The following is a 144179-nucleotide window of genomic DNA, read 5'->3' as shown; positions in this document are numbered from 1 at the left end:
TAACTTAAGCTAGTAATGGCCTGAGCTAGTAATAAAATTCCTTTGCTTTTGCATTTCATGTGTGGAAATGGGTCTCTCCATGACTGGGGATCTGAAATTTGGGCACAACAATATAATATTAAAATGCACTTTAAGACATGCAAAAATATTCTGACCACTCTCTGAAATCAGGGCTCTCTCTTAGAGGTGCTGGGAACCATATTGGATGCCAGGGATGAAATCCAGGACGATCACATGCAAGACAAGCACCCAACCCATTGTACTGTCTCTTCAGCCTCTTAAAAATCAGTTATTGGTTTGGTATGGTTTTCTGGTCACACCTGACTGTGCTTGAGGCTTACCATTGGCTCTGGGCTCTGGGCTCAGGGTTTACTCTTGACAAGGCTCAGAAGACCCTACGTAGTGCTGGGATCTAACCTAGTTTGCCATATGCAAGGCAAAAGGTTACTTGCTATATTATCTCTCCAGTCCCTGACCTCTCTTTTCCCTTTTTTGCTTTTTGAGTCACACCCAGCGATGCACAGGGGTCACTCCTGGCTCTGTACTCAGGAATTACCCCTGGCAGTGCTCAGGAGACCATATGGGATGCTGGGAATCGAACCTGGGTCGGCCACGTGCAAGGCAAACGCCCTACCCACTGTACTCTATCTACAGCCCCAATCTTATTTTTGAACTGAGAAATATCTAGATGGCATTTTCCCCTATCTTATGATACAAATTAAAAGGCCAAAATTATACAATCTAGTAAAATAATCAAGATCATTTAGCTGATCCTAAAGATCATATTTAGAAATAAGGAAGCATTTCTGAGGAAGAAGAGTTATAAAGGGTCATCCAAGAAAGTACCAAGATATAATTAATAATTGAAATGGTAGAGTACTTAAAAAATATGTTGATAAATGAGGCAGAATTAAAAGTACATAAATAGAACCAAGCATAACTAAAAATTTGTTTATGAAAAGAACTGCACTTCAAATCAGTGCAGAAAATAGGGTGTTGAAAGAATTGGTTAACCATCTGTGAAAAATGAAGTTAAAGTCACACTCCACATTTATACCAAGATAAATGAAGCGTGGACTTAAAATTTTAATATAGAAATTGAATCTTCTTTCTGTGAGTTAGAAGAATCCATAAATATTGATTTTAGAACAATCACTGCACAAAGAATATCTGCCTATGAAAATCATTAGGAGCCATTTTTCAAAGGTTGATATATTCAACAACATGCAAAATTTTTAGCATGCTCATGGCAAAAGTCATCATAGGCAAAAATAAAGAACAAACAACCAAGTGACATATATACTTTAAATTCATTTTACTAATTTTAAAACTCATCGTGTCTACTATGGGCTGGAGCGATAGCACAGCAGATAGGGCATTTGTCTTGCACGTGGCCAACCCGGCCTACCCAGGTTCAATTCCTCTGCCCCTCTCAGAGAGCCCAGCAAGCTACCAAGAGCATCTCGCTTGCACCGCAAAGCCTGGCAAGCTACCCGTGACGTATTTGATATGCCAAACACAGTAACAAGTGTCACAATGGAGATGTTACTGGGCCTGCTCGGGCAAATTGATGAACAATGAGAAGACAGTGACAGTGACAGTGATCATGTCTAATATATATAAAAACCTCTTTTTCCATAAAAAGAAAAATTTACTCACTACAAAAGAACAATGAATTGGGTCTGGGTTGTGGAGTTCCTCCAAAAAAATAGAAATAAATTTTAAACATGAAAAGTTATTAAAATCCATTTTTAATAAAAGAAGTTTAAATTTTTTAATGGAACACCATTTTTCCCTATAAATATAAATGTAGCACTGTCACACTGTTGTAGCACTGTCATCCCATTGTTCATCAATTTGCTCGAGTGGGCACCAGAAACATCTCCATTGTGAGACTTGTTATTACTGTTTTTGGCATATTGAATATGCCACGGGAGCTTTCCAGATTCTGCCGTGCGAGCAGGATACTCTCAGTAGCTTGCCGGGCTCTAAAAGAGAGTAGGAGGAATCGAACAATTGATTCCTCAAACAACTGAAGAATCGATCAAGGTAAAGGCCCTACCCACTGTGCTATCATTCCAGCCTGCATGGCAGAGCATGGTAAGCTACCTGTGGCATACTTAGATATACTTGAAATTATAAATATCAAAATAATTTAACTATCAGTACCAAAGAGATAGTATAGGGCTAAGACACTTGCCTTGTATGTGGCTAACCTCATTTGGTTTCCTGGCACTGCATAGGGTATCCTAAATGCCACGAGGAGTGTCCCTGAGCACAGGAATAAGCCCTGAATATTACCCAGTGTGACCCAAAACAAAAACAATTTCTACTGGACCAGAGAGATAACTCAACAGATTGGAGAGTATGCTTAGCATAGCAGCAGGAAGCATTGATTCAACTCCCTGTACCACACAGTCTTCAAAGAACTGAGCTGGGAGTACTCCAAGTGTGATCCAAAAACAAACAAAAACTTGACTATTATGGCAGCAAGAATGTAGTAAAGTAGTTACTAATAGATGATTGATGATCATGTCTATCAGTACCTCCATGGAGAAAAGCTGGCAATATGTATCAAAATTCCCAGAGCTTGTATATATCCTTTGACTTAATTATTCTACTTCTAGGAATTTAACCTGAATTATATCCATATCTACAATATAAATAGAAAAGTTTGGAAGCATCCTAAATGGCTAAATGGTAATTGAAAATAATTTACTGAATTCAGACATGGGAAGAATTCCATATATGTTATGAATAATCATCCATACAATGGAAAATTTGTCAGTCACAGAAAGAAAAAGAGACTCATAAAATAATAGAGCAAATTAGTATCAAAGAGGTACTAGAATTTGTTGTTTAAAATAGCAGGAATAAGGGCTGGAGAGATAGCACAGCAGGTAGGGCATTTGCCTTGCACGCAGCCAACCCAGGTTCGATTCCCAGCATCCATATGGTCCCCTGAGCACCGCCAGGAGTAACTCCTGCATGCAGAGCCAGGAGTAACCCTTGTGCATCGCCGGGTGTGAACCAAAAAGCAAAAAAAAAATAATAGCAGGAATATGCACAAGCATTATTTATTGCTACACTCAGTACAATAGGTAAGATACGAAACCAAACTAGGCATCCAATGACATGGATTATGAAGATGTGGTATATACACATAACAAAATATTATGCAGCTGCAAGGAATGATGAAATCACGCAATTTGCTGCAAAATGATTGCAACTGGAAGACATTATGTTGAGTGAAGTAGACCAAAAAAACTAAGACAAATACAGTATGATCTCACTTATCTGTAGAATATAGAATACTGAATAAAAAATATATTTCAATTAAATAGGGATGCTCAGATCATCCTCCACTCCAGTGTTTAAAGAAGAGACAGACAGAGAAGGAAAGAAATCAAGGAGGAAAAAAGAGAACAAGAAGTAATGAGATAACAGGCATCAGTGCCTTACCAGTGATATGAGTGAGGGGTGCAGTTATAAGTCCAAAATACAGACTTAACAAAACTGAAAACATGAGATCTAAAAAGCAATCGCTGAAACTTTGTAATGTGCCTGTCAAATTGACAGGTGGGGGTGGAGTGGGGATTGAGATGGGGTGGGAATCTGAGAACACTGGTGGACGGATTGGTGCTGAATTACTGTGTGCCTAAAATGCAGCTATCAGTGATGTTGAAAATCATGGCTCTTTAATTTTAAAAAAAATTAATAAAAAAATAACAGGAAATACAATTCTGAATATAGAGAAGCTACCTCTGGAAAGAGACACAAGAAATGAGAAATGCTGATTGCCCAAAGGGATCCATATTGAAAACTATAAACTCAAATTATCACTATTGCAGATGACATGATGATGTACATAGAAGACCCAAAAGAGTCCACAAAAAAGCTCCTAGAAACAATAAAGAAATACAGCAAAGTGGGCTGCTAACAAGTCAACACACAAAAACTGGTCACATTTTTAAATTTTATTTTTATAAAGTTATTCACAATAATTTATTACATTCAATATTCAACACCAATTTCACCAATATTGTACCTTTCCACCACCATTATTTCAAATTTTACCACCAGCACCCAAGACTGCCCCAAAGGCAGATACTAAACAATTTATTTTGTATTTCTTCTTATGAATAATCAGCTAAAAATGATCCAAAATGATTTCCTTAGAGGAAAGTGTGTGAAAATTATATCTCACCTTGGAGTCATATGTATGTATGTATGTATGTATGTATGTGTGTGTGTATGTATATATATATGCGTGTGTGTACATATATATATATACATAATCAAGATAGGTTGCCTTCTACTTTACACCCCATCAAATGTGGTGGGTATATCAGCATAAAGTATGAAATGTCACTCCAGGAATTCTAAAATTTTAAATAGGGTGCTGGAGATGGAGTTAAATTTTTAACTGGATAGTGACTTTGGGGTCCAGAGGCATCTTTGCAGCATGTTGTTCTCTTTCGTGATTTATTTGGTGAGTCTCTGGATCATGGCCATTAGTGAGCTTATATGGCGCCCAGAGGCAGTTCGTGGGCGTGACTGCCAGATACCCAGAAGTACAGGGAGATGGAAGGAGAGCATTCCATTCCTGACTCCAGTGTGAGCCTGGAGGTTTCAGTAATAAAATCCACATATCTGGAATTTTCAGCAGATTCTTTCCAAGCCTGTGAAGGTCAGCCATGACCATGGCAGTGGTTGGGTTCTGGAGTTTGCAGCTACCAGCGTTCTGTTGGGACAGCAGAGGGACTCACCCACCTCCCCTTCCAGATAGCACTGCGCTGTCGTAGTACTGTCCTCCCCTTGTTCATCCATTTGCTCAGGCGGGCACCAGTAATATCTCCATTGTGAGGCTTGCTGTTACTATTTTTGGCATATTGAACACGCCACAGGGAGCTTACCAGGCTCTGCCGGGTGGGTGGGATACTCTCCGTAGCTTGCCCAGCTCTCCCAGAGGGACGGAGGAATCAAACCTGGGTCGGCCACGTGCAAGGCAAATGCCCTACCCGCTGTGCTATCGCTCCAGCCTTCCTCTTCCACGTACTCCAAATAAAGTCAGCCTAGTGCGGGGTGTGGAGGGACCTTTGCAGTGTGTTGCTCTCTTCTGAGATTTATTTGAGTCCAGTCACATTCTTTTTTTTTTTTCAATAATATTTCTACACCAATCCCGCCACCATTGCACCTTCCCACCACCATTACTTTGAATCTTCCTACCATCAACCCAACTGAAAACTCTGGGGCCCCCTCTGGAGGGAGTCTGGCTGAACCCCTGACCTGCCAAAGTCCTGGAAGCCGCACCACACCATACTGCTGCCACCATATTAATGGCCTGTGGTCTAACTCCATGGTTTCACTAAGAATCTTTGCTGACTCATCCCAGTTCTACATAGAAGATCCTGAAGTTTCTGGACCAGGTGGCTGTGTACACATCCAAATTCTATAGTTCTGTAATTTTAATAAGAGCACACCAAATTAGATGAGAAAGCAATATAGAAGCCAACTCAACAAACAAAAACTATAACACAGAAAGCTCAACTAGTGATGAACAGTTTAGTAAATCCTCAAAGACCTAACAACCCCTCAAAGACCTCACAAATTTTCAATAGCTGAAGTACTTTTGATAATTCCCTCAGCTCTTTGGTTGCAACAGTAGTATAAAACAAATTATTGTTTGTGCCTGTTTAGGGGCAGGCTTGGGGGGTGGCTGGGAAAATGGGCATAATGGTGGAGGTGAGGTCACTCAGTAAAATTGGTGTTGGAACATCAAAAAGCCATAACAACTGTACTATGAACAACTTTGGAGGGGAGGAGTTTCAACATTTTTCTTATTATTCATTTAATAGATTTTTTTAATTGAATCATTGTTAGGCCTTACAAAGCTGTTCTTGATTAGGTTTCAGTTATACAGTGTTCCAATACCCATCCCTCCACCAGTGTACCTTCCCTGCACCAATGTTATGAACAACTATGTAAGTCATGGTGTTTTTAAAGTAAAAAATTAAAAATTAAAAAAAATGAAAAGGGGAGGAAGGAAGGAAGGAAGGAAGGAAGGAAGGAAGGAAGGAAGGAAGGAAGGAGGGAGGGAGGGAGAGAGGGAGAGAGGAAGGGAGGGAGGAAGGGAGTGCAGCTCCTTCTGGAGAGGGAGAACAGGAACATTATCCACACAGTGCAGAAATGAGAGCAAAGGGAGGAGCCTTAAGGTGGGTAATAGAGGGGAGTATCCAACAGTTTTGAAGATTCAACAACTGAAGATTCAATACACCATAGCAAGGGTTTGCAATAAATGCTTTAAAGCTGTGCTTTCGGTTTTGTTTCTTTGTTTTAGTTATTGCTATTTTGGGGAGCCACTGTCTTAACTTTTATCTATAGGGTTAATGGAAACTGAAGAAAATGGGTTCCCTGATGTTCAAAAAATTTTCTCCTCATCCCCCTGATATTCTAAACTGACACTGATATTCTAAATAACAGTTTTCCCCATTTGCTTGTACCCTTCCTGAAGTCTCTATTAGTCCAGAGAAAAATCCAGCACTGGGCAGAGCCTTAGGAGAGGAAATGGGATGCGATCTGTTCTTAGTGCCATCCAAAATGCTGGTACACATAAGTCATCCATAAAGGTTTCTTTGTTTTCTTTGGTTTTGTTTGCTTTTTGGGTCATATCCAGAGATGCTCAGGGATTACTCCTGGCTCTACACTCAGGAATTACTCCTGCTGGTGCTTGGGAGACCATAAGGATTGCCAGGGATCAAACACAGGTCAGCCACATGCAAGGCAAACGCCCTACCTGCTGTCCTTTCACTCCAGCCCCAGTCATTCATAAAGTTTTAGCAAACAAGTTACTAGCCTCAAACATGTTGTGTGCTTCACCCTCCCCTTTGATACCTGTTTTCCCCTTTGCCTAGCAGTGCTTTCACCAACACCCTGGCACCCTACTTCTTTGCTCAACCATATCCACTGCTTATGAGTTTTCCATAAAGTCAATCACACTGCAGCATTTAAAGAGCCCTTTCCTAGTATCATGTTAAGCAAAATGAGTCAGAAAGAGCGGGATAGACACAGAAAGATTGCATTCATCTGGGGAACATAAAGCAACAAAATGGGAGACTAACACCCAGGAATGGCTGAGATTAGTACCAGGAATTTTGCTCCATGACTCGGAGGCCAGCCACACATGCTAGGGGAAAAGGAAGCTCAGATGGAGAAGAAAGCACCAAATAAAGGGTGTTGTGAGGATCCTCCCAGGGTGGGAGAAGCATGCTGAAAGTAGACTATAGAGCAAACATGATTGCCACTCAATGCCTCTCTTGCAAAACACAGTTCCCAAAAGAAGAGAGAGAGAACAACGGGGAATGCCCTGCCACAGAGGCAGGGTGGGACGGGGGGGGGGGGGGGGGATGGGGGGGAGGGATGCTGGGACCCATGGTGGTGGAGGATGGACACTGGTGGAGGGATGGGTACTTGATCATTGTATAACTGAAACCCAAGCACAAAAATTTATAAGTCTATAACTGTACCTCATGGTGTTCCACTAATAAAAAATTTTTTTTTAATTAAAATAAAATAGAGACCTTTCCTGGGCTCAGTGCTATTGCCTTTCCTTTCTAGGACTCTGGGATCTCTCTGGGACATGTTTCAGAAAAGAAAACAAAGGTATCATAGGACTACTGTCACCATGGGATCACTCATTGGTTTGAGTGGGTGATGAATCCTGCACCGTTCCAGCTCTAGTTCAACAGGGTGGGCTCCAGATGGAGTCTTCAAGTTGCGGGCACCCCTAATACGGGCCAGGGACAAGCATGGCAGGGGAATGAGGCCCAGAGAAGACACCTAGAAAGTAAGCAGTTTCCTGGACAGGACGTGTTTCTAAAGTATGTGTGAAGCTACTGAGTCAAAATCCTCTGAGGTGTTTGTGGCAAATATGTAGTTCAAGCTTATCCCAGAGCCACTGCCAAAACTTCCCATGGGTCCAAGCACCCAGGGAACTCATACAGACATGTGAAAAACACACACCAAGAAACTACATCTTAACAACTTCATGCCCCCTGCTTTTATGTTTTCTACCTTTTTTATTTTTAAGTAGTCTCAACCACTAGAGAAGCAATTCAGAAGTAATATTAATTCCCCTTGTTTAGCAATTTTCCACATTTGATTTTACTACATATTTCCCAAAGTGGGCAATACTGCCCCTTGGGAGAAGATGGAACAAATTCCCCCTGGGAGAAGCTGGAACAAATACCCCTTGGGAGAAGATGGAACAAGTGGGGGTGAGGAGTATAGCAGTGGCCTCCTTTGCAAATGGATCACTTTCTATTTGCTTAAAGAAGGTAGATGTCCAGGGTGGTACTGAATGATTTTTTTTCTATAAAAGGGACAGTAGGCTAAGTGAGTTTTCAGAACTCAGCAATAGACAGATGGATGATTGATAGCTGGATAGATAGATGATGGATAGAGATATAATTATTATATTCTGAACCACTTGTAAGTAAGTTTCAGAGACATCAATCTCTTTTTCATCCAATAACAATTATTTTAATACTTTTAAATCCATTGCATTTAGCTTAATCAAATCCTGATATATTTATATATTTTATTTATTTAGTCCTTAAATTTTCCAGTCATGTCTATGACTATACACAATAAGATCTCATCTTAATCTCAGAAATGACATCCCTTTGAGCCATTTTTCTGATCTATTATCTAGTATACACTTTGCATTGACTTACTGCATCATTCTGACTGGAAATAATTCCCCTGCACTCTCAATTTCCCCAGCATGCTTTGATTGCTGTTTCTCTCCCCTTTCACAGATCCTAACCTCCCTCCACACCCCACCAGTTTAGAAGCTCTCAGACCTGGGAGAACTGAACAAAGAAATACAGAAGAGAGCAGGTGTAGAACCGAACTGATCCTATACGTCTGTTCCTGACCTCTGTGCAGATCAGCCAGGCAGCTTTTAGCTGAAGATAGAATCTGTGCACATTGCCCAGGGTCGGGTTGGTTCCTAGGGCTCCAGGAAAGACTCCACAAGACGGCACTCCAGAGACATCAGCAGCAACCACACATCTCAGCTCACTTTAAACCATGCACTTTCCTTCCAGTGGGACTCCCAGAAGTGAGCCAGCCAATTTCCTTCTCATTAATAATTCAGTTCCCCAACCTCCTGCTTAGGAGAAACCATTATAAGTTCAGCTGAAGTCAGTTGACTTTTTCATTTCCTCCCACACCTAACAGGAAAACACTCTTCAGTCATCATTCCTCTGGCACCCATACTCCAACCTGCAAATCCCTCCCTCTGCCTTGTTCTTTCTCGACCATTCACAGCCCTTAATGCTGCTTTTATCATCATTCTACTTTAGGAGCAAAGCACTTGGATGCACTACTTTAAATGCTTTTCTTGGCCTTTGAGTAGGCCAGAAAGGATGAGGAGGGTCCAGTGGACTTGGAACAAGCATTAAGAACCAGCTGCTGGTTGTCACTGCCAACACTTCAACCCATTCAAACTTATACACATTCAAGTGGAGAGAATCTTTGAAGGAGCCTCTTAAAGTAGGGAGATTTCAGAGGCATTTTATCTACCTTGAGATAGATGTCTAGGAACCAACAAAACTCAGACTTCTGGTCAGAATATGAGAGGGGCTTGAGCAGTGATTCAACACAGCCACATTTGTAAAAAGAAATTTGCAGAGTAAAAATTTTTTAAATTTTTTCTTAAAAAGAGCACCAAAATTTTATAGGCTACCATATTATAAAACTGGTACATGTGATATTATATAAATTGTACATGTAATATTATATGTAAACTGTATATGTGATATTATCATTTAAGTATATGTATTTATTATGTGCATACAAATTATAAAATAGATGTAGAAAGGTACATTAGCATGACATATAACAAATAACCTCTTACGAATTATTTTAAGGGGAATCAATTTAAATTAAAGTTATTACATTTATATTTCTGTTGATTTTCAAACAAAAGGGTCAGGGACAATCAAGCTAATGGAAATGTGCCTAATTAAAACTTGTCCTGAATCTTCTGTGAAAAATTCCAGACTACAAGAAGTGTTTATCTTTTCTTTTTTCTTTAACATTATCAGATTTTTCCTGGTTTTTTTTAATGCAAAAGTATTTTCCCTGGCTTGCTCTCTGCCAGACACAGTGCAACCCCTTGATCATCATGGAGGAGAACTCTGCGCCTGCAATGAACCTTGGACAGAAAAGGTCAAAGGACAGAGCAGAGATAACCCAAAGTGTAGCTGAGAAATAGCGCACATGAAAAGCATGAAAAGCACTTCTCATAGCATCTTCTCAAATATTATAAGCATAGAATAGATACTGCCTGGGATGGAGTGATAGTATTGCAGGTAGGATGTTTGCCTTGCACGCAGCCGACTCAGGTTCAATCCCCAGCATCCCCTATGATCCCCTGAGCACCACCAGGAGTAATTCCTGAATGCAAAGCCAGGAGTAATCCCTGTGCATTGCCAGGTGTGACCCAAAAAGCAAAAAATAAAAATAAAAAAAATAGATACTACCAAAGTTAACTAGCCTCACACCTATGATTATGTTTATGTTGTCCTTTTCTCCAATATACAGCCGCACTAAACAAAATAAAGCCCATTTTTCATCTAAGTATTCTATTTTAAATATTTTTTACTTAAAAAGGTGATTAATGGTGAACATAAAGTAACAAAATAGGAGACTAACACCCAAGAGTGGCCGAATTAGTACCAGGAATTTTGCTCCATGGCTTGGAGGCCAGCCACACATGCTAGGGGAAAAGGGAGCTCAGATAGAGAAGGGAGCACCAAATAAAGGGTGTTTGGAGGATCCTCCCAGGATGGGAGAAGCATGCTGAAAGAAGACTATAGACCAAACATGATTGCCAATCAATGCCTCTTTTGCAAACCACAACACCCAAAAGGAGAGAGAGAACAAAAGGGAATGCCCTGACACAGAGGCAGGGTGGATGGGGGTATGGGGGATGAGAGGGATACTGGGACCCGTGGTGGTGGAAAATGGGCACTGGTGGAGGGCTGGGTACTTGATCATTGTATAACTGAAACCCAAGACAAAAATGTGTAAGTCTACAACTGTACCTCATGGTGTTTCACTAATAAAAAATTAAAAAATAAATAAAAATAAATATTTAAAAAAGGTGATTAAGTACAGTTGTTTCCTAAGATTTCCATAATAATCCAAAGAATTACCTTGTGTTTAATCATCGTCTCTTTTCTTAAAAGCATTCATACAATATTTGCAAGATTCTCTTACTGGGGCTATGGTAGAGTACATGGTGCATTGCATTTGTGAAACCCTGAGCTTCATAAATTTAATTCATATTTATATAAAAGGTATTCTTATTAGTTCTCTTTACCTAGAGAGCTTATTCTTACTGGACCAGCTCATAAAAATTAGGGATAATAAAAAGGTAGAGACTGGGAAAAATACAGTAAGAAAGGTAGAGACTGGGAAAAATAAATTAAGGCTTCTGGCTAACATGTGCCCAACTTGGGTTTGATTCCTGGCACTATGTAGTTGCATCATCAGGTGCAGCTCTGGTGGCTCCAATTATCAAAGTGGTTCCAAGTATCCCCAACACTGCTGGACCTGAAACAACATTACATCCTCAATTTCTTGGCCTGAACCACCAGCCTGGTTAGTGGAAAATCACCAATGGATCCCTGGCCCTCCTGAGTATCACTCACTTTAGGAGTCACCATAAAAAATTTAATAAGATAGTGGGAACATGAGGGGAAAAATGACTCTAAGAGGTTATGTAGAAAGGAAAAGAAAGAAAGAAAGAAAGAAAGAAAGAAAGAAAGAAAGAAAGAAAGAAAGAAAGAGTTCCCATCTAAATTTCCCTACAAGTCATGCTACTTCGCCCAGAAATCTCAAGTTTAATATGCACCAAGCCACATAATATGTCCAGAGTAGAGTTAACTGTACTATCTACGAAGCACCAAACAGGCAATTGAGTAGTTTTTGAAAAAAATTATCACTTTAGTACAAAAAGAGAAGCAAAACCATCTATTCTCTTAGTAAATCAAATACTATGATATTATATTATAATAGTATATTCCCTCATATAATCCTCAACGATAAATCCCAGTGGATTATTAAAAAGCAAAAACAGAAAATAAGTGTTGTGATGATGTAGAGAAGCTGGATCTCTTATTCATTGCTGGTAGGGGTGTAAAATGGTATGGTCATTATGGAAATAACATAATAGTTTCTTTAAAACTTAGACGTAGAATTACCACATGACCTAAGAATTCTACTTCTAAGTATATATCCAAAAGAACTGAAATTTTGGGCCACAGAGATAATACAGGAGTTAAGGCATTTGACTTGCATGTGGCTGACCCAGTTCAAATCCCCAGCACCTCATATGGTCCCCCAAGCATTGACAGGAGTGATCCCTGTGCACAGGACAAAAAGTAAACCCTAAGCACCTTTGAACATACTCCTACCCTCTCCCACAAAAAAATGAAAATGAATGCAGGGACTAAAGCAGATATTTATACATCCACAAGTATTATTCATTATAAGCCAAAAACAGTAAGAAGTCTCACAATGGAGACGCTACTGGTGCCTGCTCAAGCAAATCAATGAACAGTACTAAGCCAAAAGATGGAAGCATTCCAAGCTGGAGCGATAGCACAGCGGGTAGGGCGTCTGCCTTGCACGCAGCCAACATGGCCGACCCGAGTTCGATTCCTCCGCCCCTCTCGGAGAGCCCGGCAAGCTACCGAGAGTATTCGATATGCCAGACACAGTAACAACAAAGTCTCCAATGGAGACGTTACTGGGCCCGCTCGAGCAAATCGATGATCAACGGGAGGGCATTCCAAGCATTCATTGATAAATGAATGGATAAACAATATATATATATATATATATATATATATACTATACACACATACACCATACACAAACATATATTTCAGTGAAGGAGATTTGAGTATCTGTGATTAATAGGTACAGAGTTTCCATTTTACAAAATAAAGAGTTCTGGAGATGAATGTCATTTGGTGATGGAAGCCTAACATTATAAATATATGTAATGTTATTGAATACTTAAAAATAGTTAGGACACTTAATTCTATGTTACATAAATTCTTCTACAATGAAAACAAAATCCCAAGTGGCATAACTGATGTAATAACTGAGGTGCAAAAACTATATTACAGATAAGAGATAGAGCCAGAATTCTCAGCAGGCAGGTAGGTGTTAATATTACAGAAAGCCAGGTTGTTGGGCTCTTGAGAAATAGAAATTCTTTTCCAACATTTACTGGGTTCTTGTGGAAGGATAGGAGAGGGGGCTTGTGTCAAGCTCAAGAGAGGCAGCACAGGGCAGTGTCATGACTGGCTCTCAGAAAGGAGCAAGTTCAGAGGTTTTAAGCCCTTACACAGAGAATTTGAAGGCCTCTGCCCATTAGTCACTTCCTGTCTGTCTGTTGTCAAAAAATGTTGCACTTAATTCCTGCGTTGGCTCCAAAAATTAAGATGGTTGAGTTGATCCTTAATGTCATCCCAGAATGGTGACTGGTTGCTTAATACCATACAATCAGCAGGGAGTCAAATGCCTTTGTTAAACTTTGTTAAGAGGGACATTTGCGGGGGGTGGGGGGGGAGTGATAGCATACTGGGTAGGGCATTTGATACCCAGGATCAATTTCCAGCATTCCATATGGTCCCCTGAACACTGCCAGGAGTAATTCCTGAGTGCAAAGCCAGGAATAACCCCTGAGCATCACAGGGTGTGACCCAAAACGCAGGGGAAAAAAGGGACGTTGGGGATGGGGGGTGAGGAGGATGGGAGAGTTACAAATAATCAAGACTATCCTATTGGTCATTGTAAACCTCACTTACATAAGACGTAGCCAGTTAAATAGCATAAATAACTAACAGTAATATGTATAAACGCAGAACAAAGCAAAACAAACACTGTCCTCCCGTTGTTCATCGATTTGCTCGAGAGGGCCCAGTAACGTCTTCATTTTGAGACTTGTTGTTACTGTGTTTGGCATATTGAATACGTCATGGGTAGCTTGCCAGCCTTTGCCGAGCGGGCGAGATACTCTTGGTAGCTTGCCGGGCTCTCCCAGAGGGGCAGAGGAATCGAACCCTGCTTGGCCAGGCTGGCTGCGTGCAAGGCAAATGCCCTACCTCTTACAGGCAAACATTCAGCCTGGCAGATAGCAAGGCTGGACATCACAGATTGACAGACAATGGAGACAATGAGGAAAAGAAGACAACAAATATCACTGAAGTGGGCTCAGATCAAAAAAGGACACAGATGGCAAAGGACACAGATGACACAGACCAGCAGAAAGCAGCAAGCAGTGTCCCATCAAACAGGGTGTGGTGTGCAGTGTCCCAGAGGCAGAGATTCCTGCTTCTGGAGCTGCTCTAACCCACAGAGAAATTCCTAATTGAGTTGTGAAATAAAGAACTGTTAAATAAAAGAGCTGTAACACTTGAAGCCATCTGGTGTTCAGTGTGCTAATCTTGCACATGGTCCATAATGACCCAGAGCCAGCTGCTTACGCTGTAACAGCTCACCCTGAGGTTGGGCAGTGTTTGGCCTTGAGGAAAGCTGTTGAACTGGCTCTGGGTTTCTTGATTTGGTTGAGAAGCCAAGTTCACTCCTTACTCTATCTCAGGAAGGGCTTGGACCTTACTACCACCATCTATCTACTGTGTGCTAACTCCCTGTGGAAGGAGATGGTTTTTAGACCAAGATCGTCCTCTTGGTCTAAAAAAAAATTTTAAAAATTCAGAATAAAAGCAGAAAGTAGGACCAGAAAGCAGGGTGTACAACAAGCAGGGTGTTTGCCTTGCATGCAGCTCACCCAGGTTTGATCCCGGGCACCATATGTAATTCCCCAAGCCCACCAGGAGTAAACTCTGAGCACCACAGGGTGTAGACCAAAAACAGACCCAAAAAATCAGGAAATAACAAGTAAATATAATGAAATAATAGAATGATAAATATTACTTAAAAATCCACTCTTGCTCTGAATACTCAGATGTCTCAAGAAGCCTGAAAGACTTGACATGGCATACCCAAGGCAGCTACCTACAATCAGAAACTAACCCTTACACCAAGTCATAATGTGGCCACAAATTAGACCAGGAACATGAAATAAAAATTAAACACAGTAGCTATAAAACCAGAGTAAATTGTAATAATTGTTCAGTCATTTCCCTGAGTTTCCACACTTCAGTGACAGCTGCCATTACTATCATTCTCCCCTTGGTCTTTTCTATCAAATACTTCCCACCTCAAGGGGCTGGAGCAATAGCACAGTGGGTGGGGCATTTGCCTTGCACACGGCTCACCCAGGTTCGATTCCCAGCATCCCATATAGTCCCTGAGCACTGCCAGGAGTAATTCCTGAGTGCATGAACCAGGAGTAGCCTCTGTGCATTGCCGGGTGTGACCCAAAATGAAAAAAAAAAAACAAAAAAAAACTTCCCACCTCAGCCTGCTCTAATGTCAGTGGGAAAACCCTCTAAGGGAAACACTCTTCAAAAGGCAACAAAACATGATCCTTCCTGGGTGAATCAGAGTCATCTTGAGACCATTTGCAGCTCACTCTTCAGAAGGATTTGGGAGCACCGTGTACTTCTTTTCACCTGGAATGACCTACAGCACATTTGTCTCAGTGGTGGCTGTGGAAAAGACCCTCCACTGCCCCAGCAGCCCCAAGTTTTTTAGGTCCCAGTTCTAGATGAAAGTGCCACCTATTCTGAGCAAGGAGACAGTTGGGCACTGAGCATGTCTAGGTGTGACACTCACCCATGAAAGAAAGAAAGGAAGAAAGAAAGAAAGAAAGAAAGAAAGAAAGAAAGAAAGAAAGAAAGAAAGAAATTACTTCTAAAGAAGGAATGGTTCTGGAGCCACAGACACAAGTCTGTGGAGACAACCAGTCTCCCAGGGTCACAGCTCACAGGAAGCTCATTTAAACTGTGGCATTTAAAAGCAAATTAAAGAGGGAAGGAGTCAAGTGGAGAACACTGGAAAGTAAACATTGCAAAACCTCCACAACCAGAAGCCCATAGGCATGTTTTCTTTGGGACTCAGCCAGCTATTTGTTCTTCCTTTGGAGAGTGCAATATTTATTTTACTCGAGAAGAGAGGCTGACTTAATTGTGTATGTGTGAGTACATGTGCATATGCATGTGGTAGTGGGGAGGGAGGAGGCGGGTGACAGGCACACACTACAGCCAGTCTCTGGGTCAGAAACAAGCCAGCACTCCAAGCATGTGATCTGTATTTCTGAAGAGGAAATACAGATTAATAAATCGCTATTATTAAAATCCTGCTCTAACTGGGTAGTGATGTGCCACAGCTTTAAAGAATGTTAAGCAACAATACAGCATAGTAAATACAAAATTTTTTTTAAGTAAATAGATTTTATTTGGAGGGTTTTTCAGGTGTGGAGAGAGAGAGAGAGAGAGAGAGAGAGAGAGAGAGAGATTGAGAGTAAGGCACTCAAGAGAGAACACAAACTTTTCCAAGAATGGAGAGAGCCCCTACATACATCCTAGTATTAGACATGAAAACATCAAAGTACACATCTCAAGAGGGGAGATGCAGGCGACACAAGTGCTCAGGCACCACCACATGTGCTCGGCCGTGTGCGCAAGCAGCACATGGCCTCAGGCAGCATATGCTCGTAAATACAAATTTTTACTACAACCCAACACATACATATTGCCACATATGTTCCATAATAACAATCTTACCCCTCCTCTTTTTGAAAAACTTATATTTTATTGTTTATTTAATATTTTAATTAATATTAAAATTTTGATATTTATTTAATATTATAGTACTATGATACTATAAAAAAAGAGCAAAATCTTAAGTCTTGATGCATTTTTTTGACTAGTCTTTTTTTTTTGTTTACCTGTTTTTTGTTTGTTTTTTTTTTGCGGGGCCACACCTGGCAGTGCTGAAAATTACTCATGACTTTCCTAGTGGTACATGGAGGATCAAGCAGTGCTGGTGATTAAACCTGGGATTCCCGCGTGCAAAGCATGGATACCAAGTCCCCTGCGCTCTCTCTTCAGCCCCCTTAAACTTTGCTTTATTGAGATATGAATTACATACCATGAAATTCACCCACATGTGGGGCTGGCAAGATAGTAGAGTAGGATCTTGCCTTGCACATGGCCAACCCAGGTTCACTCCCCAGCCCCTTATATGCAACCCGCCCCGCCCCCATTATGTTACACCAGGAATGATTCCAGACCTCAGAGCCCAGAGTGAACCCTGAACACTGCCAGGTGTGCCGCCCTCCCCCCAAAAAAAAATCACCCACATAAAGTATATAGATCAATAATTGTTCTTATAGCTCCAGAATTGTACAGTCATACCCAAAATCTAATTTTGAAACGTTTTAATTATATATGATTTTTATCAACTCAAATTTAAAAATCTTCATACCCAATATCTATTCTACATTCTACTTACTGGTTTTTCAGGCTGACTGTGACCAACAGAATCTCTTTCAGTACCTAGTCACAACTTTAGACGGCAAAATCTGTGTCAGATATTTCCCTTCATAGGTCATTTTTACCTCATAAAGTCTTGAATAGTGAGTGAGGACTCTGCACAATGCCCAAATAAATCACAGGAGACAGAGGGGCAGCGTGTCCCAGAAATTCCAACCATGTGGTATACAGTCATGCAGGCAGGTTCCTCTCAGTCAGAACCGTATCTTGCCTCCTGCAAAGTGCAGGAGGCAGGTGACAAGTTGGCCAAGCAGAGCCCTCCCCTGATGTGGGCATAGTCATAACCGCAACTCATTGCACTTTACAAACAGATAACAGGGGCTGGAGATACAGTACAATGAGTAAGACACTTGCCTTGTATGTGCCCAACCTGGATTCAATCCCAGCACCAATATGTCCCCTGAACCCCATCAGGAGTGATTCCAGAGCTCTAAGACAGGAAGACAGGAATAAGCCCTGATTACAGCTAAGTGTGGCCCCCAAATCAAAATTAATTTAATTAAATTTAAAACAGATTCCAATCAAATAACCTGAGTTCAAATTCTGTAACAACATTCATAGTAGCGGCAGGAGCTAGGTGACCTTTACCACACAGAACAGAATGGAGAAAATGAGCTTATGTCAATTAATAACGTAGTTATTAGTTAAGACTTTCAGGGAAACTTTTCTTTTGGATGTGTGACCCTAGAGTCAATGACCATGTTTCAGAGGCTGTGACTTATAGAGTATAATCAAGTATAATATCAAGCTACTGTTAGCAATAAAATGTAGAACAATCTCAAACAGACACACAGTGGAAAATCCTCCAGAGTAAGGGTTGGACAGCATGTTGTGATTAAGAGCAGACTGACATTCATGCAGGGAACAGAGAGATGCCACTGACCTTTCCTACACACATCAGTGCAATTTAAGAGGGTATCTTATTCACCTACTACTCATATTGATGGGTAATAAAGAGAACAGTGAAGAACACTAGGAGGAAGAAAGAGTACTTAAAATGAATTTTGTCTGCCAGCCTAGCTTTATCCTCTTTCTACAAGCCTTTATGTCACTAAACCAAGCTCCCCTTGGAGGTCTTAATTTCCTATCCAGTAAGTGGCATTTAGCCATTCTACAAGCACTTCTTGAACACCTTCCAAGACACTCCCTGGGAAGAACAGAACTGTTCCACGTTTCCCTAGAAAGGCTCTATTGGGCTGAAATTAGGGGAGTGTCTAAGATGCTTCTACACAAACATGATTTGCTCAAACACTGGAAAAGAACCAAATTCAGACAGTGCTTTGACTGAACACTTGCAAACCCTGCTGCCAATCTGATCATGATTTGGGCTCAGGTTAGATCCCTCTGCACACCATCTGCCAATCAAAAAGAGTCCAGATCTCCAGAGTGGAGCAGGTGTGCTGGGTGCAGAAGTGCACACAACAGGACAGGCAGACTTATCATGGTGGAGTGTAACTTTCTCCAGGACTTGTTCTGGGATGGACCTGATTGCTGCTTGACCTCTTCTGTAACCATGATGGTGCTTGCTGTTAGATTCAGCTCAGGATTAAAAAGCACAGCCTGGACTAGAGTGATAGTACAGCAGGTAGGGCATTTGCCTTGCACGCAGCTGACCCGGGTTCAATTCCCAGCATCCTATATGGTACCCCCGAGCAGCACTGCCAGGAGTAATTCCTGAGTGCAAAGCCAGGAGTAAATGCCTGTGCATCGTGGGGTGTGACAAAAAAAAAAAAAGCACAGCCTGATCCTATAAAACAGATGGTCTTGCTAGGACCTCCCCTCCCCTGCAGCATGGAGTGTGGGCCCTGATAAGTGGCACAAAAAGGGGTACCAGAGTCCTCAAAACCATCAGATCCAAGTGTCTTCACTGCCAGATCTCCTTACGATATGAGGTCCTTTGAACTTTTCAAAGGTTAGAAAGGAGCCTGCTTTTTTATGAGTTCTGCAGCGGGCAGAGGAAGTGACTGTGTGCAGAGAAGGAAGCCAATTAGAAGAAGGCCACAAGCAGCTCCCCAGTTCAGTGGAGCTTGCTGTAGCCTGCCCCAGGTCTAGGCTAGGTGCCCTGTTTCTGAGCCAGGTGGAGGGGGGAAGGATTCTGGAGAAAGGTGGAAAGCCATGCTAAGATGACCTCTTTTGAAGTGCACTTACTGCTGACCCTTTCCACTATTGAACTCCAGAAGATAGTCGTAGGGCCTAGTTGACCCTTTTGTGAGCTGTTGGAAGAAGTGAGGCTGGTGTCAGCACCAGTGGTCAGAGGAAAGGCTCAGCACAGAACAACAAAATATTCCCTGGTTCCCCTTTACACCTAGAGTCACAGGGTTCTATTGCAGCAATATCAACTGAGATTAGTCCTTTAAGTGCCACCTCCCAAGAGGCAGCCAATCACCCTGGATTGAGGGATTTCGGGATTTTCAGGGCTAAAACCAGGACAATTGAGTTAATTACTCTATCTACTGAGCCCTTATCCCACCAGGAAGAGACCTAGTGTTTCAAATAGAAACAACTCCACCCACCCCTATGGGCCAAAATCTAATAACAAGCACTGAGCAGACCTGAGGCAGCCCAGAGAGCAAACTCAATTTCCTTTTCTTTTTTTTTTTTTTAATGAATCACCATGAGATACAGTTACAGATTTACAAACTTTCTTGATTAGGAGAGGGGACCCTCAATTTTCTTTCAAAGGACAGAACACTTCCCAAAGCATCTCAAACCAAACCTCCAGTTCCACTGGGCTGTACACTAAACCTGAACTTTTTGTGACCTAAGTATTCCTCATTCTTGCTAACCATCACCACTTATTGCCCTGACCTCCAGTTCCCTAGAGCGGCTCTGCTTACATCTGCCCTGGTACCAGATACTCAATACCCAAGTGTCCAGGTGTCCATGAATTCAGTACCCTGGAATCTGGTGCCCGCACAGCATTGCCTGTCCTGTACTCTAGGCTCTCAGATTGCACTTCTGGGCTTTTACTCTTGCTGGCATCCCAAACCTCTAGTGGGTGGGGCAGGTATGGTGAGAGGGTTAAAGCTAATTTTGCCGGGGCTGGAGCCATAGCACAGTCAGTAGGGTGTTTGCCTTGTACACGGTCGACCTGGGTTCAATTCCCAACATCCCATATGGTCCCCTGAGCACCGCCAGTAATGATTCCTAAGTGCAGAACTAAGAGAGACCAAAAAAGAAAGAAACAAACAAACAAACCCTAATTTTGCCTACTGAGCTATGCAAATCCTACATGAGGGCATAGAATGCTTCTGAAAAGTGAAGGGAGAAGAGCCAGAGCTGAAAGAGCTGCAGTGAATGCTTTGCAAGTGGGAGGCCCAGGTTCAATCCCCTGCACCACATACTCACCTGAGCACTGCCAACTGTGGTCAAAGAATGGAACTACATAAATTAAAAGTGAACCGAGAAAAAGAAAAGATCTACATTCTTATGCTTCACCCTTCTGAGCAGGCAAAAGAAGAGGTGGCATTGTGTAAGGAAGAAGACCCAATGTGGATGAATGGGGTGCCCTGACATTACCTGCACCTGCTGTGGGGAAGTGCCTCCCTGACTAAGAATTCCCACTACCTTCCACAGTGGCTTTTCCAAGCACCCCAAGAGGTCGGCAATGTCTCCTCCAATGTTGTGGGGTTTGTTGGTTTTTTTTTCTTTTTTTAAACATATAAAGATACAATATCTAAAGGTTAGCTACTTTGTCTCCAAAATTTCTGTGCCAAGAACACTGAACCCCCACCCCATCCCTACCCACCCACCACCCACCCCATCCCTACCCCCCCCCCCCAACCCCCGCCAAGGCTCCTCCTACGGGAAAGATACAGCCTGTCACAAGCCCTGGTCTGAAAATTATGAGCGGCCTCTTAGCGCCCCCTGCTGGTCCTCGGTGTGCACGCTCAACAAAGTCACGCTAGGAAGGAGGGCTCCAGGAAGCATCATCGCTTTCTGATGCTTCACAAAGGAACAGGCAAGGGGCAGCCATGCTGGAGACCAGCCTGTTTTGAATATATAATTCTGCAGACAGAAGAGCAAACAGGCCGTGGAGGGGTCTGGAAGGTGGGGCGAGCACAAATCAAAACAGCTGCTTTCCAAAAGGAATGGTGAGAAACTCATTTCTAAATGAGATTGTACTCACACAGATTGAATTCCAAATGCGAAGAAATTTAAGAAATGAGAATGCTCCTTGGCTAAACACAAGCCCAATAATAAAAAAATCACGTATAGATATAGAGAAATGTATGAAACATTATTTAAGCATTGGTTATGTGCCAACCAGAGATGCCAGGGCTTGTCTTTATTATTAAATTTCACAGCATGCTATGACATCAGAGAGACTATATTAATTTATGGAAAATAGGGCACAGAGATAATACGATAACTTTTATAAGGTTACATAGCCAGAACATAGTAGAGCGGAGACAAAGTTAAGGAAAGGACCATGGGAAACAGATACTAAATCCTACTCTCCTGGAGTATATGGTGAGCAAGCATGTTTAAGAACATTTGAGTGCAAATGTTCTTTCTAATGTTCCATCTTTGTTCTTTGTTCATCTGGTAACTAAAACCAAACCAGCAAAATAACAAACCATTTCTAAGTCCAGAGCTTAAGGTGGTTTGTGATTGATCAAGTAAATAGGAGCCCCATGCTCCTGTAAGGAGACTTAGAGCTCCTGTGTCATGGGAGCATTAGCTCGCTTTGAGACAAAAGCAGTTCAGAGACAAAAGAAGAGGCACTGCAGGCATGAGGACCTCAGGATGATAAGTTACTCCTCTCTGGGTTTGTAAAAGAGATTTGGCATTCCAAGGAAGATAAGAATCCAAACTGGCTAACTTAAAAAGACCTCTGGAGTGTTTTTTCCCCCTCAGACCATAAGGGTCAGTCTGAGGTCAGAATCCCCCCTTTCTTTCTCACTAAGAGACATGTTGTGCCTATTTGCCAAACAGGAGTAGCAAATGAATTTGGAGGTCTGTGTATACTACAGTTTGACAGCTGTTTATGCTTGTCCCTTCCATAAAGTATAAACCTGTGGGAGCTTGAAACTGAGAAGAAAACAGAAAGATAACCATATTGCTCCTAGCATCAGTGGTGGGTATTTTTGCTTCATGAAAGGGCATACTGAAGTCACACTGAACCCCTTGTCTTTGATCTTTGATCTTTGCCCTGTCTAGGACATGTTGACAAACTCCGGTGAAAATAGAAGGGTGGTGATAGGCAACAAGTTTAAACCTTAAGTCTGAAAACATCCTGGAGATCTTGCACGTTTAAGTTCCCATCTGCCTTCAGATGAGGAACTTACTGTTGACTGCCTGACAGTGTCGCCCAGCATTATGCAAGGACAGAGCTTAGGTTTTGGCAGCAAACTGGAGCACAGATATGCCAGGGACATTCTGTGAACAAAGCACAAAAGGGGAGAAGGAAGGAACAAACTATTCTTGTTCAGAGAGAGAGCTCTATTGTGTTTACTCAGTGTGACAGAATTTGTTTTCTTAAACACTCCTTCCCTCCACCATCAAAGTCAAGTCCCTCCACAGACCGGAAACTTTTTCCCACTTTTGGAGCAAGGACCCCAGGGCTCTGCCACCAAGGGAAGTTCACCCTTACGAGGAAAAGCCCAAGACTCAAATCTGAGGCTGGAGTTGGGGGAAGCGGGCACTTAGCAACATCCCACCAACTCCAGGAGTCACTTTTTTCCACTTGTCTGAGCAGAACGAGAAGGGGGCCTCCAGAAACCAGCTGGAAGAGACTTCACTGAGGCTCTGCTGTCACTGATTTATGGAGGCTTTTCAGGGCCTGAATTATACCCCTCCACCCACAGCCTACCTCCTGCTAATTTATATTCTCAGAGCTTCAAATCACCGTGACAGCCCTGCAGGCGCTCTGACCAGCAAGGGCTCTGCAGGCCAGCTCTTCTCCCCTGACAGAGACAAGCTCTGAAGCCCACTGACTCCAAACCTCTTTCCTAGCTCCAGCTGCTTCAGGCCCTGTGCTCAGTTAGCTAACGAGCAGAACAAAGTCTTTCTCTTCACCTACTTAGAAATTCCCTTAACTGGGAAAGAAAGAAAGAAAGAAAGAAAGAAAGAAAGAAAGAAAGAAAGAAAGAAAGAAAGAAAGAAAGAAAGAAAGAAAGAGAGAGAGAGAGAGAGAGAGAGAAAGAAAGAAAGAAAGAAAGAAAGAAAGAAAGAAAGAAAGAAAGAAATCACAGAAGGTTAGAGAAAATGATTGACATTAAGACTCCCGCTACCTTGAATTACTGCTTAGCACCAAAGTAAACACCTGCTACTGTCAACAGAAGAAATGCTAAATCATCCAGATACTTTAGTTCCTTTTTAAAAACTAAAACAAGAAATTAACGTTGCTACATCATTGACATCTTACTGTATAGCAATTTTCCAGTTGCCCAGGTCATCTGGGTGCCGTTTATTTCTTTAAACCAAACCTTGGAAGTCTCCTGATTTTTGCACAAAATGTAAAAAAGGAAAACCCCAGTGCACTTACGGTTTTCTGGGGCTGGAGTGATAGCACAGTGCATAGAGCATTTGCCTTGCATGTGGCCGACCCTGTTTTGATTCCCAGCATCCGATATGACCCCCTGAGCACTGCCAGGAGTAATTCCTGAGTGCAGAGCCAGGAGTAACCCCTCTGCATTGCCAGGTGTGACCCAAAAAGAAAAAAACAAGTCTTATGGTTTCTGAGGGGCACCACTGTAGCTTCACTCCATATAGGCATGAACGCAAAATACAAAGCAGATAGCAACAGAAATTGGGCAGTAAATAAAATTGGAAAAAGACTGGAGGAAGCAACTTATGCATGAAAAGAAAAACCTGTGAAGTATTTCATCTCTGAATTCAGGCTTAAATCCAGGGGTCTGTGCAATTTATCAGACAGGCAGTAAGCATTTATTATGCTCCCACTATATATCTGACATTGTTTAGAGTTCATTGTTTAAGGTTGTTTCTGAGTTTATCTACACTTTGCTGCTAAAACAAAAAAAAATCCACCTTCCATATTTAAATTATACTGATTGCCTCTGTGGCCTTTCCTGTCCTGCTTCTTATGACAGAAGGGATTCTGCTTCTGATATGGAGATGAGAAATGTGCCAAAATCCATTGATTCAATTTAAGAGAGAAACTCAGGATAATCTTCAGTATTGTTGGAGGAAGACAACCCCCTATTTTGGTGCCATGTCAATCACATCACTATTTACTCCAAAACTCCCAAAGGAAAGATGTTGTAATTTTCTTCAAAGCATAGAAAGAGTTGTCCATCTGCCCCAAAACATGGGATTATGATTCTAGGTACTAAGATCATCAATGCCCTCTATAATCTGATCTTGAGTTTTATTCTAGAGTAATAAGTGTAGGAAGGAGTACACACTGAAATTTAAGGGGAACTAATTTGGACTGCCCGAATTTATAATCTAGTAGCACTGCACTGTCCTTCCATTGCTCATCTGTTTGCCGAGCAGGTACTGGTAACATCTTCATTGTGAGACTTGTTGTTACTGTTTTTGGCATACTGAATATGCCACGAGGAGCTTGCCAGGCTCTGCCGTGCGGGCAGGATACTCTCGGTAGCTTGCCGGGCTCTCTCAGAGGGATGGAGGAATCGAACCCAGGTCGGCCACGTGCAAGGCAAATGCCCTACCTGCTGTGCTATTGCTCTAGCCCTTATAATCTAGTAGGGAAAAAAATAAGTGGCACTCCAAAATTCTAATGATTCTATCATCTCTCAGATTGGAGACACATCAAACCAAGATGGTAAAATGAACACTGCAGGCAATATGGGATTTCAGAGGTCAGAGTGAACAAGACAGTGCTTGGCCTCTCAAATAAAGGACTGAGTCGTCTTTGAATATGAAAAGGCGAAGACAATCCTTTCAGGTGGCATTGTGAGCAAAGACAAAATAAAAATAAAACCAATAGATTTCTGAAGATAGTCCGATAGAAAAGATTACTAGCAGGAGAAAAAAAGATTAGGTCATCAGCAGTCTAGGGGGTGTCACTGAAGATCAAAAGAGGGAAGTCAAGAGCACATGTCCTTCTCTGCCGGAAGAGAGCATAATATGACACTCCCCATAGCAATGCCACCGGACCCGCATCAGGCTGTTTCACTCGGGACACCCCAGAGGGGGGTGGATGAGAGCCCTCCCCACCCCAAGGACCCAGCCCCAGCAGTCAAAAAACTCCAGAACCCAATCATTCAAGGCTGCTCCCCACATGCTCTGCCGAGCTTGGACACATCATAAGACACACCCTACCCATTCTCTAAGAGTACCACACCAGATTTGATGGGGTTCAAATAGTAGGCAATCAATCATAGAGGGAAATATATATAGTATAGATATATATATTTACATATATATTTATATATATATTTATAGATACAAAAGTTCACAAGCTCAACCTTTAACAACATGTTAGTGATATCTTATAGAAGGTCTTAATTGCGCCTGCCAAAATAGAACAATCTTCACACTCTTTCCTTTATGGATACCTTTTTGTAGCATTTTCAGCGGTTTTTCATAACAATACTAGATATATTATTTTGCTTCTGCTTTTGGACAGGGATTGGGGTTTGGGCTGGAAACATCCCAAATATGGTGGTGGGAAGGTGTAATGGTGGTGGGATTGGTGTTTGAATATTAAATGTGATCAAATATTGCGAACTACCTTATAAATTTTTTAACAATTTTTTAAAAAGAGGGAAGTCGAAAGGGGTTGATATCCAGGATATACAAAATACTGGTTAAACTCCACAAGAAGAAAACATCCAACCCCATCCAAAAATGGGGCAATGAAATGAACAGAAACTTTCTCAAAGAAGAAATCCGAATGGCAAACAAGCACATGAGAAAATGCTCTACATCATTAATCATCAGGGAGATGCAGATCAAAACCACAATGAGATACCATCTCACACCTCAGAGACTGGCCCACATTCAAAAGAACAAAAGCAACCGATGTGACGAGAAAGGGACACTCCTTCACTGTTGGTGGGAATGTCGACTGGTTCAGCCCTTCTGGAAAACAGTATGGACGATTCTCAAAAAATTAGAAATTGAGCTCCCATTTGACCCAGCAATACCACTCCTGGGAATATATCCCAGAGAGGCAAAAATGTATAGTCGAAGTGACATCTGCACTTGTTTGTTCATTGCAGCACTCTTTACAATAGCCAGAAACTGGAAGAAACCTGAATTCCCAAGAACAGATGACTGGCTAAAGAAACTTTGGTACATCTACACAATGGAGTACTATGTAGCTGTTAGAAAAGATGAAGTCATGAAATTTACATACAAGTGGTACAACATGAAAAGTATCATGCTAAGCGAAATGAGTCAGAAAGAGAGGGATAGACATAGAAAGATTGCATTCATCTGAGGGATATAAAGTAACAAAATATGAGATTAATACCCAAGAATAGCTGAGATCAGCACCAGGAGGATTACTCCATAGTTTAATGGCCAGCCGGGCATTCTAGAGGAAAGGGCAGCTCAGATAGAGAAGGGAGCACCAAATAAAGGGTGTTTGGAGGATCCTCCCAGGAGGGGAGATGCATGTCGAAAGTAGATTATGGACTGAACATGTTTGCCACTCAATGCCTCTTTTGCAGATCACAACACCCAAAAGGAGAGAGAGAATACAGGGGATTGCCCTGCCACAGAGGCAGGGGGGGATGGGGGGGTGGGGGTGGGCGGATATTATCCATGGTGGTGGAAAATGGGCACTGGTGGAGGGATGGGCATCTGATCATTGTATAATCGAAACCCAAGCACAAAAAATTGTAAATCTACAACTGTATATACCTCATGATGTTTCACTAATAAAAAAAGAAAAGAAAAAAAAAAGAAAGAAAAAATAAATAAATAAAATTCTGTTAGAATAAAAAAAAAAGAGGGAAGTCGAGGTACCAAAAAAGTATAAATATTAATCTGATATTAAAATATAGCAAGGGTAGGAGTAAAGATAGAAAGGCAGAGGAAGTTCCTAGAAACTCTTCTATTTAGGAGCTATACCCATGACGAATTTGAAAGAAGCTCACTCTCAGAAAGGGTGAGAGTTGGGGACTGGAGTGATAGTACAGTGGGTAGGGTGTTTGCCCTGCACGCGGACAACCCGGGTTTGATCCCTGGCATCCCATATGGTCCCCCAAGCACCGCCAGGAATAATTCCTGAGTGCAGAGTCAGGAGCAACCCCTGTGCATCGCCGGGTGTGACCCAAAAAGAAGAAAAAAAAAAAAAAGAAAGGAAGGAAGGGTGAGAGTTGGGGCCAAGCAGAATCTAGGAGACAGAGAATTGAAAACAAGGAAAAATGCGTCTCTGCGTTTACACCCACAAGCCAGAACTTTCCATCCACAATGACATAGCTGCCACCAATTACCCCAAAATTTGGACTTCTAATCAGCATCTGATCCCACAAGTGGACTAGGCTTCAAGGCAACACATGGGAGAAACTTTAGATTGTTTTCCAGTGCATGTGTTAATGGTGATAAATTTTCAAGTTTCTACAGACCCACAACTACTTGGACTTAAACAGAGTAGATTTTGGAGGAAGGGTTATTTGGGGGCCACACCCAGTAAACACTCGGGAATTACTCCCATCTCTGCATTCACAAATTTTCCTGGAGGCTCTTGGGAGACCATATAGGATGCCAGAGTTCGAACCCAGGTTGGCTGTGTGCAAGGCAAATGCCCTACCTACTGTACTCTCACTCCAGCCCTAGAGTATATTTTTATCTCTCTCTCCTATAATAATCCAGGACTGTTAGAGCCCAGACTTGTATAACAGCATCAGGTGTCTGAGGACCAGGTTCTTCCTTTCCCATTGTTCTGCCATCCTGACACAGTCCAGGCAGCAGAAGAAGGAAGAGGAAGAAGTTGATCACACTTCTTCCCTTTATGGAGATGATCATTTCACTCAGTGGCCAAAGTCGAAACTTAACTTGTTGCAACTCCTAATAATAAGGAAATCTAGGAAATGAAGTCTTGATCCTAACAGTCTCAGAATAAAACTAATTTTTTAATTAAAAAAAGTTTTTAATAATATAAACTATAGAAGAAGAGTTTTGTGCAGCTACCATCATTGAAGCACTTTACTTAAAGCAATAAAGCAAATATTTTTTAGTATAATGAAAGAATGACCCCAAAAAATACAATACCATTAGCAGAAACAAGAGAAATGAGGAGGGAAGCCAATAACTGAAAGAGATGATTTATTCATTTTGAAATTATTTCATGAGTCTCCCAAGGGCTTGGAACCACCTGGTACTTAGCTCAGGGGAGAGGAATATAGCCATGGTGGTAGATACTGGCAATGTCCTCCCACAAAAATGAGAGAAAGTATTTTATCTGGAACTATTGAACTTAAGTCACAGTGGTGGGGATATATACCTAAATTGTCCTCAAAAGAAACTATCGAGGCTGGAGCAATAGCACAACGGGTAGGGCATTTGCCTTGCATGCGGCCAACCCAGGTTCAATTCCCAGCATCCCATATGGTCCCCTGAGCACCACCAGCACCAAATTACGCCAGGAGTAATTTCTGAGTACAGAGCGAACAGTTACCCCTGAGCATCGCTGGGTGTTATCCAAAAAACAAAAAAGTGAAAAAAAGAAAAGAAACTATCAAAATCCTACTTTCCATTTGTGTTCCTTGTTCTCAATCATTCTTAGTTTTGAAGGCTAGAGAGGCTTCCTTTTTTCTATTGAAGCCATATTTGACTCTTGATCAATGATGAATCCTTAACCAACTAAAATCCCATGAATGGCAGTCCTTATATCATGTATGTGTACACTGATGGAACAGAAGACAAAAACAGGAAAGAAAAAATTTGCAAGCCATCCATATAGAGCAAACTACTATCCTTTGGCAGTCCACTGGCATTTCTGAGCATCCTAAACATTTTATGCCCCACTGTTTAGCCACCCAACTTTACTATTTTTACAGAAACCATTTATACTTCATTCTCCCCCTCTAATCCTCAAGAAAAAAAGAAGAATGAAGAGAGGCCGCACAAAGCAACATCCAGACCAGTTTCACACTCAGAATAGAACGTTGCACCCCTACATTGTGGTTTTGGTGCTTTGCACAGAGAAACATCTCTTTGTAATGAACTATAGAAATGAAATCTGAAAGAATAGGTAGGATCAGGGGAGGTAAGGCACATTTAACAAGTGGCACAGCTTTGGTCATTGAGACTTAAGTAGGATCCAGATTGTAAGTTGCCTCCCAATTAGAGTTGTTTCAAAAATGTCTAGACATGGGGCCACACCAATAGTACAGCAGGTAGGGCACTTGCCTTGCACACAGCTTACCCAGGTTCAAGTTCTAGCATCCCATGTGATCCTCCATACCATGCCAGGAATGATCCCAGAGCGCATAGCCAAGAGTAAGCCCTGAGGACTACAAACAAGAATTCCTAGACAAATTAAAAATACAGTAGTCCACCCTTCTAGAAGTCAAAAGTAAATGTCCAACTTTAGTGGGATATGCTTAAACTATGGCTCCCCAAAGGGCAGGATTCCAACCCACAATTCATGGAAGTCCTCCAACTCATAATGGCAAAAGCACTAATTTAACTATTGGACTGTTGACATTCTAAACTTTGCCCATCAAAATATTGTTTTATATTTACCTTTTCTATCCTAAAACAAGATGGAGAAGGTCTTATTAAATGTTTAGGGTCACCTGGAAGGTAGTTAAACTGATAGCAAAATGAAGTCAAGGCATTGTTTAATAGTTTGGATTTCTTGCCAATCTGTGACATTCAGTGTTGCCTGATCATCTTAGTTGTGAGATAACAAGGCCATTTTTTTACAATGGTGCTCCTGCAGTACAGGAATCTAATCCTTACTGCATGCACACTGCATGTTAGATTATTCACATGTGCTATCATCTATTATCCCAACAATGCCAAGAAACTAGTTTGTTATTTCTCCTCTACAGATGGGGATGGTGGAATTCTGAGTTCACTAAACTACAGAGGTCATACAGGACACATAGTTAGTAATTTGTGTCACTAGGATATGAGCCTAAGTTACTCTTACATTACATACACTCTTACACTGTAGTGTAACTGTAGTGTAACTTACACCTTATTCAATTGCACTGTAAGTTGCATCTGAATAAGGAATGTTTAAAAATAACCCATGCTTAGGGGCCAGAAAGATGTACAGTGGGTAGGGCATTTGTTTTGCATATGGCTGACCAAAGTTCAATTCCTAACACCACATATGGTCTCCCAAACTCTCCAGGAGTGATCCCTGAGAACAGAGCCAGGTGTGCCCCCCACCCAAAAAAGAAGAACCTATGCTTAATTTCTTCAGGTTCATATTTGTTTTATCATTTTTGTAAGGACATGAAAAAATTTAGGAATGAGGTACTGGACTGAAGGGGAAAAAATAAGGAAATAAAAATACTGATAAAAAATAAATGGGTCCTAAACAGTCTTATACTAAGCTCCTCCTCACACCTACCCACTCTTTCTCTTCTACTTTCCAATAAAACTTTCTAAAAAATAAATGGGTCATATATATAGTCATGAAGGATATCATTTTTAAGTGGGCTGTGGGATTATATGGGGTGCCAGAGATTGAACCCCGGGTTGGCCACATGCAAGGCAAGTGCTCTACCCACTGTACTATCACTGCTACCCACTGGAGCACCATATTTAATCACTGGCATTACATGGCGCATGGTCTGCAGAGTGTTTTAGAGCAACCCTGAGCAAAGAACCAGTAATTGTTCCTGAGCACTGATGGGTATGACCCAAACCCTTCCCCCCCCCAAAAAAAAATCTTTTTTTTTGAAAATATAAAAAGTAAAAAATACATGTGACATTTGTTTATTAAAAGAAATTAGTGTGCAAAGAAAAATTTGAAATACTGAAACCTATGTCTATGGCTAAAATTAGAGGATTACAAGTACCAAAAATTAATTCCAAAAGCAATGGGAACTCTTCTATGCAACAAAATAATATTTAGCTGGAGTACAATCAGGTGTGACCCAACCTTCTTCCTATTCCCCTAACCCCCATAAGAACCTTTCTAAGATTAGCTACTAAAGTTAAACATATACTTAATCTCTGGCCCTACAATTTCACTCCTGGGTATTCAAGAGAAAAATAGATGCATGTCTACAGAATAGCCAGGGATTGATAGGGAGAATTTATCATAGCCCTAAACTGAAAATAATGCAGATGTGATTATTTTAAACATTTGTTTATGTGACTAATGTGAACTCTAAAAGATGTTTCTCTTCTTGACTTTAAGGTCTTCTGTGATTTCCTGAGGTTTCCTCGGCCCTATTTTATTCTCTGTAGTCCCATTACTTTAGAGTTCACAAATCAAAATAGGATAGTTCCTTGTCATCCTCAGTCCCCATTGGATGGGGATAGAAATTCACATGGAGTATGTTGGTGATACCTCATATCTGGTCAGGTCTAAGGATGGATCTGTGAGAAAGACTGGAAATTAGAGAGCTTAATTGCCCTGGGAAGCTTTGCAGGTGGATCTGCCCAAAGCAATGTGTTTACATTTCAAAGGGTAATAAAACCTAGATCCATTCACTTCACTTCCTTCCCAAGAGCAACTCCAACAATCCAGCAACTCCAACATTGTGATTTAAAGAGGGAAGCAGTCAGTTCAAAAGACGACAAATAAACACATAAAAATTATCTAAAATGTTGGTGGGAGAGATTGCCCAATAAACTAAGCACATGCTGTGTATGCAGGAGGCCTAGAATGGATCCTCCTCTCATTCCCCAAGTACCACATCCCCCACTCATCCCCCAAGCAACTCCTTAAGCTTCCTGTGGTGCTTGGGGGGAAGTGGAAGTGATGTCCCTGGGGTTGTGAGGTGGGGGGTGTGAGGTGGGTGAGGTGGGTGAGATGTGAGGTGGGTGAGGTGGGTGAGGTGTGAGGTGGGTGAGGTGGGTGAGAATCACTTTCTCCTGATCTGCCTCTGCCATCCTGAGACCCACTGTGAAGACTAAGACTGATAAGGTCTGCGATGAGCCCCTGTTCAGCAAGGGCCAAAGCCCTATCAGCCCCGCCAGGTGACCACCACGCCACACCTGATGTCTTCTCAGTATGGGAGTTGTCCTCACCCCTCCCTGATTTCTCAGGGAGCCACAGACTTAGATTGGGATGAGGATTTGCTCTTTGCAGGAAAGTCAGTCCTAGACTTTACCCATGGTTATCAGGTTCTTGTCTTACTCACAGAAAATAATTTCAGGAGTAGATGAGCAGAGAAGTCAAACAGATTTTATTGAAGATTTTTTAAAGTGAAAGTAAACGGGAGGGAAAATCAGAGGAGGGGGAGAGAGAGAGAGGAGAGAGAGAGAGGGAAAGAGAGAGAGAGAGAGAGAGAGAGAGAGAGAGAGAGAGAGAGAGAGGATTGTCTTGGTCTGGCATATTATGAAGTCTTCCATGGGGAGGGGTCCAGTCTCCTCAGGGTCTTCTACTGAGGTCTTATCAAGTCTTGTTTTCTGTATCCACAAAGTGGATCAGTCTTAGTACTTTACTTCCCAGAAATTTCTTTGTGAATCCAGGTGCCTTTATTACCTAGAAATGTCATTGCTATGGGGCCTTTTTTTTTTTTTTTGTCTATCTGCCTGCCTACATCAATAATAAACTGAGCACTAAAGAGTAGTGATGACGTCCCCCTCATGAAGTTCCTGGAAAACCCTTGGACCCCTCCCTTAATCTGATTAACTTTAGTGATTCAGCACAGAGACGATCCAGCAAGACTAAAGGTCAAGAAAAGCAGTTTCAAAGGCCGCACCCAATTCTACCCACTTAGCAACAACCCTAGCAATGGACTCTTATCTAGGTAGAAGCCCCACATGGGGGCAGGTTGGTAAAAACCCTGTAAAAGGCACCTTGAACAAAGGAAAGGTGTCTATATGCTGCCCGAGCCCATGTGCTGCTTGTGCCCATGTGGCCAAGCACATGTGGTGCCCGAGCACCACATGTGTCACCCACATTTCCCCTCTTGAGATGTGTACTTTCATGTCTAATGCTAGGATGTGTGTAGGGGCTCTCTCCATCCTTGGAGAAGCCTGCATTCTCTCAAGCGCATCTCTCTCTCTCTCTCTCTCTCTCTCTTTCTCTCACACACACACACACACACACACACACACACACACACACACACATACACACACAACTCCAAAACCCTTCCAAATAAAATCTATTTACTTCACTGTTTGTCTACTCCTGAAATTCCTTTCTGCGAGGTGAGACAAGAACCCAGTAACTCTGGGTCCCAGGTGGTAGAGGCAGATCAGGAGAAAGTGACCATCTTTCTCCTCCCTACTTCATATGTCACCTGTGGAGCCCACCAACACCATCAAAGCATGAAAGTACACATCTCAAGAGGGGAGATGCGGGTAACATATGTGTTCAGGCTCCACGTGTTCTGGGCCCTGTGGGTGTAAGCAGCACCTGGGCTCAGGCAGCATGTGGACACCCTTCCTTTGTTCAAAGTGGCTTTTATAGGGCTTCTCCAACCTGCCCCATGTGGGGCTTCTATCTAGGTAAAAGCCCATTGCTGAGGAGGTTACCAAGCCGGTTGGGAGTAGTGATGGTCTTCTTTGAAATTCCTTTCCTGGCCTTTTGTTTCTGCTGGGACTTCTCTGGGTCTGTTGCTAGTGATAGGTGAGGATCTTATCAGGACTTAGTTCCTGTTTCCTGCAAGGCTGACCTTCAAAAACTTCTAAGGAAATTTACTGCCATTGCCTTGGGAGGAGGCCTTCCCTGCCTGCCTGCCTACATCAGTGATTCTAAAATGTATATAAGATCTTCAAAAACTTCTGCCTGAGCGCTGCTATACCAAGTGCTGAACTATTCACTATAGCACAGCTTCACTGCCCTGCAAAAAGAATCCATGTTTCTCAATACTCAAAAAAATATGGGAACAAAACCCAGTATATTTTTCAATTAAGAAGTGCTTTGAACGTAATTTTAAGGTAATTTTTTTAAGGGTTGGGGGTGAGCAGGTGCCTACCTCACCTGCTGTGGGATATTTCTCAAGTCACTTATTTAATATTTTAACTCAGGATGGGAAGATGGTTTAAGTGATGCCGATGGACCCCATGAGAAGCACACATGAGTCGGGAGGAAAGAGAGATGGTCACCTTCTCCCACTCTGCCTCTGCCACCCGGGACCCACTGGGAAGACAAGGACAGAATGATAAAGTCTGCAATGAGCCCCTGTTCAGCATGGGCCTGAGCCCCGCCAGTCCTCAAGGTGGCCATGAGGCCACAATGAAGTCCGCTTGGTCTGTCAGGCACAGGAGTTGATCCCCAACACCCAATTTCTCAGGGAGCCACGGACTCAGGCTGGAGTGAGGATTTGCTCTTTGCAGGAAAGGAGAAATCAGTCCCAGGCCTTACCCAGTGTTTGGGGGGTTGTTGTCTCGTCTCACAGAAGAGAATTTCAGGAGTAGACAAGCAGTGAAGTAAAACAGGTTTTTTCTGAAGGGTTTTTGAAGGTGTGGAGGGAGAGAGAGAGAGAGTAACACGCTCAAGAGAGAATGTGGCCTTCTCCAAGAAGGAGAGAGCCCCTACACACATCCCAGCAATCCCAGCATTAGACATGAAAGCATGAAAGTAAACATCTCAAGAGGGGAGATGTGGGTGACACATGTGCTCAGGCACCACATGTGCTTGGCCACATGGGTGCAAGCAGCACCTGAGCTCAGGCAGCATATGCTCACCCTTATTTTGTTTAAGTATCTTTATAGAGAATCTACTCGGGATGTGTTGGTGTGGAATGTTCTGAAGTCTTCTCTGGGCTGAATCACTAAAGTTAATCAGATTAAGGGAAAGGTCCAAGGGTGTTCAAGAGAAATTTCCTTCATGGAGAGGGGTTCAATCTCTTCAGGGTCCGTTGCTGCTTGTTTGTTCAGTAGTGAGATGTTCATTTTCCAGGTGTAGAGTTTGAATTTCTGTTTCTAAGTGTGATTCACTTTGATTTTTCCATGCATCATGATCTGAAAAGATCATTGATATAATTTCTATCCTCTTAATTTTATGGAGGCATGTTTTGTGGCCCAGCATTGGTCTATCTTGGAGAATATCTTATGTGCACTTGAGAAGAATGTGTATTCAGACTTTGGGGGATGAAATGTCATATATATATGTGTGTGTGTGTGTATATACATATATATACATATATATATATACATATATATATATATCGCTCCAGCCTATATATAGGCTGGAGCGATAGCACAGTGGTAGGGTTGTTTGCCTTGGAAGTGGCCAACATAGCCAACCCGAGTTCAATTCCTCTGCCCCTCTCGGAGAGCTCAGCAAACTACCGAGAGTATCTCGCCTGCACGGCAAAGCCTGGCAAGCTACCTGTGATGTATTTGATATGCCAAACACAGTAACAAGTGTCACTACGGAGACGTTACTGGGCCTGCTTGAGCAAATTGATGAACAACAGGAGGACAGTGACAGTAATAGATAGATAGATAGATAGATAGATAGATAGATAGATAGATAGATAGATACTCAACCCCAGTCTTCCATTTCTTCCCTCAGATAAAGTATATCCTTGCTGAGCTTGAGTCTGATTGATCTATTCAGAGGTGATAGAGTGGCGTTGAAATCCCACTAGTATTGTGTTGCTATCAATGTCTTTCTTCAAGTCTGTGAGTAGTTGTTTTAAGTACTTTGCTGGTCCTTTGTTAGGTGCATATACATTTAGGAGTGTAAGTTCTTCCTGCTGTACAGATCCCTTGATCAATAAGAAATGACCTTCACTCTCTCTTGTGACCTTCTTAAGTCTGAAATCAAGGAGGTCACATACCACAGCATTTTTTTTGTTTTATTAGTGAGACATCATGAGGTACAGTTGTAGACTTACAAATTTTTGTGCTTGGGTTTAAATTATACAATCATCAAATACCCATCCCTCCACCAGTGCCCATTTACCTCCACCATGTATCCCAATATCCCTCCCCCCCCATACCCCCTCCATCCCACCCTGCCTCTGTGGCAGGGCATTCCCTTTTGTTCTCTCTCTCTTATTGGGTGTTGTGGTTTGCAAAAGAGGCAATGTACCCCAGCTTTTTTGAGGGAGTTGTTTAACTGTAGAATTGTTTCCCAGCCTTTGACTTTGAATCTGTGTTTGCTCTAACTGTTCAGATGCGTTTCTTATAGGCAGCAGAATGTTGGGTTCCGTTTTCTGATCCATCCTGCCACTCTGTGTCTTTTAATTGGTGTGTTTAGCCCATTGACGTTGAGAGATTATTGTTATGGGGTTTTGTCCCATCGTTCTGCCTAAGTTTGGTGTATTTGAGGGACTTGTCTTGTCTTAAAGTAGCCTGTTTAGTAACCATGGTGTTGAGTCTATGAAGTTTCTGAGTTGTTGTTTGTCTGCAAAACTGTGTGTCGTTCCTTCTGATATAAATAAGAGTCTAGCCTGGTAAAGTATTTTTGGTGAGGCATTTATTTCATTGAGTTTTTTCACTATATCCCACCACTGTCTTCGGACCCTAAGGGTTTCATCAGATAAGTCGGCTATCAATCTTAAGGATTCTCCTTGATAGGCAATTTCTTTCTTTGATCTTGCTGCTTTCAGAATTTTGTCTCTAATGTTTTTGTCATTCTGATCAGGATGTGTCTTGTATTATTTTTGTTTGGATTTCTTCTAGATGGTATCCTTTGGGCCTCCTGAATCTGGTCACAAGTGCTCTTCAGTCCTGGGAACATCTTAGCAATGATGTCTTTGACAGTTCCTTGGTTTCTTCTTTGTCAGGGTTTTCTTCCTGTTCCTCTGCCACTCCAGTGATTCTTATGTTATTCCTCTTGGTTTCATCTTGATTTTCTCTTGACATGTGTTGGTTCATTGTGAGTCTCTTTTTCATTTTCTGCTGTTTTCTTCACAGTCTGCATTTCATCTTGGAGCTCACTGATTCTGTCCTCAAGAGTTACTCTGCTGCTGAGGCCTTCCACTGAGTTTTTCAATTCACCTACCAGGTTTTTCAGATCTGTCATTTCCATTTGTAATTTTGTTTACATTTTCCACACTTATACTCTCAAATCTTCTTATATTTTATTGACAGTGCGTTCCATTGTTTCTTTACATTCTTTCCATTGTTTCTATGCATCCTCAGTAGATCACTTCTAAATTCCTTGTCAGAGAGGTTGTCTAGCACTTCATTACTGGTTGGGTCTTCTGGGGTAGTTTCTTCACTAAGCTTGGTGGGCTTCTGCATTCCTTTACCATTGTGACCTGTGCAGTTTAGACTTTCACACTCACTGTTACTTTTGTGCTTTTGGTGTAAAATTAACTGAGGCGGGGCTGATTACTTATTGGTCTAGTGTGTTTCTGGTGATCAAGCTGCCCTGTGAAAATTCCACCTAAAAGGCTAATTTTGGTTCTTATGGGATATGGAGGGCAGCCCGCATTAGCAGCCATGGCTCCGGAAAACACCCCCATAGGACCAGTACCTGGATAGGGACAGAGTATACAGGGTCCTGAAAGTTGGTTGCTATTGGAGCAGTCCATCTGAGTTCCCGTCCCCCGCAGATCTGGGCTCTGTGTGAGCCAATTATGGTTGCACGGCTTGGGCAGCACCCCTACTGGGCTGGTATCTGGATAGGGGCAGAGTACGCAAGGTCCTGAATTTTGGTCAACGCCAATCGATTTCTATCATAAAAAATGGAAAGGAATAACTCCACCCACAGGTTTGGTGGATAGAAAATGACTTCCTGTGTCCAGATTTTTCTAATGGACATAGAAAACCAAGCCACCTCTCTGGCTTTCTCAGTACAGATAGGAAAAGCTTCTGCCCATCCACTGAAGCTATCAATAAGAACCAATAGGACTGGATGGAACCAGGGCAAGCGGTAACCTATGTGCTATCCTGGCATCAAGATGGGCCTGGCCAAAGCACCACAATTCTTTTTTTTCTTTTTTTTATTGGTGAAACACCATGAGGTACAGTTGTAGAACCACAAATTTTGTGCTTGGGTCTCGAGTATACAATAATCAAACACCCATCCCTCCACCAGTGCCCATTTCCACCACCATGGATAACATCGCTCCCACCCCAATCCCCCCATCCCACCCTGCCTCTGTGGCAGGGCATTCCCTTTTGTTCTCTCTATTCTTTTGGGTGTTGTGGTCTACAAAAAAGGCATTGAGTGGCAAACATGTTCAGTCCATAGTCTACTTTCAACATGCCTCTCCCCTCCTGGGAGGATCCTCCAGACACCCTTTATTTGAGCACCACAATTCTTAACTATAAGTTAAGAGCTTGATCATGACAAATGTTATCATGATCCAAAAGTAACAACAAGACTAGGACCCTGCTAGGGATAGGAAAGATTAATAGTGGCCTGAGCACTGTAGTCTGAGATCAAGATGACCCCAGGAGAGCAATTCTATAAGCTTAATGCATCTCTTACTGTGTCCATATGTTTGTTGGACAAGGAGAGGAGAAACACACCCAACCCATGGGATTCCACCCTTGGGTGGGTGATCCTGCTGAAAGAGAATCTGTCCTAGAAGCAGCATCCCCTGAGGGAAAGAACTTTAACCCTATTGATTGTGACCACACCTCTGTGTAAGCCCATTCCCTCATGGTTTGGGAATTTAACTAGAATGTAAGAGTGGGCTGGGGAGTGAGGAGAAGATTGAGATCGAGATCCAGAACCAGAGCCAGGAGAGAGGGGTTCCAGATTGGGGCCCAGGAGAGAAGGGGAGAGAGAGAGACAGGAGTGAATGGTGATGAGAATGGAATAAATGGCGTCTGATCAATCCACCGGCTTGGCCCTCATCTCCTCCACTCTCTGCCCCAGGGCCCAGGCCGCCCTAGCTTGGGGAGTGGCCTGGGCCCTCCAGAACCTGGGCGACCAGGGGAAAAGCCATTGGGGCCACCCCCTGGCCACCCTCGGAGTTTTTTACAGATGACCATATGGGACACTGGAGATTGAACTTTGGTCAGCCATGTGTAAGGCAAATACCCTACCTCAATACTATCACTCTTACCCCAAAGATCTCATTTTTAAATGAAATCAGTCAGAAGTACAAAGACAGATGCCAGATGTTCTCATTAACCTGTGGCATAATAGAATAACATGTGTAAGGAATTGAAGGTATCAAAGATGGTCAAAACATTGGCTCTACATCATGGAGAGTTAACAATGCTAAGAAAAGAGGGGAAGCAACAGTAGGAGGATTGGAAGTGACACAGGAACAAGGGATTGGGGTCATGCGCTTGTCTGTGGTATAAAGGTGAGATACACTAGGCCCAATACTAGTGAAAGCATGGAACCCAAAATATAATGATCAAAATTAAAAATGTAAAAATATATATCCTGACAAGTATGCACGTTGGGAGGAAGAAAGGAATCTGGGGAGGGATTGTTGGAGGGATGAGGTCTCAAGGTGGTGGGATTGGAGGTGGGAACATAGTCTCTCTGAAACCCTATTGCCAAAAACTTTGTATATTATGCCTAAATTAAAAATTAATTTAAAAATAAAAAAGAAACATTTTGTTATCCCTAACAAAAGAGTTTGTTTAAACATGATCTTCTGCTATATTATATAGAGGTTTTGTTTCTTTTTTTTGTGTAAATGAAAGAGCTGTTGAGTGATCTGCTAATCAAACCAGGAATGGGAATAAAGTAAATCTATATCTCTCTCATGCAGTACATCTAAATTGATTAATCAATTAATCTACCTTAATTATCACTGCACTGTAGCACTGTCATCCCTTTGTTCGTCGATTTGGTCGAGTGGGCACCAGTAACGTCTCATTGTAAGACTTGTTACTGTTTTTGACACATGGAATATGCCACGGGGAGCTTGCCAGGCTCTGCCGTGTGGTAGGATACTCTCAGTAGCTTTTCGGGCTCTCTGAGAGGGACAGAGGAATCAAACCCGGGTCGGCCAGTGCAAGGCAAATGCCTTACCCGCTGTGCTATCATTCCAGCCCATTAATTCATTAGTTATTAATTATCTACATTAATGTTGATTAATTAATCTACATTAAAGTATGGTGTTTTCACCAACTTACTAAGTTCGAGTGAAGTGAGTTTCACATTTAAAGTAAGGATTGAGTCCCCCAAGCACTTGCAGGAATGATCCCTGAGCACAGAGCCAGGAGTAAGCCTGAGCAGTAGTGGTTGTGACCTAAACGCTGTTCTCCCCACCCTTCCACCACCAATAAAGAACTACCTAGAAAATCATCTCTGCAGAAAGTTACTCTGACTCAAAAGAGAGGCCCTGCTTGTGGAATTACTGTGTTTGCCCACAGGCAGGACTAAGTCAGTCCATTATGGTACAGGGTGTTTCTGCTAATGCTGAAGGACTCATTCCTGCTTGCTGGCCAAAATTTACTCTCTCTTGGTTTTCCTTTGTCTTGGGTCTTTTTGCTTGCACCCCCACCCCACCTCCAACCAGAGAGTATGACTATGTTTGTCTCTGGTCAGGTATGCTTGCTGTGTGACTTAAATTTACATTTTGAAGCCCTCTTGGTCCCCTTTACACTTTTGGCATCTCTTATTCTTTAAATCTCTTTTCTGTTTTCCCTTCCGAATTTCCTACTTGACTCTCCTGATTTGATTAGCAGGTCATTTTAATTAGCAGGTTGAAGAAAAATTCCTGGACCTGATGAAATCTACAGAAAACTTACAATCCCCTGTAGGTAACTTGTGAGAAAGACTTAGAGTTACGAGGGCAAAAAAACAGCAAACGTGCTGAGGAGAAAGGTATGCTGACAGAGGACTTTGTGACTTTGAAATGTTCTGGGGAACTTCCAAGAAAATGACAAGCAATGCTTCCTGGAGTGGGGGGTGGGGGATGTGGAGGGCGAACAACCTGAAGTCAACTACACATCACAGAAAAATCTTCACCTGCACATAGCCTAGTTTGCTTGAAAAACTGTAAGTATCTATCTGAAGGTAGTGCAGTGTCATGTTGTGTAATGGAATCTGAGATGCAGAATTCACCAGTAAAATATCTCCTGCGGGACACTATGCACAACTGTCATTATTTTGGGCAGACCTGAACCAGCACAACAGAGCCAAGACTCAGTCAGTGGTACAGACTGTGCTGCTGTTCATTTGAGCTTTAGGACAAAGGACAGTAAAACCATTGTTTGAGGACTGGCAAGGACTAGTTGCAGCTAAACAGATGAGTTTCTTCCCTTTTCCATGGGGTAATAGTGCAGTGTCCAATGCCAGCCAAGAGGTGAAGACCATGAGGCTAGCAGTTGTCAGTAAAAATTGATCACCACAGAGGCCAAGGGGGAGCTTGGGTCTCTTCCTCTGCGCTTCTTCCCACCTCCTCTCCATGGCACATGTGAAGTTTCTTCACCTGTCCACCTTACCCCTCCTGTCACTACCGAAAACAAAGAATTCCAACTCTAAAGCCACAGTGCCATCTGCAGGAGAATAAAAGAAGTTAACCCAGACACCTAAGAGAAAATTTCTGCAGGCTACCACTAAAAAGCAAGATGGTGTGCGAGATATTGAAGGGATAAGTTGCATGCCTTACAAGTGGCTATCTCAGATCTGATCCCCACACCACATGTGGTTCCCCAACCCCACCAGGAGTGATTCCTGATTATAGAGCCAAGAGTAAAGCCTGAGCACTGCTGGATATGATCAAAAAATAAGTAAAGTAAGTAAGTAAAGGTCCTCCCGTTGTTCATCGATTTGCTTGAGCGGGCCCAGTAACGTCTCCATTGGAGATTTTGTTGTTACTGTGTTTTGCAATGGGGCTGGAGCGATAGCACAGCGGCAGGGCATTTGCCTTGCACGCGGCCAGCATGGCCTACCCGGGTTTGATTCCTCCGCCCCTCTCGGAGAGACCGGCAAACTACCGAGAGTATCTCACCGTCAGGGCAGAGCCTGGCAAGCTCCTTGTGACGTATTCTATATGCCAAACACGGTAACAACAAAGTCTCCAATGGAGACGTTACTGGGCCTGCTCGAGCAAATCGATCAAAAAATAAATTAAAAAAAAAACGGAGCAAGAGGAAATTCAAAGGGGTTGAAAATATAGTACAGGAGGTAAGGCGCTTGCAAAAAGATGACCCCATTTGAATCTCCAGTGTGACTTAAATTTGCATACAATCCCCACATACAATCCCCTAAGCATCACCAAAAGAAATCCCTGAGCATGCCAGGTGTGACCGCACCCCCCCCACACCAACACATACCACCCAATAAGAAGATTGAATTCCTCAAAAAAAAAAAAAAGACATCACCAAAAAGTAAAGTAAAAAATTAGAGAAGGTAACAAATAAAGTAGAAGATCCATCATAGGAAAACAATAAATTTACGGAATCTCAACTAAACACAGAAGTAGCAAATCCAAGATATAGAAAAGGAGCTACAGGGGCTGGAGCGATAGCACAGCAGGTAGGACAATTGCTTTGCACGTACCCAACCCGGATTCGATTCCCAGCATTCCATATGGTCCCTCGAGCCAGGAGTAATTCCTGAATGCGTGAGCCAGGAGTAACCCCTGTGCATCCCCAGGTGTGACCCAAAAAGCAAAAAGCAAAAAAAAAAAAAAAGGAGCTACAAAAACACTACAAGAGTTTCTCCAAAGTGACTAAAGATATTAAATAGGGGGGAGATATCCAAGCAAGATGCTTGGATATAATAGCACATTGAAGAAAATTTAATCCAATATAGAAATGATAACAAGCTCAATCTCACAGAGAAAAGAATGTCAGAACTAAAGCTAGAATCATCGCAATGACTCAAATAAAAAAGGAGAAAGAAAAATAATTTATAAATAAAACAAACCATAGGTGTTTAATGCACTGAGAAAACACAAAAAAATTTAAAATTTAATCCAAAAAGACTTTTACAAAAACATATCATTGTTAGCAAAAGTCAATTATAAAGTAAAACTGTTTTGTAAATACCTGGAAGAATATGCACATACCTTAATGATCTTGCAAGAAGGAGAAAAAATAAAGAGACAGTATTAGAAACTGCTAGGATAAAAAAAATGGAATATATAGGTATTTCATCAGACAACTCTACAGGGTAGAAAAGAGTGGGGTGGCATATTCATATGACTAAAAGATAAAAACTGAATGAATTCCTTATCCTGGAAAACTGTTATTCAACCATGATGAAGTAAAGTCTTTTTTCATGCAAATAAAAACTAATAGAGTTTGCCACCATCAAACCTTCTTGATAAAAAAATAATGAGACTCACAAATAAATCTCGGAAGAGAGCCACAAGCTGCAAATGCTATTGCAGATCTATTCCAGTTGCTACTCTGGGCTCAACCTCATTTCCAGGGCTCCCAGAAGGGGGAGGAAGAATGCTGGTAAGCTCAGAGTCAGCCCCAATAAAGCCCTGGCAGCCGAAAATCTCCAGAACTCAATCACCGCCATTCTCCTGACTGATCTCCACAGGCTCAGGATGAGACCCTCATGCATGAGAATAAATATGCTGAAAAACTCAGGTGTGCAGCTTTTGTGACTGAAATCTCCAGGCTCTTGAGAGTTGGGAATGGGCAACCTACCTCCATTTCCTTGTCTTTCCTAGAGCCTAGTGGTCATGACCACAAACTGCCTCATATAACCTCATTAATGGCCATGATCCAGATTTTCATAAATAAATCTCAGAAGAGAGCCACCAGCTGCAGATATGCTTCTGGATCCCAAAGTCATTTCCAGTTGTATCAGCCTATTTAAAATTTTAGAATCCCTGAAGTATGAGATTTCATACTCTACTGCACAGATGTACTAAGAGTAACACACCATATTTAACAGGGTGTAAGACAGAAGACAATCCATCTTGATCCAAAAATAAATGAATAAATATTAGCACACAAGGCTCAACATGTAACAACATGTTAATAATTTCATACAAGACTTTAATAGCCCTAGGGTGAAATACAACAATCTTCACACATTTTCCTCTAAGGAATAATTTTTGGATCATTTTTAATACATTATTCATGACAAGCCATACAAAATAAATTATTCAGGACCTACTTTGGGGGCAGGCTTGGGTAGAGGTCAGAAAATTCAAAATGATGATGGTGGGAAGGTGTTATGGTGGTGAGATTGGTGTTGGAATATTGACTGTAATAAATTATTATGAACAACTTTATAAAAATAAAATAAAATTGAGGAGAAAAAAGAATGAAAGGAGTTCTTTCTTGCTGTTCCATGGAAAGAACAAATAATGCATCATAAACCTGATCACAGTGATAAATAGTAATATGGCAACAGAAACAAAAACAACAGTTAGATGAGACCCAAAGATTAAAAAGAAAGATAAAAGGGAAGAAAGTGAACAACTAGTTTGTTAATTGATGATGTACCAATACTAGCACATTGGAAAAACATAAATATAAGAAGTATGATATAGTACCCATGATTGCTAAAATTTGGAGTATAAACATTTAAAAAATTAAAAATGGAAAGAATCATGAGGATAAACTGTCCACTTGAAAACAGATTAAAACAAACAGAAACAAATGAGAGGAAAATAGCAGAAATATATAACACCAGAGTCTCCTGCCCCCACCCCTGGCTGTCCTCACCGGGGCCCCTCGGAGGGGGGTGGGTTGAGTTTCTCTCCCCGCCCTCAGCAGAGCCCCAGCAGCCGAAGACCTCCAGAACCAGCCACAACCATGCTGAGACCACTCTCCACATGTCCGGACAAGCCTCATGCATGGAGGAACCCAGGCATGCGGGTCCCAGGACTGAGATCTCCAAACCTGCTCAGACCGGAACTGGGTCTTCTCCACTCAGATCCCCCATCTTTCAGTAGGTAGGCGTCACACCCACCAGCTGCTACTGGCGCCAGGTTGTTCCATCAATGGCCAAGACCCAGAAACTATAAAACCCAGCTTCCGGAAGTGCGTGGCCACATTTGCGGCCGCACGACATCTTATTATCTCCTCCTTACTTTGGAGAACCCGGCAGGCTACCAAAAGTATCCTGCCCGCACGGAAGAGTCTGGCAAACTTCCCGTGTCATACTCAATATGCCAAATACCAATAACAATGATAGGTCTCATTCTCCTAGCCCTGAAAGAGCATTGAATATGGCTCTTTTAAAATCTCAGGGCTAGGAAGGAGACGTTACTGGTGCCTGCTCAAGGCAATCGACGAACAACAGATGATCGTGATCGTGGTCATGATAAAAAACCATCAATGAGGTAGACTGGACTGAACTGACCAGTCAAGTGATGAGAGTATTTAAAAAACAGGTTTAAAAACCAGGATACATAGGAGTGTGGTGCCATACCTGTGGAATGAGTGCATCAGCAGACTAATGATGGCTTCAGGCTTAATGATACCCCAATATTTCTGCTGTGCCTCTGCCAGACCCCAACAACTCAGAATCAAGTTTCCCAAGGAATTAAACTGCCATAAGTTAGGTAAGAGGGAGTCATACCAACAAACCACCTCTGGCTTAGCCATACAAGTTCATTTATCGGCCTTCCTTTAGAGATTCATAAATAAATCTTGAACCCACAGCTAATCTTGGGCCCACACAAGGCTGAACAGACAAGAGTCAAAGACTAAATCAGTATTCTAAGCCAGAGAAAATGGAAGGAGTCACTATTTATATCTAATAAAAATAGACACTAACTAAAAGAGGTAATAAGAGCCAGACATAGATAGTTGATATTGATTAAATGGTCAATCCTATAAGAATATATAACAATTATTAATATGTATGCACCAAATATGGAATGGTTTCAAATATTTTTAAAGTCACTAAGAAACCTCACAGAACACATTGATTATAACACCATAATGGCATAATGGTGATCTTATAATGATCTTATTAGCACTGTAGCACTGTCCTCCTGTTGTTCATCTATTTGCTCGAGCCGGCACCGGTAACGTCTCACAACAAATTGTGAGCCTTGTTACTGTTTTTTTGGCATATTGAATATGTTACGGGTAGCTTGTCAGGCTTTGCCATTAGGGCGAGATACTCTTGGTAGCTTGCCGAGCTCTCTGAGAGAGGCGGAGGAATCGAACCCGGGTCGGCCATGTCAGCTGCATGCAAGGTAAATGCCTTACCCACTGTGCTAAATATCAGAAAGACATGCAAAAATTTTAAGAATAGGGAGTAAGCAGGAAGACAGCTTAAAGGACTAAAGCACTTGCTCTGCAAGCAGGAGCCTCAGGTTCTATTCCTAGCAGCAAGTCCCTAAAATACCGACACCCTCCTCTCAGCATTGCTGGGTGTGCTCCCAAAACCAGTAATAAGATAAATTTAAAAACAGCATCATTAGGTCTATTTCTGACCCCTGATAACTATTTGAAACTAAAGAAAGGGTGATTAAATGAGAGAGAGAGAGAGAGAGAGAGAGAAGGAAGAGGGGAGAGAGAGAAAACGCATTTAACCTCACTTGGTAAAAAGTGAATGATCTTATTAGGATCTTATTATCTTATCATATTGGGGGGATCTTAATATGTCACTTATAATAAAGATCATTTAGGTTAAAAAAGGAAAGAAATAATGGCATTAAATAAAGTTATTAAAGAAATGGACTTCCCAGGTTCGATTCCCAGCATCCCATATGATCCCTCAAGCACCGCCAGGAGTAATTACTGAGTGCATGAGCCATGAGTAACCCCTGAGCATCGCTGGGTGTGACTCAAAAAAGGAAAAAAAAGGACTTAACATACGCAGAAATTTCTATCCCCACAGAATGCACATTTTTCTTAAACACATAAAACATTCTCAAGGATAGTACTATGTTGGGATATTCAGCAAAAGCTTGATCACTTGATCACTTGATCACTTGACTTCCCACTAATCGTCGATTTGCTCCATTGGGCGCCAGAAACGTCTCCATTTGTCCCTGTCGCGTGCTAGTGTAGCCCAATGGCGTCTGTTCACTCTAGGAACATGAAGAGCCTCAAACCGATCGTTCATGCTCTTGATGAAGAAGTCTGACCATCTGGTAGGTGGGCAGTAACGCAGTCTTTGGACATCCCGTGGAATCCAGTCAGTAACAGCTCTAGTCCAGCGGTCGTCTCTAAATCTCATTACATGACCAGCCCATCTGATTTTTGACACCATGGCAAATGAGACAGCGTCCCTGATTCTTGATCATCAACAAAGGTTGGAACTCCGGATTCTTTCTCTCTTTTGAGTGAAACGTGATATTCCAAGCATAGCTCTTTCAATTCCTCTTTGGGAGACCTGAATAGCGTTCTCATCCAGTTTGCATAGGGTCCAGGCCTCTGAGGCATATGTTAATGCAGGAAGAACAGTGGGATCAAAGAGATGTGCCCAGAGCCGGAGGTTCTTCGTCCTCTTAGCTATTTCTTCAATGCTCTTGAAGGTGTTCCAAGCCACTCTCTTCCTCCTGCACAGCTCGGGTGCCAGGTCATTTGTCATGTTGACTTCTCCACCTAGGTACACATAGCTGTTGCATTCAGAGATGGCCGTTCCGTTGAGAGTGAATGGGGCATCAGGAATGAGGCTGTTTCTCATAAATGTTGTCTTCGTAAGATTCAGCCATAGTCCAACCTTTCCACACTCACGGTCAAAGTCGGCCAGCATTTGTGCCACTTGGCTAATGTTTGGTGTTATTAAAACAATGTCATCAGCAAAGCGGAGGTGGTGTAGTTGCCGACCATCTATCTTCACTCCTATTCCTTCCCATTCCAGTCGTCACATGATGTTCTCAAGGGTGGCACTGAAGAGTTTCGGTGAAATGGTATCACCCTGCCGAATCCCTCTCTTGACATCAATGATTACTTCTTTGTAGAATGGTGAGATCCTGGTAGTGAATCCGTAATACAGCTCACGGAGGATCCTGATGTATTGGGCTTGAATGCCCTGATTGGCTAGGGCTTCAATGACCGCTTCCGTCTCAACAGAATCAAAGGCCTTCTTTAAATCAATGAACGTTAGACAGAGAGGCATCTTGAACTCCCGAGAAACCTCAGTGAGCTTGGTTATCGTGTGGATATGGTGATGGTGCTGAATCCTTTGCGGAACTCAGCTTGCTCACATGGTTGTCCTTCATCTAGTGTTCTGCCAATCCTATTTAGGATGACTCGAGTGAACAACTTGTAGATGACAGACAATAGGCAGATTGGACGATAGTTGCCAATGTCATGGATGTCTCCCTTCTTGTACAGTAGTACAGTCCTGCTGCTTTTCCATTGGGACAGAGCCTTGCATTCAGACAGGTAGTGTGTGAAGAGCCGAGCCAGCGTATTGATGAGTACTGACGGCAGGTTCTTCAGGTGTTCATGTCTGACCTTGTCTGGGCCGGGTGCTGTTCCTTTCTTTACTGACTAAATGGCATGTCAGATTTCGAAAGAGAGAACATTGGGAACGACATATCCATCCTGTGGAATTTGGTAAGTCGGCAGGTGGACATGGCTATCGAAGAGATTTGAGTAGAAGTCATGGATAATCTTCTCCATTGCTGTTCTAGAAGATGTGATAGATCCATCAGGACGTTGGAAGGCAGTCATCTTGATCTTGTAGTTGGCGAAGGACAGGCTGGCCTTACGAATACTTTTCCCTGCTTCTGCCGCATCTACCAGCACTTCTGCTCTTCTCTCTTTGAGGTCTTCCTTGATTGCGTCTCTGCACTGCTGTGCGAGCTTGGATGTTTGCTTGTGGTTGCCTGAGACATGTGCAAAACCACATTGGCGAATAAGCTCAAGAGTTTTTGAAGACAGGCATTTTTTTGTGGCTATCACTCTCTTGGCGTTCCTTGCACAATCATGGAGGTGCTGAACCAGTTGATTGTATTCAGCAAAAAAGAATGAATAAATATGTAACAATAGAAATGATATCAAGAATATAGCCATAAAATTATTAGCAAGTAAAAATCAACAAGAATAAAAAAAGAAAAATCTCAAGTATGTGGCTAATAAATAAAATAATTTAGAATAATTTGGGCTAAAGAAGAAATCAAAGCAAAGTTAAAAATTGTCCAGAGAATAATGAGAAGAGAGAGAAAATGGGTTGTAGAAAAAATAGTACTAAGATGAAGCTCATCACTATATAAGGCCACATCAATAAACAAAGAAAGTGTCCTGAAGGAACTAGAAGAGGGGAAATAAAAAAATAGCAGAAATATGACAATCATGATCACGATCATCCTGTTGTTCTTCGATTGCCTTGAGCAGGCACCAGTAACGTCTCCTTCCTAGCCCTGAGATTTTAAAAGAGCCATATTCAATGCTCTTTCAGGGTTAGGAGAATGAGACCTATCATTGTTACTGGTATTTGGCATATTGAGTATGACATGGGAAGTTTGCCAGACTCTTCCGTGCGGGCAGGATACTTTTGGTAGCCTGCCGGGTTCTCCAAAGTAAGAAGGAGATAATAAGATGTCGTGCGGCCGCAAATGTGGCCACGCACTTCCGGAAGCTGGGTTTTATAGTTTCTGGGTCTTGGCCATTGATGGAACCACCTGGCGCCAGCAGCATCTGGTGTGTGACGCCTACCTACTGAAAGATGGGGGATCTGGGTAGAGAAGGCCCAGTCCCAATTCAATCAGGCTTGGATATCTCAGTCCTGGGACCCGCATGCCTGGGTTCCTCTGCCGGTTCCTTCATGCATGAGGCTTGTCCGGACATGTGGAGAGTGGTCTCAGCATGGCTGTGGCTGGTTCTGGAGGTCTTCGGCTGCTGGGGCTCTGCTGAGGGCGGGGAGAGAAACTCAACCCACCCCCCTCCGAGGGGCCCCGGTGAGAATAGCCAGGTGCGGGGGCAGGAGACTCTGCCAGCAGAAATATATACAAGTAGAAAATAATATATGAAAAGTAAACTAAATAATGGTTCTTTGAAAGGATCATTAAAATTGATAAATCTATTGGTAAGTTCACCAAAATAAAGAGAGAAAACCTTAATCTAAAAATTTAAAAATGGAGGCAGGAGTGATAATACATCAGGTAGAACATTTACCTTGCATGTGGCCAATTCTGGATTGATTCCCGGCATCCCATATGATCCCTCAAACACCACCAGTAGTAATTCCTGAATGCAGAGCCAGGAGTAATCCCTGAGCATCACCAGGAGTGATCCCAAAAGCCAAATCAATCAACAAATAAAAATTTAAAATGAAACAGGTAACATTCAAGTGGGAACAGAAACATAAAGAATTATGCAAACTACTTTAAACTTCTATATGCAAAGATTTGGATAATTAATAAAGATGAAGAAGAAGGAGGAAGTGGAAGGAGAGGGGAAGAGGGAGAAGGAGAGGGAAAGGGAGATGAAGGAGGAGAAAGAAGAGGAGGAGGAGAGGGAAGGGGAAGGGGGAAAGAAGGAAGGAGGAGAAGAGAAGGAGGAGGAGGAGGACAACTAGGAGGAGAAGGAGAAGGAGAAGAGGGAGAAGGAGAAGGAGGAGGAGGAGGGGAGGAAGAGAAGGAGGAGAAGGAGGAGGAGAAAGAGGAGAAGAAGGAGGAGGGAAGGAAGAGGAGGAGGATGGGGAGGAAGAGAAGGAAGGAAAGGAAGAAGAAGAAAGGAGAAGGAAGAGGAGAAAGGAGGAGGATGAAGAAGGGGGAGGAGAAGGAAGGAGGATGATGAAGGAGGTGGAGGAAGAAAGAGGAGGAGGGGAAAGAAGAGGGGGAGGAAGAAGGAGGAAGAGGAAGGAGGAGGAGAAAGAGGAAGAGGAGGAAAAGGAGGGAGGAAGATGAGGAAGAATGAGAAGAAGGAGGAAGCCGAAGTGAGGGATGAGGAGGGAGGAGAAGGAGGAAGAAAATAGAAGAAAGAGGAGGAGGAGAAAAAATTTGGCAAATTCAATTCAACAATATATTGAGAGAATGATTCACATGATCAAATGTGGTATATCCCAGAACACAAGGATGGTTTAATGAATACATATCTGTCAATGCAATAGATCATATCAACCACACAACAAAAGATGAAAAAATCACATGACCACTGAATAGTTCCTAACATAGCCCTTGATATGACTCAAAATACATTTATAATGAAAATACTCAATAAATTGGGACCAGGAACAGCATACTTCAAATAAGAAAGATATCTATGACAAATCCATAACTAACAACACACTGATTGCAAATAAATCTGAAAAATTTCCCCATAAGATTGAAACTACCTGGACCCAACCTAACTCCATGTCTAAAATCTCAAGTCATCTGAAGCAAGGAGGTGGAGCCTGTCTAGCAGCGGGAGGAATAGGGCACAAAAGGGACAACGAGACTGGCAGAGGAGCAGCAGGACAGAGGAGTTCATGCCCAACTCAATCAGCTTAATCAGTGGCTGAATAAATAGCAGTACTTCTACATTAAAAAAATAAATAATTAGGGGCTGGATCGATAGCACAGCGGGTAGGGTGTTTGCCTTGCATGCAGCTGACCCAGGTTCGATTCCCAGCATCACATGTGGTCCCCTGAGCACTTCCAGGAGTAATTCCTGAGTGCAGAGCCAGGAGTAACCCTTGTGCATTGCTGGGTGTGATCCAAAAAGAAAAAAAAAAAGATAATGAGATGGCTGGGGGATGGGAGGTGGTAGTAGAGATGTGAGGTTAGAGAGACAGAAGGACTGAGGAGTTGCCATACCATGAAAATATAGAAATGGCCCGATGCAGAGGATGACCTTTATGAAACTGAGGTAATCTGCCAACAATGAGGTTAGGGAGTCAATGCAAAGATAATGCAGATAATGCTTTATCTCAGATAATGCAGCTTCTTGAATATTAACTCACTAAGACCCCAAACCAGAAGCATCCAGTTAAATTTCCCCCACATTCCTGACTCACAGAAACCTGTGAAAATTAAAATGGCTATTATTTATTAGCGAATTATTCCCAAATTCAAAGGGTAATTTCTTCCAGAGTAATAGATAACCGATTTTTTTTTTAACTTACTACAGCTCCATCCTGAGCATCACTGCCTTTGGTTCACTTGAGAACCAAGTGTTTATTATATTCTCCTTTGTGATATTTCCACACTTGAATTCAGGCAAACTGGCGTTAGAGCCCTGGCACTACACCACCTCCCAAATCCCTTTACATGCTACATATTTGCGAGTGCTCTACAGGGGACAGAATATATTTACACTCATGATCACATTGAAAGATAGAGAGGTTGAGGCAGCGCCGTGACAGGCTCAGTTGTTGGGGACTGGCCTTGGTAGCCTCTGCTTGTTTTCCCCTGAGCCGGGGAAAAACTGGGCTTGTGGGAGCTCCATGCCCTGGCAGCTGACCCTGTAAAGGGGTGGCGAAGGGCAGGCTGCACCTTATCCGTCTTGGTGGGGCCAGGAGCCCGGTTCCCATCCTGAGAGGGTTAAAGAACTTCCCACATGCGCAGCAACAAAATAACAGATAACATAGCTCACTCAACTTGGCTTTCCCATGGAGTGTTCACCACATACTATAGAAGAAAATGAGCTTTGGAATAAAGTCGCTGTATGTTTCAAACAGTCCTCCCTACCCTGTCTTTCAACTCTCATTCCCTCTCTCCAACCGAAGTTCAAGTTCGCTGTGCGCGACGCAGCATTCAGTGAAGAACTTGGCCTGACTAGGCCTAAGTTTTGATTCCCTAAATTTGATTTTCAGTTTCCCGGAAACACAGTGATGAGGTCAACAGAATAACTAATCAGACATGACGCCAGCCAGAGCATCTAATCTAATCAGACCAGGAAAGACCCCACCATACCAGCTATGTAACCTCACATCCACCCAATCAGAAGTTATCAAGTAATGGAAGTCCCCTAGACCGTTGCCTGTGGAAAACCCCTACCATGTAACTGCTATGTATAAACCCCCCTCGCTTTTGTGGCTCGGGGAGGCTCCTTCTGAGTAAGTGTCAGTGAGCCAGACAGAGGGCCCTAGCTTGGGCTAATCCTAGTTTGAGCTAGTCAATAAAGATCCTCTTGCACTTGCATTAGAGTCACTCCTTGGTGGTCTTTCAGGAAACTGAGTCACAGGCTAACAACCTCTCCCTTATAGAAACCTAAGAGTAGTGGAACTCATTAGCATATCTCTATTTTGTAGTTAATAAAATCTAGCCTCAGAGAATTTGGAGTGTTCTATGTAAAATTTGTAGTAGCTAGGACTCAAGCCAAATCTTTTGACTCAGAATGCCAGGTTCCCCCTTGATTAGTTTCCTCAGATTTTCCTAACAAAGAAGCATAAACTTGCTATAGCACCAAATCCTGAGCATCACTGCCTGTGGTTCATTCGAGAATCTAGTGTTCATGATAATCTCCTTTATGATATTTCCATACTTGAATTCAGGCAAAATGAAAAGAAATTTGTCTTCTCACTGGTCTGGAAGCTGGAAGTCCAAATTTCCAGGTGTCAGCAGAGTTGGCTCCACCTACAAGTGCTGAGGGAGAATCTATTGTGCCTGCCCCCTCACTGCTGGTGTAGTAAGTGATCTTGCACTTTTCCTTAGACGTTGGCTTTTCACTCCCTGTCTCTGCTTCCATCCTAAAAGGCTATACTCACTAATCAGTCTTTCTCCCATGCTTTTATGGACAGCAGGCCTTATAAAGATTCAGGACCTTATGTTAATTTTTTTTCTTTTTGGGTCACATCCAGCGATGCACAGGGGTTACTCCTGGCTCTGCACTCAGGAATTACTCCTGGCAGTGCTCAGGGAGCCATATGGGATGCTGGAAATCGAACCCAGGTTGGCTGCATGCAAGGCAAATGCCCCACCTGCTGTACTATAGCTCCAGCCCCCCGTACTATCGTTCCAGTCCCCTAATTAATTTTATAAATGTTAAGATCATTGAATTTTATTAGTATTAGAATCATGGCTAATTATACTGAAGTTCATGGCCTAAACCTAACTTCAATAGGGTTCATGTGAGCTTAAGAAACAAATGGCATATTCAAAACACTAAGGAAATGCTACAATGAATGAGCCTGCATGTTTATTTCAAATTGTTTACTAGGTTATGGATCACGCAGTGGTGCCTTGGAATACCAGAATTCCAAGCCTATACTGAGTCTGTACATATTTTTTCAATTGTTCGTGCCGCTTCCCTGTTGTGAGGGATCCACTAAAGCCTCTCTTCCTCCGTTGGGATCTCTGGACCCAATCAGCATCTTCCACCTATTCTCCAGTTTGGTTACAGCTCTGGATTTAACATAAGGAACCTCCTTCACTTAAAAAAACTTTACTTATTCCTGCAGCTGAAGCTTTAGTACAGAGGGTAGGTGTTTGCCTTGCACATGACTGACCTGGGTTCAATTTCTGGTGCCCCGTATTGTCCCCCAAGCCTACCAGGAGTGATCCCTAAGCACAGAAACAGGATCAAACTCTAAAAACTACCCGGTATGACCCAAAAAACCAAACAACCAAAAGAAAACTGAATGTATCCCCCCCCCTTTCCTTGTCTATTTTCCTTCTTTGTTGTTTTTGTTGTTGCCATGAGTGGAGGCCACTGTACTCTTGGTTATGGTGCTGGCTGGGGGACCTTGCCTCTGGTTGCAGTGATGATACATTCAACCACTCCACTTGTCAAGAGTCAAGTTCATTTTTTTATGATGCTTGTGCACATTCTAGTCATAGTGTTTACCAGAAACCCCACGTTTTCAGTTATGGTTCTTGAACACACCTGCCTGTGCACTGGAAACTGTACACACACTGTTGCAGCACCAGGAGTCCCAGGCAGCAGAGCTGCTAGAAACTGCATTTTGTACGTGAGGATAGCACTGGGGCTGAAATTCATTGCATCACACTTGCAAGACAGGTGCTTTTAATCACTTGACTATTCTCAGACCTTTAATTGACTATACCAAATAATCTATTTTTATTTTTATTCTTTTTAAAAATTTTTATTGAAGAGCCATGATTTACAACGTTACTGATAGTTGTTTTAGGCATACAATAATTCAACATCAATCCCTCCACCAGTGCAAACTTCCTTCTACAAGTGTACTCAAATTCTCTCCCCACCCCTATCCCCCACTTCACCCCCTGCCTGTCAACTTGACATGCACATTACAAAGTTTCAGTTGTTGCCACTTAGATCTCATGGTTTCAGTTCTATTGAATCTGTATTTAGGTATTTGGCTGTACCCCTCACTCATATCACTGATATAACTGAAATATGAATGCCTTTTAACCCATTAGTTCTTGTTCTCTTCCTTTTTTATTTCTTTCCTTCTCTGTCTCCTCTCTAAACACTGGGGCCGAGGATGATCTAAACATCCCCCTTTTACTGCAATACATTTCCTCATTCAGTATTCTATATTCTACAGATAAGTGAGAATATCCTGTGTTTGTCTTCCTTCTTCTGGCTTACTTCACTCAACATGTCTTCCAATTCCAAACAGGTTGCAGCAAGTTGCATGATTTGATCGTTCCTTGCAGCTGCCGGGCTCTCCAAGAGGGATGGAGGAATCAAACCTGGGACAGCCAAGTTGACTTCGTGCAATTCATTGCTGCACTCAGTACAATAGCTAAGATACGGAATCAACCTAGGTGTCCAGCAACATAGTTTGAATGGATGATGAAGCTGTGGTATGGAATACTATGCACACTATGGAATACTATGCAGCTGCAAGGAACGATCAAATGATGCAACTTGCTGCAACCTGTTTGGAAGACATTTCCACCAGCACAGGATGCGAGTTCCTTTTCACCAAATACCCATCAACAATAGTAGATTGTTTCTACTATTTTTGATATGTGCCATTCTTACTGGTGTGAGATGATATCTTATTGCCTTGATTTTGATTTCCCTGATAAGTGGTTCTGAGCAGTTTTTCATGTACTTTCTGGTCATCTGCCTGTCTTCTTCTGAGAAGTGTCTATTCACTTCCTCTACCCATTTATTGATAGGGTTTTTTTTAATTTCTTTTTGTTGAATTTTATATTTTATATATCTTTGATATCAAACCTTTATCTGATGTGTTGATAGCAAATATTTTTTTATCAGTTAGCTGTCTTAATTTTACCCCTTGGGCTTTTGTTTTGTTTTTCATGCATAAGCTCTTTAACTTTATGTAGTCGTATTTATCTTTGATTTTGTTGCCTTTGCTTGTGGTATGGTATCAGGTCATTGAATACAACTTTGAGATCCAAATCTTGAAGTGTTCTGCCTATATTTTCCTCTACGTACTTTATAGTTTCTGGTCAGACCTCAAGATCCACCTTGAGTTGATTTACGTGTGAGGTGTAAGATATAGATTAGGCTTTAGTTTGTTGAAGAGACTATTATATAACTCCATTTCATGTTCTCAGCTCCTTTATTGAAAATTAACTGCCCATATGTATGGGATTTTGTCATAGAGTATTCAATTCTGACTCACTGATCGGAGGACCTGTTTTCATTCCAGTACCATGACAGTTTTGATCACTATTTAGCTTTATAATTGGTCTGGAGCGATAGCACAGCAGTAGGGCGTTTGCCTTGCGCATGGCCGGCACAGCCAAACTGGGTTTGATTCCTCCGCCCTGCTCAGAGAGCCTGGCAAGGTACAGAAAGTGTCTCGCCCATATGGCAAAGCCTGGCAAGCTCCCTGTGACGCATTCGATACGCCAAACACAGTAACAAGTCTCATGATGGAGACATTACTGGGCCCGCTCGAGCAAATCGATGAGCAACGGGAGGACAGTGCTACAGTGCTTTAAATACAGTTCCAAATTGGGTAATAAAATGTCTCCCTGTTTCTTATTTTTCAGTATGCAAAGAACCTATTTTTAAAGAGGTCACATTCACAGGTACCAGAAGTTAAGACTCCCAAATATATTTTAAGGGGCATTTAAAACTTGTATAACTTGTATCCTGTTGCTCATCAATTTGCTTGAGCGGGCACCAGTAATGTCTCCATTCGTCCCTGTCGCGTACTAGTGTAGCCCAATGGCGTCTGCTTGCTCCAGGAACACAAAGAGCCTCAAACTGTTCATTCAGGGTCTTGATGAAGAAGTCTGACCATCTCATAGGTGGGTGGCCACGCAATCTTTTAATGTGCCGTAGAATCCAGTTGATAACGGCTCTAGTCCAGTGGTCATCTCCAAATCTCATTATGTGTCCAGCCCATCTGATTTTCTACACTTTGGCAAATGAGGCAGCGTCCCTGATCCGCGATCATTGATGGAGGTTGGAACTCCAAATTCCTTCTCTCATTTGAGTGATGTGTGATACTCCAAGCATAGCCCTTTCAATTCTCCTTTGGGAGACCTGGATAGCATTCTCATCTTGTTTACATAGGGCCCAGGTCTCTGAGGCCTATGTTAGTGGAGGAAGAATGGTGGAGTCGGAAAGATGAGCCCAGAGCCAGAGGTTCTTTGTCCTCTTAACAACTTCTTCGACGCTCTTGAAGGGGGACTTTAAAAAAACGTTTTAATTCAAGAACTATGATTTACAAAGTTATTTATAGTTGAGGTTTAGACATCCAATCCCACCACCAGTGTCAACTTCCCTCCACCAGTGTTTCCATATTCTTTCCCCATATCAACCCGCATCCAAATCTGCCTGTAAACTTGACAGGTACATTACAGAATCTCCGTGGTTGCAGCTTAGATCTCATGTTTTCAATTTTGCTTAATGTGATTTGGATATATGGCTATACCATATAACTGAAGCCATACCCATTCATCCATTACTTTTTGTTTTCTTCTTCCCCTAAGGGAGAAATTTTTATGAATTATTGTCTTCCCAAATAGACACCCATAGAGGTCCCATCAGACTGGGCCTAAACAGAATTCTTGGAATTGACATTACTGGTGGCATGTCAAAGGCAGCTCTGGAAAACTAGAATCTTGGTACACCAATATGCCCACAAGAGAGCGCCAATAGACCAGAACGTAACTCCCAAACACCTCAACCGGCTAAGGGGAAAAGGGGTAAAGGATGCAAGAAACAATCAGTGTAGGCCTGATGATTGGGTAATGTCCTCTACGAGTTGAGCTATCTCTCCGGCTTATATCTGTAATTTTATTAAGCTTCTTAATAAATTAATAAATTTCTCAGAATTCTCAGAATTCTTGTTTCAAACTTTTTTTGTTTCAAACTGTTTTTTTAATTTTTTTTTTAATTTTTATTAGTGAGACATCATGAGGTACAGTTGTAGACTTACAATTTTTTGTGCTTGGGTTTCAATTATACAATGATCCCATCCCTCCACCAGTGCCCATTTCCCACCACCACGGATCCCAGTATCCCTCCCACCCCCCTATCCCCCCATCCCACCCTGCCTCTGTGGCAGGGCATTCCCTTTTGTTCTCTCTCTCTCTTATTGGGTGTTGTGGTTTGCAAAAGAGGAAATGGGTGACAATCATGTTTGGTCTATAGTTTACTTTCAGCATGCTTCTCCCATCCTGGGAGAATCCTCTCAACGCTAAGAATCATTTTTATTAAAGAATAGGAGAACTTCCCAACATGTGGTACTGAGTATGGGACTCACTAATGATGTATATGGGTGTTCTCTATTAGATTAAAAAAGGTTAAAAACCTTTTAAAAGTTCTATTTGCCTTTTGTTTAAGTTTTATTGTATCAAATAATATAAAATGAATTTGTTATATTCCTGCCAAGGGTAGGACTGAATCTGGGGATATTGGTGGTAGGAAGGGGACATAGGTGGTGGGGCTGGTGTAGGAATGTTGTAAATATGAAACAACTCTATTATGAACCACTTTGTAAATCAGTGTCTCAATAAACTCAGTGTCACTGTCACTGTCCTCCCGTTGTTCGTCGATTTGCTCGAGCGGGCCCAGTAACGTCTCCATTGGAGACTTCTGAAAAAATTTCTGAAAAAAAATATTGAGATAACAGGACCTATAATACTGTTGATTATACTATCGTGCATACTTCATTCCTCACCACCCATCACCAGAGAGCCTGCTTCCTTCTACCAGTGTTCCAGGGTCCCTCCCAGCCACTCCTTTCACCCCCACCCAAATTCCATGTAAGTTCCAGTTCCATAGACAAAATATATAGTCCTGATGACTTTGGCTAGTTTCTGTTTCCCTTACTATGTTTCTTTATATTCTACATAAGAGGGAAATAATTTTTTAATTTATTGTGGAGGTGGTGATATATAGATGAGTAAAGCTAAATTCCTGAAATTCCAGAAAACTGTAAAGCATTAAGTTGATAAATTATTTTTTCAAAACTTGTATACTTTGGTAGTCACCTCCGCTTTGCTGATGACATTGTTTTAATAACACCAAACATTAGCCAAGCAGCACAAATGTTGGCCAACTTCGACCATGAGTGTGGAAAGGTCAGACTACAGCTGAATCTCACGAAGACAATGTTTATGAGAAGCGGTCTTGTTCCTGATGTTCCATTCGTTCTCAACGGAATGAACATCTCTGAATGCAACAATTATGTGTACCTAGGTTGAGAAGTCAACATGACGAATGACCTGGCACCTGAGTTGTGCAGGAGGAAGAGAGTGGCTTGAAACACCTTCAAGAGTGCCAAAGAAATAGCTAAGAGGACGAAGAACCGGCTCCAGGCACATCTCTTTGATTCCACTGTTCTTCCTGCATTAACATATGCCTCAGAGACCTGGGCCCTACAGAAACAGGATGAGAACGCTATTCAGGTCTCCCAAAGAAGAATCAAAAGAGTTATGCTTGGAGTATCAGTATCACGCTTCACTCAAATGGGAGAAAGAATCCAGAGTGCCAACCTCCATCAGTCAAGAATCAGGGACTCTGTCTCGTTTGTCAAGGCCTCGAAAATCAGATGGGCTGGACACGTAATGAGATTTGGAGACGACCTCTGGACTAGAGCCATTACTGACTGGATTCCACCGGATGTCAAAAAAATCACATGACTGCCCACCCACAAGATGGTCAGACTTCTTCGTCAAGACCCTGAAGAATCCGTTTGAAGGAACGATTGGTTTGAGGCTCTTCATGTTCCTAGAACGAGCAGACACCATTGGGCTACACTAGCACGTGACAGGGATGAATGGAGATGTTACTGGCGCCCGCTCAAGCAAATCGATGAGTAACGAGAGGTCAAGTGATCAAGTGTATACTTTGGGACCAGAGAGATAGTGTAGGAAGTGGAGCACTTGCCATGCTCGTGACTGAACCAGGTTAGATTCTCAGTATTCCATATGGTCCCCTGAGCCCACCAGGAGTGATCCCTGAGAGCAGAGCCTACAAAACTCAAGGATTGAAAGTTAATTTATTGAAGAGAAAAGATGTGCAGGTCCCTCCCCAGATGTCCAAGCTCTCCTTTTCCCGTGAATGATGACCAGGTCCCGTCCCATGCTGCTCTCTATTCCTTGTGTGCCTTCCCAGTCTCCGGCCACAGCCACCCATGCAGGCAAGATCCCTATGCTCCGCACTGTTGCTGGGCTGTACCCCAACAGTTCTTGTTGTCTACTCTCAGGTTTCCTACTCTCTGGCCATGGCCATGTGCGAGTGGGTGAGAGTCTCCAGCTCAGCACTTAATCCCCTCCTGGATGTCCAAGCCCTGTGAGAGTTATGCCCATCTGGCCCCGAGATGCCCACCTGTATTAGGCCCTGTCCAGGCTCACGTAGCCATACCTGACCAGGGATCCCATAGAGAGATGGGAATTCAGGGAATGTGTTGGTGGTTGGACCACACCTCACCATCCCATTCTACCTTCTGATTGGCTACCTGTTCCAGGTGGAGATTTAAAGTGATCTGATGCTTTACACCTCAGCTCCTGCTGTATCACTATCACTCTGGCCCCATACTCTTCATTTCTGTCTTTCTGATGTAGTTTTCTAATTTCTGCTCTCATACTTTTTTCAGGGGGTGTTGCATGAAGGGGGGTTTGAGGGACAACACCTGGCAGTGCTCAGGAATCTACTTCTGAATATTTGCTCAGGAATGACTCCTTGTGGAGCTAGGGGAATGATATGTGGTGCTGGGAACCAAATCCACATTAGCTGTGTGCAAACCAAATGCCCTACCTGCTGTAGTATCACTCACATACATTCTTGTACTTTGCTGACTACCTGTGCCATCATTTCTTTGGTCTCATTAAACATCCACAACAGGGTGTCACTAAAGTCATTCTCTGAGAGTATATAGAGCTAGTTGGTACTGATAGAGTCTTCGTGTTATTATTTTTACTCATTAGGCTTAGTCAGCTTCTAATGCATCTTCCCCATTGTGTTTCCCATGCTCCTATGATGCTGAGAGTGAATCTTTGTAGGGTAGTTCACTGTGACTCTCTGAGGAATTAGTCTGAGTATTGCCCTCTCCCTTTCTGTAGGTCTTTACTCAGTGACAGGAGGTGCAACCATGTTGAGGTGGAGCTCCTTGAAGTCCTTAAACAGGGAACACTCTCAGCATCCCAAGATAATTAGTGGGATCAAGTGCCCCTAATGGATCCAAAATTTAAGTGAGATCATGCGTTTCAGAATCAGTCAAGGTATATCCGGTCATCTCTCCTGGACTGAACTGGTCTCTTACCTCTCAGATTGTTTTCAACTCTAAGCAGAGAAGTCTGATTAGGTTACTACTTCAAGGTCAGTTTTCCTCACTTCACCCTTCTGGTTCGGACAGGGGTCCAGCAAATCTGCATCCAAGTCCCATTTTATGTTCACTCTGTAATAGTCTGCAAGTTCTAAAATATTCTTCCACAAACAAAACAAAAAGTTCTGTTCCTAAAGGTAGGAGTCAGAGAGGCTCCTCTTTACACATACACAATGTGAAACTCTTGGAGCAGGAAGGAGTAGAAAACTCCACAGAAGCAGCAGTCAAACTCCTGCTGCTGCCTGATCTACGTGATCAAGTCTCTTGCCCTTACCTTTAGGGGCCAGAGATAAAATCCAAAATCGTTCAACATGTTCTCCATAATTCTCTTACTCTTTCCTCTCAAGTGACACCAGTATTCATTCATGCAACCCACAAATATTTGTGGACAAATAAATGTTCCTGGTGGTTGAACAGATGCTAAAAGGGAGGAATTGGAGAAAAATGAAGATAGATACCTCTTGGCAACTCCATATCCAGTTGGGTTTCAACTGTTGCAAATTATGGATCATGGGAATAAAGAAATGAAGCAGGTTGAGCATCTCAACAGAAAGCACAAAGGGCAAGTCCTTGAGTTGTTCCCCCAGTCCCAACACAATCTGAGAAAATGGGTAACTGGCAAAGATCCTTGTCTGCTAAATATCAGTGCTTCCTTCACCAGAGGCTATGGCTGACTGGAAGAGGGAAGATGACTCCTGAAAGGGGAAAGCAGCACACAAAAAGACAGAGCCTAAAATTGTCTCCCCTCCATACTTCATACCACATATATATGTATTTCTTGATCACTTGAAATCCCATCACTCATCAATTTGCTCGAGTGGGCACCAGTAACGTCTCCATTCGTCCCTGTCGCATGCTAGTGTAGCCCAATAGCATCTGCTTGTTCTAGGAACATGAATATCGGATCCTTCAAACCGATCCTTCAGGGTCTTGATGAAGAAGTCTGGCCATCTCGTGGGTGGGCAGCCACACAATCTTTTGACGTCCCATGGAATCCGGTCAGTAATGGCTCTAGTCCAGCAGTCATCTCCAAATATCATTATGTGTCCAGCCCATCTGATTTTCAAGGCCTTGACAAACGAGATAGAGTCCCTGATTCTTGACCATCGACGGAGGTTGGAACTCCAGATTCTTTCTCTCATTTGAGTGAATCGTGATACTCCAAGCATAGCCCTTTTGATTTCTCTTTGGGAGACCTGAATAGCGTTCTCATCCTGTTTTTGTAGGGCCCAGGTCTCTGAAGCATATGTTAATGAAGGAAGAACAGTGGAATCAAAGAGATGTGCCCAGAGCCAGAGGTTCTTTGTCCTCTTAGCTATTTCTTCGAAGGTCTTGAAGGCGTTCCAAGCCACTCTCTTCCTCCTGCACAACTCAGGTGCCAGGTCATTCGTCATGTTGACTTCTCTACCTAGGTACACTGTGGGAAGCTGGCCCTTTAAATGATCAAGAGCCTACGTGCCTGTGCTAGGTACGGCTATGGCTATCTTGACCTATGTGACCCTCAGCAGGTAAAGCCTGTGGTATGGTAATCCTCACCTATGTGACCTTTGGCAGGTAAAGCCTGTCCTATGTATGATTATCCCGAGAGAACAATTGTCATGGCTATAACTGACAATGATTAACTTAGTATAAGCTTTGTAATGTATGGTAGGTCAAACTTATAGACTCTGTAACTTTTTCTAACCACATTTGGGCACGACCCTTTGTGTAGCTCCCTCACAAATATATACCCCCATCGCCCTCAGTAAAGTCTGTCCCTTTTTCTCTTTGTGTCTAAGCTGCATTCTGTCTCTTGTGTCTTGTGTTCATTCGGTCAGTCCTTCCCTGAACCTACGGATACTAGGGCCATCTCCGCGGGCCGGAGAGTGGTCTGGCGGGGGCCCCCCGCAGTACACATACTTGATCACTTGACTTCCCATTAATCATCGATTTGCTCAAGCGGGCGCCAGTAACGTCTCCATTTGTCCCTGTCGCGTGCTAGTGTAGCCCAATGGCGTCTGTTCGCTCTAGGAACATGAAGAGCCTCAAACCAATCATTCATGATCTTGATGAAGAAGTCTGACCATCTGGTAGGTGGGTGACCATGCAGTCTTTTGACATCTGTGGAATCCAGTCAGTAACAGCTTTAGTCTAGGGATTGTCTTTAAATCTCATTATGTAACCAGCCCAGCTGATATTTGACACCATGGCAAACGAGACAGCATCCCTGATTCTTGATCGTCGACAGAGGTCAGAACTCCGGATTCTTTCTCTCTTTTGAGTGAAATGTGATATTCCAAGCATAACTCTTTCAATTCCTCTTTGGGAGACCTGAATAGCATTCTCATCCTGTTTGCGTAGGGCCCAGGTCTCTGAGGCGTATGTTAATGCAGGAAGAACAGTGGAATCAAAGAGATGTTCCTGGAGCTAGAGGTTCTTCATCCTCTTAGCTATTTATTCGACGCTCTTGAAGGCGTTCCAAGCCACTCTCTTCCTCCTGCGCAGCTCGGGTGCCAAATCATTTGTCATGTTGACTTCTCGACCTAGGTACACATAGCTGTTGCATTCGGAGATGGTCGTTCCGTTGAGAGCGAATGGGGAATCAGGAACGAGGCTGTTTCTCATAAACATTGTCTTCATGAGATTCAGCTGTAGTCCAACCTTTCCACACTCACGGTTGAAGTCCGCCAGCATTTGTGCCGCTTGGCTAATGTTTGGTGTTATTAGAACAATATCATCAGCGAAGCGGAGGTGGTGTAGTTGCCGACCGTCTATCTTCACTCCCATTCCTTCCCATTCCAGTCATCGCATGATGTTCTTGAGGGTGGCACTGAAGAGTTTTGGTGAAATGCTATCACCCTGCTGAGTGTATTTCTAAGTGATGAAAATACCAGAGAAATGCCTCTGAAAAATGGTCTTCACTATCATCCACAAAGAATCCCACTGCACACAGTCCCCAGCATGGTCCCAGCTTCTCTCCATCACATTTTTTTTTTTTTTGCTTTTTGGGACACACCTGGCAATGCACAGGGGTTAGTTCTGGCTCTGCACTCAGGAATTACACCTGGCAGTGCTCAGGGGACCATATGGGATGCTGGGAATTGAACCCGGGTCAGCTGCATGCAAGGCAAACGACCTACCCGCTGTGCTATCACTCCAGCCCCTCCATCACATTTTTCACAGCAACTTATGCCTGAGTCTTACAGGAATAAAGCCACCCCCAGCCCCAGTCCGGAGTTCTCCAAATGTGGGAATACCTTCATTGGAAAGATCTGAGATGTTCACTATGGATTATATTCAATGTAATTGAATATAATTCAATTCCAGGGTTCTGACCCAGACTAATGAATCAGATCTTCTGGGAAGGGGTGGGTCCAAAAAATTTTAAAAAGCCCACCCCCTTCTCAGTGTTTACTTAGGTTCTAATGCTAGGTATAGATGTTTGTGCTTCATTCTGATGAAATACCAGTCCTACCACAATGCAGGCATTACTGCTATATTATGTATATGTGTCTTTAGGGGTTTAACTGTGTTCACCCTCAACCACCCCCAATGGTATGTTGAATCCCTAAATGGTACCTCAGAGAGTGGTTGTTTATTTCCTTATCACAGTCAGCAGTGGTCATCACAACCTGGGCAGTTCAGACAAGTGATTCCTTAGGGGAGTGCCCTATCCAGCAAGGCTGGGTTCACCAGGATTATACCTACAGCTGCTGGCAGGGAGGTTGAAATGCCAGAGATCAAATTCGTGGCAAGCTAGAAAGTGACCTTCTTTGAAGTACTAGATGTAACTAAAGTAATTTAGATGTGCTGCCGGATCCCGCACCAGGTTGTTTCATTCGGGGCACCCCAGAGCAGGGCGGGTGACAGCCCTCCCCATCCCCAAGGAACCCAAAAACCTCCAGAACTCAACTGCCTCCATGCTCACAGCCGCTCTCCACATGCTCGGGCCAAGCCTCACCCACAAGTAAACCTATTACTGGACCTCTTGGCTGATATATATATATATATATATATATATATATATATGTGTGTGTGTGTATATGTATGTATATATATATATACACACACACACACACATATATATATATAAAAGCACACAAGACTCAACCATTAACAACTGTTAGTGATCTCTTATAGAAGGGTTTAATGGCCCTTGGGTGATATACAACAGTCTTCACACTGTTTCCTCTAAAGATACTTTTTTGTAGCATTTTCAATGGTTTTTCATATCAAACAATAAAAATATATTATTTCAGTTCTGCTTTTAGACAGGGATTGGGGTTCAGGATGGAAACAGCCAAAATATGATGGTTGGAAGGTGTAACCGTGGTGGGATGGGTGTTTTAATATTAAATATAATCATATATTGTGAACTACTTTATAAAATTTTAAAAATTAAATAGAAAAAGAAATGGGAATCATGACTGGGCAGACCTGGGTATGGATTCTAGTTCTACTAGCTCCCATGTGTATAACTTGAAACTCTTATTTACAAAGCTTCATTTTATTCTTGCATGAATAATAATAATTTTAATTTGAAAAAATAAAGTAATTAAGATGGACCTTTACCCAGTTTAACTTGTGTCCTCATAAAAAGGGAAAAGCTGACTATAGGACATACACAGGAAAATTGTATAAAGAGGATAAGAGAGAGATCATGGTAGTGATTTCAGGCAGAGATGCCAAAATTTGACAGCAAACCTCCAGAAGCCAGATGAGAGGTGTAAAATGATCTTTCACAGTCCTTAGAAGGGATCAGCATTTCAGTCTTGGACTTCTTGTCTCTAGTACTGGGTTGCTAGATTTGTGTTTCTTTTTAAATTTATTTTTCCCATTTTCTTCTCTTTATGGTAGTTGATGTTGTTGAAATATCAAGGAGAGAGAGATACTGTACCAGAAGTGATTCTCTCAATTCTTGGTCGGTTCCTCACTGCCTCATGCCCAATTGGTGCCATTTCCTTCTTCAGCTTCAGTGATGGGTGGCTGTGTATAGTCAGGTGAGACTTCAGGGAACCTGGGTCCACAAGTACCTAAATGAAATGCCAGTATAGCAGATGTTTTGTGAGAGATGAACTTCATTGTTCATTCATAGAACTGTTGGCTAACTTTTGTCACTCAAGCTAACATAACCCATCCTGACTTGAATCAACCTTAACAACAAACAAATGTGGCCAATCATAGCCATAGTTTGGCTAGAAACAAACTAGTCCAGCAGCCTCAGGTCTTTTCCATTTGAGTAACCCTTGAAGACAAGAGTTACAAGTCACAGGCATTAACTGCCTGAGTATTTAATTAAGGTAATCTTTTCAAGCCTCTACCTGGAAGGGCAGAACTTGGCTCCTTTTCAAAGTAACACCCAAATATTTATGAGTACCCCAGTATTCAGACACAAGTTGACTTAAGTTCTTCAACATCAATTACCCTGTCACAGGGGCTGTGACCAGTGCCCTCTACTAAGGATGATAGGTCCCTATACTCCCAATGTTACTGCTCTCTGGAATGTAAGGACCAGTCTGCTTTTTTTTTCTTTTTGGGTCACACCCAGCATCGCACAGGGGTCACTCCTGGCTCATGCACTCAGGAATTACTCTTGGCGGTGCTTGGGGGACCATATGGGATGCTGGGAATCGAACCCAGGTCGGCTGTGTGCAAGGCAAATGCCCTACCCACTGTGCTATTGCTCCAGCCCCCAGTCTGAATCCTAATTTCGAGGTCCTTTCTAAGGCGCCTCTTCAAGGGGCTGGGTCACTGTTCAAAAATTTCAGAGGGTCCCTGTGTCATCGTCCATCTGCTCCACTCCAGAGATACTGCTGTGCTGTCCTCATCCAGGAGGTCTTCTGCCAGTCCTGAGGAAAAGGAACTCTTGCAAAGAATGGTAGTCCTCTGAGCCTCCTTCATTCATTAAATGTGAAGCATCACCAGGGAGCAAGAAAATACCAGCTACTTGCAGGAACTGCTGACTTTATAGGGATCTATACTGGAAATCCATTCCCTTTCATTTCCCTCCAATATGCCTAAACTCTTAAAAATATGTTCGGGGATGGTGAGAGCTCTTCCAACCCCAAGGGACCCAGCCCTGGCAGCAAGAAACATCCACAATCCAACCGCCTCCATGCCCAAGGCCACTCTCCACACACTCGGGCCAAGCCTTACATATGAGTGAACATATTCCCGGACTGCACAGCTGCGGCACATCATAAGACACTCCCTACCCATTCTCCATAATTACCACACCATATTTGATCAGGTTCAGACAGTAGGCAACAAATCATAGAGGGAAATATATATGTGCATATATACATATTTTCAAATAAATATACCAAAGCTCACATCACTCAAACTTTAAAAACATGTTAGTGATATCCTATAGAATGTCTTAATGGCTCCTGCCAAAATAGAACAATTTTCACACTGTTTCCTATATGGACACATTTTTGTATGTTCAGCAGTTCTTCATAACAGACAATACAAAATATATTATTTTGGTTGTGTTTTGGGATGAATTGGGGCTTGGGATGGAAACATCACGAATTTGGTGGTGGGAAGGTGTAATGGTGGTGGAATTGGTGTTTGAATATTAAATGTAATCAAATATTGTGAACTAACTTATAAAATTAAAAAAAATACGTTCTTACTCTGCCACAAACCTCCCCTGAAGAAAAAAAGACAAAATTTGTAATAAATTTTCCTTCTATACAATCAACAATATCAACTAGTTGCATTTTAAGCAAACAGCTACTTTGCTTCTAATAATACTGTGGCACTGTCCTCCCATTGTTCATTAATTTGCTCGAGCAGGCACCAGTAACGTCTCACAATAGATTGTGAGACTTCTTGTTAATGGTTTTTTTTTTTGGAAGGGGGGCATATCGAATATATCACGGGTAGCTTGCCAGGCTTTGCTGTGCAGGCGAAATACTCTCAGTAGCTTGCCGGGCTCTCTGAGAGGGGTGGAGAAATTGACTGGGGTCAGACATATGCAAGGCAAATGCCCTACCTGCTGTGCTATCCCTCCAGCCCACTTTCCTTCTAATATTTGCAGAAAAATATTTTTTCTCAAGATTCCAAATTATGGAGATACAGACTCTTTATTCCCCCACAAGTCACCTTCAACCTTCCTTTATTATTCCAATGTCTGGGGTTTGCAATAAAGTGCTCACTACTGGTGAGCACTCACAAGCTTCTTTGTGGTGCTGAGGATCCCAGCAGGATTGCACTCAGCAATTCTGAGGTACTGCCAAACAGCAAACTCAGGGCTTCATCCCTCCAAGATAGGTACTTTCTCAAAGTCACTTCTTTTAAACTTCTTTCCAAGGAAGTTTGATTCCTTGATTTTCAACTGGAAAAGAAAACTTTTTTTTCCCAGTTGTGACATTTGACTTTAAAATTACTTAACTTCACTTAATCACTTAACTTCCCGTTAGTCGTCGATTTGCTCGAGCGGGCGCCAGTAACGTCTCCATTTGTCCCTGTCGCGTGCTAGTGTTGCCCAATGGCATCTGTTCGCTCTGGGAACATGAAGAGCCTCAAACCTATCGTTCATGATCTTGACGAAGAAGTCTGACCATCTGGTAGGTGGGCGGCCACACGGTCTTTTGACATCCTGTGGAATCCAGTCAGTAACAGCTCTAGTCCAGCGGTCGTCTTTAAATCTCATTACGTGAGCCCATCTGATTTTTGACGCCTTGGCAAATGAGACAGCGTCCCTGATTCTTGATCGTCGACGGATGTCAGAACTCCGGATTCTTTCTCTCATTTGAGTGAAACATGATATTCCAAGCATAGCTCTTTCTATTCTTCTTTGGGAGACCTGAATAGCGTTCTCATCCTGTTTGCGTAGGGCCCAGGTCTCTGAGGCATATGTTAATGCAGGAAGAACAGTGGAATCAAAGAGATGTGCCTGGAGCCAGAGGTTCTTCGTCCTCTTAGCTATTTCTTCGACGTTCTTGAAGGCGTTCCAAGCCGCTCTCTTCTTCCTGCGCAGCTCGGATGCCAGGTCATTTTTCATGTTGACTTCTCCACCTAGGTACACATAGCTGTTGCATTCGGAGATGGTCGTTCAGTTGAGAGTGAATGGGGCATCAGGAACGAGGCTGTTTCTCATGAACATTGTCTTCGTAAGATTCAGCTGTAGTCCTACCTTTCCACACTCACGGTCAAAGTCGGCCAGCATTTGTGACGCTTGGCTGATGTTTGGTGTTATTAAAACAATGTCATCAGCAAAGCGGAGGTGGTGTAGTTGCCGACCATCTATCTTCACTCCCATTCCTTCCCATTCTAGTCGTCGCATGATGTTCTCGAGGGTGGCACTGAAGAGTTTCGGTGAAATGGTATCACCCTGCCACACCCCTTCCTTGACATCAATGATCACTTCTTTGTAGAATGGTGAGATCCTGGTAGTGAATCCGCAATACAGCTCACGGAGGATCCTGATGTATTGGGCTTGAATGCCTTGATTGGCTAGGGCTTCAATGACCGCTTCCGTCTCAACAGAATCAAGGCCTTCTTTAAATCAATGAACGTTAAACAGAACGGCATCTTGAACTCCTGAGAAACCTCAATGAACTTGCTTATCGTGTGGATATGGTCAATGGTGCTGAATCCTTTGCGGAACCCGGCTTGCTCGCATGGTTGTCCTTCATCTAGTGTTCTGCCAATCCTATTTAGGATGACTCGAGTGAACAACTTGTAGATGACAGACAATAGGCAGATGGGGCGATAGTTGCCAATGTCATGGATGTCTCCCTTCTTGAACAGTAGTACGGTCCTGCTGGTTTTCCATTGGGACGGAACCTTGCATTCAGACAGGTAGCGTGTGAAGAGCCAAGCCAGTGTATTGAGTGCTGACGGCAGGTTCTTCAGGTGTTCAGGTCTGACCTTGTCTGGGCCGGGTGCTGTTGTTTCTTTACTGATGAAATGGTGTGTCAGATTTCGGAAGGGAGAACGTTGGGAACGACATATCCATCTTGTGGAATTTGGTATGTCGGCAAGTGGACATGGCTATCGAAGAGATTTGAGTAGAAGTCATGGATAATCTTCTCCATTGCCGTTCTGGAGGATGTGATGGATCCATCAGATCGTCGGAGGGCAGTCATCTTGGTCTTGTAGTTGGCGAAGGACAGGCGGGCGTTATGAATACTTTTCCCGGCTTCTGCCGCAACTACCAGTACTTCTGCTCTTCTCTCTTTGAGGTCTTCCTTGATCGCATCTCTGCACTGCTTTGTGAGCTCGGACATTCACTTGCGGTTGCCTGCGGCATGTGCCAAACCACGCTGGCGAATTAGCTCAAGAGTTTTCAAAGATAGGCGATTTTTTTGTGGCTATCTCTCTCTTGGCGTTCCTCACACATTCATGGAGGTGCTGAACCAGTCGATCGTATTTTCGTCAATGTTGTCAACAAAGGCATCTTCCCATGTTGCCGCAATAGTGCCAAAGAGTTCCCAGTTGGTGGTCGTTCTGGGAGTTCTCTTTTTGAACTTTGCAGCCCTTTCTCCCCACTCTGTGAAGTAGAATTTTGCACGAAGGAGACGGTGGTCCGATCCCGTTCGAAATTTTGGGACAACAGCGACATCGGTCAGGCAAAACCGTCGATTGAATATGATTTTTTTAAAATTACAAACTATCCTTTTGTTGTTGTAGTTGTAGGTTTTCCTAAAAGTCTTTCTTAAAGGCCTATGCAAGTTTGTTTTCTACAGAATACAAAACTGTCCTCGATTTTTCTGTGAAAATTGTGAAATGGCAGCTTTAATTTTTCTGTGAAATGGCAACTTTAATTTTTTCAGGTTCAGGCATCTCAGACCCAAGTTTCAGTCAATAACCCACCTATCTCCGTAACTTGTGATTCCTTTTTATCCACAGATGTTTCTGACAGGAAGTAGAAGAAATGGATCAGAGTGGGGTGGATCAGTTTCCTGCCCTACCAAAGCTCCAGGGCTAAAGCGATAGCACAGCGGGTAGGGTATTTGCCTTGCACGCAGCTGACCTGGGTTCGATTCCTCTGTTCCTCTCGGAGAGCCCAGCAGGTTACCAAGAGGGGGGTATACCGGGGATATTGGTGATGGGGAATGTGCACTGGTGGAGGAAGGGTGTTTGATCATTGTGTGATTGTAACCCAAACATGAATGCTTGTAACTATCTCACGGTGATTCAATAAAAATTTTTTTTTAAAAAAAAGTTTAGGATTGGCTAGCAGAAATAATCCTCTTGTATTTGGAGCCTTAAAATTTTGTCGATTGTCTTGTTGTTGGCCCTAATTGTGTTTGTTTTGGGATTGAGTGATATTGGTTTTATATGCGAATTATCTAAGGAAGAGGTTTAGCCTGTGGGTTCTAGATCACAAAAACTACTTAGTTTTTGTTTGCTTCTATAATTAATAAACAGATGCCATGCAGGATAATAAAAAATATAGCTTCAAAAAAAAAAGTATCCCACCTGCACAGTAGAGCCTGGCAAACTCCCCCTGGCATATTCGATATGCCAAAAACAGTAACAAGTCTCAGAATGGAGATGCTACTGGTGCCCACTCAAGCAAATTGATGAACAACAGGAGGACAGTGACAGAGACCAAAGCCCCAACTGCTGCCAGCTGCATGCTTCCAGTCAGACTTCACCACTTTCATAACTGAGCGCCACAGAGATACTAACTTGCTGAAAATTTCATGTACACAATTGGGGGGGGGGGGGCAGCTGAAATTTCCAGGCCTTCCTGGAGTAGCCATGGGTGACCTCCCCCAACCTCCCTGTACTTTCAGAAGTTCCCAGCAGCCACAGCCATGTCTCACTGCTGCCCATGTAAGTATATCTACCCACCCTGTTCCAGAGACTCAAAGCTAAATCTCAAAAGAGAGAAAGAACGAAAGGATGGAAGGAAGGAAGCAATCACTTCCCTGAGCACAGAGCCAGGGGTGAGCGCAGAGCATCACCAGGTGTGGTCCCAAAACAAAAACAAGAAGAAAAGAAAGAGATGGCTGTCTTTTAAAATAGTTTTCATCAGTCTCAGGAACATCAATCAATCCCAATAAGCAGGAACCCAAAAAAAAACAGAAAGAAATGGAGTATGTGACCCACTGCATACATGCAAAATAATCCTAGGAAATGATAGCACTCATTTTATCATGAGAACTTCTCTGTGATTTAAAAGCACATTTGTTTGCTATTAGAGAGAAAAGTGTAGAAACTCATTAGAGAAGAAAAGAAAGTCTCGGGTAAAGCCAATTTAAGTTGAGGATAAAGTCTGAAATGGGGAGGCGGGAATTTCCCTGCAGTTCAAGTCACTTGGGACCATGTTTGGGGTTGGACTACGATGAAGTCTTTTGAACAATGCTGAGAGTTTAATTAGCTAACCCAAGCCCCGATGGTGCACAGAGCAAATTCCCAGCCCAAAGTTTCCTCCCAATGTTTTATTTCTACATTTCTTACACATGGATACTCAAAGTTACATTTTGCTCCTTAAATCAAAATATCCAGCCCTGAAAATGCTTTGGGGTAAGGAGATGCTGAGAGGCACAGTCCATAAAATGGGATGCCGAGAGGACAAATGAGCACCCGTTTAGACAATGACCTTCCCCGTCCCCGCAACCTCGTACCACCCGCGAAACCCCCCTGGACTTTGACTGGACTCCTGGCACGAGTCTCCGGGAGTTGCACATTAACCACATTCCGGGCTCAGGAAGCCTTTTCTACTGAGCTCCAGTGGGTCTTTTTTTTTGGGGGGGGGGGGGGAAGAGGCGGGAGGGGGGGGTGAGGTCACATCCAGCGATGCACACCTGGCTCTGCACTCAGAGGACCATATGGGATGCTGGGAATCGAACCCGGGTCCACCGCGTGCAAGGCAAACACCCTACCCGCTGTGCTATCGCTCCAGCCCCAGAGCCCCATTAGGTTCTTTGCCTGGCGGCCAATTTGGCCTAAGAAACGTCTCCATCCAAAGGGCAGGAACTCTTTCCCCCCACACCCCGGACCCGAGACCCCGCCTGTCCCCACCAGTCCCTTTGTCACGCCGGGATTCAGCCAGCCGCCAGCTCTCGCGGACGCCCTCGGCTGCTCACACCGCCCACCCACGGGGGGAGGGACCCCCCGCGAGACTTGAAAGGCGACACACACCGGCCCCGCAACCTCCCAGCCGGGACTGCGGTCTCGGCGTTCCAGGGCGCGGGCCGGGCGTTCCCGCGCGGCTGCGGGCGGCTGCGCACGCGCGCCCACGCGCAGGGCCGGCCCCGACTCGGCCCCGGCCCGCCCCGCGCTCTCCTGGCCCGGCCGCGGAAAGGCCGCGCGCCTGCGCCGAGCCCCGCTCGCCGGCGCCGCCGCCCGTACTGGCAGGCGCTGCCCGTGCGTCCCGCCGCTCGCCTCGCCCGGCCCCCGGCCCCCGGCCCCCGGCCCCCGGCCCTCGGCCCCCGGCCCGGACGCCCTGGGCCTCCGGGAGCTGCAGCCGCTGAGCTGGGGAGAGGCTGTGCCGCTTCCAAGATGTCGCAGACGGCCATGTCCGAGACCTACGGTACGGTACGGGGCGCGGGCGCGGCCGCTGGGCGCGATCTGCTTGCCTAAGTTTTTTTTTTTTTTTTAGTTTTTTCTTTTCCCTGCTTTCCCCCCCACCCCTCTTCCACTCGCCTTTACACCCCAGGAATCTTTTTTTTTTAAATAAGTATCATTTCAGTAGTTACGGGGTTGGGGGACCCATTGGAAACTCAGTTTCTTGATGATTGCCAGCAGCGAGGGGATGTTGAAGGATTTAGAGCGCCGCCTGTATTTTTTGTGTGTTCCCCCCCCCCCGCCCCCACACACACACACCCCTCCACCCCCCAGTATTCCAGTTTGACCTTTTCGGGTCTGGAATTCCTTTCTTCGCACTGAGGTCACAATGAGTCGATAATGGATTCTTCAGAGACTGCTTACCTCATTTCAAATCTCAGGGGGGGGTTTAGCATTATTGTTGTTGTTGTTTGTTGTTGTTGTTGTTTTAGGTTGCATGTGTCTTTTTTCTTTAGTTTTTGGTCCACGCTCTACTTGTCCTCAGGGCTTACTCCTGGCTCTGTGCTCAGGGATCACTCTAGCAGGGCTGGGGGGGGGAGGGGCAAGAGTGCCGGGAATTGAACCCGAGGTGGTCTCATGCAAGGCAAGCGCCCCTACCCACTATCCTATCGTTACCGCCCTATAAATGTCTTTTAAAGATTGCAAACATAACGGCAGCAGAACCCGCTATCATTCATCTTTGCTTCCTCCCTGGCACTCACACGTGGGGGTACTCCATAAATATTATTCGGTCTTGATATTTAGGTGGTTTTTTTTTTTTGCCACACCCAGGGGTTTCCTCCTGGCACTGTGCTCAGGATGACTGCAGGCAGACCTAGAGGAATGGTATGTGGCGGTGGGCATGGGAGCTGCATAGGCCTTGTGCAAGGCAAATACACTGTCCTGTATACAAACTGCCTGATGGTCAACAAATATAGTTTGATTACACGAAAGCATTTTTAGTCGTGGATTTTATTTTTTGCTTTTGTTATTGTCTCATTGCATAGTGAAATTAAATGGTGTTACCAGGGGGGAGATGTTTGCCAATCTCTAATAGCTTTTCATGCATTCTTTAGCTGCGACTTTGGTTTGGAATTTTACATTTGCAGAGAGATCCAAGTTCAAAAGTATGTTTCTCAAGTCAAATCAGGCTTACCTATTCTTCCTGGCAGGCTGCTCCTTTCCCTCCATAAAGCCAATGTGTGGTATGGCTTTATGCAGCTAGCATGTGCTCAGAAGCACTGAATTCTGTCCGGAGCAAGCTGGGTCTGCTTTCATGGAGCTTAGATTTTGTCTGGAGAAGGTGTTAATCCAGTTATGACTCACAATAGTTAAAAACCCAGTTAGCGGCTGAAGTGCATACTTTGCGTTTTCCTGGAGGCCTGGGTTGAATCTCTAGTACCACTGGGTATGACCCCAAAACAAGACAAAACAAAAAACCAAGGCAGTGAAGCGCTTGCCTTGCCTGCAGCTGACCTGGGTTCTATAGCTGGCACCCGGTAGGGCCCCTCAGTGATCTCTGAGTGCAGAGCCAGTAGAAATCCCCAAGCACAGCTGAGTGTCCAAACCCAGGCTGAAGTTCTGTGCATTCTGTGAAAGGATGTGAGAGTGAAACCTGGCCCAAATTTCGGGGGACCAGGGAAACAATTGTTCCAACTCCTCATTTGAGGAGAGGGTAGAAAGGTTCTTTCTCTAGAGAGGGGTGAACCAAAGCGCCTTTGCTCCATCTTGTGTGACTGTCCATACTCTGTTCATAATCTTAGGTCGGTTCAGAAAAGTTTAGCAAGTCTTTAAAGGCTTCATTAGGATGAGAATTGCATGTGCTTCTTCCTTATTGTAAGGCTTTGTAAAGAAAATACGTTTTCCTGGTAGTTTTTGGTTGTGCTCTTGCTTTATTTTCAGATGTTCTTTACCCCATCTTTAATCTGCATCTGCATATGGGACATTAGGGAGGGTGGAAAGTCAAAAAAGAGATGCAAGTGGGATTATGAGGTAATGATACAGGACTGGAAAAGCTCGGTTGAGTATAAAGTGTTATATAAGCGTCTCCATTTCAGACACAGACTGTAATGCATCATAGATTAACTTGTTAAATTCTGATCATAAGGCTCTGCCCATTACTGTTTTTATGTTATGGAACCTTCCATATGTGTTCTTACTTTTTTTTAAACTCTTAGTCTATAGTTCTAATAAAGGAAAAGAGCACAGTTAAGTGTGGTCCCAAAACCAATTTTTCATTTCTTTAAAGATTAGAAGTGGAGTTGAAAAATGCCAGCCTAAAATAGAAGTCCCACAGAAACAAGTCTTCAACTGTCCCTTCCCTTTTCGTTCACCATATTTGCTTGCTAGTATTCCCCCAAAGTAAAATAATTCAGTCCCCTCCTTCTAGATATTTATCTCACAGACAGGGGAATGTTTACTTAGTCTCTAAACTTCATTATACAGTACTCATTTTCTCTCTTGCAAAGGAAGCTTTGTGTGATCTGGTAGGAGATTTAATAAAAACTAAAGAGCTGGTTATGTACTGCACTGTTACAGATGGTACTTTTAATGAACACTATCTGCTTTTTAGCAAACATTTCTCTTCTCACAAGACGTTCAACATTTTGCTGCTCTGAAACCACTGAGCAAGTACCATATACAATATCATAATACAAAATTAAAATCTTAAAGAAATAGATTTAAGATTGAAACCCTCAGTCTGAATTTCCCTAAGCTGAGTCAGTGTTTCCCAAATGTGGAAGGTGTCTTCTGTGAAACGGGGAGAAGAGTAACCTGCAGAAGGGGAATCAGTCACCTTTTTTTTTTTTTTTGCTTTTTGGGTCACACTTGGCGATGCACAGGGGTTACTCCTGGCTCTGCACTCAGGAGTTACTCCTGGCAGTGCTCAGGGGACTATATGGGATGCTGGGAATCAAACCCGGGTCAGCCGCGTGCAAGGCCAATGCCCTACCCACTGTGCTGTCTCTCCAGCCCCAGTCACCTTCCTCATTATCTACCATGTTTATTGGGGGAAGTTCCTGGGGAGGTCAGGACTGATGCAGTCAGCCACAAATGAGCACTTTGCAGTGGGTATGCATATGTCTCAACTGTTCCACTCAGATGTCATCAGACTGTGACTGAGTCCCTCTTTACAGAACAAGGAAATTAATCCCCACCACTTAATTCCCACCCCCTTTATTTAAACACCATGTTTCACAAAGTTGTTCATGATAATTTTTTTTACAGGCATTCGGTATTCCAATACCAATCCTGCCACCACTGTCACCTTCCCTCCACCATTTTCTCCTTTTTCCCAACCCCCCCCCTCAAGCCTGCCCCTGTAGCATGCCCACAGTATTCTTTGCGGGTAGGGCATTTGTCTTGCATGTCACCCACCCGGGTTCACTTCCTCCATCCCTTTCGGAGAGTCTGGCAAGCTACTGAGAGTATACCGCCCACACTACAGAGCCTGACAAGCTCCCCGTGGCATATTTGATATGCCAAAAACAGTGACAACAATGGAGATGTTACTGGTGCCTGTTCGAGCAAATCGATGAACAGTGACAGTGTTCAGTGTTCAGGACAGTGACAGGGCCATACCTGGCAGGGCTCAGGTGTTGCTCCTGATGTTGCTTGGGGGACCTTATGGAATGTGGAGATCTCTCGGAAAAAAAAAAAAGGAAAAAGAAACAGAGGAGACTGGAGTAATAGTATAGCAGTTGGGGTACTTGCCTTGCATGCAGCTGATTCCGATTTGATCCCTGTCACCCCATATGGCACCTTGAATCTGCTAAGAGTGACCAAAGCTAGGAGTAAGACTTGAGTATGGCTGGGTATGGTCCCCAAACAAACAAAACCTAGGAATAGACCATCCATACACTTCTTGGCATCTATCACCAAAACACCGAAACATTAATTCAAAAGGATATTTGCACAACTATGTTCATTGCCACACTTAGTACAGTATGAAGATATGGAAACAACCCAAATGCCCACTATGGGTGAATAAAGCAAGAAGCTGTGATATGCAATTCTAAGAAAGAAGAAAATTATGCAGTTTGCCAAATATTGATGGAACTTGAGGATATCATGCTGAGGTCAGCCAGTTAGAAGAAAATGGATAGATACAGAACGGTCTCACTTTATTGTGGGACTTAAGATAGACAGCAAGGGACTAGAGAGATGGTCCAGTCAGTCACTTGCCTTGCACACAACTGACCAGGTTTTAGTCCCTAGCTTCCCATATGGTCCCCCAAGTCCACCAGGAATGATTCCTGAGTGCAGAGTGAGGAGTAACCCCTGAGCACCACTGTGTATGGCCTAACAACAGCAACAACGAGATACACAGCAGGGTAGCAATAAAGCACAGTGGAAAAACTAATTGACACAACTGAATTGGGGAAGAATTGTGGAAAGGGAGGGGTGCTGGGGTACTTGGGGAAGAAAGGTGGGTACATTGGCAATGGGTGTGGTGTTGGAATTATGTGCATGAGAAATGATCATTAACAGTACTAGAAATTATAGAATCTCAAAAGTTAAAAAAAAAAAACAACAACTTTGCCTTACAAACAGAAGGTTTCAGATTCTGTCCCCAGCATCACCACAAGCATCACATGTAGCACTTGATTCTGACAGTTGTGCTTTCTGATTCCTGGTGCCACAAACTCTTAGCTACACTGAAGCCAGGTTACGTGTAAGCATCACAACAGAAGGAATGCAGTTTTCACCAGCTCTACCAAAAAAAAAAAAAAGAATGAGTGAACACCATGGCTAGGTTGAGTGACCCCTGGAGAGCACATTTGCAAGCTCCACAACCTGATGTACAGAGCCCTGGGAAGAACACACCCAAATGTGTGAGCCCCTTAAGGCCGACATGTGTGCACTCCCTGCTCATCATAATAATAGTAACTGAGGGTGAGGAAGGGAATAAAGAAAAGAAAACCCAGTATCCCTGTACTAATCCTTGTGTCAATTGGTTGGTCGGTCTGTCTCAGGGACTTCAGCAGTACACCCATTAGTGCGCAGTTTACTGTATAGTGTTCACATTCCCCTGCTAGCAGTAAAGCTCAAAAGTTGCTCATGCAGGTATAGTTGAGGCTAAGAAAGGATGAAGTGATTTCTGGAAGGAATAAGGTATAATTTGTTTTGAGACTCAGACTACTGATGACTTATACCACTGTTTTACAGAAAAAAAATCACAAAATGATCTTTTTTAAAAAAAAAAATTAACTCCTTAAGAAGGAACAATTTCATGGGCCTGAGAAGAAATAGTACAGCAGGTAAGATAACTTGCCTTGCATAGGTAGACTCAGGTTTTATTCCTGGCACTACATATGGTCCCCCAAGCACTACCAGGAGGGATCCCTGAGCACCGAGTCAGAAGTAAGCACTGAGCACAGCCAGGTACACCCCCCAAACAAAACACAAACAACACCACCAAAAACCACTTCACGTAAGCTTTGATGTGATCTTTTGCCAGTAGTGTGGTATCTCTTCTGTTGAGGAATGTACCACCAATGTGGTGGGTTTTTGTTTTGTTTTGGGGCCTGCACCTAGCAGTGCTCAGGGCTTGTTGACGGATCACTCGACAAGAAGGGATCACTCCTGGTGGGGCTCAAGAGACTACATATGGACTCGTGGATCAAACATAGGTTAGCCTTGTGGGTGCAACACAAATGCCTTACCTGCTTGCATCACTATCTCTCCAGCCCTACCAATGATCCTTTAGACAAAGAGTAGCTGACAAATCCTTTCTATATTATTACCCATATGCCAGACACAGTAACAACAAACTCTCCAATGGAGACGTTACTGGGCCCGCTCGAGCAAATCGACGATCAACGGGAGGGCATAAGAGATAAGAGATAAGAGATATTATTACCCATAGAGAATTTCTTTGTGGCATTTAGGGTATATTCCCAAGAGCAGAATCACCGGGCCATATGGAAGTTCAAATTCCAAGGTTTCTTAGGAATATCCATTTCATTTCCCAGAAATGCTGGCCCAATCAACATTCCCCCTTTCCTCTACAAACCATCTGGCCAAAACTGGGTGGGCTTTGTTCTTTATGATGAGAATGAGGTGCTGAACTGAGATATACAAGCAGGTATATGCATGATATACCCTTTCAGTAACAGTATTGCAAACCACAGTGCCTGAAAAGAAAAGAAATAAGTGTCTGCCTTAAGAGGCAGGCTGAAGGGTGGCAGGAAAACAGGGACATTACTAGAGAGAAGTGGACTGTGGTAAAGGGATGGATGCTCCAGCATTGTACAGTTGAAACTCAATCAGGAAAAGTTTTGTAACAATGTATTTCATGGTGATTCAATAATTTTTTTTAAAAAAGGAATTCCTTCACAGAAGTTAGTACTGTAGTAATCACTCACAGTGTAAGGAGGCAAGTATGTTGATGATCTTTGCACTGACTATTAGTTCTTTGGAATGAGAAGCACTGTTGCTTCTTGAATCTCTTTTTTTAAAGCATCCACTCCAGCAGTGTTTCTCAGCCTTTTTCTGACCTGGACACCTCCTCACTTTTTTTGTTCCTGTCGAACCCCCTACCCTCACCCCTGTGACCGACCCCTCCCTTATGCAATTTTCACTTGTGCCCCGATGGAATATCCCGGCTGAGAAATGATTCTCTAGAGATTGGTCACACTGGACTAACAGTGCTCCCTTCTCTCCACCCCGCTTTCCAATAACTCCCTTAGAATACTTGCCTGTGAAATAATTTGAGAGAAAGCCTTTGACTCCTTTATGTTTTACAACAATTTACCTTTGACTATCACTGCTTAGCTATTCTCTGAAGAGTACTTCACTTTGGTCTCTATAGATATGACTAGGGATTACAAGCTGAAATGATTTTCAGGGTACTACTGTTTATGGTGAATAAAGTTGGGCAGCTATAAAAAGCAGCATAACATGTAAACCAGGTATACCCTGTGTATCTTCAAATATTTGTCTTTTTAATTGCCCTCTAAATTTCACCAATACAAATGTTTGCTGATGATGGATAGAAAAATAATGCTTTGTAACCCTTCAACAGCCTGGTGCAGCCCTGCACTTACCAGAATGGTAAACTTTTTGGGTGACATACTGAGTGATTTAAGTCTTTTAATTCTGTTTCTCTTTATGAATGTTTTTCATATTTATTGAATCTTAAGAAGCAGCTAACATGGGAGAAGGACTTCATAAAGTGCTGATAAATTATGAATAAGAGGATGTCTTTTTAAATAAAGTTTATCATTTTTCAAATATAAATTTTTGATCCTGAAGAAAGAAATTAAGGGCTTTATAAAAGTCTTTCCTTTGTTGCAGTTAAAAATATTACATATGGTATACCCACTGCAGTACCATATTTTTTTGTTTATTTACTTATGCCGGTTGGTTATTTTAAGAGTCCTCATTAAGCAAGCATCACATCTTTGCATCACCTTTTGGGGGTTTGCACATCTATTATACAATTCCATCAGCTCTTCGTTTTGCAGAGGTATTTTGCAATTCAGTCATGTCTCCATTTTGACAAAACAAGTCTTTGAAAACAGATCAGAACCTCTTTAAAAGCAGGAGACTGTTTAAGGTGGCTTTAGTCCTGGGTATGCAAACAGTTTTTGAACAGACCCTTCAGGGAATACATCAAGAGCCTTTGATTTCATTTCATTTAAGACATAGTGTTTTTTTTTCCCCTTTCAGTTACAGAATATGAAATAAAAGTCCAGAATAAATAGCAAACCAGGTCTGACGGGCTTAATATTTTATGGCAGGAATCTAACCATTTTTTTTGGACGCCAAACATTTTTTATTAATTAATTTTTTTTCTTTTTGGGTCACATCCAGCAATGCACAGGGGTCATTCCTGGATCTGCACTCAGGAATTACCCCTGGCGGTGCTCAGGGGACCATATGGGATGCTGGGAATCGAACCCTGGTCGGCCGCGTGCAAGGCAAATGCCTTACCCGCTTTGCTATCGCTCCAGCCCCAGGAATCTAACCATTTCTTGATTGTTTATTGTATAAGTGTACCTCCAATAAAACCTGTCACACAGGCTACATTGTCTGAATTAAAGAGCTCACACCTAACATCTGTTAAGAAAATAGATATTTTTTTCTTTCTTTTTTCTTTTTGGGTCACACCCGGCAATGCTCAGGAGTTACTCCTGGCTCCTCATTCAGAAATTACTCCTGGCCGTGCTGGGGGGACCCTCTGGGATGCCGGGGATTGAACCCAGGTCGGCCACATGCAAGGCAAACATCCTACCCGCTCTACTATCTCTCCAGCCCAAGAAAATAGATTTTTCCTCCTAGAATTTAGATCTGAAATCAGTTCACAGTGCATGGGAACAGAGATGCAGAGATAGCTTTTTTCAGCTCCTCGGATTGATTACGCGTGTTTCAATATAACTTTGTCCCTGAAGAGAGAACATGTTGATGAAGTGGAGATCATATAAATCTACTCTCTAGAGTTTATGTACAGAAAATATGTTTAGTCTTAGCAGAAATGTTCTGTTAAGACAATAGATTAGTAGATATTGGTAGTTTTGTCAGATGGAATGTCTCAATTGGAAATGGTAAAAAACCCAGCTCAGAATGTTGGGATTTCTACAAAAATGTTGTTTTAAAATAACTATCCATCAGTGTTTCTCAGAGTGATACCGCCAGCCATTGGGGCTGGAACAATCCAGGTAGCCTTGGGTGCTGTTGTGTGCTGTTTCGTTATTTGAAGATGACAGTTTTTCAGGGTGTGCTAAATGATTTGTTTTTTTCTGGAAAGGGGGTAGAGTGGTAGCGCCAAATACATTTGGGAACCTCTGCTGTAGATTGTATTTAGACTGATTGACTCAAAAACTTGACTGTCTGAAGAACCCAGGGTTTTCCCATTGTTGTGGAGCAATAGTATCTTCCCCTCAGTCATAATGACTGCTTTTTATAATCTGAATGTGCTTCTTTGCAGGGAAAAACCAAAAAGAGTTCTTTCCTGCTTTTATGAAATAAGAGTTCTTCCTCTTCATCAGATAGTCAAATGTTGTGCTCTGGCTATGATCATTATATTTATGATCTTGTACAGAATAGCTCAAGTCTGTGTTTCTAGTTTAATTTCTGACAGGGGTGGTGAGAAAAACCATAATTGGTTGAAAGTAACTGAAGCCGATTGTCCTTTGCCACTCGCGTCCCCTTTTGCTCATAGACAAGGTTTCAGTGCATACAGTTACTTCACTTTATGTCTAAACTGCAGTCAAAAGTCAATCTTAAAAATAAAGTAACTGAAGCCTGTAGTGTGGCTAGGGATCATGTTTATTTGGTTAACTCTCAACCTGGGGGAAATGACTCTTGGCGGGAAATTACACTTAAGATGCATCACTAACTGCACCTCCAAAAGACAAAAGCTACAATTTAATTTCAGATGCTTTTCCTAAAGTGAATTACTTAAATTTTTTATACGCCCTTCCTCTTCTAATAGAAGTAGTCAGACAAAACAGTGTTGGAAAGACCACAGGCTCTGTGTTGGGCACTCACAAAATCCAATCCCTTGTCTCCACAGTCCTACTTTAGCATAGCCTCTACTCTGCAACTGTGACTTGAAATGGATGCAAAAACAAGCCAATAACTTTCAAATTACATTTCAAATAGAGTTAAGCCTTTTAGTCTGATTTAGCTATTTTATGGCTTGGAAACTTTCTTTCATACAGTAATTTAATTGTACTTGAGGTAAAATAGTTACAGTAGTGGTAATGTTTATGTTTTGGGTGTACATAGTTATTGTACCTTCACCACAGAGTGCCAAGACACTCCACCACTGATACTATGTTATTCCTTTTCCACCCTTCCAAGGGACCCCCCCCCCCCCCCACCACACCTTTATAACCTACAGTTCTAAAGACAAACTCCACAGGTTTGTTGTCTTTAGATACTGTCCATTCACTTGCATTATTTCTTGGGGGTGAGAATGTGGGGGTGGGGTGGGGGGAGGTTGGGGTGGGATAAAGGAACATTATCGAAGTGGGAGAGACAAAAGGTAATATACTTAGAAAATAGTGGGCTTTGGGGGAGGAAAGAACCCAAAGAAGTAAAAGAAGTTGCACATTCCCTTTGCATTGTTTCTTTACATGCCACTTAAGAGTGAGTCAGCCAGTATTTATCCTTCACTCTTTGACGTATTTTGCTTAACATGACCCCCTTCCTGTCTTATCCAAGTTGTAGCAAAAAGCAAGATTTCCTCTTATAGGTAGATAGTAGTAAAATGTGTGTCCACAACTTCTTTATTCATTCTTCTGTCATTGGACATTTGGATTAGGCTATATAGTAAATAGCACTGCAGAGAACATAGATGTACATATATCTTTTTGAGTTTGTGTTTTGTGTTCTTGGGATAGATGCCAAGGAGTAAAATTGCTGGATCATATGGTTGCTACTGTTTCAGTTTTTTTAGTAGCTAAAGAAATTTTAGTTTTTATTTTTATTTTTGTTTTATAAGTGATGCTAATCTTCTCTGTTACTGGTGCCCGCTTGAGCAAATCGATGAACAACCGGAGGACAGTGCTACAGTGCTACAGTTTTATAATGAGTGAATTTATTATAAATATCTTAAATAGTAAGATCTAGTTAAAGTTTTAGTTTAATCTTATTTTTCTAATTTTAATAAAATTTTAACCAGAAGTTCTAAAATTTTTCAGAAGCTGCAAATGAACTTTTAAAATTGATATTTACATGTTTTGACATTATATGCTCAAGTATTTTTTTGACTCAGGAATTTCCTTTTAAATCTTTTAACTTTTTTAATTTCCAAGTATTTAAGTTTTTTTTCCTATTTCTGTGTGATTAATTTTCATTTTTCATTTCTACTTATGAATCTGAGAAGATAGATGAGCTAATTTCTTCTTAAGACCTTGTTGAGTTTTTACCTAGTTTTCCTCAGTTGCTGTTACTCTGCTACGAAGACCATCCATCAATTTTTTTTAATGTAGGAGTATTGCTATTTATTCAGCCATTGATTGGGCTGATTGAATTGGGCATGAACTCCACCTTTTTTATAATTTTATTGAATCACCATGAAAGCAGTTACAAAGCTTTTGGTTTTAAGTCTCGGTTATACAATGAAACACCAGTACCTTCACCAGTGCCCATTTTCCACCACCAAAAACCCCAGTATACGCCCCATCCCACACCCTCCCCCTACCTGTGGGGCAGATGATTTTCACATTACTCTCTCTCTCTCTACTTTTATTACATTCAATATTTCGACACCAGACCCACCATTATTATTTGGGATTTTACCCCAACATTCAGATCTGCTGAAAAGGCAACAGTAGACAATTTGTTTTCTATTGCTGGTTATGAATAACGTACGATGTCCTGCAGCCGCAGTAGTGGCCGCGCAATTTTGGAATTCCTAAATTTTAACAATTAAATCTGAAGGGATTTCTGCCAAAACCGGCTGGGTTCCAGGATTTGTTCGTGGGTCTCTTGGATCATGGCCTAAGCAGTTTGATCAGGATCCAGAGAGGCTGTTCATGGGCGGCGACTCAAGGTCTCATTGGGGCGGGGGAGGAAAGGGCCAACTCCACCCGCATCCTGTGAGGCCCTGCGTGTCTTGTCACTAAGAGCCCAAACCTAACTGTCCACTGGCCTCTAGAGGATGGTGGCCACCAAGCCGCCAAGGGGGAGCAGGTGGAGGGACAGCACCCTTTCCCCACTGGGGTGGTCCGGCGACAGTAACCTACTGTGGGGTCTGGATGCATGTATATATATATAATGAGTGCAGTCACTGTATGTGTGATTTCACTCATTTCACTCAGCATGATACTCTTCCTGTCCATCCATATATAAGCAAATTTTATGACTTTTTTTCCTAGTGGCTGCCTAGCATTCCATAGTTTCTTTTTCCACTCATCTGTTCTAAGGCACTTGGGTTATTTCTAGATTCTGGCTATTGTGAATAGTGCTGCAGTGAACATAGCAGTGCAGTGTGAGTTTCAAAAAAGTGTGGGTATGTGGGACTGGAGCATTCAGTGGCCAAGAACCATTCCCCTGTCCGGCCCCACTGGGACAGACAGATGAAGGACGGGATGAAGGACGGGTGAATGTGGGGACGGAGGAACAGAGCCCGAGGTTTGTTGGAGTACAAGGAGCTTAGGTTTATTAGGTTGCACCCATCACAGTGCTCCCGAGTCATTCCCATTACTTTGTCTGTAACTACTTCTTCGCGCTCTCTTCCCCAACCAATTTGTAAGGTCTCATCCTTCTTAGACACTGAAGCTGTACTGTAAGTTAATATTGCCTTTCTCCTCTCCTTATGTCTTTTGAATAGTTTACTTTAATACAGTGGCCTTTTTGTATAGATACAGGAAGACAATTAATATTATGCTTTATAACTTAGGATTTAATTGGCTTTGAATATTATTCACTCCCCGGCATCTGCTTTCTCAATTTAAGCCTCAGTTTCCCTCACTTCCTAGCACCACCAAGGGCAGGGTCCCAATGTGGGACTGGATGGAACCAGGGCAAGCCGGTAAGTTATGTGCTACCCTGGCATCGCGATGGGCCAGGCCAAGGTGCCACGATTCTTAACTATAGGTTAAGAGTTTGATCATAGGCAGATGCTGTCATGATCCAAAAGTAACGACGAGACTAGGGCCCTGCTGCTAGGAATAGGAAAGATATCTGGCCTGAGCACTGCAGTCTGAGATCGAGATGGCCCTAGGAGAGTAATTCTATAAGCTCAAAGTATTTTTTACTGTGTCCATACAAAGTGAATTATATTATGTATGCTTATATGTTGGTCGGACAAGGAGAGGAGAAACACATCTAGGGAAATCTGTTCCAGGGTGGGTTGATCTGCTAAATGAGAATCTGTTCTAGAAGCAGTTTTCCTGTGTGTCCTGACTAGGTTGGATGAGACTGAACTTTTCTGCCCTTCAAATGCCTTCAGTAAATGATTTCAGTATATTGAAGCAGTTTCTCTTATCTCACAGGAACCTAGCTGGGCTTAGGTAAGCAGATCTCAGGTGCTAAACCAGGCCTGATCTTTGGGATGTAGATGCCTGACTCCAGGCAGGCTGATCTTGGAGATGTAGATTCCGAGCTCTAGCAGACTGGTCTTTGATGTGCTAATCCAAGTGTTTGTAGTTTGTAAAAGGTGAGGCCCCAGATTACTGGCCTGCAGCTGTAGCTGTAAAGAAACAATGTGGATGTAAAGAAACAATGTATGGTTTGCTGCCTCAAGGTTCTTTCTGTAACTCCTTTTGATGACATCACTATATTGCGCCCTTTAGAAGTACCATGATCTATATAAGGGGATTTTCAGGGCTGGGGTGGGGGAGGGGACATGTGCATTAGAGAACCTGGGAAGATGGGGCTGAGGACGGAAGCTGAGAGAACAAGAAAGCATGTGCTTGAGAGATGCTGAGGCCTCTATGACATACACTTCTTCCATGTAATAAACTGCTGCTAAGACCAACCAGCCTGGCCCTCGTTTCCTTCCTTTGCCTGACCATCTCCGTCGACCTCCCTGGAATGGGGAAATGGCCTGAGACTACTGAACTCGGGCGGTGGGAGAGATAGGCCGCTGCCGTCCCCTGTGCCCGTCTTTTTTGTGTGTTTACACAGAGGTTCTGTCACTGCTGATTGTAGTTTTCTCTTTAATAAAGTAATTCATAAAATAGCTTTATTAACTGTTTGTTGCATCATATCTTGTTGTTGTTGATCTTCTTGTTTGCTTTTGGGTCACACCCAGAAGTGCTCCGGGTACTCCTGGCTCTGTGCTCAAAGATTAGCCCTGGTGGGCTCTGGGGACCATATGGAGTGCTGGGTACCAAACCAGGCTTGGCTTGTGCAAGGCAAACACCTTACCCACATTATCACTCCACTCCTGTACCTGTATCTGTGACCCCATTAAACATCCTCATCATTGTGTCACAAATCATCTAAAAAATTATACAGTTTAATGGTAGTGGCGGAGCACTCTGTGCTCTTTGATGAGCTTTTGCACTTTTTCCCCATTGGATCTGCTCTGACAGTGAATCTTTGTAGTTTGCCCAGTGGAGCTCTCTCAGGGTTCTTTATGTGTTTCTCTTTTTCATTCCTAATGATCCTCTTTAGTTTGTTTGCTGTTTCTGGTTTGTGATTTTGAGGCTTGGTTTGGATTACGGGGCTACTATTGGTCCTCCTCTCTTCCAGCTGTGATTTAAGGTTTTATTATTTCTTACCACCACCATTGCTTTGTGGGGGCTTTTTTGTGGGACAGGTGGACCAAGCCAGGAATCAGATTTTAATAGCAAGAGTCTTTGGTGGCAAGAGCCATCTCAAAGTCTGGATTTACTGCAGAAGATATAGTGTGTGCATTGTAATGAGTAGAGCGTTAGGGTGTAAGCAGCACCCACTTCCAATTCTGAGGACCCTGAAGTGTCAACTGGAAGGTCAACTTCCCCTAGAGAATGAACTAGCAAGCAGAGGATTTGGGATGTGGATATAGCCTGCAGGGATGATAGAGGCCACTGGGTAAGGTTTTTTTGTTTTTTTGTTTTTTTCTTTTTGGGTCATACCCGGTGATGCTCAGGGGTTACTCTTGGCTCTGCACTCAGGAATCACTCCTGATGGTACTTGGGGGACCATACAGGATACTGGGAATCGAACCCAGGTTATCCGTGTGCAAGGCAAACGCCCTACCCACTGTGCTATCTCTCCAGCCCCACTGTGTAAGGTTTTTGAACCACTCCGTACTGTTTTTCCATAGAGGATGAAACAGATGATATTCCACCAACAGTAGATGAGAGTTTTTTGATTTTTTTTGTTTGTGGTGAGGAAAGGGTGTCACACCTGGTGATGCTCAGGAGTTCTCTTAGCTCTGCACTCAGGAATTACTACTGGCAGGACACAAGGGACCATATGGGATGCCAGGGATTGAACCTAGGTTGTCCACATGCAAGGCAAATGCCTACTCAATTTACTTTCGCTCTGTCCTCAGGGGCTTCTTTTCACTGACTAATACTGTTTTTTTTCTAGTCTTATTTTGGTATAAGGTGTTCACACTGGTGTGAGGTGGTTTCTCGTTGATATTTTGATATGCACCTACCTGATAGTCAGTGATAATGAATACTTTTCAAATGCCAGCTGGCCACCCATATATATTGTTTCAAGAAATTGTCTATTCATATGGAGTTCATTTTTTCCTGATTTATATATCTTTCCCCTTGAATGTTCCTGAATGACTGACATTTATGACTGACTTTATAGTGGCTCTAATTATATGATACTATGTTCTAATTATATGATTTATATCCTGTGAAAAATAAAAGTATATTAGCAGCATATACCTGTTTTAAGCTATTTTATATTATGACCTTTTCTCCACATATATACATAGCACAGCGGGTAGGGCGTTCGCCTTACAAGCGGCCAACATGGCCGACCCGAGTTCGATTCCTCCGCCCCTCTCGGAGAGCCCGGCAAGCTACCGAGAGTATTTGATATGCCAGACACAGTAACAACAAAGTCTCCAATGGAGATGTTACTGGGCCCGCTCAAGCAAATCGACGATCAACGGGAGGGCCTTTACCTTTACCTTTACTCTGACAAAACTTTTATTCACTTGATCAATTGATCACTTGACATCCTGTCACTCATCGATTTGCTCCAACAGGCGCCAGTAACGTCTCCATTTGTCCCTGTCACGTGTTAGTGTAGCCCAATGGTGTCTGCTCTCTCCAGGAACACGAAGAGCTTCAAACCAATCGTTCAGGGTCTTGACAAAGAAGTCTGACCATCTTGTAGGTGGGCGGCCACACGATCTTTTCACGTCCCATGGAATCCAGTCAGTAATGGCTCTAGTCCAGCAGTCGTCTCCAAATCGCATTACGTGTCTAGGCCATCTGATTTTCAACACCTTGGCAAACGAGACAGCGTCCCTGATTTTCGATCATCAATGGAGGTCGGGACTCTGGGTTCTTTCTCTCACTTAAGTGAAGTGTGATACTCCAAGCATAGCTCTTTTGATTCCTCTTTGGGAGACCTGAATAGCGTTCTCGTCCTGTTTTTGTAGGACCCAGGTCTCTGAGGCCTGTGTTAATGCAGGAAGAACAGTGGAATCGAAGAGATGTGCCCAGAGCTAGAGGTTCTTCGTCTTCTTAGCTATTTCTTCGATTCTCTTGAAGGCGTTCCAAGCTGCTCTCTGCCCCCTGCGCAACTCAGGTGCCAGGTCATTCATCATGTTGACTTCTCGACCTAGGGACACATAACTGTTGCATTTGGAGATGTTCGTTCCCTTGAGAGCGAATGGAACGTCAGGAACGAGTCCATTTCTCATAAACATTGTCTTCGTGAGATTCAGCTGTAGTGTGACCTTTCCACACTCACAGTCGAAGTAGACCAGCATCTGTGCTGCTTGGCTAATGTTTGGTGTTGTTAGAACGATGTCATCAGCGAAGCAGAGGTTGAGTAGTTGCCAACCGTCTATCTTCACTCCCATTCCTTCCCATTCCAGTCATCGCATGACGTTCTCAAGGGTGACACTGAAGAGTTTTGGTGAAATGGTAGCACCCCGCCAAACCCCTCTCTTGACGTCGATGATCACTTCCTTGTAGAAGGGTGAGATCCTGGTAGTGAATCCATAATACAGTTCACGGAGGATCCTGATGTATTGAGTTTGAATGCCTTGTTTGGCTAGGGCTTTGATGACTGCTTCAGTCTCAACAGAATCAAAGGCCTTCTTTAACTCAATGAATGTTAGACAGAGCGGCATCTTGAACTCCCAAGAAACCTCAGTGAGCTTCGTTACCATGTGGATATGGTCGATCGTGCTGAATCCTTTTTGGAACCCGGCTTGCTCGCATGGTTGTCCTTCGTCTAGTGTTCTGCCAATCCTGTTCAGGATGACTCGAGTCAACAGCTTGTAGATTACAGACAACAGGCAGATTGGGTGATAGTTGCCAATGTCATGGATGTCTCCCTTCTTGTACAGTAGAACAGTCCTCCTGGTTTTCCACTGGGACGGAACCTTGCGTTCAGACAGGCAGCGTGTGAAGAGCCAAGCCAGTGTATTGATGAGCACTGTCAGCAGGTTCTTCAGGTGTTCAGGTCTGACCTTGTCTGGGCCGGGTGCTGTTTGTTTCTTTACCGATGAAATGGCGTGTCCGATTTCGGAAGGGAGAACTTTGGGAACGACATATCCTCCTGAGGAATTTGGTATGTGGGCAGGTGGACGTGGCTCTCGAAGAGATCCAAGTAGAAGTCATGGCAGCATGATTATGGCGTGTCTTGTGTTATGCTCCCTTCTGGGAGAGAAGGACAATGAGACTCTGTATCGTGGCCGATGACCTAGATTTCCTTTTGTGGATCTTTTAGAACTCTTTGAGATAGCATAGAGACCCTAAAGATTTTCTCTTTCTTCTCTAAAAGTTTATTTAAAGTATAAGTCAGTGATATTTATGTCATTGATCTAGTTGGAATTACTTTTTCCTAATAATAAGTTTTGAGCATTAAGCCGAGGTTGGGTTTTTTTTTTCCTTTGTGTCCAGTTACTTTGATTTTTTTCTGGTTTCTCTATTCCATTGAACCATATGTATCTCCCCTGCCAATACCACATAATGGTGAGTCGAATAGGTACGTAGTAAGGCTTCAAAGCATGTAAAGTGATTTTGGGGGGCGGGGGCAAACCCATTGTGTTCAAGAGCTGCTTCTAGTTCTCTGTTTCTAGCACCCTTTCTGGCAGTGCTCAGGGGATCATCTGTAGTATAAAGTACCAAACTGGGGTTTGCCACATGCCTTAAGTCATGTGCCTTAACTTCTTAATCAGATATTTGGTTTTCTTAATATTAATAGGGCTTTTTAAATATCTCTCTTAGATAAGTTGTATATTTTTGTTTTCAGAGAACTGATTCATTTTTTCTGTTATACACATTCAGTTGCTTTAAATACGACCCAAATATGTATAATATTAGTCATTTAGAGATCAGTTGTTTTGTATGCCCTGTGAAATTGCAATCACTAAATTCTAATTTTTATTAAGGCAACTTGATCCAGGACCAGAGATAGTACCGTGGGCAGTCAGATACTGTGCATGCAGGCAACCTCAGTTAAATCATGACATTCCATAATGGTTCTTGAACTTCAGTCTGGAATGATCTCTGAGCACAGAGCCAGTAGGAAGCCCTGAGAACTGCTGGGTGTGGCCAAAAACTTTTTTAAAAAGCTCGTGGGACTGAAGTAAGTAGGGCGCTTGCCTTGCATACAGCCAATCTGGGATACTGGGAACATTGGTGATGGAGAATGGCCACTGGTGGAGGGATGATCGTATGGGCTCTCTCTGTATTTTAGTCACTGTTTCTTTGAAGTGCAGAAGCTTCTTAGTTTGATGTAGTACCATTGTTTGTTTGTTTCTACTTGCTTGGTCAGTAGTGTTTCATCCTTAAAGATGCTTTTAACTTTAATGTCATGGAGGGTTCTGCCTACATTTTCCTATTAATGGTGATTTTATCGTTGTCATTGTAATATAGCTAAAATGTTCTATGTTAAATAAACATAATTAAATATAAGCACGGCAAAGACTGACAAGCTACCTGTGACGTATTCGATATGCCAAACACAGTAACAAGTCTCACAGTGTTTACTGGGCCCACTCGAGCAAATTGATGAACAATGGGAGGACAGTGACAGTGACAATTAAATGTAAGAAAAAAATTTAAATAGAGAATCAGTGGATGAGAGAAGTTTCTAAAAACCTTAAAACTTCTTTAATGTTAAATATCAGATTGATTTCAGTTAAAAAGAGAAAGACCAAAAGACCAAAAAGGATGGGATAGAGAAAAAAGAGAGAGAGAGAGAAAAAAAAAGAGAGAGAGCCAAAATCTGCAATTTTAAGGGAAAGTTACATTTATTTTTTTTCTTGTCAAGGTAATGAATTTTTCAACCCTTGAGTCCTATCAGGTTATTTTTCTTTTGTACAGAAAATACTTGAAATGTCTAGACTATTGTGCTTCACACTGCTTAAACATTTTAATAGTGATAGTAAAGGGGAAAATTTCCTTCATTGCAAGAATAGTTTTCAGACTTGTTATTTAAAAAAAAATAGTTCAAATTACACAGTTTGAAAGAGCTCTTAGTTATCAGGTAAGCCAAGTATCAGAAAGGTGCAAAGGTAAGGTAATTTTTTTTATATACAATATGTGACAATAATAAGTACTCATTATCTTCTAAACGTTTACTACTGAAACATTTAGGACTTTGACTTTTTTTTTTAAAAGGCTAATAATAGTCATAGTTTTATTGGATGTGTCATTTTAATTACTACTGGTAATATTGATTTTTAGCAGACCTTCTCTTTAGAGTAATTTTAGCTACATTTATACTAAAGTTGAATTAGTTCCTTTCCATCCATTCTTTTTTTTCTTTTTTTTCTTTTTATTAGTGAAACACCATGAAGTACAGTTGTAGATTTACAATTTTTTGTGCTTGGGTTTCGATTATACAATGATCAAATACCCATCCCTCCATCAGTGCCCATTTTCCACCACCATGGATAATATTCCTCCCACCCCCACCCACCCCCATCCCACCCTGCCTCTGTGGCAGGGCATTCGCTTTTGTTCTCTCTCTCCTTTTGGGTATTGTGGTCTGCAAAAGAGGCATTGAGTGGCAAACATGTTCAGGACATTGACTGTTTCTAATACAAAGAAAATGTTGGGACCAGAGCAATAGTACAGTGGGTATGTCCCTCAGCCCACCAAGAGTGATCCTTGAGTGCAGAGCCAGGAGTAACTCCTGAGTACCACAGCATGTGGCCCAAAACAAAACAAAAAAGAAATGTTACATGTAATTTGTGAAGGCCCATATTGACAATAAATTATTTCCTTCCAGTTGGAAAAAAGTAGATAACATGCTTCTTATGATTTTTCACAAAACATTTCATTATCTTTTCTGTTTTATTTACAACTAAGGTTTTATTAGACTGTTGTAAATAAACTGAAAACCTGTTTTAAAGTTACTGTTTACTGTCACTTTGTTTTTCAGACTTTTTGTTTAAGTTCTTGGTTATTGGAAATGCAGGAACAGGAAAGTCTTGCTTACTTCATCAGTTTATTGAAAAAAAATGTAAGTAAAATTAATTGATTTCATGTATGTCTTCTTATGGTCCTTTGGTTTAGGTTTATTTATAGCAAAACTTTTGAATATCTTTACAAGGAGAATGTGATTATAAATATTATAAATAGCATTAAATCTTGTTATAATTTAGTAGTATGGGTTTTTGCACTTTAGTTTTAGCACTTTTCATTACATAGTCAAGCATCCTGTACATTTTCCATAATGTATCCTAAGTATATTATGATGCTATCCATATCCTGACAGGGAGCACCCCCCACCCTCACCCTACTTCAGATCCCTGCTTGTATCTTTTGGTAAAATGTTTGGCTCTTGTGGCCTTGTTTGTAGTTAAGACGGGTACTGTCATTAGTTCTATTTTATAGATAAAAAGACAAGTTGGCTGTGTGCTCTTGGGACGTTTGGTCTCAAACCCACGTCTTTTTTTTTCTTTTTTTTTTAACATAAAAGGTGTGCTTTGCCTTTGGCCAGTGTTTTGTAAGGGGATTTGAATATTGATTTAATGATTTGCAAAACTATTGATAAGTTTCAGGCATTTGGTGTTCTAACTCCAACCCACCACCAGTGCCAGGATCCTTCCAAAAATGACCAAGGTTCTGCACCTCTCCCCACCCTTTTTCCTTAAAAAAAAATATATATATGTAATATAAATATATATAATTTTCCAAACTGGAGACATGCGTACACCAGTATTCAATCTTAAGGGTTTGATGTAAGATTCAAACTTTACATCACCAAAATGTCCAAAACCATATGTTATTGCAAGTCAGCGAGGGAGGTTGAATTTTTTTTTCTAAACCATTGTAGAAGACTGTAGGTTTGAAAGGCCCATTAAATGAATAGTGCCTTTATAGTAGTAGAAATAATTTTGGAAAATGACCTATGTTGTATTTGGGTATTTGGGTAAAGGTAGGAAAGCCAAATTCATTCATTTCATGAAGTACATATTAATCTTGTGTTGTAGGAAGTAGGGTGAAAGAAACATCATAGAATGTCTTGGTAAAGAACTTTGAAGAAGAATAAAATTGCAAAATGTAAATTGAATATCCAAGGACAGAACTTCATATTTATGAATAGTTAGTTTTTAACAAAGAAAACATAAAAACATGAAATGGAATAGCTAGCCTCTTTAGCAAATGGGGCTGGGAAAACTGAGTAACCATGTTTAAAAAGTTAAAACTGGATCCATATCTCATATGGAAGTGGGTCAAAGACCCTGAGATCTGACTGTAAACTATAAAGTACATTAAGGGAAATGTAGGCTGACTGGCCCAAGATTTGGGTATCAAGGGCATTTTCAGTGACGTCATGCCATTGGCAAAGGCGATAGAATAAAAAATAAGCAAATGGAATTACATCAAATTAAGAGTTTCTGCAAAAAATAACAAAAACAAAAACACTGGCTTAAACTAAAAGACACCTAATTGAATGGGGAAAAAATATTTGCAGTTCATCACATCAGATAAAGGGTTGATATCCAGGATATATAAAGTACTTATAAAAGATCAACAACAAAAATCCTATCAAAAAATGAACAGAGGAAATGAACATACGTTTCTGGTGGAAGACAGGTGGGTAACCAATAGAGACATGAGAAAATGCTCATCATCACTTATCATTAGGGAAATCCAAATCAAGACAACAATAAGATATCTGGGACATATTAAAAATACTGAGAACACGCATGCACACCATTATTGTAGCACTTAGTACAGTAAGTAAGATGTGGAATCAACCTAGTTGTCTTAACAGCAGATGAATAGATTATGAAGGCGTTATACATATATACATACATATATATGTATTTTTTATAATACTTTGCAGCTTCCAGGAATGGAGAAATCATGCAGTTTGCTACAACCTGGATGGAACTAGTAGATATATTGAGTGAAGTAAGCCAGAAGAAAGACAAACACAGGATGTTCTTACTTATCAGAGTATATAGAATAACTGAACAAGAAAATATAATGTAGTAAAGGGGATGTCTAGATCACCTTTTGCCCCAAATTACAGGGAGGAGAAGTAAAAAATCAATGGGGAGGGTTGGGAGGAAGGAAGATGAGAGAGGGAAGTTATGGGGGACAGGGGGTCAGGGAATTCAGTCATACCACTGAAGTGGGAGTTCATGTTCAGAGAGCTATATACCCTATGCACAGACTTAGCAACACTGAAAACACGATATCTAAACTACACGCCCCAAGCTGTATAATGTGCCTATCAAGGTGGCAGGCTGGGGGATCAGGAGGGAGCATGGGGACACTGATGGAGGGAAGTTGACACTGGGATGGGATTGGTGCTAGAACATTATATGCCTATAATGTTCTAAAATTCAACCATTGTTAACTTTGTAAATCACAGTTATTAAAAATTTTTAAATGGAAAAATATATTCTGCTACTTTTGTTTTCATAAGCCAAGAATTTGGTGGAACCTCTTGTTTCGTGAACAGACCAAGCATGAGTTAGTTATAGAACCAGTTCTTATTTAACTGTTCATTTATTCACTGGGATGTCAGATTTCTTCACAAATCTCCTCATTGTGGAGATTGCCATGCATGTTCGATTAGTCTGCTGCAATCATCATGGGAAAGGCTTTGCTTTATTTCTCTTGTGGCCACATCATGATCATGATTCCCTTACCCGTGGTTGTCACCTATAAAGGCTTCTACTCTGACGTTGGCCTGGTGCTTAATTCTAGCAAGATGTGCTTACTGATTCTTCATTGTCTAGGCATGAGACAGGCTATGCAGTTAGTAGTAACCTGCTTACTCACCCCACCCCATACACGCACGTGCGCGCACACACACACACACACACACACACTCACTCTCTCTCTCTCTCTCTCTCTCTCTCTCTTTTCCAGGAAACAGAACCATTTTCTAATGTCATGATTTCTGGTTTGACTACATTTTATCCCATGCTTATAAAAAATAGCCAGTGGACCATATATCCCTGATATTTGATTTTAGCTTATTATTTCATCATCACAGTAATGTTCTTTTACTAATGTTTTCCAGCAGATGGCTTATTTTACCTGCCTCCATGCCCATTGAAAGAGATTGTGTTGCTTTCTGTAGCACATATATTGCAAATCATTGCTACATAATATTTAAAATTCATGAAATTCAGTTGACTATAATATATATTGTTTATATATAACTTATACATTTGTAACATATAGATTTTATAAGTATTTTGCCTGGCAAGCTACTGAGAGTATCTCGCCTGCACAGCAAAGCCTGGCAAGCTACCCATGACATATTCAATATGCCAAAAACAGTAACAACAAGTCTTACAATATGTTGTGAGACATTACTGGTGCCTGCTCGAGCAAATCAGTGAACAACGGGAGGACAGTGCTACAGTGCAGACAGTGATCTTTTTTCTTAGTCTTTGGCATCCATTTGGAGGCTATAGTACTTTTCTTTCCCTTCTCTTTTATGTCTCAAGAATATTTATTCAAACGAAGGATTGAAATGATCATCCTTCCATCATTGACAGAGATACATGTCTGTCATGAGAAGTAAATCAGTGGAGATGGTACCCAATGTATTTATTATTTGTGATAACCCTAAAGTGGACAGTGGGTTTGGTTTTGACTATGGAGTGACCATACATAAGCGTCAGCTTTAAAATGTGTGGTTGATTTCAGGAGTTTGGGAAATTTGTCTCTTTGAGGGTAGAAATCCATGCATTCTATTTGAAACAGTGAGTGCTAGGTCAGAGAGATGACTTAAAGGAATAGGTTAAGTGCTCTGCATGCAGGACTCCTGGCAGCTTTGATCCCTGGCACTGCATGTTCCCCTGACATTGCAAAGGATGACCCTTCAAACACTATGCTAGAGTAGCCCAAAAAATTACCACTTATAGCCAAATATAATGTAAAGAAATAAACAAAAAAAAACAGTGAATGCTTCTTACCAGCTATTGGAGAAGTAAATGACCAGAATCTATTACATTTTAAATGAACTTTGATTTTAGTATTGTTTAGATATGTAAACCTGTTTCCTCGTAAAATGAAATAATTTCATCTTTTCCTTTTTCAGTCAAAGATGACTCAAATCATACAATAGGAGTGGAATTTGGCTCAAAGATAATAAATGTTGGTGGTAAATATGTAAAGTTACAGATATGGGATACAGCAGGCCAAGAACGATTCAGGTAGGTCTTTCTCTAAGTTAACAGAAGTATTTGAAAATTGGATTTAAAATAATTACGTCACTTAACATACTTAGACACCACTACTGAACCATATTAACTCTGGAAGCTTTAAAATAAACTAAATGGCACTTTTTCTTATGTAATACTGATTCACTAAAATAAGGATCCCTTTTGAGGGGCCTGGGGAGATGGCTTAGTAGGAGAGTGTATGTTTTGAATGCTGGAGCTTTGGGTTAAGTCTCTAGCACCTCACCTCTGTGTGTGATACCAAAAAAAAGGTAGAGGGTACCTCAAGTGAAAGCACTCTAATGTAGAGGTTAACTTGTTCTTTGGGACTTGTAGGTCTTTCTAGGAGGATATGGCTTTTTTTGTTGTACAGTAGATATTGGGGCAAAAATTCATGTCCTAGGTCTGAGCAGATGACTCAGGGTTGGAGTGCATTCTTTGCTTGAAGTAGCCCAAGCAACTCAGGTTGTGATCCAATGTGGGAAAAAATACTTTTGACCCAGTATGAAAAAATATTTTTTAAATTGAATTAATATTTTTCTTTGTATTTCACTTTTATTTTGTAAGAACAATATACATGTACAAAGTCAAAACAGAACAAATAGTTTCAGTGGAGCAATAGCACAGCAGGTAGGGCATTTGCCTTACACGCAGCTAACATGGCCAACCCGAGTTTGGTTCCGCCGCCCCTCTCAGAGAGCCCAGCAAGCTACCGAGAGTATCTCACCAGCATGGCAAAGCCTGGCAAGCTCCCCGTGATGTATTCGATATGCCAAATACAATAACAAGTCTCACAATGTTATTGGACCCGCTTGAGCAAAAATCGATGAACAATGGGAGGACAGTGACAGTGACTAAGTTAAATAAAACTGACTCATTCCCATTGCAAGCATTTCATTTAAAGTTAGGTCTCTTATCCTTTAAGTATTCAATAATTGTTTTCTTCGAAAATGTTGTTGGGATTCAGAGAGGTAGTACTGCAAGTAGGGTGTTTGCTTTGCATGCAGCTAACCCAGGTCCCATTGTTCATATCCAGTGTGGACCCCCGAGCTCACCAGGAGTGATTTCTGAGTGCAGAGCCAGGAGTAACCTTAAGCATTAACAAGTATGGACCCAAAACCAAAAATTAAACAAAAAAAAAATTGTCATACCTATTTTTGTCATCTTTTTCTAAAAGTACTGATTAAATCTGGTGGATTTAGGTTTTTTTTCTTCTCCAAAATACTACAGATTTGAATATAAAATAATTAAAATAGCACTAACAGTGAAAAACTGTACACAGTTATGATGAAGAAATTTTAAATGTTAAAGATCGCATAATAGTTGGGGTAAAGCCAAAAGGCTACAACTTGGACGGGAAGTTCTTTCTTTCTATTGTACCCCAGAAAAGATGGGGATTTGTAAGTAATCACATTTTTCAGAAGGGAAGAAAGTGTTTTTAAATATGCATACCCAAAAAACACCTAAGACATCTGAGTCAAAATAGGACCTGAACCCAAGCCCACCCAAGCACAGAGAAGAGCAGGGATGAAGTAAAGCCTGACAAAAGGGAAGTCCACTGACAGTCTGTGGATCCTAATCTTCTTCTGCCACCCCTTCCTTAGTTGCTGGCTGTAAAGTTTGTTTGTCCAAGATAGAGGGAGCAATTCTTCTCTATAAAAAAAAATCCCAATTTCTGCTGTGCCAAGTCTTTAGCCTAAAGGTCCTCTTTTAGGGCTCACTCAGGATGGGAGATGAGTGCTGAAAGTAGACTATGGACCAAACATGATGGCCGCTTAGTACTCGTATTGCAAACCATAACACCCAGAAGGAGAGAGAGACAGTGAAAGGGAATGTGCCTGACACAGAGTTGGGGGAGGTGGGAGGGGGCAGGAGGGATACTGGGAACATTGGTGGTGGAGAATGGGCACTGGTAGAGGGATGGGTAATCAATCATTGTATGACTGAAACATAATCACTGAAAGTTTCTAAGTCTGCCCGAGAACAGAGGACTGGTTAAAGAAACTTTGGTACATTTACACAATGGAGTACTATGTAGCTGTTAGAAAAGATGAAGTCAGGAAATTTACATACAAGTGGTACTACATGGAAAGTATCATGTTAAGCAAAATGAATCAGAAAGAGCGAGACAGACACAGAAATATTGCATTCATCTGGGGAACATAAAGCAACAATATGGGAGACTAACACCCAGGAGTGGCTGAGATTAGTACCAGGAATTTTGCTCCATGACTTGGAGGCCAGCCACACGTGCTAAGGGAAAAGGAAGCTCAGATAGAGAAGAGAGCACTAAATAAAGGGTGTCGTGAGGATCCTCCCAGGGTGGGAGAAGCATGCTGAAAGTAGACTATAGACCAAACATGATTGCCACTCAATGCCTCTCTTGCAAAACACAGGACCCAAAAGGAGAGAGAGAGAACAAGGGGGAATGCCCTACCACAGAGGCAGGATGGGATGGGGGGGATGGGGAGTGGGAGGGATGATGGGACCCGTGGTGGTAGAGGATGGGCACTGGTGGAGGGATGGGTACTTGATCATTGTATAACTGAAACCCAAGCACAAAAATTTTAAGTCTTTAACTGTACCTCATGGTGTTTCACTAATAAAAAATTTTTTTAAAAATTAAAAAAAAAAGGTCCTCTTTTAGATTTTTTTTCATTCATTTTCTTCAGTATAAGTGATGATGAACCAAAGATCACCAGACATCTGAAGAAAGTTTCTAAAAAGAAAGATCATTAAGTGGGCAGGCCAGGGATGTGGCTCCACAGTTGAAACCCTGTCTTTGGTCCATCATCAAACACACAAAGGAATCTTTCAAGGACTAGAACAAACACTAAAACTACAATATATGCAGAAATAAGACCAGGAGTTGCGTTCAGTTAATAAAAGCAAAATTTTTTTTGGTGCCACAGAAAATAAAAGGTTAGAGTGCATGCTTTATATATGGAAGTTCTGGGTTTGATCCCTATTATTGCATGGTCCCCTGAGTGCAGGTGGGCTATTCTCTGTTAAGTCCCACCCCCAAAAAAATGTTGGTAGTAGCTCATTGTTTTGATTTGCATTCTTCTGGTGATAAGTGATGAAGAGCAATTTTTCTGTTAGCATCTATGTGACTGATTTATTATTCAGCTCGTCTACTTCTGTAGGATACAGTTGGTGCCCCAGTGTGTTCATGTGACTACAAAGTGAACATGTCAAAGTAAACATTCATAGGTCTTTGATTCCTACCTTCTGGGTCCATCCTGGTTGGGGGGAAAGTCAGTACCATCATTCTCTCTCCATATGTTGACCAATAATTGTTCTAGCCAGGTGTCACTAAGAAAGATAACCTATATTATGTACATCTTTCCATTTTCATCCTTACCACTCTAATCCATGCATCACAATCAGTCAAGAGCAGATAGTTGTATACAGCTACAACCAAAACAACAGCAACCACAATAAAAGCCAGCACACACCCCTGAGTTCTGTGAATTGTTCCAGCAAATTTTGGATCTTAGGGAGAGGTCATAAGCATGCCTTATGACTTCTACCCAAGTCTTTTGAGTAGAATTGAGGATGGTGCAGCATCCCATTTGTGATTTACTGTCTCAGAACCTGTGTAGTTTGACATTAACTTCGAGTAGTTTCGGAAGATCCCAGAGAATATCCAGAATTGAAAAAGCAACTAGTGAGAGAGAAAGAAGCTAGGGTGAGGTAATGGGAGTGGGGCTTCAGAAGCCCAAGAGGAAAGACTTCAAGGAGTGGCAAAGTAGGTGTGGGGTGAGGAAAGAGAAATACGAGGAGTTTGTTTAAGCTCCACAGAATATTTAAGTGGAGTATTAGAAATGAAAGGAGGTGACCTATAAAAACAACTCTTGGATTTGGATCAAAAAGGAGCATGTGTAAGGATTTTCTAGCATATTTTGTTCTTCTGTTTTAAGATGGAAGGTGCCAGGGCAAATTTTATTTTGTTAACAGGAAAAAAAAAATCTAACCAAAGGAGAGGTTAGGGGCTAGCGCAACAGCACAGCGGGTAGCGCGTTTGCCTTGCACACGGCCAACCTGGCTTCGATTCCCAGCATCCCATATGGTTCCCTGAGCACTGCCCAGGGTAATTCCCGAGTGCAGAGCCAGGAGTAACCCCTATGCATCGCCGGGTGTGACCCAAAAAGAAAAAAAAAACCGAAAAAACAAAGGAGACGTTGATCCTGCAGGAGAGAAAGAGAATACTGAAGGGGGGACATCCACAAGAATGAGAGCAGATGAGATATATGCTGTGCTCACTGGAGATAGGTAAAGCAAGGTTTCTGATTCTGTAATGGAGGGGAGAGGGGGTGGTAGAAGAAGGTAAGGATGGAGCAATATTGCTTATGGTTCGTGGTTGGAAGATGCCAGTGCTCTCATCCAAGGACTGACTTCCCTTTTCCCTTCAAGAAGTAGTGGGCAGCTGTGCAGGAGTGGAGAAGGTGTAGACCTCTAGAGAAAGTGGGATAGGATTGCAGAGCACCTAGTACCCACCAAAAGTCTGTCATGACTCCTTTTCTCCCTTAGACACCTCACACCACTGTTAAATTCTCAGGCATACTTCATGGTTCATGAAAGAATTTCATCCACCTTCTACAGAATATCATTCTTGTCCCCAGCCCCTGCCCCCGAAGTCATTTCTGTGACATAACATCCAAAAAACTCATTCATACATAGACTTAGATGCCTTATTCATACCTCTTTTAAAACACTGTCTATGTCTGCATTACCTAAGCAAAAACAGGTGATTTTGTTTAGGGAGATGATGCCTCTCTGGGTTGAAAATAAAAGAAGTCTTAATTCTTTCAGGTCTGTGACAAGAAGTTACTACCGGGGTGCAGCAGGAGCTCTCCTGGTCTACGACATCACCAGGTAATGAATACTCCATCTTGAAACAAACATTATGGTGTAAACTTGGGGCCTTCAGGTTGTCTAAGGTGCCTAATTAAAGGCTGTTGACATAACTTTGACATGTTTAAAAGCACTGTAAGGGCTTACAGATGCAGCCCTAGAATCAATCTCTAGTACCGCCCTACTGAAACTACCGCAGGAACAAAAGAATATAAAAGCTGTGAGTAGTTTGAATGACTGGAAAGAGTTGCTAGTTTTATAAAATACATGTATTATTCTCACAATCTTATTACACAGCCGAGAAACCTACAATGCGCTTACTAATTGGTTAACAGATGCCAGAATGCTAGCAAGTCAGAATATCGTGATCATCCTCTGTGGGAACAAGAAGGATCTGGATGCTGATCGTGAAGTTACTTTCCTCGAGGCCTCCAGATTTGCTCAAGAAAATGGCAAGTTACTTTATTCCTATTTCTGCTTTTTAACTAATAGAAAATTAATAACATTGTTTGGGATTTTTACCAAAGTTTTAAGATCAAACCTTATTCAGAAAATGTGAAAGTTCCTATTGTTATGATAGAATGAATTATCTTATTAAAAGTCTATTATAAAATAGACTTATCTACTATATTTTCACTATAATCTACCTCTATGAAAGTCGATATAGTAATAAAACCCATTTTACAAATGTACTGTAAATCTTCTAGCCTGAGATTTGGGATCTTTGAATATGCAATTCTTTGTTTAAGTGAATTTTATAAGTTTTTTAAAGGCACTAGTAAGATGATGTCATCTCTTTTAATAAAGTTAAAAGCTAAGTTGGTTTTTAATACAGTTTAAAGCTAATTTGGTCAAATATTAAATGTAGATCAAAAGGGAATTGAAGTACTTTAATTTTCTCAGAACTTCAAGAACTAGAATATCTAATAACTAGTTTTAATTATATAACCAAATTATATTCTTACAGATTGGCTGATTTTCTGCTAAGAAAATGAGTGAAATATGTCATTATAGGACTTTATGACTTTATAGGAAAACTAACTAGAAATATGGAAACTTAGAATTCAAAGTTCTAAAGGAATTTAGATTTCATTGAAATGAAATGGATATAAGGAAGCTGGGGAGATTATGGTTTGCTTCAGAGAGCAAGCACGGGCTTTTCTGCTGGGATTAATAAGCAATTCAGTGATAAAAGATAGTAAGTCAGATAAGACATCTTCAGGACTAGAATGACAAATTGCAATATTCTTCCCCAAATGCAAACATTTATTTTTGTAGCGGCACAAATATTATTAGGACAAGGAAATTGCTACTTAAATCTACACTGATAATTGGTTTGTTCCAGCCAGCCCACTTTCTTATGAAGCATATGTCCTTCAGTGAACTGATGTACCAGCATAAAATTGTAGTTCCTTTTCAGAAAAGATTAGAATTCTTGTACACATTTTTTAAAATTCAGGGAATATGACTCAGGTAGAGAATATGCCTCACCTGAGAGGCACTGGATTCACTCTATCTGCCACCACCAAACCCAAAGCAGAAAAGATTCCTGATCCTGGAATGAACCTGGGGCTTTGAGTCATATTGATTTTGTTTGAAATTACATGTGGCTTCACGTGAAAAATCTATGTTGTTGATTTTCTAAGAGAATACTGCACAGGCTGTTAGTAGCTGAGTAATTATGATGATCTTCTAAATATGGCTTCATATTTTGTTTGATGTCAATTTTAGAGCTGATGTTTTTGGAAACAAGTGCACTAACAGGGGAGAATGTAGAAGAAGCCTTTGTACAGTGTGCAAGAAAAATACTTAACAAAATTGAATCAGGTAAAAGGCTCTCATTAACTTTTCTTTGAAATATTTTACTTGCTAGCTCAATAATATGTCTTCTTCATATTTTCAGAGTGATTTGGTCAAAGAATCATCTCTTCTGCAAACCTAAAATTTCCATTTATGTATTTGGAGGTTGTGTCCACATGACTAGGGTGAACGCTCCTACTCTTTTGTACTCCTTGTCCTACTGATGAAAAGAGATGGGCAAGCAAGGTTTCAGGTCACATTTGCTTTTAGAGCTACAGCTGTATTTAGACTTTCATCCACTCTCTATAACAGCCAGTTAACTTTGCTGGGCCAGTGGTTTTGTGTCATAGCCAGTGATAACTTTGTGATGGTAAGGGAATTCCAGATATATGACTTGCAGATTGGACAGCATGGAGAATTTATTTCTGAAGCTAATTGAGCTTGCTTGAGTAGTACTGTTTCTCATCATAGTATTTGTTATATCAGTTATTATCTCAAAATACACACTACACTTGATCTTAGCCAAAAGGGCTGGAGTGATAGCACAGCGGTAGGGCGTTTGCCTTGCGCGCAGCCGGCCCGGCCGAGCCGGGTTCAATTCCTCCGCCCCTCTCAGAGAGCCCGGCAAGCTACTGAGAGTATCTCGCCTGCATGGCAAAGTCTCAGGCAAAGCCTGGCAAGCTACGTGTGACATATTCAATATGCCAAACACAGTAACAACAAGTCTCACGATGGAGACGTTACTGGGCCCACTTGAGCAAATCGATGAACAACAGGAGGACAGTGACAGTGACATGAGTCAGTTGGTCAGCAGCTGAAGGAACATCATAGTTGTCTACTTCTCAAAATACATTTAAGGGGCTGGAGCGGGTATGGCACTTGCCTACCTGACATGCAACCAACCCAGTTCAATCCCCAGCATCCATATGGTCCCCTGGAACACCGCCAGGAGTAATTCCTGAGTGTAAAGCAAGGAGTAACCCCTGAACACCACTGGGTGTGCCCCCCCCCCCCCAAAATTTAATTACTCTAATTTTGGCAGCTGACAAAATGCTATATAATTGTCATTTACTGGAGTTCAAAGTTTGGGGCCAGTGATGTAGTTCAGCAGTAGGGCATCCCTTCACCAGCGCCCATTACCAGCTCACCTTACGTGTGAGGCCCCAGGTTAATACCCTGCATTGCAAAATGAATAATTATTGACTAAATATTAATTGAATATATTTTTTATACCTTTTTTAGGCCTTTACCTTTTTGTATTTTTTTTTTTTTAGATTTTTATTAGTGAAACACTCTGAGGCACAGTTGTAGATTTACAGATTTTTGTGCTTACAGAGGCAGGGGCAGGGGGCGGGATGTGGTGGGGGTGGTGGGAGGGACACCGGGAATGTTGGTGGTGGAGAATGGGCGCTGGTGAAGGAATAGGTACTCAATCATCGTATGACTGAAACAGAAGCAAGAAAGTTTGTAAGTCTACAACTGTACTTCATGGTGATTCATTTAAAAAATAAATAAAATAAAGTATATGAGAACATTTACCTTTTGTTTAGTTGGGAGGGGCCACACCCAAGTGGTGGCAGAGGTATGTGTAATCTGCTCCCAGATTGATGTTTGTGGATCACTCCCCAGAGGTGCTTAGGGGACCATACAGTGCCAGGGAATGAACTTGGGCCTTCTGTGTGCAAAGCATACACTCCAGTTAAATTTACCTTTTAAATAATTTATTCAAATAGTGGAATGCTTATTCTTTGTGAGATGCTTGGAGTCAAAAATGAAGTAATGCCTTCAAGAATCTTGTCTTTGGGGACCAGAGGAATATTGCAGGAGATAAGGCCTTATATCTGACTACCTTGGCTGCAACCCTGGTTGGAATCCGTGGCACCACATATGCCCCTGAGTACTGCCAGGGGTCATACTACAGCCCAACCCACTACCTCTCAAAAAAAAAAAATAGTGCCTTTGTGCCAAGGAGATAGCTAAAAGTGATGGAGCATGTGCTTTGCATGTAATAGACCTGAACTTGTTACCATGTTGTTCCCAAAGCAACACCAGGAATAATACATGAGCACCAGACTGAGAGTAGGCCTTGAGCACTTCCAGGTGTGGCCTGGAAAAAAAATGTTGAATAATATCAAAAGAAAATGAAAATATAGTATGGCCAATATACAATAAGTGAAAAAAGGAATGACAGCTAAGCAGTCTTTCAAAATACGAGGAAGAGTGAACCACTCTTGGGTGAAGAGGAGGGGGTTATCCAGGGAAGGAACAACATAAGCCAATGCTGGGTGAGAGAGAGAGAAGGTTGAAGTTATTAGATTACTAAGATTATGGCAGGGTCTGATGGAACTGAGACTTACCCCTGACTGTTCACTAGTTACCTGGGACAAATAGAAACTTGATCCCAGATTCCACCTCTGGGGAGACTGAGTTATTTGGACAGAATTATGTCCTGAGCACCAGCATTTTAAAGGCTGTCATGTGGTTGAGACATTCAGGACTGAGAAAAGCTGCTCTAGGGAGCAAGAAGCTATTCCAGAGAGCTCCAAAAGTAATCCCTGATCTCAAAGGCAGGAGTAAGCCCAGAGCACTGCCAGGTGTGGCCAAAAAAAAAAAAAAAAGAGAGAGAGGGGAAAAAATGCTGCGGTAATTAACCTTTAATGTATCGCGTCTGTTCAGTGTATAATACATTTTGAATTCCATGCTAAAAGAACATAAACATTTGGAATTAGAAACGATCAAATTCCTCCTTTCAGGGCTGGAGCAATAGCACAGCAGGTAGGGTGTTTACCTTGCACGTGGCTGACCGGGGTTCGATTCCCAGCATCCCATATGGTCCCCTGAGCACTGCCAGGGGTAATTTCTAAGCGCAGAGCCAGGAGTAAACCCTGTCATTGCCGGGTGTGACCCGAAAAGCAAAAAAATAAAAATAAAAATCCTCCTTTCAGGGTAATAGCTGGGCTAGAGTGATAGCACAGCAGGTAGGGCGTTTGCCTTGCAAGCGGCCAACATGGCCGACCCGAGTTCGATTCCTCCGCCCCTCTCGGAGAGCCTGGCCAGCTACTAAGAGTATCTCGCCCGCACGGCAGAGCCTGGCAAGCTACCCGTGATGTATTCAATATGCCAAACACAGTAACAGCAAGTCTCAAAAAAAATGGAGACGTTACTGGGCCCGCTCAAGCAAATCGATGAACAATGGGAGAACAGTGACAGGGTAATAGTAAGTTATAATCATACTGATAACAAATAGAAGTACTTATTTCACCAAAATGAAAGGTATAGGGTATTTTGTCATAGTTGGGTTTTTATCTTCTATAACAAATCATAACTTTGAAATTTAAATTAATGTATCTCTCTATATGTTCATTTATCCAAATTCAGAAACTGCAAAAGCGAATACAATGAAATTCACTTTCATTACCAGCCTTTTTGTGTCTCCTAACCATTCTTGACTTTTTGGTGTCTGTTATTAGTTCTTTTTGCATCTTTTCAAAAGTAGTTTTATGCCTCTGAAAACATATAGGCATAGATAGATAGATAGATAGATAGATAGATGATAGATTGATTTATCCTCTTTGTTCAAAATGGTAGGATATATACAGTGTTGTGTACTTGATATTTTTTACTTAATATTTGTTGGGGATCAGAGAAACCATAAATACTTTTTTTAAAAGAGTATTTGTTTACTCCTCAGGTGAACTCGACCCAGAAAGAATGGGCTCAGGTATTCAGTACGGAGATGCTGCATTGAGACAGCTGCGGTCACCTCGTCGCTCACAGGCCCCGAGTGCCCAGGAGTGTGGCTGTTAGAAGTAGCACCCGAGAATCTGTATCGGTATGTGCTCACAGCTCAGCAATCTGTTGTCCCTCCTAACCCTTGACTCTTCACTTCTCTTGAGGTCCATACCTGCTTGGCTCTAGAAATACTTTTTGCATATATATTATGAAAAAAAATTGATTATATAAATAAAAGACATTTTCAAAGTAATAAGGGTTATATTTTGGCTCTTCCCTGGATCTTCAAATTAGAGTGTACTACCTAACTGTATTTAGAATAAAATCACATCATAAACTTTAAAAATTATTGAGAGTCCTAAAAAAACTTAGCAACTGGGGAAGGTAGTTCAGTCGGGCTGAGCTCTGCATGCAGGGAACTGGGTTATCCACTATAGTAGGATAAGTACATGCCTTCCTTACACACTACTAACCTGGGTTCAATCCCCAGCCCAGCATATTGTCCTCTAGCACCAAGGAGTGATCCTTGAGCACAAAGCTAGGAGTAAGACCTGAGCACTACTGGGTGTGACCCAAACACCTCCCCCCATAAAAAAAGAATTATGTACTTCTACCAAGTGGTGTTTATTTTATTCAGGTGTACAAGGCTCATCAGGTGTACAGCATCTCAAAATCATATAATTGGTTATATTCACAGACTAAAGAAAAATGTGAAGCCATATGACAAAATTCAAAACCATAGATGGTAACTTTTAAAAAGCTGTCAGTTAGCTAGAAATTGAGAGGGATTTCCTCAACTGAAAAAAAAAATATCTTCAGAAACCTTGCTGCTCAAGTGGTGGGGCACACACCTAGCTTATGGGAGGCCTTGGGATCAGCTCCCTTCATTGCTTACCTCACCAGCACTGCCATGAGTGGCCCCACCGACAGCAACTAAAAACCTACTTTGGCATCATATTTAATGATGAGAAACTTGAAACTTACCTTTGAGTCTGAATAGAAGGCAAAGATTTCTTTACCACTGTTTTTCAGCTTCATACGAATGTAGTAAGATGAGAAAATAAAATGTTTGCAGGTTGCAAAGGGAAAAAATTAAGTTGTCTCTGTAGATACATTAATTATGTAAAAAAAAAAATCCAGAAGAATTTTGGAATTCTCAAACACCAAAATCCTCCTGTACAAACAGTTATGTTGCTAGGCTGAAGGATTCAAAATTAATACACAAAAAGGCCATTCATTTTTCTTGAACAGGAAATTAAATGCAATTTGAAATTAAATGTAATACCATAAATATTGGCATACAAAAGAGAAGACATATTTGAGTATTATCAAAACATACATAAAACCTACAAGGAAAGCCATAAAATTCTGATGAGTGAAATAAATGGAGAGAAAATCCACGTTCAAATGCAGAAGGAAAAAGTGTTGTTCAGATGTTACTGATGTTACTGATGTGATCAGATCTTCCTCATAACAAAGTTGGAAGAATGACACTACCTGACCTTAAAATACTGTGAAACTAGAGCAATTGAAACGGTCTGCTATTGGTGAAAGAATAGACAATTTGATTGACAAAATTGAATCAGTAGAATCAGTTCATCTTTGACAAAGGAGCAAAGGCAATGCAATGTAATAAAAATAGCCTTCAGCAAACAGTGATGGAAAAATTTACCATCCACAGTGCATACAAAATGAACTTGACAAGACCTGATATCCTTCTTAAAAATTAGTTCGCTAGTAGATGCAAAACTATAAAACTGCAAAATAATATAGGAAACCTGAATAATCCTGAGTATGACAATAACAATTTTAGATACAGTATCAAAGTTAGAATCCACGAAATAAATAGTTGATAAGCTGGTCTTAATTAAAATTACAAACTTCTGGGATAAGAGAGATCGCATGAGAGTTATGCGTGTGCGTGTATGTAACTGTCCTTTTTGGGGCTACAACTGGTGGTGCTCCTGGCTTATTCCTGACTGCACGCAGGCAGTGCTCAGGGGACTATATGGGGTGCTTGGTATCGAACTTGTCTTAGCTGCATGCAAGACCTGCCTGTACTATGACTCCGGCCCCTGTTTATAACTGCCTTGAATGTTACTGATCCTAGTTCAAATTCCACTCACCACCCTTAAGCCCTTGAGCACTGCCAGGGCTCATTCCTGAACCTAGAGCCAGGAACGCATGCTTAATATCTCTGGGTGTAGCCCAGTCCCTTACCCCCATCTTGTCCCCCAAAGAAAAGGGAAATTACAAATATTTGTGGAAGACAGTGTCAAGAGAAGGAGAAAATAAGATAATAGCAGGGATAAAATACTTCCAAAGACCTATTTTGCAAAATATGTAGGGTTTTTTGGTTTTTGGTTTTGGGGTCTGAGCTGTGCTCAGGGTTCTGCACTCAGGAGTCATTTCTGGCAGGACTTGGGGATCATATAAGGTACAGAGGAGTCAAACCCAGATCAGCTGCATGACAGGCAAGCGCCATACCCTCTACACTGCAGCCCAAATACACAATTTTTTTTGTTACTGTTTTTTTGGGTCACCCTTGACAGAGTTCCATGGCTGCTCCAGATTCAGTGTCCAGGGTTCACTTTTGGCAGTGCGTGGGAGACCACGTCATGCCAGGACTATAAAACCCAGGTCTCCCTCATGCAGAGCTTGCGCTCCAGCCCATTAAACTGCCTCTCTGACCCCTAAAATATACAAAGAATTCTTAAAACCAAGAAAAACCCATTTAAAATGAGCCAAAGATCTGGATACCTCATTGTCACTGTCACTGTCATCCCGTTGTTGATCAATTTACTTGAGCGGGTGCCAGTAATGTCTTCATTCCTCCCAGCCCTGAGATTTTAGCAGCCTCTCCTTTCTCATCTTTCCCAATGCTGCCATATTGGAGGCTCTTTCAGGGTCAGGGGAATGAGACCCGTTATTGTTACTGTCTTTTTGCATATCAAATACGCCACAGGTAGCTTGCCAGACTCTGCCTTGTAGGCATACTTAATAACATTGCTAGAAAATACCTCATTAGAAAAGACAAACAAGTGCTATTAATATGTATACCAAAATATACTGCATATTGATGTCATCAAGAAAATAGAAAACAGCACTGAGATCCCACTACAAAACTACCAGGATGTTCTTCCAACCATCTTCACTACTTAGTATTTACCAAAAGTTGAAGGCATTACACATGAATTTTTATAGTTGGTTTATTCATAAATGCTAAAATGTAAATGTTCCTGAAATGCCTTTGGATAGTTGGGTTCATAGATAAACAGTGGTATATCTAGTGAGTTTTGTGTTATTTAGTGTTGGAAATAAATGAGCCATCAAGTCTCAGAAAGACATCAAGGAACCTTCGAGCATATTACTGAGTGAAGAAAGCCAATGTGAAAAGGCCACACACTTGCTGTATGATTTCTAACCAAACGCTATTCTGGAAAAGGCAAGTGACAGTGACAGTAAAAAGACCAACAGTTGAGATTGGGAATAGAAGGGATGGAGCATGATATATTTAGGGCATTGAAAATACTTCATATAATATCATAAAGTACATATTGTTTGTTTACTTACACTCACAGAAAGCACATCATCAAGAACGTGAGCAGTGGATTTTACGTGACTGATGTGATAGTATAGTTGTAACATCAGTTCTAATGAAGGATATATTAATTATGGGGAAGATTCTGCATGTTTAAGGGCATATGAGAAATATCTGCTTTCCTAAATTTTGCTGCAAACCTGAAACAGCTCTATATAAAAATTCCTAATCAGAAAAAAAAAACTAAAGCAACCACTATAATAATCATTTTGTCTAATAACTGACAAAGTAATTAAAATAGGATGAACACAGTCCAAGTACTTAATCAAAAAGAAGACAGTAAAAGGAAACCAAAAATTGATGGCACAAATAGTAAAATGGTAAATTAAGCCTAACCTTACCAATTAAAAGCACTGTAGCACTGTCCTCCCATTGTTCATCAATTTGCTCGAGCGAGCACCGGTAACATCTCACAACAAATTGTGAGACTTGTTGTTACTGTTTTTGGCATATTGAATACACCAGTTAAAAAAAAAGTCTTGGGGCTGGAGCAATAGCACAGCGGGTAGGGCATTTGCCTTACATGCAGCCAACATGGCCGATCCAGGTTCGATTCCCAGCATCCAGCATCCCATATGGTCCCCGGAGCACCACCAGGAGTAATTCCTGAGTGCATGAGCCAGGAGTAACCCCTGAGCATCGCTGGGTGTGACCCAAAAAGCAAAAAAAAAAAAAGGTCTTGCTTGAAAGAGTTTAAATGCCATAGGAAATTTTTCTGTTCTTTTTTTTTTTTCCACAAAGAAGGAAAAGATGTAGTTGGTGAGAAAGATCAAGTGATCAAGACAGGTTCTAGTGCCTTTGTTTCAATGAAAAATCTTCTTGGATTGATTGAAATTTAGGTTAATGTGCCTATTATTAAAATAAAAATCTCATATGTGAAATCTGCAAATGTAGAGCTTAACTTTTTTTAAACTTCCTTTTTTCCATATTCTATAGTGAACTTTTAAATCTCATCAGCAATATCTAATAGAAAAGGTACATTTAATAAAAATCGTAAGTATTTGCTAATTCTCCATAGGACTTTTGAATTAATAATTATGGATATTTTTAATTGTTCTTAATATTTTTTAGGTGTTCATACAGTGGTATTTGAGACCTGGAACTTGAAGAATCTGAAGTTTTTTACCACCATCTTTTTCTACTTTATACATAAGTAGATCTTTGTGCAAAAAAGAAAAAATATATATATACATATATACGCATATATATATATATATATAAAATCTGGGTTGTTATGCAAGCTAGTAGATATGTGACAGCTAACCATATAATAAATATGAATCAACAAACAATGCCATTAGATGAATACAAGTATGTAAACATTTTCTGTTCCATATTTTCCCTTTCACCTTCGGTTGAAACCCTGGCTATGTATTGTATATACTGTAGTCCCCTGAGCATGGTATCTAATGTATGGTATGATAGAATGTTGCACTAAAAGCGTTCTTTTATTTTTTGTAATCATATGAAGTGAAATCTATTCACTGTGAGGTGTGTTTGATCTTGTCAAGTTATTACATCACAGTCAGTTATATTCATGACCTGATATTAAAAGACTGGCATTTTGGCCAGTACATTGCTTATTTGATTATGTTTAACCACAGTCTACAAGGTGTTTACATGAATCACGCTTGAAATACTAGATCAGTAGCTACTCATATACCAAAATAAAATGGACAGTGTTGTTTTTCCACAAACTGTCCTTTGTCCCACACTCTTAATTTTAAAGCCAGATCACTTTAGAATCAGTACATGCTCTTTTTTAGTTACTGTGATCCAGCACCAAATATTACAGTACATTTAACCAGTCTGGGCAACTGAGTGTTTTCTTACCCTTGGTATATACATTTAACCCAGTAACATAGAGTTGCTCTTCTGTTGCTGATGTGCTGGTCTATCCTATTAGAAACACATTGTTAGGCCAGAGCAATAGTACAGCATAGGGCACTTGCCTAGCATGTGACCAACCCTAGTTAGATACATGACACCACATATGACCACATATGGTCCCCCTAGCACCTCCAGTAGTGATCACAGAGTGAAGAGTATGTATGTCCTAACACCACTGGCTATGCCCCGCCTCCCCGCAAAAAAGAAACACAGTGTTTATGTCTTTTTTTTCTGGATTTCAGTCTTACAGATTCACTGCCCCTTTTGTAAGTCTTGTATTGTTTTGTGTTCATTTTAAAGAAACCCACTGAACCAAGTTAATATTAAGGGGATACCTTTAATAAATTTCTGTATAGCTTTTGCTGAATACTTAAATGCCTTACTAAAGTTATCAAGTTGACTTGTTTTTAGTTCACATGACGTATATTGAAGTATGTATTACAAAGACTTGTTCTAATATTTTTAAATGTCAATGTAAAGCACATATTAGAACTTTTGTTTAAAGGTGAAATATATTTAAGGCTGAAAAGTGAAACAACACTCAACTTATATGTATTCTTTCACTGTGACTATGTAGCTGTAGTCTGGTCAATGTTATTACCTTTTTTTAATTTTCTTTGAAGTTGCCTACTGCTTTTGTTAAAGAAAACAAAGATGCCAACAATCTCTGGGAACTTAGATTTTAAAAGCCAGTATGTATCCAATGTATATCTATTATAGATCTTTTCATTTGATCTTCTTAATGCCTTGATTTATTTGGGAAAAAATACAACGTGTAGCTAATTTCCAGACTGAACTGCATCATGGCCCTTGTTGGAAGAATCTCACTCAGTGTCTCATTTGTAATGATTGTGCAAGCCGCTCATTTTTGAATGAGATCTTTGCATGGGCCAAGAGAATGTTCATTCTAATACATCAGTGTATTCAAAAGCAAGAGTTTTTTTAAAAGACAAATGTTAAGTTGGTTTACAAATAAGTCTGTTCATTACGACACAGATACTACCTATCATTCCACATCCTTTGACCAATAAAAGTTGCTACAGAACCAAACTATGGTGGTTCCTAAATAAAGGCCCTTAGGAAAAACGAAGATGGGAGACAATCTGGTATTGTCAGTGAAGGGTTCTCCATATATCATCTCTCCTCTCCGCTTCCCTCTTTCTCTCCTCTCTCTTTCCCCTCTCTCTTTTCTTTCCTCACTTGCATTTTCAACAGAAGTATCAGTCTGGTTTTTCATTTTCACAGTAACAGCTTTATTTGCAGAACTACTAGTAGAAACAATTACAAAGAATGTTGAAGTATCCAGAGGAACTGCAGATGAAAAAATCCTTCACAACACATCTGGAAGAGTTCCTAGCATGGGAGCTTAGGGTGTTGTGATGTCCTCCCAGAACAAGGACAAATACGTGTTCACTTACCAAAACTTTGGTTCAGTTTTCAGAGTTTATTCTCCTCTACTTGGCCCCCAACCCTCCCCCAGAGTTTGCAGTGTTGGGCTGAAATTCTTTTTTTTTTTTTTTTTTTTGCTTTTTGGGTCATACCCCACAATGCACAGGGGTTACTCCTGACTCATGCACTCAGGAATTACCCCTAGCAGTGCCCGGGGGACCATATGGGATGCTGGGAATCGAACCCGGGTCAGCCGCGTGCAAGGCAAACACCCTACCTGCTGTGCTATCACTCCAGCCCTGGGCTGAAATTCTTAACAAATATATTCACCTTTTCTTTTTGTTTTGAGGCAAACCAGATATCTATTCCTGAGTCAGTGCATAGGGGTCACTCCACAGCGCTGCCAGGTCTCAAACCAGGGTCCTCACTTGCAGAGCCTATGCTCCAGCCCTTTGAACCATCTTCCCAATAAAAAGACTGGCATTTGGGCCAGTACATTGCTTATTTTAACCACAGTCTACAAAGTGTTTACGTAATTCACACTTGAAATACTAGATCAGGAGTTACTCATATACCAAAATAGCACTATAGCACTGTCCTCCCCTTATTCATCAATTTGCTCGAGCGGGCCCAGTAACGTCTCCATTGTGAGACTTGTTATTACTGTTTGGCATATAGAATACGTCACGGGTAGCTTGCCAGGCTTTGTTGTGCGGGCGATATACTCTCAGTAGCTTGCCAGGCTCTCCAAGAGGGACGGAGGAATCGAACCCGGGTTGCCCCGGTCCACTGTGTGCAAGGCAAACGCCCTACCCACTTTGCTATCGCTCCAGCCCATATACCAAAATAAAATGGAAAATATTTTCCCAAAATCAAAGGGAAAAACCTCTAAACTTTTGATCTTTCTGGGAATTATCCACAGCTAGTGTGGGACCCTCAACCTGAAATAACTATTATAAACTGATTTAATTGAGTATTAATAAGAGAAACACAGAAAATTCCTAGGATTTTAGGAGCCCTGTGCCAGGAAACAGGAACAAAGATTTAAAAAATGCATCTTCATCTGTTTCTCATTATATCCAGTGACATATATATATATATATATATGTATATATATATATATATATATATTTCATGCATCTTGTTTTCTGGGTGCCCTGATTTATGGGTCCAGCATTTCTAGAAAATGATTTTTTTAACCGTCCTAGAAAAATACTCCAAATTCCATTTACACTTGATTACGATTTATTCTTGTATAGTTCAGCATTTAAGTAAAAATGAAAACATCATAATATGGGAATCCATAATGATTTTTTTTTTTGACCCATGTAATGGATTTGAAATCTTTTAAGAACATCAAGTAGGTCAACATTCACTATCTCACTGTCCACCCGTTGTTCATCGATTTGCTCGAGCGGGCCCAGAAACATTGTGAGACTTGTTACTATGTTTGGCATATCGAATACGTCACGGGCAGCTTGCCAGGCTTTGCCGAGCGGGCAAGGATACTCTTGGTAGCTTGCTGGGCTCTCCGAGAGAGGCAGAGGAATCAAACTCGGGTCGGCCATGTTGGCTGCGTGCAAGGCAAACGCCCTACCGCTGTGCTATCGCTCCAGACCCAGTCAACATTCATGCTGAGTGAATGATGTGATGCTAAACTGAGAACTTAAATGATTTGTAATTCATTCTGTGACATACATGGTTCATTGTCATTCATTTCATTTCCTTTTGGGAAAGGAACAATTTAACTATAAAATACATGTGAGTTGTTTTGAGCCAGCATAATATTTTTTTTCCCTCATCTTTCACCAGTGTTCATGTAATCCACGTTTGTCTGGTTTTGCTTCATTGTTGCCACTTGTATTAACCTCATTAATGAGCAATCTGAGAACACTCAATTGGGTAAGTTATTGACCATCCTATCAGTGTTAGGAACTGTTCTTTTAAAATAAAAAGTGTTTCCCCTTTTTTTATTACAGAGGATTTTATACATGCACAAGTATGATAACTGTGAGCCAGTGTCAGCGGTTTCAGCAGTTGTCTACAGCAGCTACCAATCTTCCTTGATTCCCCTTTTTAATGCTATAGTATTTGAAAACATACAAGTAATCTGTCATTGCACCCAACAGTCATTTTCTGTACATCTCAGACAAGACTTTTCTTTCTTTTTCTCATCACCATACCTTTGGGAACTTCTTTTTTTTTTTTTTATTTTATTTTATTTATTTATTGAATCACTGTGGGAAAGGTTACAAAGCTTTCAGGTTTATGTCTCAGTCATGCAAATATCAAACACATTTCCCTTTACCAATACTTATTTTTTCCCATGAAGAACCCCAATAAAACCCCACCCCCCACCCCTCCCCGTCCCTGTGAGGCAGATGAATTCTAGTTAACACTCTATCCGCTTTGATTAGATTGTTTCAATAAAAGATTCACCACTATTATTTAGAGTTTACCCCCCCCCCAAATCAGACATGCTGAAAAAGCATTGTGAAGTGATTTGCTTTCTACAGCTGGGTTCAAGAATTAAATGTTGGTTTTGAATTTCTGCTATTTTACCTATTGACCCTGGAAGTATTTCTACTGAAAGTCAGATAGTTAAGAAATTGGTTTCTGTGTTCTGGAGTCGTGGCCGTGCTGGAGAGCCGCTCGTGGGGGGCAACTGGTGGCCTCGGTAGGGCGTGAAGGGCGGAGCGAAACGCCCCCCTTACCTTTGGGAACTTCTTAAAAAATACTCTTACAAAGCAAAAAAAAGGTTTATGTTTTTTCCTATTTTGCATTTTTCATATTTGGAAAAACAGACATTCTCACAGATTTTCAAAGTCTGACTAGAGATTACATGCTGTCCCCTAGATTCGGGCACAGATATACCTTCATCAGGGATTGAGCAAGCCCGTTACCCGCAACCCAGCATGGCTTTATATGACCCGTGCCCTGTGTTTTCACTGTGGCTGCTGCCAATGTGATTTAAATCCAACAACAGTGTCTGTGTCTGTATCCCATTAGGAAGAATGTGTTTAGTTTTGAGGCATGCATTTCTGGAACTTCACTCTAATAATCAAGTGTGAAGTGGGTGATGCCACATCATAAACTTTCAGTAATCTCAGTATGCCCCTTTGTCCTTACACTGAGGAGAACTGAGTGGAAAACAGGTAAAATTGTGCTTCAACAGTTCCTTTCTGATTTTCTGTTCTGCACGCCTCATTTTAAAGAAAAGTAAAGAGAGAAAACTTGGCAAATTTCTGTGTAATTCACATTCCAAAATGTCATTGATGGATCAGAGCAATGGTATAGTGGGTAGGGCTCTTGCTTTGTACACAGTCAATCTACCAGCATCCTATATGGTCCTCCAAGCACCACCAGGAGTAAGCCCTGAGCACAACTAGGTGTTGTACAAAAACAAGTCTCCTGTTCTGTGAGTTATCAACATAAAACTACTCCTTAGGGAGCATTCCCTAACCCCTCCTGGATATATGCAGCACATTCTGCTCTCATTTTCTATCCTGGTCTTTCTCTTGGTCTTGGGAACATTAATGTAGCCATCATCCCTGCTTGCCCTATTTGCTGAGACTTCCCCAGGAGAGGACTGCCTTCTGAGTCTACTACCTGGCACAGAGGAGGAACCCCCAGAGACTGTAAAAGGAACATGATCTGAGTACACTGTCTCCAAATCTTTCTGAAAGTAGGTGGATATTGAGCCTGCCCACTAAGATCCCTTTTTGTAAAAGTCCCAAAGACAGTCATATAATTCTGCTGAGTTCTTTCCTTCCTTGGGAAAGAAGTTTCTTAATGTCTGAGTCTTTTCTCAGGTGGTGTCACCAAGATAATAAAGAGGCCCAGCAACAACAACAAAAAATATGGAAAGACTCCTATTTAAAAAATGTGGAAAGAAGCCTATTTAAAATTTCAGCAATGCAATGAAACAAAACTTCAGAGACTTTTCACAGTGGAAGGAAGCTCCTCTTTACCTGCATTATCCCAGCCCCTCCCCCCCCCCCCCCCCGTGGAAGCTGCTCAGCACTGAAGGAAACTGGCCAGCTAGAGTGTCCCCCCCTCCCCTCAAGAATAACCTCTCCACCCCAACCAGCCTCCTCAGTCTTTGACACCACATGAAGAACCCTGTTGAGTTTCACCCTAATTATAGACCTGCAAAGCTGAGACAGACATAACTAGGAACAAGGAAAAAGGGCAAGAGCCTACCAGGATCAGTGAAGTTGCAGAAGTTACTACAGTCCCTTGGACCCCCTACAGATTTTATGCATTTTCACCCCACAGGCACTCCTTAGCATGCCTTAGCTGCCTGAGTTTGACTCCAATTCTTGCTACAGCCAGGGACCTGGATCTGCAACTGGCAGCCTCCCTAGGACTGTGTGGCTACATGTGTGCAAAATGCCAGTTTCAGTCCCTGAGGTTATCTCTTGGGCCATGTGTACACACTGGCTAAGCCCTCTACCTGTGTACAAGCAAGCCTTCAGCCTGTATCTTGCCGCCATAATGCTGCAGTCTCATTGCACACCAACAGCCAAGGACACTAAGGCTGCTTATGAAGCCTGTATTCAATCACATGTCTGGATCACTGGGATCACTTGGATGTAGTCAAGTCTACCACCTCCCCACCCCCAAGCCTTACACCTGCATGCCGCTGACCTAACTGCGTTCAACAGTTCACTGCTGAGCGTGCATACATGAGAGGACAGTGCAGCTACAGTACAACAACCAAGTCCAAAATCTCCACAGCTTATGGGTCGGCATGGACTCAGGTCTTCACACTAGCTCCACCTCCTGTATAGCTGTGTGTGTTCAAAACAGCCTCTACCACTCTGCAGGCACCTGCAGCCGACCTCCAAATCCAAGTATGTGCAGACTATCTCTGGCCACACTGCTGTCACCCTAGCCACTGGACCTGTAGGTACTGTGCAGAGGAGACTTGTGAGCTCACTGCAGACACTGCTCCCACTGCTGGTGTGTAGGGACCACACAGTTGATTATGCAAACGTCAGTGGCTTGAGTGGGTGAAGCATTATGTTTCTCCCCCCAAGCCCAGTAGCCACACACTTGGAGCTCTACATCATAGGCCTGGCCACATAGCATGTGGCATACTTTGACTCTACCCATAAGTCAAGGTCTTTCCTTACCTAAAGCTGTCTATCTGGAAGAGGCAACTGCTTTTTCTAAAGCATAGACATCTAAAGAAAACTACAGAAGTCACAAAGAAGGGCTGGAACAACATTACAGTAGGTAGAGCATTTACATTTTGCACACATGTAGCTGACCTCAGTAATCCCAACTAGTGATTAAATGCAGGGATAAATCTGGCTTCCTGTATTCTTAAATGCTGGACACAAGCATCCTTAGTGTCTTTGGCTGTTGGAGTGCAATGAGACTGCAGCATCAGCTGCTGATGAGAGTCAAAATGACAGATTTTTTGCACACATGTAGCCCGACTTGGGTTTGATCCCTGGCATCCCAAATGGTCCCCTGAGCACTGACAGGAATAATTCCAGTGCAGAACCAGAAGTAACCACTGAGCACTGCTTGGTGTGGCCCATAAACAACAACAACAAAAAATGAATCAAGAACAGTAATTTCTGATAATTCTAAAGAAATGGGAATATATAAACTACTCAACAAGGGAGGGGGGGTTCAGAGAGGGATTGGGGCCATAACTGTACTCGGAGGACTTTTAGTGGGACTTAAGGGACATACATGGTACCAAGGGTCAAAGCCAGGTTGACTACATGATCGCATACAAATACCGATTGTATTTGTTACCATCAACTTGAAATTTTAAATTTTAAAATTGTCATTAAAATGCTCAGAGACCTACAAGAAAAGCATTTTTTTAATGTAGGAGTACTGCTATTTATTCAGCCACTGATTAGCTTATTGAATTGGGCATGAACTCCACCTTACTTTTTTTTCATTATTTATTTATTGTCTTATACTTATTGAATCACTGTGGGAAAAGTTACTAAGTTTTCCTATTTAAGTTTCGGTCATACAATGATCAAACACCTTTTCCTTCACCAGTACTCACATTTCACCACCAAGAACCCAAATATACCCCCCCACACCACCCAATGCCTTTGAGGCAAATGATTTCTACTTAACTCTTCTCTACATTGATTACATTCATCATTTCGACAAAAGATGCACCATTATTGTTTAGAATCCTCCCCCCCCCAACAATCAGAATTGCTGAAAAGGCATTGTGAAATACTTTGTTTTCTATAGCTGGTTATGAGACTCATATAATGTTGCACGGCCGCTATTGCAGCCATGCAATTTTGGATTTCTGCAAAGAGCCAGGTAATTTAGAGATTGGTTTCTGTGCATCTGGTGTTATGGCTGTGCTGGAGAGCCACTCGTGGGGGGTAACTCAAAGCCGGCTCATACCTGGCTTTTCTATAATCTCTGAGGCGGCAGCCACCTTGCTGCCGGAGGGGAGAAAAGGCGGAAGGGAGCAACACCCTTTTCCTCCTGGGGATGCATGGAGCCTTAGTTTAATGCATGGTCCATTCACTTTTCTGCTGCAAGCTGCTGGGCTCTGGACTAAGTCCTTTTGCCTCTGGAGCCATGTCTGTGCCGGAGAGCCGCTCGTGGGGGGCAACTCGTGACCTCAGTAGGGCATGAAGGACGAGCCAGTACCGTACCCCTTCCCATGAGACTGCAGTTGCCCCATCACCGCCAGCTCATACCTGGCTTTCCAATAAGCTCTGAGGAGGCAGCCACCTTACTGCCAGGGGGAGAAAGGCGGAAGGGAGCAACACCCTTTCCCTCCCAGGGAGGCATGGTGCCATAGTTTAATGCATGGTCCATTCACTTTGCTGCTGCAAGCTGCTGGGCTCTGGATTAAGTCCTTTTGCCTCTGGAGCCATGGCCGTGTATGCAGTCCAGATACATTTCTGCCAAAAGCCGCTGGGTTTCGAGATTTGTTTCTGAGTCTCTGGGATCGTGGCCATTAATCAGCTTGATCAGGAGCTAGAGAGGCTGTTTGTAGGCAGCGACTCGAGGTCTCGCTGGGATGGAGAGAAGAGGGCTGGTTACACCCCCATCTGGTGAGGCCCCACATGTCTCGTCACTGCAGGCCCAAACCTGACTGTCCAGTGGCCTCTGGAGGATGACAGTCACCAGGCTGCCAAGGGGAACAGGCCAAGGCACAAAAAACTTTTCCCACCTGGAGTGGCCCAGCCCCAATAACCTACTGCAGGAACAGGACACATTTCTGCCAAAAGCTTTTGGGTTCCGAGATTCGTTTCTGAGCATCTGGGATCATGACTGTTAAGCAGTTCGATCAGAAACCAGAGAGGCCATGCCTCCAGTTGCATAGCTGAGCCGGAGGTGGTTTGTGGGTATGTCTCCTACATACCTAACTTTTGGCTGTTTACTTTCTTGGTAAACTTTGCCCCAAGTTGATGGGGTCTGGTCAAAGGCACAGCAGCAATTTTGAGGTATCTGAAAGTCTGACGGTACCATCAGGCTGCTGATGCACTCGCCTCACAGGTACAGATTGACCTGCTGGCAGCACCATACCCCCAAGAAAAGCATTTTTAAAAGAATCAGGAAAATGATACAGAGTGAAGAAAACAACCAAATTTTGGAACTGAATCAACAGCAAACAACAGAAGAAAGAATCAGTGGAAAAGAAAGAAAAGAAAAATGGGAAGCTCCTCTGCCCAACGTTCATGCCCAGGAAGAAACAGGAGTTATTAGAAGTTATTGGAACAAGAAAGAGAAAGAAATCATGGAAGAGGATGGTTACTAAAATCTGCTTTGTTGGGGACAGCTTTACACAAAAATCACCTAAATATGAAAGATTCATTAGGTCAGTGGGTTTATGTTTCAAAAAAGCCTGTGTGACACACCCTGATCTGAAAACTACTTTTTGCCTGCTGATACTCAGTGACAGTGACAGTGATACTTGGTGTTAAAAAGAATCCCTCATCTCCATTCTATACTACTTTGGGTATTATCACCAAAGGTACTGTCACTGAGGTGAATATGAGCAAGTTAAACTTTGTCACACAGGAAGGCAAGGTTATTTGGTGAAAATATGCCCAGTTACCAACAATCCTGAAAATGACGGCTGCATAAATGCGATTTGACTGTACTGTCATACAATTAGCTCCTTATAATGAATCAGAAAATCCACCATTGGCTACCAAAAATTCTTAATATTTCTGCAGTCATCAAAAATGCATATGTTGTGCAAAATATTTAAAGTGGTCCTGTTTAAAAAAATATTAAGAGGGTATGGTGCCACCAACAGGTCAACCTATACTTGCGGGGCGAGTGCATCAGCAGCCTGATGGTGCCTTCAGGCTTCTGACACCCCAAAATTGCCGCTGTGCCTTTGGTCAGACCTCAACAACTTGGGACCAAGTTTACCAAGAAAATAAATGGCGAAAAGTTAGGTATATTGGAGCCATGCCCACAAACCACCTCCGGCTCTGCTATACAAGCTCATTTATTGGCCTTATTTCAGAGACCCATAGATAAATCTTAAAAGAGATCAAAACCCACAGTTAATCTTGGATCTGTACATGGCTGAACAGAGTGGGGTAAATTGGAGGGAAGCAAATTGATCTGTGCCTTCCCAAGTAGAGCCCCCAGCAGCTGCTTGTTTCCACATCCAAAATTGTCACCATACCCCTGGCCTGACTCCACCGTCTCAGGACAGACCTCACCAAGATATAACCTGGTGAAATTTTGGGTATGTGGGTTTTGTGACTGAAATCTCCAGGCTTTCATGGAGTTGAGGTGGGATACCTCCCCCCACTTCCCAATGCACATGGAAGCACTGGCAGTCACCCCCACAAAACAACTCCAGTGCCACCCTGTAAACTCTACTACTGGCCTTGCTTCAGAGACCCATAAATAAATCTCGAAAGAAATCAAAAGCCAGAGACACAGCAGTGAGTCCTGGAAGACTCCACAGAGCTGGAAATCTCTCCAGACCTCATACCGAGCCATTTTACCTGGGCATCTCAGATGGAGCAGGTGCAGTCTCCCCACCTACTACAGATGTAATTCCAGCGACCAAGAGCTTCCACAAACAAGGCCCAGGTGTGTGGGTTCCAGGACAAAACCTCCATGCCACATGACAGCAGAGGTGCTAGGCTATTCCTCTCCAGATCCCCACCTGCTCATCGGCCTGGCTATTCCCCCACAATATGCCTCCGGGTACCATCTTAGCGCACCAATATCCCTGATCCAGAGACGCCCGATTGGATCCCAAATTGGATAGCGCCCTACAGAAATGTCTCTGAAACCCAACCATTTACAATATAGGATTCCAGAAGTGTGTGGTCATGGCACCCAAGATATTCAAAGTGAGCAATGAACAATAAATTATCTAGCATCTGCCCCTGGCAGCCAGGCTTGGTAGGAAAATTCGAGCAAAACATAATGCCCAAAAGTAGAGAAAGAGTATTGGGTAAATTGCCTGCCATGGAGGTAGGGTGAGAACTGGGATGGGGGGACGGGGATATATTTGGAACACTGGTTGTGGAAGGTGTGCACTGGTGGAGGGATGGGTGATTATTGTTTAGCTAAATCTCGAACATGAAAGCTTTGTAACTGTATCTCATGGTGATTCAATAAAAAAAAAGTAATGTGGAATTCATGTCCAATTCAATCAGCTTAATCAATGGCTGAATAAATAGCAGTGCTCCTACATTACAAAAAAAATTTTAAATAAAAAAGCTCTCTCGAATATCCTGTCTTTGTTGTAAATGTTGGTTACAGTGCAGGATTGCCTCTTTATTGCATTGTAGTTGGGAATAGCTTCTTTTTTGGTTTAAACTGAAGGCTCTATTCTTTGGATTATCATTGGGGAAACTGTCATATGCATACTCAGAGGTCTCAGATCCAAGCAGCTATTTATAGTTTCCTCCCTATTCACTGAGCAATCTGCAAGAACAGAGCTTTAGCCTTGAGAGCTAAGAGAGGAAATTGAGGACATAACTGACAATGAATCTCTGCTTCAGGCCTAGTAGTCATGCTCAGTTGCCCAAGCATTGCATGAGTGTCACAAATAGAAGGGAAAGAAATGCATCAAGTCTCGCAGTTATTCTAAGTGTTAGAGATAACACTTTCCCAGTCTGAAACAGAATCCAGAACCATCTATAATTTTGAATACCTCAACTTTTTCAAAACCATAGTAAAGGAATGACTAATACCATTTTTTCTACTGTTGAATAATTTCACCAGATTCTTAAGTTCTGCATGCTCTTTAAGTTGCTTATATGTGTCCTCACTAGATATTTAATAGTCTTTTTTTAAATGGACTACACTCAGTAATGCTCAGGGGTTAATTTTGGCTCTGGGTTCAGGAATTGCTTCTGGCGGTGCTCATGGAATCATATGGCATTCTGGGGATTGAACCTGGGTCAGCCACGTGCAAGTCAAATGCCATTCACACTCTACTATTGCTCTGACCCCTATTTAATATAGCCTTATCTTGATCATGAGAATTATATTTTTACACTTGAAGAAATCAAGTTGCCAATGTTCTTTGGTTGTTCATTTATCAAAATAATAGGACTTGGGGACTAGGGCTAGATGTGCATGCTTTCAGATGCCCCTGAGCACTTTTGGGAGTAATGCCCAAGTACTAAGCCAGAAGTAGCTCTTGGGCAAAATGGGGTGTGACCTAAATGGAAAAAGTCATTTGCTGTCCCTCTCCTTAAATAAGAGATTGCTGTTATTAGAGAACTTTCAGTTAACCTGGGCTGGAGCAATAGCACAGCAGTAGGGCATTCGCCTTACAAGCGGCCAACATGGCCGACCCGAGTTTGATTCCTCTGCCCCTCTCAGAGAGCCTGGCAAGCTACTGAGAGTATTCGATATGCCAAACACAGTAACAACAAAGTCTCCAATGGAGACGTTACTGGGCCCGCTCGAGCAAATCGACGATCAACGGGAGGGCCTTTACCTTTACCTTTTCAGTTTAACCACCTCTTTTTTTTCCCTGATTTTTTTGGGTCACACCGGGTGATGTTCAGGGGTTACTGCTGGCTCTGCACTCAGGAATTATTCCTGGTCATGCTTGGGGGACTATACGGGGATTGGGGATCGAACTTGGGTCGACTGTGTGAAAGACAAACACCCTTCCCACTGTACTATCACTCTGGCCTCTCTTCATTTTTAGTGCTTGACATGGCTAATAATAAAATCTTGAAAGGTCAGAGCATTTCAAACAGTTTACAAATATTCCCACAGTTCATGTGTAATTTTTTTTATTGAATCACTGTGATAAAGTATTACAAAGTTGTTCATGGTTGTATTTCAATCATACAATGTTCAAACACCCATGCCTCAACCAGTGTGATTCCCCAGCACCAGTGTCCCCAGTTTTCCTCCTACCCCTTCAAGCCACCCTCCACCCCAACCTGACTCTCTGGCAGGCACCCTCTTCACTCCCTCTCTTTCTCTTTCTCTCTTTCATTTTAGGCATTATGGTTTGCGATACAGATGCTGAAAGGTTATCATGTATATCTGTTTACCTGCTTTCAAGACTTAGTTCTTGTCCAGAGTGATCATTTCCAACTAATGTTGTCATAATCGATCCTCCTTTATCTTAACTACTCCTTTATCTTAACTACCATCTCCCACACCATTGACCAACGATTAATCAGTCCACCTGGCCTGTTTTCCCTGGGATTGGATATTAGTGTCATACTTGTTTTTTATTTATATATCTCACCAATAAATGTAGGACTAGAGTATAATCCCCAGAGCTGATGTGTGTTTTAAGTCCCTCAATTGAATTCTGAGCATACCATAGCCAGTTATGTGCAGGCGTCACAATTAAAAGATGGGTGAGCACCATTGCCAGAAAGTGCTGCTCCCAGGAAGTATTGTGCAAACAGCAAAGCTAAGAGTTACAACCGAATATGTAAAAACTACAGCCTGATGACTGACCGCTCCTCTCCCCCCAACAAGCATCACAGTCATGTGTGTGAAGACCCTGGTCATCATAATAACAACAGTAGCAACAAAGAAGGGGTGTGGGGACTTCCAACAGCAAGGACCTTTTTTTATTGTCCCTGACTTCAGTACATTGAAAATACTATAAATTTAAGTGCATGACTGAAAATGCATGATGCTTGTCACAGTCTTCTTGTTTATTGGTGTATAAAGCTGTCTGGTGGTAATGTTGTGAACTAAGTTTTGCTCATAAAACAGTGTGTGTGGGATGTTGAGTGGGGGAGTAAGAATGTGTTTGTGAGGCTCAAGATTGTTTTATTCCCTTTCTGGGGATATTGTTCTCTGCCTTATACTCTAGCATCCCTCAACCCACAACATTTACTGCAATTATTGTGGTAATATGCCTGTATAAACTATTGATCCAGCCATGCTCTGCCCTGGGCCAATCTTCTCTTCTCTAACTTAGTCTTGAGCAAGAGAAGAAGGAAATATTCATTTCCAGGATATTTTTAAATTTTAAATCTGTAATTATTAGATTATTCTATTCTGGTCACCCTCTTCTTATTTCTAGGAATAATTTTGACTTAGAATACTTTCTTAATTTAGACTTTGACAGTTATAATTACCTTTTGGTGACTATAGCTACATATAGTTATATTTGGCCCATTTAGTGGCCTCAAATTTAGGCAAGTGTGGTGGGTATCAGAAAGTCTCCACAGTGAATATGCAGTCTCTGACCTAGCCCCAGAGTTAAGAAATTGCAGAACCTGCAAGAGGTGGGGAGAATGGGGTGTGTGTGTGTGTGTGTGTGTGTGTGTGTGTGTGTGTGTGTGTGAGATAGGTCTCTGGAGCCAACCTCTACAATCATGTAATGAGATTCCAGGCAGAAAGACAACATTTATTTCCAGCTTTCCAGAGTTCTTCCTCAAAATGCCAGAAAGTAGCAGAGACAGAAACACCCCAATTCTATAACCCCCAGCCATACAATAATAAAAGAGGTGCTGGAAGAGAGAACAGTGGGGCATGACCCTAACCTAGGTCCAATTCTCAGCACTACATGTTCTCCTGGGAGCATCACATCCCTGGGCTCTTGTGTTTAGCTGCCAGAACTGTTGACTGAGAATCTCCAGTGGGGCCCATGAGTCTCCTGAGCACCGTTTGAGATGGGAGCATTCCTCCCAAAGAAAGAAAGAAAAAGAGAAAGAAAGAAGAGAGAAGGAAAGAAAGTGGAGAGGAAGGAAGGAAGGAAGGAAGGAAGGAAGGAAGGGAGGGAGGGAGGGAGGGAGGGAGGGAGGGAGGGAGGGAGGGAGGGAGGGAAAGAGAGAGGGAAACAGGGAAGGAGAGAGGGAGGGAGGGACGGAGGGAGGGAGGGAGGGAGGGAGGGAGGGAGGGAGGGAGGGAGGGAGGGAGGGGGTCAGATCAAAACAGGAGCCTTGACCTACTTCCCTCAAACCTGGGCCTTTTGCAAAACTCCACAAGCTTCAGCTGCTTCTATTGTTGGTATTACTGATTAGTGTTAAAATATTATCCCTAGGACTGGTGAATGAACTGAGCTCATTCTCTGCTGTTAGGAGACCTGAGTCCCATCCCAGGCACCACCATGGTCTCCCAAGCATTACTGGGAAGAATCTCCAAACATCAAACCAGGATTAACCTCTGAGAATTGCCAGGTGTGACCCAAAAACTAAATTAAAATGATCCCTAATTAATTTTTATTAATTAGGGTTAATTTTTATGAAAATTCAGGACCAATTCCCTACCAAATCTCAGCATTTCAATATCGTAATATTTAATGTTCAAACCACAAAAAACAAACAATGGGAATGGCAGAACTAAGATGACCAAAAAGGAGCAGTTCTGCGAGTACCCCTCTGTCATCAACACAGGAACACATAAAAACTGAAAGGAGCACTGGACCCTGGACACTGCCAAGAATATTCACTGGAGAAAACAGCCATCACCTCAGAAAGACTCAGCTCTGAGGAACACAGAACTACAGACCTTTAGAGAGAAGGAACTCGTCCCCTGGGAACAGGAAGGGAAAAACAGAGACTGAAAGAGAGACAAGACCCCAAGTCCAGCAGCTGAGAGAAAATACCAATAGAAGTGTTAAGAACAAAGCTCAAATACAAGGCACACAACATTTGTAAGAGAACTAAGAAAATTTAAGGACTGGAGCAATAGTACATCGGGTAGGGTGTTTGCCTCTGGAAGATGGCAGCCACCGAGCCGCCTAGGGGGAGTAGGCGGAGGAACAGCACCCTTTCCCTCCTAGAATGGCCCTGCGACAGTAACCTACTGCAGTCTCTAGATGAATTTCTGCCAAAAGCTACTGGGTTCCAAGATTTGTTTCTGAGTCTTTGGAATCATGGCCGTTAAACAGCTTGATCAGGAGTCAGAGAGGCCATTCATGGGTGGCGGCTCGTGGTCTCTTTGGGGTGGGTAGGAAAGGGCCAGCTCCACCCTCATCCCATAAGGCCCCGCGTGTCTCGTCACTGCGGGCCCAAACCTGACTGTCCAATGCCTCTGGCAGATGACGGCCACTGAACCACCAAGGTGGAGTGGTGAAGGGACAGCACCCTTTCACCCCTGTGGTGGCCCGACGACAGTAACCTACTGCAGGGTCTGGGCAGATTTCTGCCAAAAGCCACTGGGCTTCGAGATTTGTTTCTGAGTCTCTGGGATCAAGACTGTTAAGCAGCTTGATCAGGAGCCAGAGAGGCCATTTGTGGGCGGCAACTTGAGGTCTTGTTGGGACTGGTAGGAAAGGGCTGGCTCCACCCCCATCCCATGAGGCCTCGCGTGTCTCGTCACTGGAGGCCCAAACCTGACTGTCCAGTGGCCTCTGGAGGATGGTGGTCACCAGGCTGCCAGGGGGAACAGGCCAAGGCACGAAACTTATTCCCACCTGGAGTGGCCCAGCACCAGTAACCTACTGCAGGAATAGGGCGCATTCTACCAAAAGCGTTTGGGTTCCGAGATTCGTTTCTGAGTCTCTGGGATCATGGTCATTAAGCAGTTCGATCAGGAACCAGAGAGGCCTTGCCTCCAGTTATATAGCTGAGCTGGAGGTGGTTTGTGGGTGTGTCTCCCACATACCTAACTTTTGGCCGTTTACTTTCTTGGTAAGCTTTGCCCCAAGTTTTTGGGGTCTGGCCAAAGGCACAGCAGCAATTTTGGGATATCTGGAAGTCTGAAGGTGCCATCAGGCTGCTGATGCACTCGTCTCACAGGTACAGACTGACCAGCTGGCGGCATCATACCTCCTCTACATATCTTTGATATTAAACCTTTATGAGTGCTGGGCAAATATTATTTTCCAGTCTGTGGGATTTGTATTCTGGTCTTCATTTCCTTTGAGGTGCAGAAATTTCTCAGTTTAATGTATTTCAATTTGTTTAGCTTTGTTTCTTGCTTGATCAGTGGCATTTTGACCCTTATCTCTTTTTTTGTTTGGGGGTAACCAGTGGTTCTTAGGGCCTACTTCACACTGCATTCAGGGATCACTGCCTTCAGGGATCACTCCTGGCAATCTTGGGGGGAACATGTGGGATGAAAGAGATCAAACCCAGGTTTGCCTCATGTAAGGCAAGCACCCATACCCATTGTGCCACCACCTATCTGGCCCATGTTTCATCCTTAAAGATGCCTCTAGCAATATCATTGAGAATTCTGCCTCTATGTGTTTCTTTGTACCTTATGATTCATCTACTTAATATTCATCTATGGTTTTCCTCCATTTACCTTATGGATTTGGGTCTGATATCAAGGTCTTTAATTCATTTTGACTTGACTTTTATGCATGGTGATAGAAAGAGGCCTGAGTTCATTTCTTTGTATGTAGCTGACCAATTTCCCAGCACCAACTGTTGAAGAGACTTTCTTGTTCCATTTCATATTTTTTGCTCCTTTATTGAAGATTAGCTAACTATACACTTGAGGATGTCTTTGGATTTTAGTTCTATTCCGTTGATGTTAGTGTCTGTTCCAGTATCATTCTGTATTAATTACTACTACTTTGTAGTACAGTTTGAAATTAGGAAAAGTGATGCCTCCCATATTCTTTTTTCCAAGGATTGCTTTAGCTATTTAGGGAGGTTTATTGTTCCATATGAATTTCAAAATGCCTGATTTGTTTCTTTGAAGAATATCATGGGTATCCTTAGGGAGTTTATTTAATCAGTATAATGTTTTGGGAAGTGATGCATTTTGATGACACTAGTCCTCCAAATCCATGAACAGGGAATGTGTTTCCATGTCATGGCTTCTTTTATTTTTTTAGTATTTTGTTGTTTTCCTTGTATAGAAAGAAATTTTGTTTTCTTTGTTATATTACCTCTTTATTTAAGCTGATTCTAAGGTACTTGATTTTCTGAGGCACAATTGTGAATGGGATATAAAAATATTTCTTCTATTTCACTATTTATGTATGGGAAAGTCATGAACTTTTGCATGCTAATTTTAAAACCTGCCACTTTACTGTACAAATCTGTTTTTTGTATAACTTTTTGGTAGAGTGTTTGGGATTTTCTTAATATAGTATCATGTCACCCAGATATAGTGAAAGCTTGACATCTTCTTGCCCTATCTGTGTACCCTTAATATCTTTTTTCTTTTCTTTTTGCTTAATTGTTATGGGAAGTATTCTCAGTACTGTGTTGAATAGAAGTGGCAAGGGTGGGCAACCTTGTCTTGTACCTGATCTTAGAGAGAAGGCTTTTAGGGTTTTTTTCCCCATTGCGTATAATGCTTGTGACAAATGGTTTTGGTTATATTGAGGAAGTTCTTCAGCTGATCTTAAATCTTAAGTGATTTAAGTGATATTGAGGAAAGTTCCATCAATTCCCATTTTGTTTAGAGTTTATCATAAAGAGTTGCTGGATCTTGTCAAATGCTTTCTCTATATCTGTTGATATGATCATCACTATCACTATCAACCCGTTGTTCATTGATTTGTTCAAGTGGGCGCCAGTAACATCTACATGCATCCCTGTGACATGCTAATGTTGCCCGATGGCATATTGGGGGCTCTTTCAGGGTCAGGGGAATGAGGACCATCATTGTTACTGTTTTTAGCATATTGAGTACGCCACGGGTAGCTTGCCAGGCTCTGCCGTGCGGGCGGGATACTCTTGGTAGCTTGCTGGGCTCTCCAAGAGGGATGGAGGTTCCTGGAGCAGCCTCCAAACACATCCACAGGTGTCCCAGTCAGGCATATATGCCTGATATGATCATGTTTTTATTATTTTATTGGTATGGTGAATTACATTGATTGACTTGTATATATTAAACCATCTTTGTATCCATCTCCAGGATGAATTCCTCTTGGTCATGGTGCATGATATTCTTGATGAGTTTTTGGATTTGATTTGCTAGTATTTTGTTGAGGATTTTTTTTCATTTATTCCCCCCAGGGATAATAGTCTGTCTCTTTTTGTGTCTCTCTCTGCTTTTGGTATCAGAGTAATGTTTGCTTCATAGAAGCTTTTGGGAGTATTTCTGTTTCTTCAATTTCCTGATAGAGTCTGAATATAATTGGCAGTAGGTCTTCTTTATAGATCTAAAAGAACTCACTAGTGAATCCATCGGGGCCTGGGCTTTTGTTTTGTGGTAAACTTCTGATTAGCATTTTGATTTATATGAGAGGCAGTCTCTTCAGGTGTTCCATATCTTCTTGGTTCAGCCTTTGGAGGTCCAAAAATTTATCCATTTCTTCTAGCTTTCGTCATTTTGTGGCAGATTTCCAAAGTAATCTCTGTCCTTTGAATTTCTGTGGTATGTGTTGTGATGACCACCGTTTTGTTTCTGATTTGGTTTATTAGGATTCTCTTCGTAAGTCTTGCTAGTGGTTTCTCCATATTCTTTATTTTTGTCAAAGAACTAGCTCTTGCTTTTACTGCCTTTGGGATTTTTTTTAATTCCAGTTCATTAATTTTTGCTCTAAGTTTTATTATTTCCTTCCACCTACCTGCTTTGGACTCCTTTTGTTGCTCATTTTATTGTTTCTTAAGTTGTGCAGTCAGGTTATTTACGTGGTCCCTTGCTTCCTTCCTGATGAATGCTTGCATAGCTATAAACTTTTCTCAACACTGATTTTGCTGTGTTCCATAAGTTCTGGGGTAGTTCATATCCCCATTCTTGTTTGTTTCCAGGAATTCTTTTGATTTTCTTTCTGACCCACTGGTTGTTCAATAATGAGCTGTTTAATTTTCAGTTGTTTGATTTATTTCCCCATTTCTGTTTATGATTAACTTCTATTTTAAGTACATCATGATCTGAGAAGATAGTTCTTATGATTGACTTTATGAAGGTATGTTTGTGATAGACAGCATGTGGTCTATCTTGGAGAATGTCCCATATGTATTGGAAAAGAATGTGTATTAGACTTTGGGAGATGAAAAGCCATATACTAAACCCCTATGTTCCATATTTTTTTCTTCAAAGCCAGTATTTCCTTGCTGAGTTTTAGTCTAGCTTATCTATGGAGAGAAGACAGAGTGGTGCTGATGAATCCAACTACTACTATGTTGCTATCAATGTTTTCTTTCAAGTCTATTAACAACTGTTTTAAGTATTTTGCTGGTCCCTCATTAGGTTCATATATGTTCAGGAATAGCACAGCAGTAGGGCGTTTGCCTTGCACACAGCCAACATGGCCAACCCGAGTTCGATTCCTCCGCCCCTCTTGGAGAGCCTGGCAAGCTACCGAGAGTATCTCGCCCGCACGGCAGAGCCTGGCAAGCTACCCGTGATGTATTCGATATGCCAAACACAGTAACAACAAAGTCTCCAATGGAGACATTACTGGGCCCACTCGAGCAAATCGATGAACGGGAGGACAGTGACAGTGACAGATGTTCAGGAATGTGATTTCTTCCTGATGTACATATCCCCTGATCATTCAGAAATGACCTTTGGGGCTGAAACAATAGTACAGTGGGTAGGGCATTTGCCTTGCATGCTGCTGGTCCAGGTTTAATCCCTGATGTCCCATATGGTCCACCAATCACTGCCACGAGTGATTCCTGAGAGCAGAGTCAGGAGTACCAACTGAGCACCTCAAGGTGTGGCCCCAAAACAAACAAAAAGAAATGACATTCACTGTCTCATAACCTTTTTAATACTGAGGTCCATGTTGACTGATACTATGTCCACTCCAGCCTTTTTGTGGTGGCCGTTTGCTTGAAGAATTGTCTTCCAATCTTTGACTTTTGAGTCTGTTTTGCTCTATTCAAATGTGTTTATAGCAGACTGCAGAATGTTCTTTTTAGTTTTCTAATCTATTCTGCCACTGTCTCTTAATTTTTGACTGAGGGAGATTATTATCATGGAGTTTTAGCCATTTTTCTAGAGAAGATTGATGTATTTGTGGTATTTATCTTGTCTTAAAGTAGACCTCTTCATCTTTCTTGAAAGATGGTTTCAGGTATGTGAGGTTCCTGAGCTTTTGTCCTTAAAGCTGTGTATTGTTTAAACTCTGAATGAGAGTACCTTTGGTGAGACTTTCATTTCATTAAGGTTTTTTTTTATTACTATAGCCCACCATTGTCTTGAAGCCTGGAGAGGTTGGCAGGAAAGTCATTTGGTAATTGCTATAAATCTTAAGAATGTTCCTTTGTATATAATTTCCTTATTTGATCTTGCTGCTTTCAAGATATATATATATATATATATATATATATATATATATATATATATCTTTTGTCATCCTGATTCGGATTGTCTTGGTTTATTTATTTTTACTTTAGCTGCCACCTTCTGGGTTGCCTGGACCTGGGTGCAAGCATTTACAGCTCTGGAAAGTTGGTAGTGATGTCTTTCACTATTGTTTCTTCATTAGGGTTGTCTTCCTGGCTCCCTGGGTCCCAGTGATTTTAATCTTGTTCCTCTTGAATTGATCCCAGTGTTCTCTTATCTGTTATTCTTTGATTTTGAGGCTTTTCCCCCTCTTCTGCTGTTGTCAGGTTTTCTGCACCTCATCTTGGAATTCACTGATTCCATCCTCAGCTGTTGTTATTCTGCTAGTCCTTCTAGTGAGTTTTTCATTGTTTACCAGTTCTGTTATTTCTGTTTATAGTTTTTTCATTTCTTGTGTTTCATTGGCTGTCCATTCCATTTTTTTAAGCTCATTAAACATCCTACACATTTCTACTCTGAATCCTTTTCAGAGATTATACAGGTGAATGTAACTGAGTAGTAAGGGTTACTATCTTCACCCACTCCTTGTGGTGGAGTTCTGCACTGCTTTCCCATAATTCCTTTTAACTCTGGAGGTGCACATTTCCACTTCACCATCAGCATTCTCCACACTCCCAGAGGTAGGTCTCAGGGGGAACTCTGGAGAAAAGGAGATTATCTTTAGGCTGCCCACTTCAGATAAAAGCAGTTTCTGACATGAGGGCAGGGTCAGATTCTGTGCAGTCAGCTCTAGTTGTGGGAGCTCTCCTGTCACTCACTGGAGTTGCAAACATGCAGCAGCCTCCATGTGCAAGCAGACTTCAGGAAAAGGTAAGCAACCCAAGTCTTATGCATGCATGCAAGGTATGCACCGAGCCACCTCCCTAACCCCGAGGTATCAGTCTTCAGTTGTGATGCTCACATACATTCCGGTTATGTTGCACATCAGGAATCACTTCAATATTCAAAGTTCAATGTACAAGTGCTCACCAGGGGGCACACTTCTTTACTGTGGTATTCACATGTTTTAGTGGTGCTTACTAAGGGAGGTACTCTTTACACACACCTTACTGCAGTGCAGCCTGCAGCCAGAAATCATTTGTGGAACTTTAGGACTTACACTTGAAGAGGTGTTCTAAGCTACTGATATATTTTCTTGGACACTACATAGTATTTTTAGCATTTAAAGTTTTTCCTTTATAAGTTTTAATTTTGATATTTCATTTGGTTCTATCAATTTTGTACTAATAATTTATATTTTATACTTATTTTAAGAGTGGGATTGCTTAGTTAAACTTTTGGGGGGATATTGGTTCACTCTCAGGACTACTCTAGCTCTATATTTGGGGTCTTTTTTTAAGGTTTTTGAGTCACACCCACCAGTACTCAGGATTTACTCCTGACTATGCTCAGGAATCATTGTGGTGAGCTTGAGGAAACATATGGGATACCGAGGTTCGAACCTGGGTTGGTCACATGCAAGGAAAACACCCTGCCCATTGTTCTATCTCTCTGGCCCTGGAATTTGGGGTCATTCTGACATGTTTCAGGGACTATATGGTGCCAGGAATCAAACCTAGGTCAACTGCATTTAAGTATCTTTACCTTCTACTGTCTCTTTAGACCCTTTTAAACTTTTTAAATAATAGCTTTCTTAAAATCTATGACAGTGCTTATAATCTTTTATTAGAACTCTTCCATGATTCTTCACGTTCTGAGTAATTGGAACTAGGGCATTTTGAAGATTACATGAGATGCAAACAAACCTTAAAATTCTGTTACAGCCAGTAATTGATCTGGTTAGGTTTAGGATACAAATTCTGTGGGTGCTAGTTCCAATGTCTACTTTTGTAGTGCTATTTGGACCTGCCCATGTATATACTGTCTTGTCAGTCTGAGACCTGAGGAAGGAATTGGGATCTAAAATACCTTCGGTGTGCTACTTAAGACAGTTGCAGTATAGGGAAACAATGTAAATGAGGTGAGCAAGACAGTGATGAGCATAGGTTTGTTTGTGGGATTGCGTTCTTGAATTCTCCCCTCTGCTACCTTTCTAGTAGTTTGATTCCTTGGGGACTCCTTTTGGGGTCCTCCAGCTGGAATTGTCCACTTCTGTCACCGAGCCCTGTCAGAGAGAAAAAGGAACAGACTCCAAGATCTCAGGGTCAAAGTACCTCCCTCAACAATACAACAGGCTTCTGGGGAATACCAAGGGTTCTTTACATGCAAACAAGATAGAAACCAAGCTGGAAGAGCCTCTTGGTTCTGAAATTCAGCACTGTTGAGTTTTAGCATCCTATTGTCTGCTTCTGAGCTCAGGCTTCTTTTTTGCTTTTTTGGGTCACACCTGGTGATGCACAGGGGTTACTCCTGGCTCATGCACTCAGGAATCACTGTGGGAAGCTGGCCCTTTAACTGATCAAGGGCCTACGTGCCTGTGCTAGGTATGGCTATCTTGACCTACGTGACCCTCAGCAGGTAAAGCCTGTGCTAGGTAGGGCTATACTGACCTACGTGACCCTCGGCAGGTAAAGCCTGTGCATTGTATGGTTATCCTGAGAAAACATCTGTCATGGCTGTAACTGACAATGATTAACTTGTATAAACTTTGTAATACATGGTATGTCAAACTTATAGACTCTGTAACTTTCCTAACCACATATGGGCACGACCCTTTTTGTGTAACTGCATTGTGCTTTTCCTGTACTGATAGGTATTTAAGCCCCTGCTGCCCTGAATAAAGTTCTGTTCTGTCCTGTCCTATCCTGTTTGCTGTCCTGTCTGCTCTGTCCTGTTATGTCTCTTGTGTCTTGTGTTCATTCGGTTGGTCCTTCCCTGCACCTACGGATCCTAGGGCCATCTCTGCGGGCCGGAGAGTGGTCTGGCGGGGCCCCTCGCAAATCACTCCTGGCAGTGCTCAGGGGACCATATGAGATGCTGGGGATCAAACCCGGGTTGGCTGCATGCAAGGCAAACATCCTACCCATTGTGCTATCGCTACAGCCCCTCAATATTTATTTCAACATCAATCCCACCACCATTACACCTTCCCACCATCATTATTTTGAATTTTCCCACCACCATTCAAGCCTGCCTGCCATGGGCAGATACTAGATAATTTATTTTCTATTGCTTATTATGAATATCATGAGAGGTCACGCTGCCACTTTTGCAGCCATGCACTCCTGGAATTCTAAAATTGTAAATAATTGGGGTCTGGAGAATCTCGTAGGGAGCTAATCCATTTTGAGATTCATTTGTGAGTCTCTGGATTAAGGCTGTTGATGGCTTAAGTATCATCAGGAGGCAGTTTGTGGGGGGTGACAGCCAGGAACCCAAGGGGTGGGGAGACAGGAAGGGGTGACCCATCCCTGCCGCTGCTATGTGGCCTGGAGTCTTCAGTACGTGGGTTTTTCTTCTGGAAGTTTGTGGCCACTGGGGGGTTGGTTCATCTGGAGTGGGCAGAGAGGGGACACTTGCTCCATCTGAGGTTCCCAAGTGAAATCTGCTCCACACAGGATCCGGATAAATCTGCGAGTTGCTGTCTTCCAGGATTCACAGCTGAGCCTGATATTCAGAATTTTAAAGTGACACAGTACTTAAACTTTAACAATAAGGGAGAATTTCCTTTAAACTTGTTTAGGCAACCACACGCTGCAGAGATGCCTCCAGACACCGCACCAGGCTGTCTTATATGGGGGCAACCCAGAAGGGGACAGGTGAGCTTCCCTCCCCGCCCCAACATAGCCCTGGCAGCCAAAAATCTCCAGAACCCGATCACCGCCATGCTCATGGCTGCTCTCCACAGGTTTGGACAAGCCTCACCCATGAGTGAATCTGTTGTATAACCATATTTTAAATTTTAGAATTCCTGGAGTGACAACTCATACTCTATACCACTGATGTACCAAGAATAGCACACCATATTTGATAGGGTTTAAATTAGAAGGCAATATATATATATATGGGTATATATACATACAAATATATATAATATACATACATATGTATAATGTACACAAAGGCTCAACCTTTAACAACATGTTAGTAATCTTTTACACACGGGCTTAACGGCTGCAAATACAACAATCTTCACGCACGTTTCTCTAAGGAAACTGTTTTGGATTATTTTTAGTGGATTATCCATAACAAGCATACAAAACTATTTTGGTTCTGCTTTGGGGTCAAGGTTTGGGATTCAGGGTAGAAACATTAGAAATATGGGGCTGGAGCAGTAGCACAGCGGGTAGGGTGCTATTGCTCACAGCCTTGCACACAGCCAACCCGGGTTTGATTCCAGCATCCCATATGGTCCCCCGAGCACCACCAGGAGTAATTCCTGAGTGCATGAGCCAGGAGTGACTCCTGTGCAATGCTGGGTGTGACCCAAGAAGCAAAAAAAAAAAAAAAGGAAACAGAAATATGGTGATGGGAAGGTGTAATGGTGGTGAGATTGGTGTTAAATTCTAAATGCAATAAATTATTGTGAACAATTTTATAAAAATATTTTTTTAAAACTCTGAAAACCCCATATTTTGGCTAACTATGAAGTTTTCCAAAAGAAAACTTCTAATGTCATCATTGGTATTCTAAATTCCAAGGCCAGAGAAGTAACTCAGTGTAAAGTACCTTGCAAATCTGAGACCCTGGGTTTGATTACCAGCATATCATTTTCAAATATTCAGAATATTTTCAAATATTCAGCTATTTTCACAAGATGCTATAGTCAGAAATGGTCCAATCAACTACAGAATCAGGTTATGTCTAGTCCAGTAGCACTGTAACACTGTCAACCCGCTTGTAGCATTGCTCAAGCGGGCACCAATAACATCTCCATTGTGCGGGCGGGATACTCTCAATAGCTTGCCAAGGAGGAATTGAACCCGGGTCGGCCTGGTGAGCCTGTAGCACTACAGCACTGTCCTCCCATTGTTCATCAATTTTCTCAAGTGGGCACCAGTAACATCTTCATTGTGAGACTTGTTACTGTTTTTGGCATATCGAATACGTCACAGATAGCTTGCCAGGCACTGCCAAGCGAGTGGGATACTCTCGGTAGCTTGCTGGGCTCTCTGAGAGGGTCAGAGGAATCGAACCCAGGTTGGCCACGTGCAAGGCAAACGCCCTACCCGCTGTGCTATCACTCCAGCTTAGTCCAGTAAAATGTAAAAAAAATTTTACTGAAGTGTCAATAAATTATTTTAACACAAAGTGGATACTTTGGGTTTTACTCTCTTTGACAGTAATATATATTTTTTAAATTTTTATTAGTGAAACACCATGAGGTACAGTTGTAGACTTACAAATTTTTGTATTTGGGTTTCAGTTATATAATGATCGAGTACCCATCCCTCCACCAGTGCCCATTCTCCACCACCACTAATCCTAGTATCCCTCCCACCCCCCCATCCCCCCATCACACCCTGCCTCTGCGGCAGGGCACTCCCTTTTGTTCTCTCTCTCCTTTTGGGTGCTGCGGTTTGCAAAAGAGGAATTGAGTGGCAATCATATTCGGTTATAGTCTACTTTCAGCATGCATCTCCCATCCTGGGCAGATTTTCCCAACACCCTTTATTTGGTGCTCCCTTCTCTATCTGTCTTTACCCCTAGAGTGTGCGGCTGGCCTCCAAGCCATGGAGTAAATCTCCTGGTATCTCTTGGCTATTCTTGGGTGTTAGTCTCCTATTTTGTTACTTTATGTTCCCCAGATGAATGCGATCTTTCTATGCCTGTCCCTCTCTTTCTGACTCATTTTGCTTAGCATGATACTTTTCATATAGTACCACTTGTATGTAAATTTCATGACTTCATCCTTTCTAACAGCTACAGAGTACTCCATTGCAGATGTACCAAAGTTTCTTTAACCATTTGACAGTAATATTTTTAAACATTTTAAATACCAAGTACTATCATATTCCACTCGTAAAGGTGTATGTCCAGCAAAGCATTATCAATTCAAAGGTGATTTTTAAGCTGAAAACTATACAGAATTTTGTTTGAAAATTATTTTTAATGTTAACAGCCACCATTCTTTTGTGCAATTTAGTTAACTGAGACAGAAAGATTTAGCATACACATCTGTCAAGTTATATTTGTATATATATAATATACATGTTATATATATATGTAAATACATATGTGCATATGTGTATTTATATATAGATATATATAACATGTATATATATAGTAGCACTGGCAAGCTACCGAGAGTATTTTGCCCGCACGGCAAAGCCTGGCAAGCTCCCCGTGACGTATTTGATATGCCAAACACAGTAACAAGAAGTCTCACGATGGAGATGTTTCTGGGCCCGCTCGAGCAAATCGATGAACAATGGGAGGACCGTGACCGTGACTGTTTTATATTTGATAAAAACCCAGTGATAGAAATCTTACTTTTGGGGGACTGGAGAGAGAGCACAGCAGAGAGGGCGTTTGCCTTGCACACAGCCAACCCGGGTTCGATTCCCAGAATCCCATATGGTCCTCTGAGCACCGCCAGGAGTAACTCCTGAGTGCAGAGCCAGGAGTAATCCCGTGTGCATCGCCAGGTGTGACCCAAAAAGCAAAAAAAAAAAAAGAAAGAAAGAAATCTTCCTTTTGTACTCAATACAGCAAACAGGATTCTTACATTATTTCATAAAGAAACCATCTTTCAAACTCCTAAAAATCAAAAACAATGACTTAGATAAGAAATGACAAGTATATGCCTACACACCTTTCCTTTCCTCCTTATCCCCTTCCTTTCTTTTCCCCCTTTTGGTTTTTGGGTCAGTAATGCTCCTGGCTTACTTCTGGCTCTGTGCTCAGGGATCACTCCTGGCAGGGTTTGGGAGAACATTGTGTAGCTGGGCATTGAATTTGGGTTGACCATATGCAAAACAAGATCCTCGTCCACTGCACTATTGCTATGGTCCAAGATATGTATATGTTTAAGTTTTGATGGGTAAACACACATATCCAGAGGCCAAGTATTTTGACGGCTTCTAAATAGCAATTTTTCAGATTTTAGAAAGATAAGATGCTGTTTTATAAGTTTTGTTCTTTAAAGAATTAAGCTTAAAAATAAAGCAGCATTGTTTAAAGAGAATTAGGACACAAAAAGTGAAGTAATCTACTCAATTCTATGGTGCTAGGTAGAATTAAGTTTTTCATTTAAAAAGTCACTTAAGGTTAGAAACTGGAAGAAACCTGAATGCCCAAGAACAGATGACTGGTTAAAGAAACTTTGGTACATCTACACAATGGAGTACTATGTAGCTCTTAGAAAAGATGAAGTCATGAAATTTACATACAAGTGGTACAACATGGAAAGTATCATGCTAAGCGAAATGAGTCAGAAAGAGAGGGATAGACATAGAAAGATTGCATTCATCTGGGGGATATGAAGTAATAAAATATGAGATTAATACCCAAGAATAGCTGAGATCAGCACCAGGAGGATCACTCCATAGCTTAGTGGCCAGCCAGGCATTCTAGAGGAAAGGGCAGCTCAGATAGAGAAGGGAGCACCAAATAAAGGGTGTTTGGAGGATCCTCCCAGGAGGGGAGATGCATGTCGAAAGTAGACTATGGACTGAACATGTTTGCCACTCAATGCCTCTTTTGCAGACCACAACACCCAAAAGGAGAGAGAGAACACAGGGGATTGCCCTGCCACAGAGGCAGGGGGGGGTGGGGGGATGGGGGTGGGGGGGATATTATCCATGGTGGTGGAAAATGGGCACTGGTGGAGGGATGGGTATCTGATCATTGTATAATTGAATCCCAAGCACAAAAAATTGTAAATCTACAACTGTACCTCATGGTGTTTCACTAATAAAAAAAAAAAGTCACTTAAGGTTAGACAGTATAAAGGAAAGACTCGCATTTGGCCAACCCAGGTTTAATCTCTGGTAGCCCACATAGTCCCCCTTGCCCTGCCAGGAGTGATCCCTGAGATTAGAGTCTGGAATAATCCCAGAGCATCGCTGGGTGTGGCCTAAAAACAAACACACACAAAAAACAACTCATTTTTAAAAAATCATTTACTTTTTATTCCCCATCCCTCCTACTTCATTTCATATTTGTTGCTGTGACCGAGAATTGCTCACGTATCTTACTGAGGTGCTTGCTGAGAGTCCTACATCAAGTCACAGTGCCATAGTGCTCCCAAAATTTGAGTATGTGCTAGCTGGGGGCTGCACTCTTAGTGAGGCACACGACCTATGGTCAACAATGGGGTTCACTGCATTGCTCACATACCTGTCTTCCAGTGGTTACTATCAGTGGCCAACCTGTGTGTGGTGCTTACACACAGCTGGCTGCAGTGTAGCTGGAAATTACTTGTAGCATCAAATTATAGATAACAGAATTGCCACGATCATGCTAGCATATATGGAATACCAGAGATTTGAATCTGTGACTGCATGCTCGTTTGGCAGGCAGTCTAAGCCCCTGTGCTATTCTTCTGGACACAAAATTAAAATTTTCAATAAAAGTTTATAAAACTAAAATTGAGTTATCCCAGAAAACAAAACCAGAATTTCTAATATCAAAGCTTTTTAGGGACAAATTCACATCAAGGTTTTTTAGGGGACATAGAAATAGTACAGGGGTAGGTGCTTGCCTTGCACACAGATCACCCTGCATCAA

The 144179-nt window shown here is 42.1% G+C and overlaps 1 protein-coding gene and 1 pseudogene across 1 annotated transcript; one reads left to right on the top strand and one right to left on the bottom strand.

Moving 5' to 3' along the window:
• Positions 1-29490: 29490 nt before the first annotated feature.
• On the bottom strand, positions 29491-29686 carry LOC130016877 (uncharacterized; annotated as a pseudogene).
• A 44614-nt stretch (positions 29687-74300) lies between these two features.
• On the top strand, positions 74301-114359 carry RAB4A (RAB4A, member RAS oncogene family). Its single transcript, XM_056131907.1, has 8 exons — positions 74301-74419; positions 94414-94494; positions 98548-98662; positions 103484-103546; positions 103823-103977; positions 105257-105352; positions 109017-109157; positions 113730-114359. The coding sequence occupies exons 1-7, from the start codon at positions 74389-74391 to the stop codon at positions 109130-109132; spliced, it is 657 nt and encodes a 218-aa protein (XP_055987882.1). The 5' UTR covers positions 74301-74388; the 3' UTR covers positions 109133-109157; positions 113730-114359.
• Positions 114360-144179: the final 29820 nt, after the last annotated feature.

The sequence above is a fragment of the Sorex fumeus genome, unplaced genomic scaffold (assembly GCF_029834395.1).
Source record: "Sorex fumeus unplaced genomic scaffold, SorFum_2.1 ptg000007l, whole genome shotgun sequence".
Classification (NCBI taxonomy): domain Eukaryota; kingdom Metazoa; phylum Chordata; class Mammalia; order Eulipotyphla; family Soricidae; genus Sorex; species Sorex fumeus.
This window is presented reverse-complemented; position numbering and strand designations above follow the sequence as displayed.

Excerpts from the sequence above, each read along its gene's own strand:
- RAB4A (XM_056131907.1), top strand. The coding sequence starts at position 74,389 with ATGTCGCAGACGGCCATGTCCGAGACCTACG. Across the intron at positions 74,420-94,413 it reads GGCCATGTCCGAGACCTACG|ACTTTTTGTTTAAGTTCTTG; the intron begins GTACGGTACGGG and ends TTTGTTTTTCAG. Across the intron at positions 94,495-98,547 it reads TCAGTTTATTGAAAAAAAAT|TCAAAGATGACTCAAATCAT; the intron begins GTAAGTAAAATT and ends TTCCTTTTTCAG.